The 144,179-nt window shown below is 38.7% G+C and overlaps 2 protein-coding genes across 3 annotated transcripts in view; both read left to right on the top strand.

Moving 5' to 3' along the window:
* Positions 1-44,064, top strand: part of tnfaip8 (TNF alpha induced protein 8) — a 56,910-nt gene extending 12,846 nt beyond the window's left edge. The window contains exons 1-2 of one of the 2 annotated variants that reach the window (XM_008114045.3): positions 17,860-18,358; positions 40,776-44,064. In XM_008114045.3, coding sequence (XP_008112252.1) covers positions 18,328-18,358; positions 40,776-41,341 — 597 coding nt within the window. In that variant the 5' untranslated portion in view covers positions 17,860-18,327 and the 3' untranslated portion in view covers positions 41,342-44,064. Of the gene's footprint in view, positions 1-17,859; positions 18,359-40,775 lie in introns of those variants that run through there. The other variant, XM_008114046.3, reaches the window with a different exon arrangement.
* A 13,514-nt stretch (positions 44,065-57,578) lies between these two features.
* Positions 57,579-131,145, top strand: hsd17b4 (hydroxysteroid 17-beta dehydrogenase 4). The gene is made up of 24 exons (XM_008114047.3): positions 57,579-57,731; positions 69,198-69,251; positions 76,449-76,556; positions 77,930-77,989; positions 79,361-79,382; positions 79,486-79,532; positions 79,643-79,727; positions 83,035-83,222; positions 86,948-87,039; positions 89,031-89,055; positions 90,101-90,229; positions 94,743-94,849; positions 97,988-98,221; positions 99,868-99,919; positions 101,778-101,849; positions 103,627-103,730; positions 105,255-105,320; positions 109,002-109,071; positions 113,739-113,845; positions 114,874-114,960; positions 117,864-117,956; positions 119,406-119,544; positions 129,632-129,759; positions 130,721-131,145. Exons 1-24 carry the CDS (start codon positions 57,674-57,676, stop codon positions 130,808-130,810), a joined length of 2,217 nt encoding a protein of 738 aa, XP_008112254.2. The 5' UTR covers positions 57,579-57,673; the 3' UTR covers positions 130,811-131,145.
* The last annotated feature ends 13,034 nt before the right edge of the window (positions 131,146-144,179 follow it).

The raw sequence follows: 144,179 nt of genomic DNA, 5'->3' as shown, positions 1-144,179 counted from the left end.
AGGATGAGGAGGAAAAGGGGGACTGGACATACATAAAAATCGGTTGTGAGTAGGAGCTTTATTATCAACGGCATTGTTAATTGAGATATACCTGTAGAGTTGTTTGAGTGTTCCTCTTTAAAATAACAATTTAAAAATGAAATATGTTTGATTCTAGAAAGGTTTCATAATGAAAAAGCATGTACTATGAATAATTTCCTCCATGTAGTAAATTTTTTTGAAATAATTGTATGAATGAATTGTATGTTCTCCCTTTGACTGAGGGTCATATAATACATGAGAAGGAGCCTCCGGTGGCGTAGAGAATTAAAGCCTTGTAACTTGAAGGTTGGGTTGCTGACCTGAAGGCTGCCAGGTTCGAATCCCACCCGGGGAGAGCACAGATGAGCTCCCTGTATCAGCTCCAGCTCCATGCGGGGACATGAGAGAAGCCTCCCACAAGGATGGTAAAAACATCAAAAAACATCTGGGCATCCTCTGGGCAACATCCTTGCAGACGGCCAATTCTCTCACACCAGAAGTGACTCAGGTTGCTCCTGACACCAAAAAAAGTACATGAGAGATATTACTTAACTTTTTTTGCAATTTTTACTATTTTTGTTGTTGATGTTTATTTGTTCAGTTGCTTCCAACTCTTCGTGACCTCATGGACCAGCACACACCAGACCTGTCAGCTGTCGCCACACCCAGCTCCTTCAAGAACAAGCCAGTCACTTCAATGATGCCATCTATCCATTTTGCCCTTGGTCGGCCCCTCTTACTTTTTTCTTCCCTTTCACCCATCATCATTATCTTCTTCAGGCTTTCCTGTCTTCTCATTAAGTGGCCAAAGTACTTCATCTTTGTCTCTAATATCCTTCCCTCCAGGGAGCAGTCGGGCTTTATTTCCTGGCATATGAACTGGTTTGATCTTCTTGTGGTCCAAGGCACTCTCAGAATTTTCCCACAACACCACAGGTCAAAAGCATCTTATCTTACTTCACTCAGCCATCTTTATGGTCCAGTTTTCACATCCATAGGCTACTATGGGGAATACCATTGCTGTACCCATGCGGACCTTCATTGCCAGTGTGATGTCTCTATTCTTCACTATTTTATCGAGATTGCTCATTGCTCTCCTCCCAAGAAGTGAAAGTCTTCTGATTTCCTGGCTTCAGTCTGCATCTGCAGTAATCTTTAGACTAGTCAATAAAACAAAAATAGATGTTTTATTACTTTAAGTGATAGAAAATGTATTTTTACTGTTTCTTTTATATTATATATTCTACAGTTTTTGTTAAAGCTAACTACTATTCTAACAAATGGTTTTGATACTTTTAACCTTAATCTTTCTGGCTCTTGTTCTCTTTTTAGGACCTGTTGTGTAGATGTATTTGCTTGCTTGCTTTTTCTGGTTGATAGTGTTTTTCCACCAGCTGACACAGCGCTGAACAGTAGCTTTTGCAGAGTGCTAAATTGGGAAATACAGACAATATAGAGCTTACCGCAGTGTGTATCTATGTGTTGGCAAAGGGATGAACATCATGCATTGACACCAACAGAAAGGCTATAGTTGCATACTTTCCAAATGAGATCAGAGAGGAGAGGCAACACTTATTTTCCCTCTTTTATTTTAGTATTCTGTGATTTCAGTTTATTGCAGTGCTCTGCCTTTCTTTGATACCATTTGCCACCTTCCAGTTTTTCTCACCAGAAAATCAGTCTTACTATATTATACTATACTATTATAAACTTTTTTTTAATTTTGGGGATAAAGTGTTCACCACATTATCCTTTAAATATAAAGAGATAATAAGTCATTAAAGAATATTAGAGGGCTATGATCCAGTGGTGTACTTCTTAACAAAGCAATACACTTCAATATCCAGCAGCAATGAAACTGGGATTCCTATCCCTTCACATTGCAGCCCTTTGTGACACGAAATGCCTACTCCAAAGTATTTCCCAGCCTCCAGGACAGATTAGGGTAACCTTCATATTGTCAAAATTCAGAATAATTATGTTGAGCCAGTAATGGTTAGCGGGGAAGGTATTTATAGGCAAATATTTAGAATGCTGTATTTGCCAGTGGAAAGATTATGACTACTTCTATGAGTTGTTCTCAATTAGGATAATTTTCTGTTTCCTCAATTAAACTAAAATAAATAGTATCTTGTAATGAGAAATCAGTGCGTAGAAAACCCTATTGATTCATATTTCTAATTAAGATACCCCTGGCTTTGATTAGAGAAAGGGAGAAGACATTTCATATAATTTGCTGTGTTGTCCTATTTGTCAAAACTCTAGGGAGAAGTTTTTAGGACAGAATTAATGGGGATAATTTCCTTTTTTTCCAAATTTAACTTAAGATAAATAGTAGTTTGCAGTGAGAAATTAATATGCTGAAACCTCTACTGATTCATGTCTGGGAAAGGTAGAAGGCATTTTGTATTACTTGTTCCATTGTCTATTTGTCAAAAATTTTTGGGAGCAGATCTTATCATCACTGTAGGGTACAAATATTTACCTTAAGATATTTATATGAAGACTATCAGATCGTGATTCTTGTGTTATGGTCAAATATCCCTATTTGCTGAGGCTGTGAAATATATTTGTACAGTCACTCTGAATGCCACGACAGTTAATTCTGGGGTGAGCATGGTTTTGACTTATGTTCTGTGTTGTATTTCCAGCTGATTTTTTTGTTTAGATCCTGTTTGCAATGAGCATTTGTTGCATACAATTAAATATTTGATTTTGATTCATCTCTTTTAACTACACTCTAAGGTTACATCAAGTATTTCTTTGCTTTGGGCGAGAAAGGGAAGGATCTTGTAAAGATGCTAAGGAAGGGTGGAAAGTTTGAAGAAATGTCTCATGAGAAGAGGGATTCATTGTTTCTTAAGTGTACAGATTGGCCCTGGGGTATTTTAACTGTTATTTTCGTCTTAATATTTCTCACATGTTCACAGAATTACAGTGCTCTTTCATGGGTATATGAAAAATGGAAAAAGGTTGATGATCACTAGAATTGATGCAGTTTGACACTATTTTATTTGCTATAGCTCGGTGCTGTGGAATCATTGGAGATGTTATTTGGTGGAGGCACCAGCACTTTTGGTCAGAGAAAGCTAAAGACCTTATAAAATTACAGCTCCTATGATTCAGTTGCATAGAATCATGACAGTTAAGGTGGTGTCAAGCTGCATTGCTTGCTGTTGTGTAGATACACCCTTGGTCGCTGTCAGGGCGAGCCCTAGGTAATTTTCATGTGTAGGCGAACAGAATTTTGGTGCCCCACCCAGCCGCCCCCGCCCCCTCCTCCTCCTATGGAGCCTGGTGCAGACAATGGCAAGGTAGGGACGCTGCTGGCACTGGGAGGGGATGGAACCGGCTGGGAGTGGGCAGCGCTAGGCCCTTAGGCCCTACAGTGGCCCTGCTGGGCCACCGTAGGGCCTAAGGGCCTGGCGCTGCCCACTCCCATTCGGCCCCGCCCCCTCCTCCTCCTCACGCCGTGCAGTCCCTACCTTGCCATTGTCTGCACTGGGCTGCATAGGAGGAGGAGAAGGAGGGGGCAGAGCCGGTAGGGAGTGGGCACGCCCTCCCGCATGCACGCATGCATGCATGCGCGCATGCACCCCCGCCTCCTCCTCCCAGACTTGCTGCCGGAGGCAGGCAGGCGAGGAGGGAGGCACGCCCCGGGGGACAACAATAGCAAGGTAGGGACTCCACGGCGCCTAGGGGCCTAGCACTGTCCACTCCCAGCCAGCCTCTCCTCCCCCTCCTCCTCCTCATGCCGCGCAGTCCCTACCTTGCCATTGTCCGCACCGGGGAAGCTCCCTCTTGTTGTCCCTCAGTACACGCCCATGAGGTCACAAAGTGTCAGACGTGACTGAATGAATAAACAATAACAATAGGCCAATTGAACTTTTTGTTGTTAATAGACTCATTTGTTTGTTTAATTATTTGACTTTTGTGTAATAAGATTCCTAAGCATTTTGAATAGAGGATATTCAGCTTGTATTACCCTTTATTCCAGTGGTTCTCAATCTGTGGGTCCCCAGAAGGTTTGGCTTTCGGCTGCCAGAAATTCTAATAGCTGGTAAACTGGCTGGTATTTTTGGGAGTTGCAGGCCAAAACACCTGGTTGAGAACCACTGCTTTATTCTGTGTGTCTTGAGAACTCACTTCTATAACAATAATACAATTAGTCCTGATAATATAGCTAATGTATGTTATCTATAATATAGTTATCTCTACGCAGTACAGGAAGGATCACTTTCTGCCTGGATAGTAATATAGGTTTGTGACCCAACTAGCTTCTTGTCCTGGTCTTTGAAGTAATCAAGCTGATAAATCAACTATAATCAGGCAAGACCCCAGGCTGAGATTTTACCACTGCAATTCCCTGATGTAATCAAGAGAAATCTTGTTTGTCAGGCTTCTATTTGTGCAGTCCTCTTTGCCTATATTGACCATGAAGCACATATTCTCTCTGACTAAGGCTTGGTTGTCATCATTGCCATTCCTATTTTCAAAAGAGAAAGGAGAAGAGGTCCAGCTAACTATCACCCAATCAGCCTACTAAACATAATTAGTAAATTATACAAGCTGTCTTTACTGCAACTTTCAGGAAAGGCTGAAGCAAGAAAGTATTTTAGTTGATAAACAGGCTGGCTTTCAGATAGGCTCATCCACTATGGATTAAGCCCTAATTTTACAACATCTAGTGGAAAAATACAACAGCCAACCTAAAAAATATTCATATGCGGCTTTTGTTGACCTGCTTTTGACTACATATATAGAGATAGACTCCAGTATGAACTCAAGGCTTCTACTGTGAACCCCCACTTATATACAAGTTGTATGAACACACCTTGAAAATCAGATGCAATCTAAGAAGCTGACGCTTTGAACCAGTTTCTACATCTAAAGGTGTTAAGCAAGGTTGTTTAACCTGTTGTTGTTTAACCTTTATGTAAACACGGTAGCCAAGCCTTCCAATATCGCTGTCTTAGTCTTGGGCAGTAAGCATTCATTGCTAGGAGAGAATGCAGGGCATTCTCTCTTCTCTTTCAGAGTTTCTTAATACTCCTGCATCAAGGAATAGTCATAGTTCAGTGGAAGAACATATGCTTTGCATGCGGAAGGTTGCACGGGTAATTCCTGACAGGTTTAGATAGGCCTTGCAGTGGGAAAGCAATCATGGCCCCAAACGATGCAAAGTCTTTGCCAGACAGTTAGATGGATTGTGAACAAGTTAACATATTTTTCCTCCTTCCAGTATTGTAAGTCCCTCTCTCAGTACATCTAATACACATGCCTTGTGATGGCATGCCTGGAAAAACTCAGGGATTATCTGTATACCTTGTTAAGATCAAGACCCTTAACATACAGAGGCACTTTAGGCAAGGTGAAAGTTAACCAAAACGAGTTTACTGAAAACAGGAAGAACAAAGGGCTAACTCCACCAGGGACTATTGTAAGGTAGCTTAAAACAATACATTACAAAAGGAGATTTTGCTGGTTGCAGTCATGTCTCTGGAATCCTTGAAAGTCTTTTGCCTCTGATGTAAAGCGATGGATTATAAGATGGTGTTTATAAGCTGTCTAGATCTTCTACTTTGTGAAACTTGGGCTGACCACAAGCTTCTGCTGTCTCTGGGACTGATGGTATATGAATATTGCTAAATGCAGGTGCTAAGGATGCCTGTTTGAATTGCTGGGCCTAAGATTACCAGACACTGACCAGGCATCTAATCACAGTAGCTCTGATGCAGAAAGAAAAAGGAGCCTAGCAAGAAAGCTCTGAACAGGCAAATAGAACAGACCAACTAACGCTGGCCTCTAGGGGGATTTTATGCTCCACCCCAAAACTAATACAAATGGAGGTATCTGCACTATTGGGAAAACCTAAACAGAAGGAACTGAAGCAATGGAGAGGAAAAGGCAGAACCAAGACTTCATATGTCTTCTTGTCCATGTTTCAACATGACTAGGAGGAAATACCGTTGCATTCCAATTTCATAGAACTTGTTCTGGCTTAGTTGTATGTTGCTGTTTATGGATTGTCTGTGACTAACATAACAAAAAACCACTTTGCCCAAAATGTAACAGCCAGACTATTGACAGACAGGCAGAATAGAGAATATTCAATACTGTTGTAATGAAGACTTCACTGACTGTTGGTCTGTTTCTGGGTGCAATTTAAGGTGGTTGGACTACAAACTTGATAGTAGTACAGTAGAGTCTCACTTATCCAACACTCGCTTATCCAACGTTCTGGATTATCCAACGCATTTTTGTAGTCAGTGTTTTCAATACATCGTGATATTTTGGTGCTAAATTCGTAAATACAGTAATGACAACATAGCATTACTGTGTATTGAACTACTTTTTCTGTCAAATTTGTTGTCTAACATGATGTTTTTGTGCTTAATTTGTAAAATCATAACCTAATTTAATGTTTAATAGGCTTTTCCTTAATCTCTCCTTATTATCCAACACATTCACTTATCCAACGTTCTGCTGGCCCGTTTACGTTGGATAAGCGAGACTCTACTGTAGTTGCATAGTAGTAGTAATAATAATAGTTACTTGCCTGTCCTCACAGCTCGAGGCATTGTACAATATAGTTAAAACAGCCAGATAAAACACAATACCATAAAACACATATATTAAAATACATAATACAAAATTTTAAACACAATTCTAATAGAATGCAATTTGAAATTCCCAATTTAAAATTTAAGAGATAGTTTTTGAATTGCATCTTACATTTTGACTGTTCATCTAGCCGTCTGAGCTCTTCCGGCATGACAGTCTCTAGAGCATGTGAAATGACAGTCTAGAGCAGAGTTTCTTAAACTGTCCTCCTTCAGATGTTTTGGGCTTCAGCTCCCACAATTCCTAACAGCTGGTAAGATGGCTGGGATTTCTGGGAGCTGAAGTCAAAAACACTTGAAAGAGCACAGTTTTAAAAATACTAGTCTAGAGGCAGCTGTTGAAAAGGTTATCTGAGTAATGTTTGCTAGTTGATAACGGCAGTCTAAACCATCTTGGGAAGGCGGTCCAGAATTCATCACATAGATTAGCCCTGGAATAAGTAGTCAGTGTAGAACCACCTGAAGCTATCTGAAATGCTGTATTTTCTTGTAAAGCCTGGCTTGGTTTTGAGGTCTTTGAGGGAGCCCTTCTTTGTCTTCCACAGTCATAGAATCATAGAATCAGAGTTGAAAGAGACCACAAGGATCATCCAGTCCAACCCTCTGCCATGCAGTAAAACACAATCAAAGCACGCCCAACAGATCACCATCCAGACTCTGCTTAAAAATCTACAGAGAAAGAGACTCCACCATGCTCCAAGGCAGCATGTTCCACTGTTGAACAGATCTTATCATCTGGAAGTTCTTCCTAATGTTGTAAGTGGAATCTTTTCCTGCAACTTGAATCCATTGCTCAGTTTCTTAGTGTCCAGAGTAGCAGAAAACAAGCTTGCCTCCTCAAGTGTAACATCCTTTCAAATATTTAAAATGACTATCACCCCCAACCTTCTTTTTCCAAGCTAAACATGCCCAGTTCCTTGATCCATGCCTCATGAGGCTTAGCTTTCAAATCTTTGATCATTCCGGTTGCCCCCATCTGAACACGTTCTAGCTTGTCAATATACTTCTTGAATTGTGGTGCCCAGAACTGGACACAGTGAAGAATAGAGTGGGATGACTTCCCTTGATCTCAACACTATATTCCTTTTGATGCATCCTAAAACCCAAATAGCTTTTTAGCTGCTGCAACACACTGTTGACTTATGATCAGCTCCCTTTCACATAGACTGTTTTCGAACCAAGTGTCACCAATCTGTGCTGTCTTTTGAGGCACATGCAGTTCAGACTTAATCCCCCCCCCCTCATTTAAGTGGCCACTCCCCTGCTATCATTTTTCCTTGCCAAGGAAAGTTAGACTGACTCTTGTCCAAGAATCATAAAAGCATGCAATGTCATCCAATCGAACCCCCTGGATTGCAGGAATATGCAATCAAAGCACTCCTGATATATGGCAGGTATGGGAAAACTTGGGCCCGTCAGGTGTTTTGGACTTCAACTCCCACAATTCCTAACAGCCTACTGGCTATTAGGAATTGTGGGAGTTGAAGCCCAAAACACCTGGAGGGCCCAAGTTTGACCATGCCTGATGTATGGCCATCCACCTTCTGCCTAAAAATATCAAGAGAAAGAGATTCCCATTCCTATCTGAGGCAGCATATTCCACTGTCAAACACCAGAAAGGTTTCCTAATGTTTAGATGGAATCTCTATTCCTGTTGTCACTCTGCCAGCAGGCAATTTGTTGTAGTAGTAATAGTAATAATAGTAATAAACTTTATTTCTATCCCGCCACCATCTTCCCAAAGGGACTCAGGGTAGCTAACAAAATACCACAAAGTGCCGCATATAGACAATACATAAATCTAAAACAAGAAAACCATAAAATTACAACCACACACATACATAATAACAATGTAAAACATGTAATTATGTGTGTGTTTAATTGTAATTCTATGTAGTTACTGTAGTTCTATGTAGTTATTGTAGTTACTGCTACTAATGACAGTCCCTTCTTAAATGCAACAACAACCAGATCTTGGGTTCCTAAAACATATACTGTGTTTCCCCGAAAATAAGACAGTGTCTTATATTAATTTTTGCTCCTAAAGATGCTCTAGGTCTTATTTTCAGGGGATGTCTTAGTTTTCCATGAAGAAGAATTCACATTTATTATTGAACAGAAAAATGAACATTTATTATATTCTGTACTGTAGTTGTCATCACAAACTAGCATAACCAGACAAACTGTGAATCCTATCAAGAATTTCTTGTTACTACCATGTTCCATGTACAACACTCTATGATACATACATTTACCGATCCTGCGTGCTCTGGTGTTCTGTTTGGCGGGCATGCTTCCAAACAAAAACTTTGCTAGGTCTTATTTTCAGGGGAGGCCTTATATTTAGCAATTCAGCAAAACCTCTACTAGGTCTTATTTTCTGAGGATGTCTTATTTTAGGGGAAACAGGGTAGATGCTTCTGTGAAAGCTGCTTACAGACAAAATCCATAGGAATGACACTTTCTGTGATTCCAATATCCTTGGAAGCGACAGCAAATTAGCTAGTGACCAGTTGGGAGCCTTCTTCACAATTCCCACTGCAGTGGAGAGGCCCCTCAGAAAGCTGAAACCAATTTATTTTGGATTAAATTACGAATCATAATCTAATTGGTACTGTTCCATTATCTGGGAGGAGTAGTGGGTTAAAGCCTGTGACTTGAAGGTTGGGTTGCTGACCTGAAGGCTGCCAGGTTCAAATTCAACCCGGGGAGAGCGCGGATGAGCTCCCTCTATCAGCTCCAGCTCCAGGCGGGGACATGAGAAAAGCCTCCCACAAGGATGGTAAAAACATCAAAACATCCAGGTGTCCCCTGGGCAACGTCCTTGCAGACGGCCAATTCTCTCACTCCAGAAGCTTCTTGCAGTTTTTCAAGTCGTTCCTGACAGAAAAAAAAATCTGGGTGGAGGCCAAAAGGGGGCGCTAGAAAGAAAAGGGTAGTCCCTTTTATGAGGGGGAGGGAGAGTTTAAAGGAGTATAATCATTTCCCTGTTTTCCTGTTATTCCCCCACCCAAGTCACTATCCAGGTAACAACCCTCATTTATGAAATGGGAAGTGGGGAGGGGGATTAAACAGCGAAAATGGGAGACACGGTTTTCCTCTATCAACTCCCCCCATAACATTTGACTATCTTTCTCAGTCTAGTGCCCCCTTTTGGCCTCCACACAGATAATGGAACAGTACCATCCAATCTAGAAGGGATGTGGAGTAGTAGCATTCTCCCAGCTATAGTGTTTAAATATGTCATTCTAAAAGTAATCGGCTGCCACCTAGTGTATTTTAGCCCTTACTGTCTTTTGTTCATGAAACACCTTAGATTTGAAATTTCCCATGTATCTGGATGTCCTGCAGATATTCAGGAAACATTGAAATACCATTCCAAAAGTTGGGCCAAGTTTAAAAATACAATTCCTGGTATGTCTGGAAGCTAAATATCTAGATAAACGAATGAGTACCTTTTGATTTTCATTGTATGTGTTGCATTTCCTGCTGAAGTTTCTGTTGTCCTTGTTTTCATTGTGAAAAAGCTTTGTTACATGGGGATTAGACTAATCTCATTTGATCGAGAGAAATGTTGAATACTGAGATCAGATGTAATGCCTACAAAATAGCTTTCTTAGTAAGCTGCTCATCCTTTTCACTTCAGCATTCAGTACATCTCATGTAACCCATCTGGTGGAGAGTTGCAATACTGAGCTAAGCATAATTTAAAAATTATCTTATTTTTGAAAGACCCACACTGTAAGACTGCCTTCGAACTATAGTAATGCAAAGAATTTCATTTCACCTTTAAATTATTAACTAATTAGTTTCATAAATATTTTTGACAGAATGATACAAATTGCTTTGTTTTTTAAAAATGTAATATTTTAGCCAATACTGTGAAAAAGTGGAAAGAATGTGTATTTTTATATAATTTGGGGGTGGGGGTGGAGAAAACAGCTTTTTTGTCACACCAGCTACAAGTGATTGAGTGACTTTTTACTGGTGGTGGGGGCAAAACAAAAAAATCTTGGAATTTTTGTAAAGTGGAGCCTAAAATTGAAATTATTCTAAAGTTTAATGAAAAAGCTAGGAACAACAAGCCTCATCTTGCATTCCGTACAAGTATTTGAACAAATGGATTGAAATGCACAAAAGCACATGCTAAAATAAACAAGTTAGTTGTAAAGATACCCCTAGATTCCTCTCTCTATTGCCTTTTGTTTTTTTTTAACTGAAGCAAAGAAGCACAGCTACCTCTTCAAAAATGATAATGGTACATATGGTAGTTTATTAGTATGCTAGTTCCACCTAGTGGCATTTTCTTATTATTGCATTTTTAAAAAGTGGAAACCAAAGACACAATGGAGGTCAAAAATATATAAGCAAAGGTGCCTTTATTGTGACTAATGCGAAAGCATTTATACAAGCTTTCAAAGATTCACTAGTTTCTTCATTAGGCAAAGATGTTAAAATTATACAGAATAAAAATTGTGATGAATGTTATAGTCACACACCTGTATTCTGTCTGAGATAAGGTCAGTGAAGATGGTATTGAGAAATTCAGTGCAGATAGTAGAATAAATGAAAGAATAAGAATAGGCAGATTTAAAAATCAAGTCCATTAGCAACAAAAAAAAGCCTTTTAAAAATGTTTTGCTCTTTCTCCTTAGTCCTCTCAGGGCCAATACAGGGAGTGACCACATTGAAATCCCTAACTGTGTTGTCGACCGCGCTTTAGGGGATCGGGCCCTTAAGGAGAGACCCGACCCGGTCCTGAGGGAACGGACCTTGGCGGAGCCAATAGGAAAATATGAGCCGCAATACAACCTGAAGCCGAAATGAAGAAGGTCCGCCAAAGTTGAAGGAAAATCCGCCAAGGAGTCTTTATTGAGCGATTCAGCTGAAAAGGACTCTAGTAGTGATCATTCAGTCTACTAGGGTACCACATAACCAAAATAAAGCCATATTTATACAAAGTTTCAGTCTGACAGCCCTTTGAATTTCCCGCCCCACTCCCCCGCCCATCTGATCGCTGGTAGGCTAGAAGGTTGAACGAGGCGGGCTTTCGTTTCCCGCCTTGCTCTGTTAGCCCAATAGGGAGCTGCTTTTTGTCCCCACTCGAGCCAATCAGGGAGGAGAAGGCGGGAGTTACTGAAACAATGAAGTGACTGAGCAGGAAAGATCGGATTAATTCCTGCCCGGCCGATTTCTAAAGGGATTAATGACAGCAATCAAGGGTTCCTGTCACGTATACAGATTTCAGATATGCCTTGGAGTGGTGATGGGCCATAATTGACAAACTCTGCAGGGCGCCTTCCTGAGGTGTCCTGGATTTTCTTTTGGAGGAGATATGACAATGTTTGCCTTGGGGGCGAATCACCTTTAGGTCAATACTCCGAATTCGGCGACTCAAACCCTATATTGTCCACGCAATCTGAATTTGATTGGGTTAAGCGGTGGCGGATTATCCTTTTGTTTTTGGGAAGGGAAGCCTGGGTCATAGGATCTGGGGTTCATGTTGAGTTCAAAATATTTCCTATTTGATTTCATGATTTGACAATTATATGAAATAAAATGAAAAATAAAATAAAGTTGGAATATAAACCCTGCTGGGAAAAATACATATTTTCCGGGGATCCCAAAGAGTACAAATACATATAGGCAGATAGATAGATTTCGAGGAAATAAGGGAGAATCCATAAAGGTGGGTTACATTGCATAAAGGGGAATCATGAATGATATAAACAATTGAAAACATTTGATAAGAACGAAGTTCACAACATCTGGGGAACCCAATATGGAAATTCATAAAAGTGGAGTTTTAGCAGCATGATTTCACAATACATGAAGTTAGCCCAACGATTAGAAATTCATACAACAGTGATTCATGAGGGTGTCCAGGTACATAGAATATGAAAATTCACGGATACATTGGGAAAAGAGTTCATCTGTGGTGGAAGGAATTCATAGAAATAGCATGGGGAAGAGGTACATGTGGGTTGCAGTCTTTGGAAATATAGGATTTCATAAGTTCAGGGGTAGGTCTGGGAAGAGTGTCCCTCTCATTCATAAAATTATGAAGGTATGAATGAAAGGTGGAGGGCGCCCGTCCAGGCACCCTCCTGGCAGCTGTAGAGAGGGTGAAGGTCCTTGGAGAACTATGTCTCCCCAGCGGGAGAGCGATCCCCCATCCACAGTTCACAGAAAGGGACCAGTGATCTCTTAAAAACCATCCCGCGGGTCGCGGGGATAGGAAAGTCCGGGATAAGGCTGGAAGAGAGCAGTCTGGCTTGAAAAGAGCAATCGGTTCCGTTTGACAATCAGCTGATGAGGTGCCGAGAACTGGACCGATTTTGGTTCCGCTGGTGGTCCTTGAGTCAGGAGCCTTAGGAAGGGTTAGGACTAAAAGAGGAGTGTGCTAGGGGTAATTTTGATAAAGATATGAGCCAATTTGTATCGCCCGCCGTATTAATCTATGGCAGAGGAGCCTCAGCCAGAGTTAAAAGGACGGACGGGTTAGAGAGAGAGAGAGAGAGATTGCGTGCAAAGGAAGGAGTCAGGGAAAGATACAAAATAACCAGGTAGAGAGTGTTACTGTTAAAAATGAATGCTACTTTTATTGGGGGGATTTGTTACATAGTTCAGGGAAGGGGAAAGTGAAGAAAAAAAAATCTTTTAATAATAGTCTGCTGCAGTGCCGCTCCGTTCCTTTGGTGATGGATCTGCAGAACTCTCCGCTGCGGGTTCAAATCAATTTGAAAGCTGGCGCCTCGGTCATCATACGTAAGCGATTCCTTCCCACTCAAATACATCTTCAAACTGTCTACAGTGTATCCCTGTATCTCCACTGATGTATGTCCTGTTACATTCTGTAAGCAACTCTAAAGCTGAAGCCCTGTAAATAGAAAATCACGCAGTATGAAGAAGAACTTTTATCTCATCTGCCTGAGATTTTCTTTTTTGCACGGCTTTCATATTGGAATCAATTTAAAAAGTGGTTCTGAACTGCACTCCATTTCAGATTTTCACTGTATCCTTTAACTGCATGTGTAGATGGGGCCTGAGAGAAGGTTACATTGAAATCCTTACATAGAATCCTTGACAGCAAATCATCCTCTTTTTTAACTGGTGTTTTTGCCTTCTGCTGGTTCTTTTCCTTTTTGGAGTCAGTGGAAATGAAAACACTGACCCCAAAAGTTGGTGTTTCCAATTTGGTAATGGATCCCGATGTTGCAGCAGACTATGTAGATCAAAAATAAAAAGGGTAATTAAATTGCACAGGCATTTCCCATCTTGCTCATAGATGGAAAATGTAGACATGAGCACTATGCAAGCATCTTCATAACAGAAAGATTAATCCTTCATTCTGTTCCAAACCGATTCAATGCCTTTGAACCACCAAGCTATAATGAGGCTACCCAGCATAACTTACTGAACATAATGTGACACTTCCATGCCACTAGATAGCTTTTTAACATTTGTGTATAATGCTGGCATGGCAAGAGCCTTTTTGCACAGTTGGGTGACTATTGCTAGAAAAAGATCCACTGCTGTTAAGGGAGGGCCTTTTTCTGTGACTTCGGATCATAAATCCATGGTATCATACTTCCATGAGATTATATACTCTTAATGTGTTTGAAAGCACTAGTCAAGTGTCTTTCTTGTAGAAGTTGACTATATGGCATGAATATTATGGGATTCTTTATATACATGACCATGGCATAAACATCTTGAAAAAGTAAGTTGAACCCTTTGATTACAGCCTTGAAATTCAAAAGGATCAAAGCACAGCAAGCAAACAAACAAACTAAAGCTAACAGAGTGCATTTACTGATTGTGATAATGCTCTGCAATGCTGCTTCTTATTTTGGAACCGTCTCTCCTGCCTCAGTCGTTCTCTCCCACCTCAATACTTCCTAATTTAATAGAGTGAAGAAATCTATAAAGCTATGTGTGTCCCTCTATCCCAGTAGTTCTCACCCTGTGGGTCCCCAGGTGTTTTGGCCTACAACTCCCAGAAATCCCAGCAAGTTTATCAGCTGTTAGGATTTCTGGGAATTGAAGGCTAAAACATCTGGGGACCCACAGGTTGAGAACTACTGCTCTAACCTTACATATGCATAATCAGGATGCTTTAAGTTCCTTATTTGGAGGAAAATCAGGTGATGGGTTAATGGGCAAAGGAACAAAAATGTTATTGCAAATCTTCTTCCAAACATAACATTTCTACCATGGTTTTACTTCACAATTATCTTAGATTAATTTGTTACACCATATCTTTTCCTTGAACTCTCTCAGCAGTACTACCAATGTCCTTCCAGCTGACTCCAACTTGATCTGTTTCTCAACAGACACCCCCCCCCCTCCCCACACACACACACAAACACACTTTTATTCCTCCTGGCCTCATTCCAATGACTGATTTGTTGAAGGCAAACTTCAGTCCTTTCTATCATCCCATCTTTCATGTTTGAAACAGTTTATAAATTAAAAATAAAATAAAACAAAAGTAAGGAAAACTATTGAGAAAGAATAATGGTTTTAAAAAGCCAAGTAGATAAAAACAAATCCTACTGGTATATAGTGTAGAGTCCAATCTTGTGACTGATCTCAGATCACAGCTCTGGGAACTGAATTTTCAATCTCTTGGTGAGAAATTTCTTGGTCAAAAATCAATTAGATCAATTACATATGTTTGAATTGAGCTCAGAAACATACTGGAAATTAATCTAGATGTTTCAGCATCTGTACACTCTTGTTCAAAATCTTGTCAATATATATTGTAGTATTTCGAACTAGCTGAGGTTTTTCAATATTTGAAAATCATACTTACATATTATAGTGATGTCGGATTTTACCAAAGCAAAACACTGCTAGGTTCAAAAACATGCCCATTAATGTGAAGTTGCTTTTTCAAGTGTGTGTGCATCACGTTTTAGAAGCAATGGCTCATTGCTTTTTGACATGCTAGTTCTCCATCAACAATTCATCTTGTTTGGATTATTTATAACCTTCCTCAGTTTATTTCAGATTCTAGACATTATTCGGGAGCATGTTCCACTAATCTGGAGCAATTCACTTATATGTCTACCATTTGATTTAGGGCACATCTGACCTCTTACCTTACACTGACCTCTTATCCTGGGGAGGGAGCAATTTAGTTACATGGTGGCTGCTGGATTTGGGTGAATGCGGCCTTGAACTGTGTTAACAAAAGCCACAGGTTGCTATGTATTTTCTGAGAATCTTCAGTGAATGATAACTTTGGGCTCATATAAGCAGTTTACACAGCCATCACAGGCTTGGGTGATCTAGGGCCATGGAATGGTACTCACCCTCCCTCCCATCTTCATTGTGGTCGTGACTACTAGGTGTCCTGGCTGGTTACCATTGCTTGTTATCTGGAGTGACATTGACCAGGTTAGAAGGGTGATTGGAGAAAACATGAGGGAAAGAATGGACAATAACTCATCTCCCCTCTGGTGCCCTGGCCAGTGTCACTCCATGTAATGAATGACAGGCATCAGCCATATTGTAGCCACCACTAAGATGAGAACAGGAGGAGGACAGTAAGGATAGCCATCAGTACCAAACTGGATTTGGCACTGCTGGACATTCAGGACTCCTTCTGCTCTCTACAGTGGCCTGAGGCAGTCAAAACTTCCCCAGGCCTGATGTGGAATTCAACATTTTAGATCAGCCTCAGAATAAAGTCTTCATGTAGAGTAATTCCTAGTTCAGATGGAAAAAATTACTTGGATGTCAGATCTGAGGCCTAATGCCAATGAGTTTAGAAATCCATCCCATCCAGTAACATTTGAAGGCAGGTCAGCCTATATTTTAGAACCTTACCAAAGAAAGGAATCTTGTAGAGCAGTAATTGTCCAGTATGGTGGAATTCCTAACTCTTTCTTCATTGACTCAAAGCCTCTTTCGGGTGTAAGAGAACCATGCCTTTCTCCAGCACTCCTCTTATCCAGTTTCCCTTTGCTGTTTTTATGAGCCAGGAAGGGCATGAGTTCAACCAGGTACATGGTAGCTCTCAACTCTCCAGAAATCCTCTCAGGCTCCACAAATGGAATTATACCTAGTAACACAAAAACAAAAAAAAAAAACAGAAACCAAGGTTACCTCATGTACCTGTACCAGTGAAAACACCCAAGGCAGAGCCAATTTGAGTGATTTTATCACCAAAGTATCCTGTAGCAGGCCATTAAGTGGTTCTTGGAAGACAGAGCATAGACGCCCCCTGACCACTCAAGGCAGAGAGAGAAATCGGGCTATAGAATTAAGGTTAGCATTTAGAGTAATTCAACAATAAAATTATGAAATACACACTATTGGAACAAAAGACTACAGGCTAACATTTAAAATAAAAGGGACAAACCCAGATTTGATCTACTTATATGCCATATTTTATGTGTAAGCTGTGCCCAAATGAGTTGCATTAAATTATGAAATTCTGAAAAAAGCATTTTATATAAATAAAACAATATTACAACAAAATTATCAAGATGTAACACAATGTGCATCTATAGTTAAGTTAGATTTTGTATTTGCTTGAAGAGCATATAGCAAAAAAGCCAAAGTTATTACATATAGCAAATCTTGTTGCACTCTGAGGGGCCACAACAGCCTAGCTGGGATACTGTTTTGTTTTGTTTGTTTTTGTTGGAGCAAGGTCTCCTTATCTGGCTAGAAGGTTCAAACTATGTCCTTCATCTCTCTTCTGAAATAGAAAAGCAGCAAAAGGGTTGTGTTAGGTGCCAGTTAATTTCCCTTGCCTTTGAGAAGTTGGTAAGGACTGCTGATTTCTCAGTGGTTCTCAACCTGTGGGTCCCCAGGGGTTTTGGCCCACAACTCCCAGAAATCCCAGCCAGTTTAACAGCAGTTAGGATTTCTGGGAGTTGAAAGCCAAAATATCTGGGGACCCGCAAGTTGAGAACCACTGCTAAAGACCAACTAAAGGTGCACCCACATTGTATAATTAATGCAGTTTGATACCATGTTGACTCACAATTGAAATCTATGGAATTATGGGAATTGTAGTTTTATCAAATAGTGCTGGTGCCTTACCAAATTACAACTCACAGTGAGCTATTGCAGTTAAAGTAGTGTCAAACTGCATCCATTTTTATAGTGTAGCTGCACCCTAAGGTATAGTGTTGGGGGAAAAAATCACTGGCTTTTTATTTTTGGCACATTGAGAAAACCCTGTTGTTTTCCTTGTAAAGCATTTCAACCTCAGGTATCCTAAAGTTAATTCTTGCTAGTTTAAGATACATCATACTTTGGAAGATAGAGGTCCATGTTGCATGTCAGTTTCTGCACATATTTTTAAACATTTGGTAGTTTCTCTGATTATTTGTTCAACTCCGACCATTTGTGCATACATAGTGCTCAACAAGCTGCAACAAGTAACAGAAACCGGAGATAGGAGAACAGAAAGTGTAAACAGCAATCTCTGGCGAAGAAAACGAGTGTCTGTAAAGGTGCTCTTTCTCAGACAGTGGCTCAGAGGCCATTCAGAAAGAGGCGGAATCTTTCAGTGCAGCTAACGATGATTCGTTGACTTCGCAAAACTTTTCCTCTTTTAATCCCAGCCCCCTCTTTTTTTCTTGCTTCTTTTGAGAAGTTGACTTTGCTGCTTCTCAGACAAGCACGTCATCTGCAATCTCCAGAGATTTAGTCTGATACCATGAGCTTCGAAGCAGATGAATCTAAGGAAGGTATGACTTAAAAAAAAAAACATTCATGAGGGTGTTGCTTTACAGAAAAGCAAAAAAAAGTAATGTTGTCTTTAGAGCTTTTTTCCTGGCACCAATGTGAGATGATGAATAGAGGTTTGTACTCACTCTGCTAAACAGCTCTTAGGGGAGGGGAGAAAGCAAAGGCATATGAAGACTGCTGCTCAGATTTAACTGAAAATGCAGCAATGATTTGTTCCTTGTGCAATAATAACTAAATGCTGTACGGAGTGTTAATAATGTGGAAGAGCTAGGCGCCTTTGTGTTCGCAAGCAACAATGGCTTGAAAGGGGAAGATGTGTTTCTAAAGTGTCACTGTGCTGTTCCTTTTCTAAAAGGAAGTTGTGCAATTCAGAGAACCAAAAGATCGTTATTTTTTGGAAGGAGCTTTCTTGGCATTTGCAACAATTTTCCCCCAGTGTGAGTGCATTTTCTTGATGTATGTGTATTTATACTGGCAGGGCTTGGACTGAAATGAAGGTATTGCATTTACGCTTTTCATTTATGTGAAGGATATGGAAGAACTAGAAACACTCTGTGGAAAATCCAATTCTTTATCTGTGGAAAATTGAAAGGAAATATATATAGTTGTGGAAGACGTGACTTTCCAAAATTTTAACACAAAAGTCCATTTGGACAGAAGGTACGGAGAAGGAATGAGAAGAATGCCTTCAAAATGTGGATATATTAAAGAAAACTGGTATTTCCTGACTTGTAAAGATATTAGATAAACATCTTTGGAGTAAAGATCTGGTAAAAGATAGACCAGTTGAAGTAAGTTTAGAAGCAAACCAACATTGCAAAAAGTTTCTCCATTCTTCTAGGGCTTATCTGACAATCCCAGCATGTGAATGTTTTCAGTGTAGATCTTATCTTTCTAATCTAATTTGAAGGAGTGTGTGTTTGTGACACATAAAAACATGGCCTGTCTAAAAGGAACATACTACACCCAGCATAACTACTATTCAATGAATACATTGGTTTAACAAATTGATTGTAATGGTTAGAGCTTCTATGTGCTACCCTTTCCACATGGAGGAAAGGTTTGGATGTGAATCCAGTCCCAAAGAACAATTGTAAGCTGCACTAAACTGCTGTTCTATGGGCAACTTCTGAACACAGCATTCCTCCAGCAGCATGTTCATTTCAACCCTTTTGTATACTAGATGAGTAAGCAGCATGCATGCCATAACATGACACAAGACTCAGAGAAAACCCTTTCAAAACTGGTCTTAATTTGTCACACCAGTTTAGTTGCTGAAGACAAACATCCAAATTGTCTCTCTAAAGTGTGATCATGCTTCTGAAATTTTGTGAAATAAGCGTGAGCTTATTTTCTTCAAAACTGAATTTTGCAAAAGTCATGGTGTAGTTTCTTTAAAGGGGCAATGAAGGGAAGCAGAAGCAGTCCCCATGTTACGAACAGGATAGGTTCTGTAGGTTTGTTCTTGAGTTGAACTTGCATGTAAGTTGGAACAGGTACTTTTTAAAATGTAACTCCAGCCAGTTTTTTAAAAAAGTTTTGGATAACATAGGGAAGTGTTAACATCCCTGTAATGTTTGTTTTGCTGTCTGTGTCCATGTTCAGAAGATTTCATCTCACTTTCCGTCCCTGTGACAATTGGATTTTGAAAAATGTGCCTTTTTGTGGAAACAAGGATTGGTGAGAAAGCTTCACTGGAGACACCCTTTTCCGCATGATAACACTTTCAATTTATTTCCCTTCCAAGGGATAGATTTCCCTCACTTCCTGTTGTCTCACCCCTGTTCTTAACTATGAGTTGTTAGTAAGTTGGAGTTTTGTAACTTGGGGGCTGCCTGTAATTATATATTTTGGCATCACTGCAATATCACCCTGAGTCCCCCCGGGTGAGAAGGGCGGGGTATAAATGCTGAAAATAAATAAAATAAATAAATGTTTAGATATGCATATTTTAAAAATAGGATTGCCATTAGTCTTCACATTAGCTATCAAACAGAAAGCACACCACTTTCTCCTGATGCTGTTTTTGATTATAATAATGTTATTGTTTTTTTAAAAAAATATCCAGAGCTCCAATTCATTTTTAAAATTCTTTAATTAACAGGCATGTTTACTAATTGAATTTTTTCATGTCTTTACTGCACAAAAGCATCATTTCCTTGGGGCTGGTAATCTTAACAGTTCTGCTAGCTTCCTTCTTTCAAGTTGCCAACCTTTCATTTATTGCCAGTGGATGTTGAGATCTCTTTTTTCCTTAATGCAATTCTTTCTAAGGGCCCTTTTAGATAGCCATATAACCCAGAATATCAAGGCAGATAATTCACAATATCTGCTTTGAACTGGGTTATCTGAATCCACACTGCTATATAATCCAGTTCAGTGTAGATTTTATACAGCTGTGTGGAAGGGTCTTTGCCACAAAACAACTCTGTCCATTTCTATTTAGCAAAAAGCCCTTCTGTGCTTAGTGGGATTTACATCTAGGCGAGTATGTAAAGGATTTCATCTTTGAAAAGGAAAACCATCTTCTTATATTGACACTGTTTAAAAAAATTAAGCTTTCTCTCCTCCTTTTTTGCTATATTTTCTTGACTACTTTATGCCTTTTGTTTAACCAATTCTTTGGTCAATAGTTGTTCTTCCTGATTCAGCTTCAGTTATTTTTTGTTAAGACTTAAAGTGGATAAGTGAATCCATTTTTTGGGAGTTGGGTTTTTTTTTTTGACGGAGATTTCTAGACATATACACAAGTATATAGGGTAGGTGTCTGTGTGAAAATTGACTGGCTTTTGTTGTTGTTGTTGTTGTTGTTGTTGTTGTTGTTGTTGTTGTGTGATAGAGTTGAAATGAACACATGCCCCTGGCAAAGAAGCTCCTTTCTACAATCATTTTCTGCCTGCCCAGTCCCTCCTCTTTTGCTCATTGTCTTCTTTCTAGCTATAATGTTTTTAAACAGTATTACCGTTGGAAAGATGGTGAAGGACTGGTGAAACGCAGAGATTCAGATGCCATGTTGCAGCAGACTATCTGCAATAAATAGAGCTGGGGAAGAATGGGATACCTCTCAGCCAAGCCTTTCTAGTTTTCTGTGTCTGCTTGCCACAGACAAGGTAACAGCAGCTGCCCCTGGAATCCACACTATCCCTCCTCCAGCATGTTAAAAAAGCATAGCTTTATGAGTTTAATCAGCTAAACAGTAATCAAGAACATTTGTTGTTTATTTGTTCAGTCACTTACGACTCTTCATGACCTCATGGACCAAACCGTGCCAGAGCTCCTTTTCGGCTGTCACCACCCCCAGCTCCTTCAAGGTCAAGCCAGTCACTTTAAGGATACCATCCATCCACCTTGCGCTTGGTCGGCCCCTCTTCCTTTTCCTTCCATTTTCTCCAGCATTATTATCTTCCCCAACCTTTCCTGTCTTCTCATTTTGTGGCCAAAGTACTTCATCTTTGCCTCTAATATCCTTCCCTCCAGTGCGCAGTCGGGCTTTATTTCCTGGAGGATGAACTGGTTGGATCTTCTTGTGGTCCAAGGCACTCTCATGATTTTCCTCCAACACTACAGTTCAAAATCATTTATCTTCCTTCGCTCAGCCTTCCTTATGGTCCAAGCTCTCACATCCATAGGTTACTATGGGGAATACCATTGCTTCAACTATGTGGATATTCGTTGTCAATGTGATGTCTCTCCTCTTTGCTATTTTATTGAGATTGGTCATTGCTCTCCTCCCAAGAAGTAAACGTCTTCTGATTTCCTGGCTGCAGTCTGCGGTAATCTTCGTGCCTAGAAATATAAAGTCTGTCACTGCCTCCATGTTTTCTCCCTTTATTTGCCAGTTCTAATCATTCTGGTTGTCATAATCTTGTTTTTTTATGTTTAACTGAGACCCAGCTTATGTACTTCCTTCTTTCACCTTAGTTATAAGGCTCCTCAGCTACTTTTTGCTTTCAGCCTTCAAAGTGGTATCATCTGCATATCTGAAGTTGTTCATGTTTCTTCCAGCAATTTTAACTCCAGACTTGGCCTCATCAAGCCCCGCACGTTACATGATGTATTCTGCGTATAAGTTGAATAGGTTGGGTGAGAGTATACAGCCCTGCCATACTCCTTTCCCAAGTTTGAACCAGTCTGTTGTTCTATGGATTGTTCTCATTGTTGTTACTTGGTCGTTAAATAAATTTCTCAGGAGACAGACAAGGTGACTTGGTATCCCCATACCACCAAGAACTTGCCACAGTTTATTATGATCCACACAGTCAAAGGATTTAGAATAGTCAATAAAACAAAAATAGATGTTTTCTGAAATTCCCTACCTTTCTTCATTATCCAGCAGATATTGGCAATTTGGATATTCGCAATCAAGAAAAGTAGAAGGTGGTAAAAGGAAAAAAGTAATCCCGGGTTGGATTTTGAAAGTTTTCAAGTGGCTTCTAAAAGCATCAGAATTTTTCCCTTATTCAAGTCTTACCTGACTTAGTGATTCCTTTTTTCACATTTTAAATAAAAACTTAAATCAAAACTTGAATTACCCTACCTTTTTTATTGTGTAGGAACCTATCCTCATTCTTTCCTTGTTATTTCTACATCTTTTCACATTTTCTGATAAAATACCTAATATCCAGGAACATCTATAGTCAGGATATGAAATTTAAAACATTCAAACATTTGTTTATTTTTAATTAATTGACACAATGTTATGTAAACTTAAAAAGCTGGGCTCTTAATTTGAGATTTAGCAACCTTCCAATTAATGTCAAAAATGTCAGTGTAATTCTTCAACAACACTGCAACTTCTGAATGTTGTTATTACTTTCTTTAATTTCCAAATGATTGCTTTCTCACATACTGGGCTTTTAATAACCAAGGCAAAATACAGTGAAGTGCTTCTGCTAAGAAGCAATTACAATGGAACCTAGGAATTGATTTCTAAACCACAAAGTATTGTCTTCTAGATCGATAGAAATGTGGTTTTTGTTATATTTTATATTATGTTTCATCCCACAGACTATTTATACCAATCTCTGTACTGAACAAAGAGCCAAATGAAAATGCAATATGCTCTCAAATATTTGTTATGATTTTGAGGATGCCATCCAAATTAGAAAACATTCCCCTCTCTCTTTGTTATGTTTGAGGGGATACTTTTTATATAACATAGTGGTGCTGAAACTAGGGCAGAATCTACTTTACTGGCTTTGAGAAAGATAGAGTAGAAGGGATGGATTTACTAAACTGAGATTGCAGTCTTGTGCATTCTTGTAATTCTTCTCAGAATTCATATTCAGAATTATAATTATAATGTAAATCACTTAACCAACTTTACAAGGGGCTTTATTACAATATACCTTTTTGTTAGTTTGAATTCATTAGGCTTGTAGCCTCATGTTTTTCTTTAGCTTTTTCGTAACTGACATGTTGGTAAGTGAGGAACACACAGAAAGTACAGAATCTCTCAAGTCTAAAGCTGGTTCCTTATTCCCAGTTCCTTATTTAAGCTTTATTTGGAAAATCTTCATAGCATGGAGAGAAGCATGTAACATACTAATCATTTTTGACCAAGTGTGCCAAGATGTAATGATGCGTGTTGATAGAAGAAAAGCGGCTGGCCACCCAAATAATAAATTCCTAAAACAAGAAGGCGTTTCTTTATCAAAAGGCTTCAACATCCCTTTGGCCCAAAGCTTTAAGGGCAGTGCCACCTTTGTCAGTTCAAAGTAATAATTCATATTGAGGGAGGAAACAATAGGGAATATTGGATTGGATTGACACATTTGGCAGCTTTCTGCATACATATACCCTGTTTCCCCTAAAATAAGACATCCCCAGAAAATAAGACCTAGTACAGGTTTTGCTGAATTGCTAAATATAAGGCCTCCCCCGAAAGTAAGACCTAGTAAAGTTTTTGTTTGAAAGCATGCCCGCCAAACAGAACACAAGAGCATGCAGGATCGGTACCATAAAGTGTTGTACATGGAAATATTGGTAGTAACAAGAAATTCTTGATAGGATTCACAGTTTGTCTGGTTATGCTGGTTTATGATGACAACTACTGTACAATATATAATAAATGTTCATTTTTTTGTTCAATAATAAATGTGAATTCTTCTTCATGGAAAAATAAGACATCCCCTGAAAATAAGACCTAGAGCATCTTTGGGATCAAAAATTAATATAACACACTGTCTTATTTTTGGGGAAACACGGTAGAAGTAATTTGATATAGGAGGCTTTCCTGGGTCTAGAGATTTATAATCCGAGATGACCCAATACTTATTGGAGGGGTCCAGAGATGCAGTCCCTTATTTTTTCTTCAATCTGTATGTATTTTTGGTTTGGAAAAACCTCATGTGTGCATAGAAATTTTAGCAGAAATGGCATCTGATTGGGAAGGGTGTTGTGGTTACAGGATGAATATTTTGGGGTTTTTTTTTCCGTGTCAGGAGCGACTTGAGAAACTGCAAGTTGCTTCTGGAGTGAGAGAATTGGCCGTCTGCAAGGACGTTGCCCAGGGGATGCCCAGATGTTTTGATGTTTTTACCATCATTGTGGGATGCTTCTCTCATGTCCCCGTATGGAGCTGGAGCTGATAGAGGGAGCTCATCTGCGCGCTTTCCGGGTGGGATTCGAACCTGGCAGCTTGCAGATCAGCAGCCCAACCTTCAAGTCACAAGGCTTTAACCCACTACTCCACCAGGGCTCCTGTTTTGGGGGTGAGCCTTTTGCATGGTCCATTCCAGCTGCTCTGGAAAGCTGGCAAAGTTTCTGGAGGATCCAAGGATTGCAGTGGAGAGGAGAGAAGAAGGAATACCTGTTGCTTTGGTGCTGCAATATCAGCATATTGTTGGATTTAGGTAAATTATAATCTAGATTAGGGCCCCCCGGTGGCACAGTGTGTTAAAGTACTCAGCTGCTGAACTTGCAGACCAAAAGGTTGCAGGTTCAAATCCGGGGAGTGGAGTGAGCACCCACTGTTAGCCCCAGCTTCTGCCAACCTAGCAGTTCGAAAACATGCAAATGTGAGTAGATCAATAGGTACCGCTCCGGTGGAAAGGTAACGGCACTCCGTGCAGTCATGCCAATCACATGACCTTGGAGGCGTCTACGGACAACGTCGGCTCTTCGGCTTATAAATGGAGATGAGCACCAACCCCCAGAGTCGGACACAACTGGACTTACCTATCATCTAGACTAAGGCTTCTTAAACTTTTCCACTTGGGACCCTCTTCCTCTTGAGAGATGTTTATAGGTATATAGGTATATAAAATAACTATAAAATTCAAACACTTACTAATAACAAATCAACATTTGCAAGGCTTGCTGAACAGTTTGATTTTCCTTTTTATGAAGTCCAGTGTCCAATGTAAACACTTCACAATAGATTTGTGTAAATGCCTAAAATAATCACTACGTAACATTCAGGAAATGTTACTATTGACAGTTTTTTCAGGACCCCAGCATTCAGTTAAGTCAGTGGTCCTCAACCAGGTGTTTTGGCCTACAACTCCCAGAAATCCCAGCCAGTTTACCAGCTGTTAGAATATCTGGGAGTTGAAGGCTAAAACATCTGGGGACCCACAGGTTGAGAACCACTGAGCTAAGTGGACCACATTTGAGATCGGGACCCACTGTTTAAGATGCTGTGTTATAGATCTTTAAAATGCAATTTTCTGCCCATTAATCTTGCAGTAAGATTCTTTAATTGGGACCTAATTCTCAGAAAAAAGAGAGTCATACTTAAAAAGAACTTACTAAGTAAACTTTTTACTTTAGTACTATTTCTTTAGCATATCCCAAAATTTTAGATGCACAATGAGAACAGAATCCAGGTTATATTTTTGCAGGAGTTAAAAGCATTGTGGTAAATATTATATTGCTCTAGACCAGTGGTTCTCAAACTTATTTGGCCTACCACCCCCTTTCCAGAAAAAAATATTACTCAGCGCCGCCTGGAAATAAATTTTAATAGCATTTAAACAGAAAGATATATTTATTAATGTTTCTACATTTTTCATAAAATATAGTAAAGAAAGGTGTAAATTAGAAACATTGAAGTTTGAAATTATGAAACTATTTTTTGAACTCAGAATAGAAAGGTAATACAGTGATTCATTGCCCCCAAATGCACCTGTGGCCATTATCGCCCCCCGGATCGCTGCAGCGCCCACCAGGGGGTGGTAGCGCCCACTTTGGGAATCACTGCTATAGACAGATTTTATCTGATCCAGATCCTAAGAGGGCTTTTCTAACATTTTATGAGTTTCAATGATACTTCAATAACTCTTTCAGGGGTGGGAATCTGACATCAGACCTACTAAACAACAATAACTGAAGTCCAAAAAAGATATGAAAGGTCATCCCCTTATCCAACCCTGGTTTACTTTCCTTAATCCAGGAGTTCTCAAACTTTTTCAGCTGCGGAGCCCTTTTTGAAGCAGGCGGGTTGCCCAAATAGTGAATTCCTAAAACCAAGAGGAGCTTCTTTATCAGATGGCATCCACATCACTTTTTGAAGCACATTTATTATCTATACAGTAGAGTCTCACTTATCCAACACTCGCTTATCCAACGTTCTGGATTATCCAACGCATTTTTGTAGTCAATGTTTTCAATACATCATGATATTTTGATGCTAAATTCGTAAATACAGTAATTACAACTTAACATTACTGCATATTGAACTACTTTTTCTGTCAAATTTGTTGTATAATATGATGTTTTGGTGCTTAATTTGTAAAATCATAACCTAATTTGATGTTTAATAGGTTTTTCCTTAATCCCTCCTTATTATCCAACATATTCGCTTATCCAACGTTCTGCCGGCCCGTTTATGTTGGATAAGTGAGACTCTACTGTAATGTGTATATATCGGGCATGGGCCGGGCCAGTGGCAAATGGATGGAGAGTGTTTTTATGAAGTAGTTCACACAGTGCAATTTTTTAAATATCAGAAAATTAATATCTTCATGCTTATAGATTTTATAAGACATTCAAGAAATAATGCTTTCAAGTGCAAATAATCTATTTAGTCACAGATGTCTTGCTAAAATTATACAGCACAAATTCATTATATGTACAGATATAGAGTGTCATTCAAGATTAAAAGGAAATAACTCAACTGTGATACATTGGTCCACAGAGTATGTTCAAACAGGATCTTTTATAAAGCTTAAGATATAACAAAATTTCCATGGGGGTTTTATGTTTTTTATCATTAAGGTACATAAGCTCATTTTGTGTTATCTACCCTCTTCTGTCACAGTTACGGGGTTTGCATTTTTGGCCGCCAACAGTTTTTAACTATGTTTTATTTCATACTCTGGTTCACTGAAAGAACTCAGTTTTAAGCCTTGATGTATGACGCTAGTTTCCTTCAGTAACTTAAGGTTAACAGTTCAGTCTTGGTAAGATGTTGAAATCAAGTAAATCTAAAAAGGAAGTAACTGCTTCTGATCTCGGAGCAGTGCCCCAGGAGGAGGAGAGATAGGGAAGCACGTGAGTCAAAGCTTGCCTAGGCTCATTTCTATACTCAGTTGAGGTTTTAGAGATATATGTGTGATTTATATCAAAGTTGGACAACTGTGGAAGAGTAGGGTTGGCTTCGACTCGGTCTGAATTACGGCTCTTGTATAACGTCTGGTGGATGAATGGCATAAGCACTTTGCATTGTTTTAAACTTTGTATATTGTATTTTATGACTATTTTATGACTATTTTATGATTGTTTTAACTGTTTTAATCATGTTAGTTTATTGTATATCAGTGTAACGGCATCAATTGCCACTTGTAAGCCGCCCTGAATCCCCTCGGGTGAGAAGGGCGGGGTATAAATAATTTAAATAAATAAATAAATAGAGGACTTCCCCCAGAGATCCTTGGGGTGGAGGTTCAGACCTCATCATACCTAGTACAACACAGCAAAACACCCTTTAGGTGACATGGAGGAACGTTTGCTTCTTTGCCTTCCACCAGCATTCTTAGTCCATAGAGGACATTTGGAGACATTCTGAGGCAAAAAAAGTTCCTTTGAAATGTTTTGCAAAATTTTCTTTTTAACCCTGTAGTATTCAGGAAGACTCAAAAAGGAGTGGGAATGCCACCCATACTCCCTAGAGATCATTTGGTGGAATTTTGGGGAAAATATTTGATCCCCTGGGAAAGGGCACAAAAATGACCTCACGACCCACATTTTGCCCACCCCTGATTTACACCATACCTGTATCCCTTAAGAGAGTCAAAATGAGCCCCAACAAGGTTAACTAAAAGATAAACAAATAAAAACACAAAAATACAGAGATTACGAACAAGATAGGTTCTGTAGGTTTGTTCTTAAGTTGAATTTGAATGTAAGTTGGAACAGGTACATTTTTAAGTGTGACTACAGCCAGTTTTTACAAAGTGTTAAATAACATAGGAAGTGTTAATACAGCTGTAATGTTTGTTTTGATGTCTGTGCCCCTATTCAAAAGATATCACCTCACTTTCTGTTCCTGCGACAATTGGATTTTGAAAATGTTGCATTGTCATGGAAAAAAGGATTGGTGATAAAGCCTCAATGGAATCACCTTTTCCCCACAATAACTCTTCCAGGAGTGAATTTCCCTTCCTAAGGATAGATTTCACTCACCCCCATTTGTAACTAGGAGACATATGTAAATTGGATGTTTGTAACTCAGGGACTGCCTATATTACAACACTAAGAAATTTCAGCATTAAAACACAATTAATTTAAAAACAATTGAAAGCCCAGCAGAACAGATAAGATACTACCTTGCCATTAAAAGTTCCTTTCTCAGTAATTAGTCAGTTTCCTGCCTGGATAGTAATAATGTTGTAATAATAATAATAATAATAATAATAATAATAATAATAATAATAATAATAGCAACAACTTTATTATATCCCGCCACCATCTCTTCGAAGGGACTTACAGTTGGCACAAGGTATCTAAAAATAACATAAAAGTGGACACAAAATAAAATACTATAAAATAAAACACATGCAACATATAAAACATCAATTTACACTCAATCAAGCTGGATAAAAATATTTTATCTGCCTTTTAGTGATAGACAACATAGCATCTTTTGGAATAGCAGTTCTGAATCCTAGGAACTCCCACTCAAACATCTTTATCTCTGTATCCATACAGGGGTTGCCTTTTAAGGTAATGGGACCAATAAGACTATCTCTCTTAAGGACCTCTAACTTTGAGAGATTATATGGGACAACATAGTCCTTCTGATAGTTTGGATCCAACTTATATATAGTTTTATATACTATTTGCTAACATAGTTAATTATACCCAGGAGATTTTAGTGAAGCTGTTTTAGTAAGGGAGTCTCATGCTCCTCCCAGTCTGGCTACAGCACTTTAGACCAGCTAAAACACTCATTCAGCGGTTTATGAGGATGGGTGCCACAGTTATGTATTCCTCCTTTGCCTTCCTCCTCTTGGGAAATGGGGTTTAAAACCAGTTCAAACAAGAAAAAAAATCAAATATATATGGTTGGACCTTTGCAAAAGGGTTCATGAAGGCTGGAAAAAGTATCCTGATGGGAATTATTGTCTTTGATCAACCCCCATAATTAATTTCATCTGATTTGTTTTTGCATTCCACTAGTGAAGACATTGCTAAGATATAATTAACATGGGTTTTGGTTAAATGTCTGTTTCTACAATTGTGCAGATAATGAAAGTGGAATGTGGAAATGAGACATGTGTTTGGAAACTGTCTTCTCTTTAACCCTATAGGAACTAATAAGGACGTTTTTATGTGTGAAGAGTATTTAAGAGAGTTCTCCTTAGAATAGGGGTGGGAACTATGTGGCCCTCCAAGTGTTGTTGAACTGCAGCACTCAGCATTGTTCATCACTGGATAAGACTGGTAGAACATATTTTCCACAACACTGGGAGGGCTGTATGATTCTCATCCTTATAATTTACAGTATGTTTTGGTCTGAAAACTACAGAGCCATAAAACCTCTGTTCTTATTTACACATTCAATACATAAGAAAATAAATATTGTTTGTATTGAACTTTGCAATTGGGAACAGTTCAGCTGTGCCTTCAGTGTCTATTGATTGGGTTTCTGTTCTTCCCATTTGAAGATCTTGCTTAATTTAGCAGAGTGTGTGACAGAATGTGAGTATAGAACAAACAGAACAGGAGGTTGGCTAGACTTCCATAGAATAGGTCCTGCTTGTTGGCCTCTGTATAATTTATTAGTGGAGGAAAGACACACATTTGCCTATATAACATTGATAGAGAGAAGAAGAGTTGCATTTTTCATTGGGCTGAATCAAAGTGCAGCCATAAAGACACTGAGAACGGACCTTAATTTTAAATAAACTGGAAATGATGATAGTGTAATAATAAAGACTGCATGCTGTCAATGAGAAGTTCAACACCAGTTGTTTCTGCTTTAAAATAGAACATGTAATCCTGGCTCAGTTTTTAAATATGCCTCTAAAAGCCTTTCTGTTGCAGCATCCACATGGGGACATAATATAAGAACTAGAAGTTCATTCTGGCTTTGATTGTATTTTCTCTTTTGCCAGAGGGAGAACACGAGGAAATAAAGAATCAGCCATGTCATATGTTACTTTCCCATACAAAATTGCACATGGGAAATTTTTGTGTGGATATGAACGGATAAATAGCACCCCAGTGGAAAGTTTGAATGAAACCATTGATTGTCCATGGGTACGTAGAAAAGATTGATCCTTTTATTAGAGAATCTCTACAAACAAACATAGAAACAATGTCAGATTCAAAGAAAGCAATTGGCAATAAAATAATAGTATACAAATAGTATATATAAAGTTAATTACATTCCTCAAATTAGAATCTTAAATTATATCTGAAAGCAAAACAGAGCATACTAATTGACACCAAAAGTATTTTTTTTACTTTTAGATCACAAATACCATAAGTGATCACTTATGTATCTAGACAGTTGCATATAATATATAATATACAAATAATTTTTTAATTTTTTTTCCAATGCATCATGATGTCCTCTCTAAAATATTAGAACTGTTTCTTCATACTAGTAATGACCCAGATTATGGAATATAATGGGACCATGTAATGGTATCTTATACTACTACCCTTGACAAAGGTTTGGTGTAGCATCTTATCACTCTACAGCAGTAATTCCCAACCTTTAGGCCTCCAGGTGTTTTGGATTTCAACTTCCAGAAATCCCAGCCAGCTTGCCAGCTGTTAGGACCCATGGGAGCTGAAGTCCAAAAACACCTGCAGGCCCAAAGATTGGGAACCACTGCATGGGCTCATTTACTGGATCCTAGCCACCAATGACTCCAACAAGTAATGCATGGATGGAGATTTCATACTCCTTCTGACTCAGTACATCTACCAGAGGAGTATTTCTCTGATTTTTATATTGTCTGACTGATTTCCTGTTCTCAAAGTGATCAGTATGTCCACAATTGTTACCTTCTTCTGGCCTTCATCTGTAATGACTACAACCAATCTCAGCTGGATACCAGTCTCAGGCACCATTTGATCCAAGGAAATGGTTCCCATTGAAACTGGGGTGACTTTGAACCATCAGTTCATCACTTCATAAAAAACACTACAATTGACTTAAGTCAAAATTGTGTTGAATTATGATTTTTGTGTACAATGGTTTCAACTTTTAGATTTGTCTGCCTAGAATTAAGAAAAAGGCCTTGTTTGCATTTCCTGTGTGTAGCGTGGCTGCATGCAAACTAGGACATTCTATATGCTGAAAAAGAGATTTAAGAAAACTGTTAGGCTGCAGTGAAGATGTAATTTGCTAAAATACTCACCTGCAAAGGGGGCTGTCTGCTGACATTTTTTGCTCCATTGATTCTCCTTGATAGACTACTCTAGTGACTGCTTTTGATACGTCTCCATCCCGAGTGACTGAACTTGTTCAGTTACTCCAGATATGAAAATGGCAACAGTATTGTCTATTCTTAGAGAATGACTACTGATTCTCTACAAGAGCTACTGTTCTTGACTCTTTGCCTATAATCTTAAATAATATCCAGCACATGGGTAGTAGTGAGATGAGTCTTCTTCTTGTTTAGAACTGATAGTACACGAGGAGGGCACTAGTTTGTGGTTAGAGCATTGTGCTATGACTGTAGAAACCCAGATCACATCTCTACCAATATTCTTTGGAATACCTTGTACCAATCAATATCTTTTTGCCTAACCTTACATAGAGTTCTTGTGAAAATAAAATTAATTTTTAAAACCCTTAAGAATGGAACACTCACTTAAATTTCTTGGAGAAAAGGCAGAATATAAAGTAATAAGTGGGGGAAATGATTTACCCCATTAAAGGTAAACCTTTTCAGGCGTACGTTCAATTGTAATTTGGAAAAATATTCCCCTGCTTTAAGAAGCTGGAAACTCCTAAGTATCCTGTTCAGTGGCAATGGGGCTGGTAGGGTCATTACTATTTACTGCTCTTTTAGCAAATTTTAATTTTTACTGTTTATTTCCAGAATTTCCCCTACTTGTTTTTACATTTGTTCTCGCAAGAGAAGGAAAGCATGTAGCATTTTGCAAGCTTAATATTGTTTTGTGTGCATGCTAGCACAGCCACAATAGCACTAACTGAAAAATGGACTTGCCGCAAAAGGCAAACAGGAAGGAAATCAGTTACACCACTGTTTAGAATAATGTGCTATGTTCCTTCATAAAGATGGAATGAACCATGAATCAACATACCATACTTTCTTGTGCTACATTGATTTCCTTAAAATATATCAAAGCCTAGGTCTAGGTGCTTAAGAATCCTTGCATGTTCTATTTTAGTTACAAGTCAAGAGAGCATATCATTTCAAGTCCGCGAATAAAAAGACTTACTCTCATATCTCACTATTACCTACTACAATTATGAATTGTAAAAAATCACTGATGTGTCTATTACACGGAGAATGTCTTAATACCACTGCTCCAAATACTCCCCCAATCATTAGATTGGCAATATAATCACAAATAACTAGTAGAGCTTTCTTATGTTGGAGTTGTTTGCACCAATAACGCTGCCATTGCAGAATCATTTGAGTGAACCTCAAGACGGTAAGGGGAAATTAGGTCATGTAACAATGAAATTTGGCTTTAAAGCATGTATGTGTTCACATTCAAGTCATCTGTTGGCTTGCAGCCAGCACATGAATTTTATAAGGTTTTCTTAAGCAAGAAAAACTCTGGGGTGGTTTTACCAGTTCCTTCTTTTGTGTGAGTGTTTGTGCCTTCGGGTCACCTGTTGAATTGGGTTGACCTCATGAATTTCATTAGTTTTTCTAAGCAAGAAAAACTCAGAGGTAGTTTGCCATTTCCTTCTTCAGAAATAATAGACCACAGCACCTGATATTCATTGGTGATCTCCTATCCAAGTACTTCTTAGCTAAGAAGATTCTTCTTAGCTTTCAAGATGAGATGGAATCTGTTGCCTTAGAGCAGTGGTTCTCAACCTGCGGGTCAACAGATGTTTTGGCCTTCAACTCCCAGAAATCCCAACAGCTGATAAACTGGCTAGATTTTCTGGGAGTTGTAGGCCAAAACAGCTGGGGACCCACAGGTTGAGAACCACTGCCTTAGAGTATATAGACAGACTTGTTGTGGGCCTTCAAGTTGTTCCCAACTTACAGCAACACTGTGTTGATCCTATTACAGGGTTTTCTGGTGCTGAAAGGGCTAATTCGCCCAAGGGTTTCCATTGCCAAGCAGGGAATTGAACCCTGATCCCTAGAGTCATCCTCCATTACATCACTACTTCCCTTAAAATTGTAATGAGGAAAAATAATAACAGCCCAGTAAGAACTGAACAGTTAGGAAAAAAAAAACCCAACAGTAGATCCTAAAAAACTGGGGAAGGAGGGTATAGTCTGGAAGAATCCACAGCTGCTTCTGCAGAATATGAATGCCTAAGAACAAATAACTCACACTCAGTTGTGTAATTCCCTTTAAATGAGTCAGTTGTGTAAAAGGACATTTCAAAAAACCTTCCCTTAAGTTTCTCAACCTCTATTTGCCTGAGGCAGGTGATAACCCCCAAGCAATGAGACGAGAGTTTGTGTACTATTCCACCTTTATTCTGGTACAGAACCCAAACCCACAATTTTTTTAAAGTTCAGCTTAAATCTTATTTTGCAAAAGTTTAAAAAACAATTCAGTTAAAAGACATAAAACTCAGCGTCTAGATCCAAGGAAGTCATGCTCCCCCTCTATTCTGCCTTGGTCAGACCACACCTGGAATACTGTGTCCAATTTTGGGCACCACAGTTGAAGGGAGATGTTGACGAGCTGGAAAGCGTCCAGAGGAGGGCAACTAAAATGATCAAAGGTCTGGAGAACAAGCCCTATGAGGAGAGGCTTAAAGAACTGGGCATGTTTAGCCTGCAGAAGAGAAGGCTGAGAGGAGACATGATAGCCATGTACAAATATGTGAGGGGAAGTCATAGGGAGGAGGGAGCAAGCTTGTTTTCTGCTGCCCTGCAGACTAGGACACGGAACAATGGCTTCAAACTACAGGAAAGGAGATTCCACCTGAACATCAGGAAGAACTTCCTCACAGTGAGGGCTGTTCGGCAGTGGAACTCTCTCCCCCGGACTGTGGTGGAGGCTCCTTCTTTGGAGGCTTTTAAACAGAGGCTGGATGGCCATCTGTCGGGGGTGCTATGAATGTGATTTCCTGCTTCTTGGCAGGGGGTTGGACTGGATGGCCCATGAGGTCTCTTCCAACTCTACTATTCTATGATTCTATGAGTTAAAAGACACAAAGTCTAAAAGATTAAAGCACAGCCCCCCACATTGAAAACATCCATCTGCAACACCATCTAAGAACCAAAAACCTGCTCAGTTAAAAAGGTCTTTGCCGTCACAGCTTCTACATTAAAGTGAACTGTTAAATAGGAATTAAGTTAATGCAGAGTCAAACCCTGGTTACAGTATCAAAGGTATCCACACCATATGCATGTTTTGTGCATCCTTCACAGTCATATACTTTGATCAACTTGGGTTATTATGGTTCTGAAAATACTTACAACTGAGTTGTGGGTTGGCTGCTGCTCTGCTTCAGTGCAATAAAAAGGAGCTGAAATATATAAGAGTGTAGTTTCTTGTTTAATTGGATTGTAAAAATGCCAAAGCAAACAGTAGAAGGAGAATGGTCACTCTGAGGATAATTCAGTTGGCATGCATATATTGTCAACACTGAGTGACTTAAATAAATGCCATCTTGCATAATGTGAATATAATAGTCGGGGTTCTTTTACATTTTGTTTCCACGTGATTATGTGTAAATTATTATGTTCAAGTTGTTCCATTGCACTCTTGAAATCAAGAAGTGTTATGAAAAACGCAAGCCTCTTTTTACAAAAGCATATTATCTCATATTTAAGGGTTCTTAGAAAATCCTGAGATGGCAAGTTATGTAGGCTGGTTTCTTTAATCTCAAATTCAGTGTAAAATAAACAGCCTGCATCTGTTTAGGATCATTCTACTTTTATGGCAAACAGCTGGGAGAGGAGATTCCAATATGTTTGGCCATGACTTTTTTCTTTCTTTCTTTCTGTTGTGGTAGTTAACTATTTCATTTTCACCTGTGTGTTTGCCCATTTCACTTCTGATTTTTGTCACCCCCCCCCCCCATCTTTGTCTCTATCTCATATAATTATTCTCCTCCTTTATATTTCCTTTGTCTGGGCATGCGTGACTAGACCCTCCCACCAACAAACCCAATGAAAAGACACACACTGGGTTGGGATAACAAATGGCCACAGCTTGTTTATTGCTTACAGAAGAAACACAGGGTTGGCAGCCCTGCATGGGCCCTGGATCCGGAGATCGGGCAGCCTGCTGCTGTCCGATACCTAATAACCACTCCAGGGAGTGCTGCTGTTGCCAATCAGCACAATTCCAGGATCCCATCTCTGTTGCACCCCTGGAGAACACTGGGCCATCCCACCTCTCCAATGGGGGGGGGGGATACACAAGCCAGATCCAGGGCCCATGCCACATGCCATAAAGTTGTGACAAAGGAACAAAACTCAACAGAAACCATAAACCTTAACAACATATTAAAGGGTGGGAGGGCTGGGATACAGAGAAGGCGTGCTGGCCAGCGCGGCCCTCTCACAGCCTTTTAAGGTTGCCAGGGCTTCCCGCGGGCAGCCGGCTCAGCCAGTTAGGGGGCAAGCAAGGCCCGCCTCCCATTGGCCCAGCCGCCCATCTGACAGGAACCTTTCCCACCGCCAAGGGGGTTTCAGGGAAGAAGAAGCCCCCTCTGCCACCATGTTGGCTGGGAGGACGCCCAACCCCACAACCTCTCCGCCCGGTAAGTCGGGCAGAGCTTATGTCTGTCTTCTTCCTCCCCTTTTTCATTTGTAGTGTGCTATTGTCTCACTTAACCTACTCCTGATCAAAGGTAGGTGGATTGCCACTCCTGGATTTTACCAGAACACAGAATTCACTTTTTTTTTGGACAGAGACGTAAAACAAACTTGGAGAGTGCATGAAACCTTAAGGTTGTGTATGGCCTGGATGTGCAATGGAGATGTGCAAAGAAAAGAAATGTTGTAATCAAAATGTCCTGTGTGGGAAAAATATGGGATATACATCAAATAAATAAATAATCAGACCCAAACATATTACTACCATTTACATGTAAGTAAAACATTTTGTTTGAAGTAATAATCGGGTTACATATAATTCTATCATTGATAGATAATTGCCCATCAGTCAAATTAATTTTTCCCCTTGTTCTCTATAAAAGCCAATTAGTTCAGACTGAAATAAAATAAAAACATAGATCAAATGTACTAACATTTGAAACAACAAATAATAAAAGACTGATTTGTCTCAGACTATTTTAAGGGCTAGTTCCTACCTACTTTGTGAAAGTTGGCTTATTTGTCTTATTTTCTTCTTGGAGCTATTTAACTTTTGCATTTGTTCTGCTATTACCATTCATTGCTTTCTTCAACATTGGAATTTCCTCTTAGTGTTTTCTTCAGGAAAGTGAAACTGGTATTTCAAAATGCAAAAAATAGAAAAGTTAACTGTAATACACTAGCAGTTTCACTAAACTCAGTCTTGAAATGTGCCTAATAAGAATACGAGAAAATTCCCCTAAGCAGTTATTTGCCTATGCCACAAAGTAATTCATAACCATCAAACTTTTATTCTAAAATTCTACAAAAGAGATGCACATTTATGTCATGTTGATTGTTTTATACAATGATAGACCAAAAAACTGTAGATAAGGTCATAAGATATTTTGAAGCACCTTCTGGTGCTAAAAACTATTTTGCGTCTCTGTAGCCGTTCCTTAAAAATGCATTTTCTGGGTTAAGTAACAAAGCAGAAGGTCACTTTACTGTAGGGCACATTTTAAGAACCTTGTGATAGTAATACTGAATTGTAGACACAGAAAAAGCCTTCTATGTAGGCCATGTGTGTAGTCAAACACACATGTCCATCATGTGATCCCAGCTGCTACACTTAAAATAGATCATAGTAGTTCTCTGCCATATGAGTTACTGCATTGGTTAAAATCTGGTTATTAAAAGACATGACAGTTAGAATAAACTGGAAACAATGACAGCGTCTTTTCTGCGTACTCTATTTGGCAGTTTTGGACATATTCCAAGTCCCAGTATTTTATGCACAGAAATTTTCCAGATAGTATTTCTGAACAAAGAATGTAGTCTTATGGTTCATTACCCGTTTCTTAACATACATTGTTTTGTATGAATATACAGATAAAGGTTTGTGTTGATTCATGTTGTTAGATAGGGTTTTTAATGACAAAGGAATATTCCACTTACCATATATATTCACATATAAGTCAATCTCATGTATAAGTCGAGGTTTGGAGGGCAGAATGAAGGATTTCGATTCGACTTACGGATAAGTCGTTCATTCTGCAGAGAGGGAATCAGGCACTCCTAATTGCTGCCATAACATTCCACTCACATTCAAAAAGGCTAGAAGTGGTGCTGTAGTGGAAAGAGTAGTGGGGTCTGGACTTCTTATGTGTTCTTCTGTGATGGACTACGGTCTCACCTTTTGCCACTCAATTTAGTGACAAGGATGTAGATTGACTTGTGCATAAGATGACTCAGGCTTTTTGTGGTGCCTTTTGATGGAATCTATACACTTATACTGTACATAAGTATGCGTGCAGTAACTATTGCAACATCCAAAGAATGTGTTGTGTGTGTGTGTGTGTATGTGTGTGAATATATATGTGTGTGTGTGTGTGTGTATCTTCAGTCTGATTCTGTAGGTAGGTGTGGTATTCCTCACTTTCAGGTGGGAGCAATGTCTATCAATAATAGAATGTAACATTCAGATAGATAGAACTTTGTACCATAAATTATATTTTGAGTAATTTTTGTACAGATTTCCCTGTGAAATTTCTTTGTGTAAACTGTGCTGTCTCAAAAGTATATATAAGAAGCGATCCTGAACTAAGTATCCCATGACATTGTCCCATATCTGTTTTAAAGCTGAATTGGAAAAGGTGCTGAAGAAAACAAATCACAGAGCAAGTGAAATGATGAAGTATTTGGAGAAACTTTGTATTTGAAAAGCAAAAAAAAAAATGACTTATTTTAGTAAAACAGCTAACGTGGGACAGATTGAAGGCTTATAAAGATTGGGGAAAATGGGGAAAAGAGCTATCTCTTCCTATTCTGTCTCACTTTAAAAACTTTAAGACACTCACATTGTTTGGTGGTACATTTGAAATAGATTAAATGTTTCTTCAGATCAGGTATACTTACATTTATGGAATTCATTGCTATAATATGTGATTATGGTCATCAGTTTACGTTTGTATATAAATTCAAGCAAAGTCAGAGGATAAATCAATCTACTGCTAAGATGGCAGCTTTTCAGGAGCACTACACCATCCAATACAAATTGCTTATGCAACAGCATGAAAGTTATCATAGGTACTACCTGGGATCTCCACCAGCTAGTACCCTCCAGATATGTTGAATTGCATTATAGCCTAATGACATAACCACTGCCATTTTAGCTATTAAGAAAGAGAAGGTCTAGGGTAGAGGGGAAAGCTGCATTAACTTTCTGCCGTATCTGGTGGAAGTCCACATCTACTTTTCTAGTCTCAGTCCATCATAGCAATTGATACTGGAGGATCAGGAACTGGTGTGTGAATACAAGAATAGAAATATAAAATATGACCCAGAAGAGTACAACACTGTATTTCTCAAAAGTTCCCCTTTTTGATATGTTTTCAGCTGTGATGTTTTTTAATTGTAAGCCTACTTAGGTCGCAGTTTTGGGAGAAAGCTGAGATACAAGTACCATATATATAATAACAGCAAACAACAACATCAGGGGAAGCTTACTGGTTCTGACTTATGCTTGTGAGACTCAATGTTTCACGGCCAGACTAGACACCAAGACACTTTAATTTTTAATTTAATTATACCAGTTGATTCCTTTTATATGCCGTCCTGGATGGATTATGAAGGGAAATCTGTGCTGCTTATCTGTGATTTCTATTACAGATGTCTGAAGACTACTGAAGAAAGGGCCAAGGCGTAGGACCCAGGAAATACTTTTTTTGCTTTTGTGGAGGGGAGGGCAAGGGCCTTTTATGGACTGGAGGAACCCCATCTCTGCTATGTTTACTCTAGAAAAATTCAATGTGTTCTTATTGGAGGCCTAACTATCAAATGCACCAGATATTTATTTTTCTTTTTGGTAATCAGATTATATGAACATTTACTTTTTGTCCACAAGAAAAAAAAGCTGATTTGTCCAATAATTATTACTCTTGCTTTTGGGGGGGGGGGGGAAAGTAATAGACTTGTGTGTATCTTTTTCTAAAACAGTAGTAATTCTAATACAGTAGACTCTCATTTATCCAAGCCTCGCTTATCCAAGCCTCTGGATTATCCAAGCCATTTTTGTAGTCAATGTTTTCAATATATCGTGATATTTTTGTGCTAAATTCGTAAATACAGTAATTACAACATAACATTACTGCGTACTGAACTACTTTTTCTGTCCAATTTGTTGTATAACATGATGTTTTGGTCTTCATTTGTAAAATCATAACCTATTTTGATGTTTAATAGGCTTTTTCTTAATCTCTCCTTATTATCCAAGATATTCGCTTATCCAAGTTTCTGCTGGACCATTTAGCTTGGATAAGTGAGACTCTACTGTATACAAATATACTCTCCAAAGTATTTCATTGTCACTAAACAGACATTAAAGACTACATGACACAACTAATCAGTGTTTTGATGCAGGAATTATCTAAGACAAAAATTAAAATGTTGTTCTTCGTAATACATGTTTTTCTTTTGTGGTATTTTCAATTAGCTTCATTTAAATTAATGTATATTCATTTTCTTTTTTCCCCTCTAGTGGCTACAGATGTCTTCAATTCCAAAGGTTTGGCCATTCAGGCCCAGAAGAAAATTCTTGGCAAAATGGCATCAAAATCAATAGCAACTGCATTGATAGATGACACCAGTAGTGATGTGTTGGACGAACTCTACAGAGTGACAAAAGAATACACTCAAAATAAGAAGGAGGCAGAGAAGATAATTAAAAATCTCATTAAGACTGTTATCAAGTTAGCAATCCTCTATAGGAATAATCAGTTTAATCAGGAAGAGATCATGCTTATGGAGAAGTTCAAGAAGAAGGTGCACCAGTTGGCTAAAACTGTGGTGAGCTTCCATCAAGTGGATTTTACATTTGACAGAAATTTTTTGTCAAAATTGTTGAATGAATGCAGAGACCTGCTTCATCAAATCATTCAGCGTCACCTAACAGCAAAATCTCATGGACGGGTGAACAACGTATTTGATCACTTCTCAGATTGTGAATTCTTGGCTGCTTTGTACAATCCATTTGGATCTTACAAGACTCACCTGCAGAGACTTTGTGATGGTGTCAACAAAATGTTAGATGACGGCAATATATAAGTAATTGTATTGGTGGTGACTGATTGCATATTAGGCTGAGGACTACAAATGGTCTGATTGATTGATTGATTGATTGAAGGAAGGAATGAAGGCATGAAGAAAGACTGGACAAATGTTTGTTTAGTAAGGGAGATGTTTAAAGCAAACCAAATTCTAAAATCCTCCTTTAGAAGATTCACTTATTATTTGGAGTTGCCTGTTTTTCCCAACTTATTCAGTATTTTTTACAAATGGAATAATAAAGCCATGAAATTGGACAGTTAAGGTGAAGTAGGGCTTTGTAAAATAAACAGAGAAATTGTGTAATCATATGCATATTTCTACATGTAGGCAAATATTTATAATCAACCAAAATGCTGTATTTTTATACATAAGAAATATGACTATGGCACATACATGATAACTGGATGTAAGATTTAACAAGAGTTAAGATTAAACAGAACCTGTTTTCATTCATGTAAAATCATATATGCTATACAAAATTGCCTAGGTCACATGCTCATTGTTATACTGCAAAAACTGATTTCCCCCCTCTTTGGGTTGGTTCTCATTTGAGAATGCAAAGGGCTGTATGATCACCAGTGAAATACTAAGGGCTACCAACAAGTTCATCTGAAAATACTCCCATTTGTGTCAACTGACATTTCCATGGCTATACTACAGTAGTAGTTCTTTAAGCTGTTATCCTATGTTTATTATCAGGATATATTTCTCATATACTGGACAGATTTCTTTATATAAAATGCTTCCATAAACGTTCAGTCTAGATCTCTTAATCTCATAGCTTTTACTTCCAAAGCTATCACACTGGAGCTGTTTTGTATGCACCAGCCCTTAGTCATCTCATCTAGGTGTTCAGGTTTGTTGTTGTTGTTAATCTGTAATACAGTTAATCTGCATGATTTATTGATGGCTAGTATGGATTTGAGTCTATAAGATTGCTACTTTTAAATAACTGTATTCATAAAAACTACATTAGTAGTGCATGGTCAATGGAAGCAGCTTTATACATGTATTTCCTCCATCTTTACCTTCTCCTGATAGAAATACATTAGGAAGCTGTTTCTATCAGAGCTTGGTATCTTACTGTATAAGAGGAGCTAGTTACATTATCCTAGTCACTCAGTAGACCATTCTTTCTTACAGCAGTTGAAAAAAAATCACTCACAGGGTTACTCACCACTAACATGTTACCATTGTGCCACTGAAAAAAATATAAGGAACTGTCCTCTATTTCCTCTCATTTCTGATCATCATAATTCTGAATAATCTACACTGCTCGAACCCACTTCCCATCCAAACTAGACCTACCAGCACAGCATAGCTGACCACCTATATGCCTTAGATCAGTGGTTCCCAACCTGTGGATCCCCAGATGTTTTGGCCTTCCACTCCCAGAAAGCCTAACAGCTGTAGGCCAAAACACCTGGGGACCCATTGGTTGAGAGCCACTGCCTTACAGTAAGTCATTCAATCCCTCTTACTTCTCCATCTCCTTCAAACATTTTCTCTAAGTCTCTGTCCTGAGCCCACTTCAACTGTGTAAAGAAATTATGCATCCTATAAAAACTCGCTCATAGCTCCCACCAACATTGCTATTTCAAGTGTGGGCTGTGTGCCACCGTTTAGAGCAGTCAGACTGGCAAAGTAGTGCCCTTTGCACTCATCCTAATTGTCTGAATCTCTGTCTCTCTTCATTTTTTCCTTTTTCTCTCTCTTTCCCTGTTCTTTGGGCAGAATGGAGGAACACAGAACAATTAAAAAATTCTGGTGCAGCATGTTTTCAATGTGTTTCCTCCTTTATCTCCTCATATCCTTCACTCCCTCCTCCTTGGATCATCTGATCATCACTTACAGCATCACCCCTTCCCAAAAGGACAACACAGGACAACCATCCATGTTAGTCTCCCTCTTCCACCAACTATTGCTCACACTGAGTCAAAACATAGTAAGACATTACAGAAACACTGAAAAGCCCTGGCTGTAAAGGTAACACCATTCCAGCATATTATTGTAAAAAGTATCTTATTACCAAAGTAACCAGTTTCCAAAGTAATGTGATACGTCTTCTGAGCTGTGGTCCCCATCTTACATACCCCAATCCTCCAGTGTGTGTGTGGTGTCAATTCTACTGTCTTCTGCAGAAGAATGTATTTTCAGGCTGGGACCCTTGATAGAGCGATGCAACAAGGGGATGCGTATGCCACTTGTTACTCCCATTGTTGCACAAGTTATGCACATGAATATCTTATATTTGTATCTATATGAACATTTTTAGACCTGAGCTGACAAAATTCAGAAGTTCTTCGAGAGAAGACATAGAATACAATGTGTTGAACAAAACACATTATTGATATTGTGCTCATGGTCCCTAAAACCAAAGCCTTGTGTGTATATAACTTTTGGGAAATGTATAACAAATATGAAGGGAAACATCTTATAACTACAGCAGCTTCAATTCGATTTGTAATGGTATTTGTGTGAAATTAAGGCTACCCAAACTAGTATGTTATGTTGAAAATGTAATGTTTTTTCCTTGCCAAACAAATGAGAATAATTACATACTGATCAATATGTTTGGTGTTTATTTAATTTGGCAGTTTTTAATGCTTTTATAAGTAAACAGAATATTTGCACTCCAAATTTGGTGTATGATTTTTGTGGCATAGCAAATCAAAAAATGGAATATGAGCAACCTAATTAAATCCAAAGTGTTTTTTATACCTCCTTACTAAGACTGTTGATTAGTATATCATATTCAATTATGCATGCTTTGGCCAGATTTTCATGCTTCCAGAAGATATCAGACGTCCTGAGGAGATCTTGTACATCTGGGTTACTTTACATCAGCAAATCTTGAATTGCAAATTACAATATTATTAATAATTGTTCAAATGTTATTGAAATAGCTATGTTGGACCAAGATGTACTTAGAATACAGTAATCTTCAAGTACATCTCTGTTAGATATTCAGGTGCTACCTAGCTCTGGAGAAGAATGTACAGGTTATGCAGGTGGCATAGAAACATATAGCTGGAAGAAAGCATACGGGCCATTCAGTCCAACTCCTGCCATGCAGAAATACACAAATCACTCCCAACACATGACCATCCAGTCTGTGTTTAAAAACGTTCAAAATAGATTACTTCACCGCATGCCCTGGCATATTTCACTGTTGAACAGCTCTTACCATCAGAAAGTTCTTCCTAATATTCAGGTAGAATTTATTTTCCTGCCATTTGAATCCATTGCTCCATGGCCTAGTCTATAAAGCAGCAGAAAACAAATATAATGGTATTATTTTTACTGTTTTGTTGTTGTTTCCTTTCCCAATGTCAATATAGATTTGGCTTTACTCAGAAGATTTAAATAGAAGCCAAGCATTGATTTCTGAGATGCTATTTATCATCTGCCATCAGACACTTTTGTTCCTTTGTTATTTTGTTCTCAAATTATTGTGGTAAATTGATTTTGTTGTAGTTTTATGCTTACCCACCATTAGTATCAAGCTCTCAGTCCCATTTGCAGTTGCATGCTTTGATCTTCTTGACTTCTAAATTCCATTTGCAAAAATTGAGATTGACAGCAGAACACCTGAGAATAAAGAGTTTAGGCTTTTTTTAGCCTTATTTGCAGATTGATCTCCCCTTTGTCTCATATATCCCCAAAACCACTTCTGTCAGTTGTGCATCAAATCATAAAAGTTTCCTGCTGGTCACATAACAGATCCAACTAAGTAGAAACTTGGTCTTGGAGATTGGTTGATCTTTTTACCTGTGGAGCTGCCAATGTTAGTCTGTATTTATACTGTTTAGCAGTGTTATGTTTCATCTGAGCATGCAGGCAACATTTCTGGACAGCACCTTCAATCAGGATTACAGTCAATTCATTTGATCTGCTTCCTTGTATCGCTAATTCTTTTAATGCAATCAGCTGTTATTGCATACTGTATATTCCCAAGGCCATTACGCTAGGGCTATCTTATAGGACTCTTCCCCATAGTAATTTTATTTAGATGTTTGACCTGTAATATAAAACTTGTAATTAGCAAGTAGAGATTAATAGTTGTGATCTGGGGCAATGGGTGCAGAGAAGCCAGTAAAATTACCAAGACCTGCGGCTTGACTGTTGCATACGTTTTTGTTCTTAGGACAGAATAGCCCTAAATATCGTATTTTGATCCAGCAAGACCAGAAAAGCTGGATGCCAGTCACACTCATAATAGGTCAGCCCCAAGCACTTGGAATGTAACAAAATGGTCACAAAGTACATATCAAATGATGCAAGCCTGGTTGTCACCTGTTCTGTCTCCTCTCTCAGCTCTATAGATCTTGGTCAACTTTTAATCTTAGGACCCCTTTTGGCTCAAGAAATGTTTATGTGATCCCAAATATATAGGTATATAAAATAGATAGAGCAAGCAAACATTTACTGATAACAAATCAGCATTTGCAAGGCTTGTGAACATGCAGACATTCCTTTTCATGAAGCACAGTTTCTGCAGAATCCACTGTAGATCCTGCAGACCAGATTCATGATGTTCAGAGGAAATTTGGGACCCCAACATTGAGCTAAAGGGACACCATTTGGAGTCGGAACCCACAGTTTAAGAAGCAGCAATCTGGGGAGAATAGAATGTGAAACAGCCCTTAAAAATCCTCTCTCAAATCCCACAAGATGAAATTAGAGGTCTCACAGAAGCCTAGGGCTCTCATGAGAGGCCTGCCTTATATGAAGTGACCAGTCTTCAGCTGTCTTGGAAAAACTACAGTTTAAAACAATCTAGCACATCTAGAGATCTGAGTGCTCTCTTGCTGGCCCTACATGTGCCTCCCCTCTGAAGAATGTAGCCCTTACATGGAGTTCACTCTACAAATCCTTTGTTTTCAGTCAATTACCTTATTTCCTCTCTCTTCTTCACCAGTTCTTAATTATGCTTTTATCTATTGTACTATACTATGGTGATTCTATAGGTTAGTTTGCTCAATAATCTAATGATACCTTTGTCAACTATGGCTATATCACATCATCTTTTCTAAAATGGACTGCCATCCTATACAAACGCATCTAGAAGCAAGCTCCATCAGTGGTTCACTTCTGAGTATCATCATCATCATCATCATCATCATTCTTATATTCTGCTTTATCTCCATGAAGGGGGCTGGATAGGTATATATTTTTTATAATTGAAACATATCTTGAACCGCAGTAGGTCACCTTCATGCCTTAGAAATTTTTGTTGTGTTGCTCAGGACCAACCTATGGAGGGAAAGCAATATAATAGGGTGATAGGGACGGATGCCTTAGATACAACTGGTTTAAAAGCTCCAATGTTGTATATTAGAAATGCAAGCATAGTTCTTACAAGTAAATAGAAGAAAGCATAGCTTTCCTGTGAAAGTAGAGAGCTAAGCAATTTTGTTTGACAATTTGTTCTTAACTGCCTAGCATGTATTACACAATAAATAGTCAAATTCTGCTTGTCACTAAACTCAGGAAGCAGCTTTTCAGCTAACGCTGACAGATTATCAACTCTGTGTCTCACAAATCTTTCAATTTCTCCTGCTCAAAGATGAGGAAGTCGGTGGGAATGGCTTCACACATTATGTTGATAAGCTAACAAAACAAACAAATCTAATTCAATTGCATTTATATGGAAATGGGGATGTTTTAACAAGATTATCAATTTTCAGATTCCTTCTTCTAGATTCTGTTTTGAGATGTGGAGAGAAGAAAATAGGTGACAAATTTTTGAAAACCCATTTTTATCCATCCCATCTCTTTCCACCTTCTCTTCCATTTCCTTTGTCACTAGCTTAAAATCACATCTCCTTTCCTCCCATTTTATTTACACTAATGATTGTCATGTTGGTCCCAGCACTACTTGTAAGGGTTAGGATTTTAGAAATTAATTGTATTGGAGCAATGAGGAGCCTCTGTGTATGTTCACTGAGGAACTAAGAAAGGCCATTTGGATGTCGAAAAGGCTATGGCCACTTTTTTTGAGAATTGTAATTCTCAAATTCTGAAGAATTGAAAACCTGGGTGAGGTTATGCTAAAGATGCAGAATATAAATTTTAATACTATCCATAGGTAAAAGGTAAAGGTTTCCCCTGACGTTAAGTCCAGTCGTGACCGACTCTGGGGGTTGGTGCTCATCTCCATTTCTAAGCCGAAGAGCCAGCGTTGTCCATAGACATCTCCAAGATCATGTGGCCGGCATGACTGCATGGAGCGCCATTACCTTCCCGCCAGAGCGGTACCTATTAATCTACTCACATTTACATGTTTTCGAACTGCTAGGTTGGCAGGAGCAGGGGCTAACAGCGGGCGCTCATTCCGCTCCCGGGATGTGAACCTGGGACCTTTTGGTCCGCAAGTTCAGCAGCTCAGCGCTTTAACGCACTGTGCCACCAGGGGCCCATAGGGTTCATTTAATGAAGTAATTCTTCCGTAAAAGATTACTTACATTTTGCTTATTCGTTGGTCTGGAGGTTAGCTCTTGAATATAAAACATAAAAGGCTTTAAGAGTTTGTTGGCAAAACAGTCTCTCTGTTTTTTCATGGTGCTTGACATTGGCAATTAATTGGGCCTGAAAAACAGATTGCATCTCTAGGTTGAAAAGCAATGGCAAATTTAAAAGACTCATGTCAGCACAGTAATTAAAGTCAATAGTCACTGCTGTGCAATTTCCACAACTATTTTTAATGTTACAGCCTGTGTGTGGGAACATTAAAGCACTGCAGCTGAACTTTTGTAATATGTTCTCTCGTGATGGAAGAAGGAGGGCTGTACCACTGTATTAGACACCATAGTTTTGCATATGTTAACCACTTCTCACTTGCTTTCTGCAAATGAGGGTTATGAGTTTAATTGAAACCCCAAGTTGTCCTAAATCAGATTCAGGTGCCTTGAAAGCTAAGGTTTTGCAACACTGACTACTTGACTATACCCTTTAGTTTGCTATTTCTGTAGTCCAAATTCCTGCCTACTTGCTTTGGCACAGTATTTATGTTTGCTACAAAGGGCAGGTATGAGCAGGAAGCAGTCCTCCGCTGCTCAAGCTTTGGAATGCTTATAAAGAGAGTGAAGCAAATATTTGTTTATTTAATCTATATCCCATCTTTCTCTCAATAACTCAGGGCAACATGTTTGAAAACAATAAACATTAAAACTATAGAAATAAATGTATCAATATAAAAATCTTTTAAAAGCAATTAAATAAATTGTAAAGTTAAAGCATAAAATATTTAAAATATAATTCATTGAAAGACCACAGCACTGGACAATGTTAAAACCCTACCCCAGTCGGTTTTAAAACCTGACACCATAAAAATGTTTTGCTTGCCTCTTTAAAGAGGGCATTCCAAGAGTAAAAGACCTTTTCACTTATTCCCACCAAACTAGCCTGAGAAGGTGGTGAGACAGAGAAAAGCTTCCCTAGATGATTGAAGAGCTCTAAGGGGCTCATAAAATGAGATAAGGTGCTTCAAATAACCTGGACTCAAGTCATATAGGTCATCACCAACAGTCTGAATTGTGCCCAATGTTAATTTTTTTTTTCCGTGTCAAGAGCGATTTGAGAAACTGCAAGTTGCTTCTGGTGAGAGAAAATTGGCCATCTGTAAGAACATTGCCCAGGGGACACCCGGATGTTTTTGATGTTTTTATTTTATTCATTCATTTATTCATTTATTTATTTATGTACAGTATTTATTTTCAGCCCTTCTCACCCTGAAGGGGACTCAAGGCGGATCACAATGTACATATACATGGTAAGCATTCAATGCCATATGAACACAGAGACAGAGACACAGAGGCAATTTAACATTCTCCAGCTTCCAGCTTCCTGAGGGTATGCTCGATTCCGGCCACAGGGGAAGCAGCATCCACTGTGACACCGAGTCCTTGATGGATACTTCCTCATTCCAAACACTGCTGGACAATTTTTATGGTGTTGTAAATTAGTTAAATTAGCCTCCCCGCATAAGCGGTACCTAAATTTCCTACTTGATAGATGCAACTATCTTTCGGGTTGCTTAGGTCAACAAAGATCAGGGCTATTTTTAATGGCTATTTTTAATGGCTGGGTGCTCACTCTGACACAGGCTGGCTTCGAACTCATGACCTCTTGGTCATAGTGATTTATTGCAGCTGGGTACTAACCAGTTGCGCCACAGCCTGGCGAGGGAGGCTTCTTTCCCCGCATGGAGCTGAAGCTGACAGAGGGTGCTCATCCACGCTCTCTCCAGGTTGGATTTGAACTGGCAACCTTCAGGTCAGCAACCCAACCTTCAAGTCATCAGTCCTGCAGGCACAAGGGTTTAACCTACTGCACCACTGAGGGCTCCTTGTCCAATGATGCTATGCCAACAAGGGAGTTGTTTAGTTACTTGTAGCTAGCTGCAGTAAACAATCTTTCAACCAACTGAAATTTCTGAGCATTTAGAACATTTTACAGAAATCCAAATGGGATGCAACTAAAGCATGTACCACTGTGACTGGGTCTGAGTTCTCTAGCAATGGGCACAAGTTTGAGATGTGCAAATGCGCTTCTGGTCACTGCTAAAACCTAGGCCCCCAGACTTAGAAATGAATCAACTAATTTTCAGGAGAAGAATATCCTCATCTAAAATATTCTACTGACTAGGAGCACCTCTGATTTGTCTGAATTAAGCTTCAGTTTGTTCACATTATCCATTCCATTATAACTACCAGGCACCAGTTTAGTACAGGAACTGGAATTAGGTGGAAAGGCATACTAAAGACAGGTATCAGCATACTGGGAACACCTAACCTCTGAACTCTGGGCAACCCTCTCTCAGCAATTTCATGCATATGTTAAATAGCATAGGGGACAAGACAAATCCCTGAGGGATTCCCCAGGGCAATGTTTAAGTATGAGTCAAGCATAAATCCCCAAGCATCATCTGCTTCGAATGCTATTCCCAGAAAGAATAGAATCATTGTACAGCAAGACATACATGCCCCATCCCAGAGAAGTGACCTAGAAGGATACCATTTTCAATGGTATTGAAAACCATTAAGAGTTCCAGCAGAACCAACTTCCCTTGGATAAGTCATCCACCAAGGTGACCAAAGCTATCTCTGCCCCATAATCAGATCTAAACCCTGACTGAAATGGATCTAGATAATATGCCTCATCCAAGAAGCCTTCTAGCACTCTGCTCCAAAATGGAATGTTGAAGATGGTGTATGAATATAGTAATTCCAGTTTAGCAGGTTCCTGGACAGATTTCTCCAAAAGAGGTCTTACTACAACCTCTTTCATGCACATTGAGACCCTGCATTGTTGTAAAGAGGCACCAATCACTTCCCAACCAATCATCATTTGACCCATTTAATAAGCAAGATCTAATGCACATACTTTGGCTGTTGCCTCTCCAAGGATCCTGTCCACATCCTCAAGTATACAAATTGAAAAGTATCCATCAGTACTGGACAAGCAGCGACCAAGGTTATATCTTACGGCCATGTCAGAACAAATCCAATCAACTTTATCTGTGAAATGGTGGATCAGTTCTTCACAGCAGGGTGTTGAGTAGCTTACAATATTGTGGGACAGATTATTACAGATTTCTGACCACTTGAAAATGCTCAGCTGAACACTCCTGTATGGATGTAATAATGTTATCCAGGAAAAATATCTTTATTGCCCTATCATAGGCAGTCAGATAAATGTTAGCCTCGCTCTGTGATTTCTGCCACTATTGCTCCAGACCCCATTTTGGTTTTTTAACTGCTGCCAGCTTCTTAGAAAACCAGGGGTCTCGTTTAGTTCCATTCTCTAAGAAGGGATACTTAGGAGTGATTGTGTCCACTGCCTGATCATTTCCCCATTCCAGAAGTCAACCAGAACTTTGACAGAATCACTTGTTGAAGCAGCAGGGAACTCTCCAAAATCCCTTAGGAATGCACCTGAGGTGGACAATCATAACAGGTTGCCCACTTCTTTAGTGACTCTGAATCCCAGCAAGTGTGAGCCTGACTCAGAAGTGGTCTGTCCATAATAACAGAACAATATAATGGTCATCCATTCGCAGATCATCAGCGAGGTCTAGAGTGAGTCCAGGAACAGGAGTACATTATGAAAAACTGCCTCAAGTTCATTAGTACTGAAGTAATATTTTAATTTTAAATCAAACTGTTCTCTTGCCCTGGAAAAGTATAGACATACCATGTGTATATACAGATGGGTGTCTGTTTCTGTCAGGGTAAACTGAGACCGATGTAAATGGAAGGAAGTCAGTTCCACTGGCAGTCCTTGGAGACCAGGGTGATGCATTCCAATGGACCCACATGTTTAGCAATTGACTCAAGAGGTTTAAAGTATATAACAACACAGGTTACCTTTTCCAGGCTACAGTGCTCTTCAAAGGCAGCTGCTGATTCCGTGGAGACTTGGGACCTCAACAAATTGATAATTTTCAGCATCCTCGGACGCTTCAAGAACGCTGGAAGAATGGAGCCTACCAGAGCCCATCAGACAACATTAGTGCTACTTCTGGTAGGGCTCCATGCTTCCAGCATCTTGCAAGTGTCCTCATTGAAAAGAACAGGGAGCAGGTGGGCAGCGACACTTCCCCCTGTGGGATGGTTAAGTGGCAATGCAGGCGATATGGGGCATGGGGCAATGGTTTCTCCCTGCTGCCCGCTGGATTCGCCGCACTGCATGGTGAATCCCCCTGCTATGGACTGCCATGTGGACCTTAACATTATAAGGTCTTTGGCTGGAGTGAATTCTTTCAACATCATAACTCCCATACTTAAGCACAATACCTTCAGCATTCTGTTTCTGCTTTCCCCTAGTCTTCCAATTAGCATTCCATCGCTTATCTTATTTCTTATTTTATCTTAACATTTAGAAAGCCTGTATCACCACTGTAGAATGAACTGTTCATATGCTTTTAAATGCTGAATAATCAAGCATTTTTAAAATTCTTATGAAAAATGTCAAACTTGCATTCACTATAGGAATAGACTACTTGTTGATAATTACTTGAATATTTGTAATATGTTAGGCTTAAAATCCAATAAAAAAATAACACTTCTAAAACTGGTACACACTTGATTTTTTTTAATGCTACAGGGGAAAGATTATTTTCTTTTTTGGCAATACACTACTCCCCCTTGTGGAGAAAATTGGCTGGCTTTAATATAAAAAATATAGACACTACAGTGGCGTTACTTTCTAGTGATGGTGGGATTGTGCTCCTATGAGGCAAGAATAGCTGCTGCTGATAGGGTCTCCCATGTCAGGCTTATAAGTGTGCCAAACTGGGGTGACTGATAGTGGAGAATGACTCTGGCAAAGGATATCTCAGAGACAATAGCAATGGTACTATGGCTAACCCTTATTCACACTGCAAGCAGAATAAGCCCCTTTGAATGTATTTTACCATGGAAACCCCATGATGAGACAATCCAAAACGAAACAAGAGATAGTTTCCAAAAATGATATTTCCAAGTCAGAAGGCTCTGAAGGAGCTCCTGAATTTCAGCAGTGGACGAGTACAATAATAGCATTGCGGCTAATGACAGAGCTGCAGGACAAGCTCAAACATGTGTTGGATAATGGAGCACACCAACAAATTTCAGCCTGTTATTTATAGATGATAACAAAGCCTTTAATTGTATAGGTCATGGAAAAACCTATGGATCACATTTAATAAAAGGGATTGCTATAAGATTTGTTTGTCCTGATGTACCTGTACTCAAAACAAGAGGACAGAATACAGACTAATTACATGTTATCTCCCTTTTCGTTTAGCTTGTACTCTGAACATATCACACAGCATATTAAGTAAGGTCAACTCTGAGAAAGAAAGTGTAAAGAAACACCAACACTTGGAAATATGTAGACACCATCCTACTAGCAGAAAATAGCAAAAAACTTGGAATGCTTACTTTTTTTTCGTGTCAGGAGCAACTTGAGTCGCTTCTGGAGTGAGAGATTGGCCATCTGCAAGGACGTTGCCCAGGGGACACCCGGATGTTTTTTGATGTTTTTACCATCCCTGCATGGAGCTGGAGCTGATAGAGGGAGCTCATCCGCGCTCTCCCTGGGTGGGATTCAAACCTGGCAGCCTTCAGGTCAGCAACCCAACCTTCAAGTCACGAGGCTTTAATCCACTACGCCACTGAGGGCTCCGGAATGATTATTGAAGAAAGTCAAGGCAGGAAGTGCAAAGACAGGTTTACAGTTGAATATTAAGAAAACAAAGATAATTAAAACACATGATTGCTTGACATTAAAGCAGGTGATGTAAACTTCAAGTAATTCAACATTTTCTATGACTTGGCTCAGTCATTAATCAGAACACATCATTAGTGCATTAATCCATCGTTGGTTGGGTTCACAGTGGTCTCTGCACGTAGGTGAACTTTAGCTTCCAAAATTCAAGATCAATTACTCCCAAACCCCACCAGTGGATCTGTGTTACAAAAGGCAACAGATGACCCTCTTCCAAAGCAAGTTTTATTTGGCATACATTTTCATAGGTTCTGTCCCCTTCATTAGAGTGAGCTCCACAAAAGCTTGGACCAAGCAGGCATGTAGCGGGGGGGGGGGGGGGGGGGGGGTTCAGCCCTCCCCCCCGAAATTATCAGGGTGGTCCGCGAGAAGGCCTTACATTTATTATTTAAACTGTTATGTTTATTCCTATCATGATCTGGGGGTATTGGGATAACGATACCAAAGGTTTGCTAGGGTAGATCCTCTCTCACCCAGACTCAGCCCCCCCCCCCCCCCAAAAAAAAAACAAAAACAAAATCCCAGTCCCTTTGAGATGCCACAGGATTTTGGTGGTTGTTTTTGTTGCAAAAAGTCTCACACGAGTCCTTTTGCCAGATCTTTGCTTCCATTAGAAATACACCGCTCTACAGATTCAATATCTCTACAAACTTGAAAAACTGCAATGAAGCAAAGGGTCAATAGTATGTTGCTGAATCAGTTCCTAGTTGTTGGAAAACAGGTTTTGTACAAGTGATGTTACAACTCATTGCCTGTCTTGAGGAAAGCTCATCACTCATGATGAGAACTTGTAATTAACTCCCATATTTCTAGAAAAGTGAAAAAGTATAACTGCATCACAGTATGATCATAACTTAGCTTTGTAGTTACTGCATATTTATGAGATTCCGTGGAGAAACCCCATCATCATTCAAGCTCAGTCACAGTCCTCTGTTTTCTGTGGACCAAAGTGCCAAAGCGAGATGAAAAAGAACAAGGAAAATATTTGGCTTTATACTTCTGTTGCTGCTGGAATGTATATTTTTAAAAGGTAAAGTGCAGTTTTTGGTTACTTTTGAAATGCACGTGTTACAGAAAAGATTTGAATTAAAAAAAATGAGAAAAGAAAAAAAATGAATTAATATTTCTTACATCTGTTTATTTGTGTATAATCAGTGGGGTGTGTGTGTGTGTGTGTGTCAATTTTTGATAACATTATCAACACATACATACAAGGCTTCCAAAAAGTTGCCATACAAGGGGAAAATGGGAAATCATAGCTAAATGTACCTTTGTTTATAAAATATTCATAAAATAATATTCTTTTAGGGTATCTGAAAGTCTAAAAATATATAAATACAGTATATAAAAATAGTAACACATTGACCCCTGTATCTGCAAGTATATGTTCACAAACACTAAGGGGGCAGGGATGAAACTGTGGACAGTGACTCTGTAGATAAGGAGAGTGCAAAGTGTGTGTGTGTGTGTCTGTCTGTATGTAGCCAACTAACTAAATAATTACTGTATCTCATAATACAGTATTTCTTCAATTCTAAGAGACCCCTTTCTCCCTATATGAACATCTCTAAAAATGGGGTTTGTCTTAGAATTCTAGGTATCTCTTTTGTATTGTTAGTGGTGTTCCTGAAATTAGGATCTGACTTGCCATCTATGGTGTCTTAACAACTGAATAAATATGGCATACAGTATATCATATATACAAATTTGTGAAGCTTGTTTCCAAAAGAAACCAAATCACTTGAAGAAATTCACAGGAATTGGGGAATAAAATGTGCTGAGGATGTGCTATAAAATACCATCTTGTAGCAGAGTGATTTGATGCATTTTGATAGTTTTGATCTATACATAATATTCTAGCCAACAATGTGCTGCCACCGATAACACATTTTCATTATTTTTTCATTGGGAAACAAACCCAGCATATACACAAACACGCGTTATATGACATTTGTGGTAAGTGATGTACGAGGAGATAAACATACATATACGTCTTATAAGCATCACTGAATATTACACATGAGTTTTAATTAATAGTTTTAATATTTGTATGTACCTTTTAAAATATGTTGTGAACCACCTTAGATAGGCCCACTCTGGAGAAAGGAGACACGGAAATCTCAAAAGTAAACGAATAAGGTAATTTTATTGTGTCAGAAGCGACTTGAGAACATACTTCAAGTTGCTTCTGGTGTGAGAGAATTGGCTATCTACAGAGACATTGCCCAGGGGTACGCCCGGATAATTTACCATCCTGCTGGGAGGCTTTTCATGTCCCCGCAAGCTAGAGCTGATAGACGGGAGCTCACCCTGTCGTGTGGATTCAAACCGGCAACCTTCAGGTCAGCAGCTCAGCGGGCATAAGGGTTTAACCCAGTGGTTCTCAATCTGGGGTCCCCAGATGTTTTGACCTTCAATTGCCAGAAATCCTAACCGCTGGTAATCTGGCTGGGATTTCTGGGAGTTGTAGGCCAAAACATTTGGGAACCCACAGGTTGCGAACCACTGATTTAACCCATTGTGCCACCGTGACTCCTAAATGAGTTATATGACATATACTATATACAGGTGAGCTTTCCAAACGGTGCTTTCGACATGTTAGTGTGCCACGCAAACATAACAAGGAACCTCAGAGTCTGTGAAATAAGCAATAAATATTAATATAAATGAAAGGTTTCTGTGAAATATGTAGTTATTGTTACAATTATGCATGTGTCCGTATCTCTTATAAGGTGTTGGTTTAACCCAGGCATGGGCAACGTTTGGCCCTCTGGGTGTTTTGGACTTCAACTCCCACAATTCCTAACAGCCTACCGGCTGTTAGGAATTGTGGGAGTTGAAGTCCAAAACACCCAGAGGGCCAAACGTTGCCCATGCCTGGGTTAACCTCTGGTTTGCTAGTAATACTGAATTACTGTGTTGCAAAGTGATGCACGTTTTTAGACCAGCATGATAGTTTGGACAGCTCTAATGTGATATATATGCATAGATAGATATGAATGTTATAGAGGGTTTGACGATCAGGACATCCGTAGAGATACCAAGGTGCTTGTTTATAAAGCCATTGTCCTCCCAACCTTGCTCTAAGCCTGCGAAACGTGGACCGTCTACAGACATCACACCCAACTCCTGAAGCGTTTCCATCAGCGTTGCCTCAGAAAAATCCTGCAAATCTCTTGGGAAGACAGGCGGACAAATGTCAGCGTGCTTGAGGAAGCAAAGACCACCAGCATTGAAGCGATGCTCTTACGTCATCAACTCCACTGGTCTGGCCACGTTGTTCGAATGCCCGATCACCGTCTCCCAAAGCAGCTGCTCTACTCCGAACTCAAGAACGGGAAACGTAATGTTGGTGGGCAGGAAAAGAGATTTAAAGATGGGCTTAAAACCAACCTTAAAAACTGTGGCATAGACACTGAGAACTGGGAAGTCCTGACCCTTGAGCGATCTAATTGGAGGTCTGCTGTGACCAGCAGTGCTGCAGAGTTCGAAGAGGCACAAATGGAGGGCTTAAGGGAGAAACGTGCCAAGAGGAAGGAGCATCAAGCCAACCCTGACCGTCCCGCCTTCCACCTGGAAACCGATGTCCTCACTGCGGTAGAACATGCAGGTCAAGAATAGGTCTCTTCAGCCATCTATGGACACACCCGCAAGACACTATAACTGGAGGAGCATCATCCTCGGCCTACGAGGGATCGCCTAAGTAAGTAAGAATGTTATAGAGGCACAACAACTGCTTTTTGTAGGCTGCATGACCTAGAATGAAAGCAGTTTGGCCCCACTGTTGGAAACTGACAGCATAGAGATGGGCCCCAAGACGCTGTTTTAATGACCACGGCTCGATACGATGGGATCATAGTTTTGTGCACTCACTAAACCACTGAGTCGATTCGCCTGATGCATAGAGAGAGCCTTGGCGAGTAAACTACCCTTCCCAGAATGCAGCGAGCGAGCGAGGGCAAGAGAGAGCCAATTTGCGCATGCGCAATCCCTCCTGCCCTTTGCCCAACTTCTTCCCAGTTCTCAGTCGGTCTTGCGAATTCAGGAGGCAGCAGGATGTCGGCTCCGTTGAGGTTTGACGGGAGAGTGGTCCTGGTCACCGGGGCGGGAGGAGGTAAGCAGGATGGGGCCCTGAAGGCTGCAGGATCCCCATATGTGAGCCGGGGAGAGGAGCCTTTTAGCCCTGTGGCTCCCTTCATTGAGAGTAACGTGTGAATGCACCGCCTTTGGAGTGAGGATGATCTCGTGTCCCATAGGGGACACGCCTTCCCATGAAATCCTAACAAATCTTGTATTCCTACTGGGATCTTGCCCTTTTCCAGTCTGTACACTTGTTATTGCTATCGCATAGTTAGAGTGTATTATTGTGTTGTCGAAGGCCGGAATCACTGGGTTGCTGTGAGTGAGTGTTCCAGGCTGTATGGCCATGTTTCAGAAGCATTCCCTCCTGACGTTTCGCCTGCAGGCATTCGCAGAGGTTTTGCGGTATAGTGGAAACTAGGCAAGGGAGGTTTATATATCTGTGGAAAGTCCAGGGTGGAAGAAAGAACTCTTGTCTGTTGGAGGCAGGTGCAAATGTTTCAATTGGCCACCTTGATTAGCATTGAATAGCCTTTCAGCTTCAAGGTCTGGCGGCTTACAGCCTTTGTTGGGTGGTGTTAGCTGGCCCTGATTGATTCATGTCTGGAATTCCTCTGTATTCAGATTGTTGTTCTTTATTTACTGTCCTGATTTTAGAGGTTTTTTAAAAAAAATACTGGTACCAGATTTTGTTCATTTTCATGGTTTCTTCCTTTCTGCTGAAATTACCTTGCATTTTTGTACATGCCTGCCTTCCCTGTAATTTCTTAATGGCCCCACCGTTTAGTACTGATGCTTGATGATGTATTTTATGAATGTTATTTTACTGTTATTGTTTTAATTATATATGCTGTTGCCGTATTGTTTTATCTGTTGATTGGTCTTGGTCCCCATGTGAACCGCTTCGAGTCCCCTCGGGGAGATGGAAGCGGGTTATAAATAAAGTTTTATTATTATTATTAATTATCCACATGCTTGTGGGTTTCAGTGGCTTCTCTGTGTAATCTGACGTGGTTATGAGAGTGGTCAAGCATTTCTGTGTTCTCAAATAATATGCTTTGTCAAGGTTGGTTCATCAAGCGCTTTGCTATGGCTGACTTCTCTGTGTATTATTGTTATTAGTTATTAGTTATTAACAACAGTAATAACTATTAGTAATTATTATTACTATTACTATTTGTATGCCTGGAAAACTTCAGCCCTGCAGGTGTTTTGGACTTCAACTTCGACAATTCCTAACAGCCAGTAGGCTTTTAGGAATTGTGGGAGTTGAAGTCCAAAACACCTGGAGGGCTGAAGTTTGCCTATGCCTGACACTGTTATATTATCATCATTATTATTAATAATTATTATTATTACTCTGATAATAATACTTAGTAATTGCATTTATATGCCACCTTTGTCCTAGAATGACACTATAACCTAGAATACATCTACACTAAACAATTAATGCAGTTTGACACCCCTTGTTAGTGTCATGACTCAATGCTATAGAACCAAGGGAGTTGTAGTTTTTCCAGTCTTCTCTTCTGGGCCCTCACCAAACTGCAACTCCCTCGATTCCCATCATATTGAGCCATGGCATTTAAAGGGACGTTAGGCTGCATTAATTTTGCAGTGTGGATTTCTTAGTATACACAAGTTCAAATCTTCACTCAGCCCCTAAATCTCAGAGGAGGGCCTTGGCCACTTACTAAGTTTGTTGGGAGGGGTTTAGAATTAAGTGTTTAATGTGAGACCTTTGGTGGAATGGTGATAAATTAAGTAAAGTAATCCAGCATTAAGTCATAATGCTGAATTTCACAAATTAGCTATACATTGGGTTCTTGGTATACCTGGGGTTTGGTTCCAGGGCCCTCATAGACACCAAAATCTATGGATTCTCAAGTCCTATTATATACAGTGGTATAGTAAATTGGTGTCCTTTATATAAAATGGCAAAATTAACATTTGTTTTCTGCATTAAAATATATTCAGACTGTGGATGCAGAATCTGTGGATATGGAGGGCTGTATATCTTATGAAGCCATTATTGTCAATGCGATTAAGCTAAAGATATTCTGGTCCTCCTGATCTTTCTGTTTTATACTATTTCACAGCATAAGGTTTCTATCTATGTGGTTGGACTGCAGTTCCCATCAAACAGAGCCAAAGAGCAAGGAGAATGGAGAGTTACAATCTGCAGAGCCCCGGGATTCCCCGCTTCACTGTTTTGTCAAAAGGAAACTATACCTTGGTAATAGGCATTGAAGACTAAGGGTGCATCTACTCTAGAATGAATGCAGTTTGGCACTTTAACTCCCATGTCTGAATGCTATGGAATCCCAGGAATTGTAGTTTGGTGAGGTTTTAGCACTCCTTGGCTGAGAAGGCTAAAACTAATCGTTCCAACTCATTAAGTCATGACAGTTAAAGTGGTGTCAAACTGCATTCATTCTAGTGTACTGTATGTATTCTGTAGTACAATACATGAACCTTGAATCCTCTAAGTATGTAGCATGTGTTTTTCACCTCAGCTGGACAAAGGTTTAGGTTATTGCCTTTGATTCCTATAGTGTAGATGAGAAGATTGTTTTCCTAGGGCTGCTCACTCCCAAGTGAAGTAACTACTAAAGAAGATAGTAAACATAGATAACAAACCCAGTCTGTATTTTGCAATATGCAACTAACTTGTTGATCTGGTTCAAATTAATGAGTTATGCTTTTTACAGAAAATTGAAGTGCTCTGAATGCTGATTATTTTGATTTTAGGTTAAGTCGCGTGGTGTGCATCTACACTGTAAAATTAATGTAGTTTGACACCACATTAACTCTTATGGCTCAATGCTGTCAGATTTTTAGATTTGTAGGGCTAGTGCCTCACCAAACTACAAATCCCAGAATCCCATTGCATTGAGAATAGATGCACCCTTTCTATCAGGCTTCCTCAGTTAAGTTTTAATACATGTCAGCAGAGAGACAGGTATCTGAACAAGATATATGGTATAAAGTGAACAGGGCGAAATGGAGAGATAATACTATCAATATTTCAGAATTAACAAGGTATCATCTATTAGGTTAAGTTCAGTTGCAGCTGTTACCCAGTTCAAGCTTCATCAAGGTGGGATTTGAATGGTATAGTCTGTTTCAGAACACATGAGGTGCTTTATTAAACAAATATCAGACATGATGTGGAAATATAGGAAAAGTAGAGTCTCACTTATCCAACCTTCGCTTATCCAGCGTTCTGGATTATCCAATACAGTTTGCCTCTGCCCGGATCCACAGCTGTTTCTCTAGGAAGCAAGGGCTGAACTTTTTACGGATTTAATTTTTGATAATGTTGTTACTGTAAGGTCATTTTATGCAATTCTATCTTTATTTGTAGTCTGTTAGTAGCCAATGTTTTTGTAGTCAATGTTTTTAATACATTGTGATGTTTTGGTGCTAAATTAGTAAATACAGTAATACAGTAATTATTACATAATGTTACCGTGTATTGAACTGCTTTTTCTGTCAATGTTTTGGTGCTTAATTTGTAAAATCATAACCTAATTTGACGTTTAACAGGCTTTTCCTTAATCCCTCCTTATTATTCAACATTTTTGCTTTATCCAATGTTCTGCTGGCCTGTTTATATTGGATAAGCGAGACTTTACTGTATATGCTGGGACTCCTTAACAAGCTGTTTGATAAATACAAAACAGGAGTTAGGAGAATGGGAACTTTTTCTGATTTAGGGGAAGAGATTTCTTAGGATACTTAGTTTTGCTCCTTATTTATAAAAGGCTAAACCTACGGTCTGGGCAGAAACAGAAACAAAATTAATAAAGGCATCACAATAAGTTTGCTCAAGAAAAATATATCATAAAAGTTACCACTACCTCACACATTCAGTTTTCCTATTTCCATTAAATAGAAATACTGTATGATAAAATACTTAGGGAGCTATGTAGAAATTATTTTGATACTTAATTAAAAGATGTCATTCCATGTTGTTATTTACAAGATGACTCTTGCTCTTCTGCTTTCTCTTCATGTTTGTTGCTTTCTCATTTTGGCAAGTGTTTCTGTTGAAGTCCTGTTCTCACCAGTTATATGGCAGCATTTTGAAAATTGGCCAGCTATCACAACACTTTTTGTTTAAATATGCTAATTCAGCCCTAGAAAATTTGCTCTGAGACTTAGGCTTTTATTTAACTTAAAGCTGTTATGTAAATACTTTCTAGTTGTTTCTTATAGTCTTGATGTGCTTTTTAGTATGTTTTGTCAGGAAGACCTCATTATTATTTATGTTATATAGATCTTTCACAAGGGGTGCATCTACAATGTTGAATTAATGCAGTTTGACAGCACTTTAACTGCCATGGCTCAATGCGATTGAGTCATTGGAGTTGTAATTTGGTGAATCACCTGCACTACTTAGCAGGTAAGGCCAAGGTTTTATAAAACTCCAACTCATGATTCCATAGCATTTAAAGTGATGTCAAACTGCATTAATTCTACACTGTAGATCAGTGGTTCTCAGTTTGTGGGTCCCCAGATGTTTTGGCCTTCAACTCCCAGAAATTTTAATAGGTGATAAACTGGCTGGGATTTCTGGGAGGTGTAGGCCAAAACACCTAGGGACCCACAGGTTGAGAACCACTGGTGTAGGTGAACCCAAAGTTCCACCCTTTGTTTTTACTTCATGTGTCTTTGAGTTTATGGAAACCGTGCAACTCTGCAGTTAGTGATCTTCAAACCCCATATTTCAAACCCAAAATTTGATATGTTGTGGAATTAAAACTGGGATTGTTTTTTTAAAGCCTATATTTATAATCACAGGGATTAGAATTATATACAGTGGATCCCTATTATCTGATGGGGTTTGCTTCCATTCCATTTCTGGATACCAAGATCCATGGATTCTCAAGTCCCATTATCAAGTCCCAATGTCATAGTAAAATGGAATCTCTTATATAATGGTGGCTAATTCTAAGAAGCACTAGAGGGAACCTGAGGTTCTCACAAATGTCAGGAGGTGCACCTATGTGTGCTCGTTTGGCACACACCAAAATCAAGGTTTACTTTTTGACTTTTTTTTCCTAAATAGTTTTGAGCCATGGCTGATTGAATTTGTGGATTTAAAACCTGTGGATACAGACTGCTGAGTATATACTTTTAGCACAACATATGTAATGCCAGCTCAGCTACACTGAACCTAGAGTTTGCAAACTACTGTATAATAAGCTGCACAGCTTTGAGCACAACAGTTTATAAGCTACCTATCCCATCAAGTCAAAGGTGAGAGCAAGGGTTGTGTGTCTGCTTGTGAAATAATTGGCTGTGCTAAGGTCCATATTACATAATCACTGTGATATATAATTATTGTGTAATTGCTTTCACTGTCATGGGTTCTGCAACAGAATTCTGGAAGAGAACTTTGTAATGTGGGGAAAAAGGACATATTACTTTCCTAACACTTTTCAAACAGGTTCTAAATATTATTTTATTTTGTGAGGAAGATATAGCTGTTTTATGTTGTCCAAATTAAGTGCAAATATGTCACTACAGAACATATATTGGGGTGAGTGATGTTTAACACTCCAGGTGTTTTAGATTCCCACTCCTACAATCACTACCCATTGAGTCTATAATTCCAGAACAACGGAGATCCTCATGTACGTACTTGTGTCTAATGTATGCACTTGTGTTTTCAAAGTGATACCACAAGTGAGATTCTGAACCTTTAACAAGAAATTTGAAATGTACATACTTGTGAAGTCATCTGTCTAACAGTTTGTTCCTGTCAAACAGTCCTCCACCCCAAAGAACTTACTATATATTTAAAATAAATAGCATTCAATTCATATTGGGGGGAGGTCTAAGGCAGAAATGCTATACATACCTACCTTATAATAAGTTATGCTGAAAACAGTGTGATTTTTTTTTGAGTAAATATAGATAGAGCTGCTATAAATCTGCAATCTGTTACTTTGGTCCTTTCATACTACAGGCAGTCTCCAGATTGCACACAAGATAGGTTCTGTAGGTTTGTTCTTAAGTTGAATTTTTATGTAGGTTGAATAGCACTTAACATTCCTCAGGAGTTTCTTTTGCTGTCTGTGCTCCTGTTCAGAAGATTTCACCTCGCTATCTGTCCCTGTGATAACTGTATTTTGAAAAATTTGATTTGTTATGGATTGGTGATAAAACTTCAGCTGAGACTCAGTGGATTTCCCTTCCGGAGGGTAGATTTCTCACTCCCTGTTGTCTCACTCCTGTTCTTAACTATGAATCGTTTGTAAGTCAGATGTTTGCTTTTTGGGGGCTGCCTGTAGATTGTTCTAGTACTGTGATTCCACTGTTAGTGTCATGGCTGCATCCTACTGAATTTGGGTTTGTAGTTTGGTGATGCACTGGCGCTCTGGTTGAGTATTATAAATACCACCCCCTAAACTGCAGGTGCCAGGGTTTCATAGCATGGTACCATGGCCATTAAAGTGGAATCATAGTGGTATAATTGTGTTGCGTGAAAGGGCCTCTTAAAATGAGTCAGTTGGACATAGAGCAATCATCACACATTCATTCTGGCCTCCAACTGACAAGAGTTCTTCCCTCACCCTGGACTTCCCACAGATATATATATAAACCTTCCTTGCTGAATTTCTCCATACCTCACAACCTCTGAGGATGCCTGCCATAGATGTGGGCGAAACGTCAGGAGAGAATACTTCTAGAACATGGCCATACAGCCTGGAAAACATACAACAACTCCATCACACTAGAGTTTGGATCCACTTTTTCAATGAGCTGGTGGAGTTGTTGTGTCAGCTCAGGTCTACCTTCTTTAAAGATTTCAGCAGGGATCCTATCAGGCTTTGTTTTGTTTTGTTTTGTTTTTTGTTGTCTGATGGTGTTGCTGACTTTTTCCAAACTTGGCAGTGATGCAAGCTCATCCCTGGTTTGTTGTTGCGGGATTTGCAAGAGAACCTCTTCAGCCACCTTGAAGCTGTGGTTAATGAGATTGTGGTAGTGCTCTTTCCAATGTAGTGTGATTGATTTTTTTTATCCTTCAGAAGTTTGGTTCCATCTGATGTGTGTAGAGGGTGAAATACCATGCTTTCTTGGTCCATAAATGACCTTTGTGGCATTAAGGAATCCCTGTGCATCATGGACACCTGCAAGGTGTTGGATTCCTTGAATCTTCTTTGTTCACCAGATGTTCTTGATTTCTCTGGTCCTTTTTGGATCTCAACTTTTGCACTGGCATAGATATTTTTCTTAGCAGTGCAGTTGGTGTCTATCTGCCATATTTGGAAAGCTTTCCTTTTTTATCAGTTAACAGTTTGATCTCATTATCATTTTCATCAAAGCAGTCTTGATGTTTCTTAGTTTGGTATCCAATGGTTACTTCACATGCTGTTATGATGGAGGTATTCAGTATATTCCAGTGTTCCTCAACATTTTCAAGGTGTTCTATGGGTAGATGATCCTTGAGTGTTGTTTGGAGAAGGGCTCGTTTGGAGGGCTCTTGAAGGTCTTGGGTGTTCATTTTATACCTTATCTTTCTTCCTTGGAGTCTGCGTTTGGGGGCAGTCTTGCTGGCCATCGTGGATTGGATTAACCTGTGGTCTATCCAGCAGTCATTAGCACCTGCCATGGCTCTTATAAAGAGCACATAGTGATGGTCTCTTGCACATATAATTATATAGTCTAAGAGGTGAGAATGTTTTGATCAGGGGTACTTCCAGAAGAGTGTGTTTGTGATGACAAGGTTGTGTTCCACACATTTGGTGAAAAGCAGGATGCCATTCGGGTTGCTGTTTCCAAACCCATTTTTTCATATGGTCCCTTGCCACAGGTTGAAGTCTTGTCTAACTCTCGCATTAAAATCACCCAGAAGGATGATTTTGTCCTCCTTAGGTATCTCCGACAAGATGCTGTCCAGCTGTCAGTAAAAATTTTTCTTGATGTCTTCATCAGCATGTAGTGTAGGTGCATGGGTACTTATGATGGTTGTCTGTTGGTTTTTGGTAAGGTTAGTTTGGAGGGTTGAGAGTCATTCGTTAATGCCAATGGATGCTTCAGACAGATGCTTCACTAGGTCATTTCTGATAGCAAAGCCGACTCAGTGTAATTTTCGTTCTTCTTCAGGCAGTCCCTTCCAGAAGAAGGTGTAGCCTCCTTTTTCTTCCTTCAGATGTCCCTCTCCTGCTCTCCGGCTCTCCTGAAGTGCTGCAATATCAATGTTAAAACTTCCCAGCTCCCTTGCAATAATATCAGTCTTGCGTTCAGGGCGTTTACTGTCTGCGTTATCCAACAGTGCCCATATGTTCCATGTTCTAAAGTTGATTTTTCTTTTTTGGCCACAAGGTGGTGACCCCTCCGGACACTGCAGCCCAGTCAGGGATAAGAGAGGCAGACTTTATTTCGTGTCAAAAGCATTGTACGACAAATACATTTCAAAATGATGGGGGGAAAAAAGGAAATCACAAGCAACTAAATAGTTTTGGACCAAAAGCGGGCAACAGCAACCGCATTGTCCGTAGCTTTAAACAACTCCTCCTCCGTACATGAGGCAGGGCATTGTGGGCAAGCATACGTATGCGGAGTTGTTTGTTCTGCTCCACAGTCACACAAGGTGGAGGATTCCTCCAGGTAGTGCCATCTTGCCAGATTGTCTTTTGATCTGTTTAGGGCATTTTTTAAAGCCCCTCTCCTTGTATGGGATGAGCAGAGTGGATCCTAAAAAAGGCTACACAGTTGTGGATGCAGCTGCTGGACTACTCAGCTGCCTCGGACCTTGAGGTAGAACGATTAAATTCATATTCACCACCCATGTGCCCGTCTGTGACTAAAGGCTTCCAAATTTCACGGTCCTACCCCCGTCGCCACTCACTGTTCACAATGAGACTTTCGTTAGTTTTGTGTTATTTTCTTGGAAGATTCGTGCGGTTTTTAATGTGTGGAAGTCAGTGCATAGCCGATCGACACACAGTCTTTACAGAATGAGGTTCCCATCCAGTGAAATAGTTAGCACAACGACAGTGGTTTCTCATCTGTTGCAGCCTTCTTCCACCTTCACAGCCATTGCAACATGTACCATATTGCCGTCCACCTGCTCCGCTGCTGAGGTCTTCAGATTGTTCTTGGTCTGGATCCTCCCTTGCGGCCCCTTCTGGAAGTACATGACTCTAGCAGTTACACCCACAGGTTCATTGGAACATACAAGCCCCCTCACCACAACAAGATGACAATCCATCTCCTTCATGGAGCCAATTGGTCTTTAATCAATTCTGTGAATAAGTAAAATCTCAAAAGTGAAATCTGAAGATTTGGAGGGGTGGCTTACTTACTTTTTCAACTCTTCTCAATGTATTTTATCCCTCAGAACAATGAAGTTGTATATTGTTGTATACTGCTTTGACATCATTAGATCAAATATGGTTAAATAAGCAAGTTAGTAAATTCATTGTTCCTATTAAGACTAAATTATGATTTATATAACATTTTGAAGGGAAGCTAACAAATAATTGGAATACAGATAAGTGTAAGTTGTAAAATATCCAAATATTCTTATATATATATATATATATATATATATATATATAAATGTAATGTTCGTTTTTCCCTTAACTTAAACAATAAAACTACATGACCAAATCACACCAAATTTGGCAAAAAAGACATAGTCATCCATTCTGTGTTTTTCAATTAAAAAAACAAAAAAATATAAAGTAGAAATAACAAAAAAAACCCCAAAAACAATACTGCTATCTGCGCACGTGAAGAGCATCCGCCCCCCATTGAAAAAAAGTTACTCAGAGGCTGACGCAGCAGCGTGTGAAGCCTAACGGAACTTTAAAAACCGTTCCGGTGGTGTGTGGGGCTTGCGGCTGGCAACCTTGACAGCTGTTCAAGTGGGGATTAGAAGTGGCCAAGGCATCCCAGGCACCTCACATGTCACTTCCTTTCCTTTCCGTGCCCTTTACCCTTCAGGAGAAAGCGTCCACGGCGAGAGAACAACGTAAACTGCAGGAGGGAGAGAGGTAGATAGATAGATAGATTGTTCCTTTCCCCCAGGGAGCAAGCAGCCAGGATTTGAAGCCGCAAGGCCATTACATGCTAATCAAGGTGACTAATTGCAGCATTCATACCTGCTGCACCGAGACTATTCATTGAATTCCAGCTCACCAAACAAGGATTCCCATAAGAAGAAAATGGCCAGGCTTTGAGGCTTCAAGGCTATTTACTGCTATTCCACCTGGCCAACAAATGATTCCCATAAGCCACAGCAATGCGTGGCCGGGCAAAGCTAGTATCAGAGTAAAAGTCATCAAAATCACATTGTAATTGCTAATTGAAAAATGGGGCATTGATTCTTTTCACAAAAAATGTCTAGTTGTTGTTCCTATGGGAGAAAAAACAGACCTTCAACAGTGATTTTGTAAATTAGCACAAAAGAATACTGTGCATTGTTGTGGAAACACTATTCTGAATTTATATGAAACCACTTTTGCTTAACCAAGTTCTCCATTCAGTTCGTTTGAAACCCCTTTTTTGTATGGGAAAAACATACACTACCAAGTTCTGTCCTTTTACAAGTTTTAAAAGCTTGTATCGAGTATTGTCAAATCTCTACCCACATAATTGCTTTTGTAGCTAAATTGTCCATGGGGTCAAGGTTTGAGATAGTGTATGATATCAAGACTGGATTGCTTTGTGCGGGTGTTAGAACATGTTAGACAGTCCTCAGCAAACAAAGGTTTTCCTTCGGTACAGAATGACATGTGGGTGTATAAATGCTTAAACAGTCAATGAAGCAATCTAAATTTGTTACTTCAATGGTTGAAGCTGACATACTTTCTAAAGTGTGGTGGCTTGAATTGAAACACACACTCTGTTACTTTCTGAGGAATTTGTATTCAGAACAAAAAGTATGTTCTCTCTCCACTGCTCTGTGTCATATTCTTCATGACAGAGGCATATTCTCAAATGCTCACTGATATTAAACTTAAACTTGCAGGTTATTATATTAACTTGAAATGTAATAGATTAATCAAAGTTTGTTTTCACTTTGCTCATCATGCAATCATAAATTATATATCTTCTCCATTGCATAGTTCACTTGTGCAGTTTTTTTAAGAGATCTGTGTGCAAATGGCAGGACTTAAGCAATTAGTGACTGCGGTGAAGGCTTTTCTTGTATCACCCCGTAAGCCTGGGATACCAGTTATCTTGGCTTTGGGCATCTGTTTCTGGTCTTCTACATCAGTTTCCATATTTTATGGATATTCATGACTTTTGATTAGCTTGGGAATAAATTTTTCACTTGCGTTCTATATATTCCAGAGTTTGGGACAGTTTCTTCTGTCAACTACAATTCTCTGATCAATGGTCTTGCTGGATGACTGTTTTGTAAACTGCAGTTCAGAGAAAAAAGCCCTTTCATGAGTACTGGTATTTTTCCATCCCTAAACCTGAATGCTTTTATAATGTTGATATTGTAACTGGTCTTATTTTTAATCCATTCTAGGTCTTGGACGAGCATATGCACTGGCTTTTGCAGAAAGAGGAGCATCTGTAGTTGGTGAGTTCTTAACTTTTTAATCTTCTGCTTTGCCTTCCCAACTTTTCCTTGATTACTGCAGCTTGTTAACTTTTGCACTTTTTAAGAATTACTATATATCTTATTTTTCAGAGTCCAGCCTTGAGCTTCCTTTGCACTGAAATGTCTCTGACCTCCTTTAATACCAAACTCAGAAGTAATGCTTAGGATTTTCTGTTTTAATAGGACATTGTCATGTCCACAAGTACACCTATTTATGAAAATAACAGTGCTAATTTTAATGGTGGGCAGCTGAATGTTTTCTGAAAACAAAAATAATTTGGTGACATGACACAGCCTAGAATAAGACACACAAACCTGTGTAAAAAGTCAGAAATCTTTATATCTTTATATCTGCATGTGTTTTCGGTGGTAGCTAGTCTCCATGGGTAGCAGCAGCTTCATCTGATGCTTTAAAATGAATATTTTGAAATGAAATGGTATATTAAAATAGTAATTTTAGGAGTTCTGCATAGAGTTTCAAGCTATTTCTTCAGTTATTTTCAGATAGCATTTTGAACTTTAATATTAACAAGAATGTATAAAGATGACAAAACATAATGTCGGAAATGTTTTAGTAGGATATTAATAGTTCCATTTAATAATTCATAATGCCAAGCAGCTGATTTGCAGCATCCTGTTATATCTTAGAAATGGATAAGAGGTGGTCTAAAGATTTGTTTTTATCATATCATTCAGCTGAAAGAACTACTTCCATGATTAATAGTTGGAGTGGAAATTGTTCCTCTTTCCCTGTACATCCTTAAAGTACACTCCCTCAGAGCTGAAAACTTTCCAAAGTAAATTTCCAGGCACGTTAGTGTGGAAAGGAGAAGGTTCTGTTGCACTAATGCAGAGGTTCTCAAGCTTTTTCAGTCACGGAGCACCTTTGAAATGTGAAAATCAAGGCGAAGCATTCAATTTCATCTTGCAGATGCATACTGTATTTGATAAACAAAATAACTATATTAATGAAGCAAGGTAGTTTCACAATTTATGCATGCAAGACATTAAGTTTGATCATGTCAAAATTTCTTCCAGATAATTCTTGAAAGATGTTGAATCTTCTAAATGTTTCTGGTTTGTGGATTATAATTTTAATGACATTTTCAGTCACCAAATTGTTGCATGTACATATGTGAGACCATGGAGAATGTGTGGTTTTAGATATTTAAATAGCTGAGAACGGAGTTGTAAATTTCGCTAAAAAATTAACCAAGATCGGCTATTTTTGTATTCATCATATTCTTGCCCATTATAGTTAGGGAATCAGTATTCTTCCAAATCTTGTTGGACAACAACTCCCATCTTCCATGACTTTGACCAGGAAGACTTCAAGCAATGGTTGATGCAAATTAGTCTCAGAACAGAACAGAATAATAAAATTATAGAATTGGAAGAGACCACAAGGTCCATGCAATCCACCCCCTGCTATGCAGAAAGTCTGGGGGGTCCACTGTTTTACTAGAGCCTTTCAGACAGAAGGCAGACAGTATGTAAGGAAAACACGAATACAAAAACTTCACACATATTTTTATATTTGGAAATATAGACTGCTCTCTGAAAGTGTCCTTTTCATCTTCTAAAGCTTCTGCTGCAGTCAGAATTTTCTTTGTAGTGTTCTCTGTATCAGCTTCAGTGGCCCCTAAGACACAGACTATTTAAACAGAGCACCTACATGAAAAACAATCCTGAAAAAATGAGTCCATGTGGGTTCTTTTCATTTTAGCTTTTTCAAATGTTTGATCTGCTGGTTTTTATTTTATAAAAAAGTTAAAGGAAGTTGAAACACATTTTTTTCTTTTTTCTAGTTTAGTCTTCAAAATGTGCTAAAATGCAGTAGCTGAGCTCAAATGTGTAACTGCAATATCATTGCTATGTTCCATTCTTCATCCAACCTCTGAAACCCACTTTAACATTCAACCAGCATCCTAGGCAATGGAGTTCTTTATTTCTAAAAATTTATCTGGTATTTTCTGTTGAGATCGGAAATGCATGTACCACCTACTCTTGTTAGAGGTCGTCAGTGTAGCTTGTCAATTGCATGTGATTCTGCTTGCTGTCTTTCCTATAAACCATCTTCTGAATGCTAGACTAGAAATTTTGATTTATCAAATGAAAATGAAGGTCTATGCCACTTAGTATTGGTGCTCATTTTCCACCTTCTAATCCCACTCACTTCTCTATCCATCTTAAACTTTATAAAGAAGGTTTTTTTTAAAAAAAAAAATTAGCATCACTCTCATCAGTTTGTGGTGTCTTATTCTAGAGACACTATCGGGAGAAAAACCAGAAGGTTAATGGAACAGCCTAATCAATTTAATTTATCCTCTGGTTTTCTCTAAAATACTCATAAAAAGCAAAAACAACAAAATCTCCCAAAAATGTCCAGCCATGAACACATTAAAAATACCTCTACAGAACTGTATGGCAATGTGTGATCCATTAATCTATGAGGGTTATCCAGAAAGTAGATTACGTTTTGGAATTTAAAATAAACAAAGTATAGGAAAAAATATTTATTATATGCAGTTGAAAGCCACACTTAAATACTACTTTTAAACATAGTCCCCATTCAAATTTAGGTACTTATCATAGCGATGAATGAGCTTGGCAATTCCTTCCTCATGAAATTCTCCTGCTTGCATCATCAACCAGTTGGTCACTTCTTCCTGCAGCTACGCATTGTCCCTTGTGGCACCGGGGTGTCAGGGAGGGCACCATGGGCTCACCCCGGAGGGCTTCTTTCCCTTGGGGAATCCTGGAGGGCTAGCTCTGTCGCTTTCCCTCTCCACGTTGCCGCCGTTACCTTCCTGCCGGAGCCTATTGATCTACTCTCATTTGCATGTTTTTGAACTTTAGGGTTGGCAGAAGCTGGGGCTAACAGTGGGGGCTCTCTCCGCTCCTCCAATTCAAACCTGCGACCTTTCAGTCCAGAAATTCAGCAGCTCAGCGCTTTAACACGCTGCGCCATCAGGGGATAGTATTTCCTTAAGGTTGTGGATATACAATATTTTTGATTTTTTTTTGTCTGTTGGAGGCAAGTACTGTGTTTTCCTGAAAACAAGACCGTGTCTTATATTAATTTTTGCTCCCAAAGATGCTCTAGGTCTTATTTTCAGGGGATGTCTTATTTTTCCATGAAGAAGAATTCACATTTATTTTTGAACAAAAAATGAACATTTATTATATACTGTACAGTAGTTGTCATCATAAACCAGCATTACCAGACAAGCTGTGAATCCTATCAAGAATTTCTTGTTACTACCAATATTTCCATGTACAACACTTTATGGTATGTACATTTACCGATCCTGCATGCTCTGGTGTTCTGTTCGGCGGGCATGCTTCCAAATAAAAACTTTGCTAGGTCTTACTTTTGGAGGAAGCCTTATATTTAGCAATTTAGCAAAACCTCTACTTGGTCTTATTTTCTGAGGATGTCTTATTTTAGGGGAAACAGGGTATGAATGCTGCAATTAGGGAAAATGATTAGCATGTAATGGCCTTGCAGCTTTAAAGCCTGGCTGTTTCCTCCCTGAGTGAATTTTTTGTTGGGAGGTGTTAGCTGGCCCTGATTGTTTCCTGTCTGGAATTCCCTTGTTTTCAGAGTGTTGTTGTTTGCGATATTTTATGTGCATCTACTGTCTGTGGCCCTCAGAAAACAGAGAATTTGCCAGACTTTGGTGATGGGAATACTTTGTTGGGAGGTGTTAGCTGGCCCTGATTGTTTCCTGTGTGGAATTCCCCTGTTTTCAGAGTGTTGTTCTTTATTTAGTGTTCAGATTTTAGAGATTGTATTGTTTTGTTTTATTATACCACAGTAATTTTTATATATTCTGATTTTAGTGTTTTTGAATACTTGGAGCCAGATTGTATTCATTTTCACGGTTCACAGCAACACAATAGTAGTAGTAGTAGTAGTAGTAATAATAATAATAATAATAATAATAATAATAATAATAATAATAATAATAATGACTTTGGTAATACACACTGCTTCTCTCCCTTCTGAGCTTCCTTTCTGGAAGAATCCTTTCTTGGGAGGTGTTAGCTGGCCCTGATTGTTTCCTTTGTGGAATTCCCAATTTCCCTGCTTTCAGAGTGTTGCTCTTTATTTACTGTCCTGGTTTTAGAGATTATATTGTTCTGTATTATTCGCCCCGGTGGCGAACTGCATTAAAAGCCGGCTCTTCGGCTTAGAAATGGAGATGAGCACCAACCCCCATAGTCAGACATGACTGGACTTAACGTCAGGGGAAAACCTTTACCTTTTATTATTCTACCACAGTAATTATTTCATGTTGCAGTAGAATCTCACTTATCCAACATTCGCTTATCCAGTGTTCTGGATTATCCAACACAGTCTGCCTTTTAGTAGTCAGTGTTTTTGTAGTCAGTGTTTTAAATTCATTGTGATATTTTGGTGGTAAATTTGTAAATATAGTAATTACTACATAGCATTACTGCACATGGAACTACTTTTTCTGTCAAATTTGTTGTATAACATGATGTTTTGATGCTTAATTTGTATAATGATTACCTAATTTGATGTTTAATCGGCTTTTCCTGAATCCCTTCTTATTATCCAACATATTCACTTAACCAACCTTCTGCCGGCCTGTTTATGTTGGATAAGTGAGACTCTACTGTATATTTATAATCTTCTATTATCTGCTTAGAACTGTATTATATGAGGCCCCTTCTACACAGCTGGATAAAATGCACACTGAAGTGGATTATATGGCAGTGTGGAGTCAAGATAATCCAGTTCAAAGCAGATAATATAAGATTATAAATGGGTTATATAGCTGTGTGGAAGGGCCTTGAGCAGGAGTCCCCATACTAAGGCCCGGAGGCCGGATGCGGCCCTCCAAGGTCATTTACCTGGCCCCCGCCCTCAGTTTTATAATATAATATTTTATATCATTTTAAATAATATAATATATTGTATATACATATAATATTTATAATAATATTATAATGTTATACAATATAATACTAATAATAATACCATATAATAATAATAATAATAATAATAATAATAATAATAATAATATGTTATATATTACATATAATATTACAGTATAGTGGTATAGTTCAATATAGTAATATATAATGCTAATATTGTGCTGTGCTAATAATATATTGTATGTACATACAGCTGCTCTGAGTCCCCTTCGGGGTGAGAAGGGCGGGATATAAATGTAGTAAATAAATGTAGCAAATGAATAAATAAATAATTTTAAACTTAGGCTCGCCCAAAGTCTGAAATGACTTGAAGGCAAACAACAACAACAATCCTAATTAACTTGACTATCTCATTGGCCAGAAGCAGGCCCACACTTCGCATTGAAATCCTGATAGGTTTATGTTGGTTACAATTGTTTTCATTTTTAAATATTGTATTGTTCTTGCACTACAAATAAGACATGTGCAGTGTGCATAAGAATTTGTTCGGGTTTTTTTTCAAATGATAATTCGGCCCGTCCACAGTCTGAAGGGTTGTGGACTCTGCTTTAAAAGTTTGAGGACCCCTGGCCTTGAGTCTACACTGCCATATAATCCACTTCAAATCTGATAATCTGTATTTTAGAGGCAGTGGGGAACAGGCCTAAGTGCCTGTCCCCTGGGCTGAGTGGGTTGCTAAGAGACTTTATTTTTCTTTTCTTTTTGTTGTATCAACCTAGAGGCGTAGATGAGGGGTTGTGCTGTCAATTTTCGAGGTTGTGAGGTGTTTAGTTTTGTTGTTTTGTCCGCTGCCATGATTCCATCACTCTTTTAAATAATTATATATTATATAGGAGATAGATAGATAGATAGATAGATAGATAGATAGATAGATAGATAGATAGATAGAAGAAGATATACAGTAGAGTCTCACTTATCCAACACTCGCTTATCCAACGTTCTGGATTATCCAACGCATTTTTGAAGTCAGTGTTTTCAATATATCGTGATATTTTGGTGCTAAATTCGTAAATACAGTAATTACTACATAGCATTACTGTGTATTGAACTACTTCTTCTGTCAAATTTGTTGTATAACGTGATGTTTTGGTGCTTAATTTGTAAAATCATAACCTAATTTGATGTTTAATAGGCTTTTCCTTAATGCCTCCTTATTATCCAACATATTCGCTTATCCAACATTCTGCCAGCCCGTTTATGTTGGATAAGTGAGACTCTACTGTATATATATATATATATATCTCATATCACAAGTTTTATTCTGGTTATTCCAACACATACACTCCATAACATATCACTTAAGCCACATTATTTGACATAGAAAAATTGCTTTAAATTAATCCTCAAGCCCTCTGAATATGAAAATTGATTTTATGATGTTCCTCACTTTAGGTGTATTTTAGAATAATTTTATGGACACTTAAAAATAACATATTTCATTGTTCTAGATGAATGAGTGAATTGCAGAGCTAAAGATTTAAACTCACTCTCCAGTTTCTCCACATGAGGGCAGTGCTGCTTTACCGAGGAAGAACTATAGCTGCAATTTGTTTTTCCTTTTTGACCTGTTCTTGCCAATGAGTTGCTTTGCATCATCTTCTTCTGGATTATCTGCATGCTTTGAGATGGCAGATAGCTTTTGATGTATGGCTGCAAATGTGCAAATGAACCTTGTTTCTTACCTTTTAAAAGCACTGGATTGTAACGATGAAAATAACATTATCACTTCTGCCTGAACATAAAGTGACACTGGGGAGAAGGCTGCACAAAAAAAGTATTTACATCCAGAATATTAGGGCTCTTACCAACTATATTTATTTCTTACAAGAACTGCCAAGTTGTAATCCGCATATCGCAAAATACTTTCATTTGTCTTGAAGCTTTTGTCATTACTCCAATGATTCCAAATTTAGGTTTATATTTTTTTTCTGAAGTATTTATGGTCCTTAGTTTTTAAAGCCACCTGGCAGCAAAAAGGCATATAGGCTGGAAATGTTAATTTTGAAATACAGTGGTTTCTACAGACATTTAAATATTCTTAAATCAAATGAAGTAAATGATCTGGGAGGAGAAATACCCTAGTCCTGTGCCTCCTGCTATTTCCATTGTCTTCTGCACAGGAAAAATGACTTTCAGAAGCTGAGAGCTTCTTGTATCCATTCACTTTCAAATACAGGTCCTAATATACCTTTCCCATTTGTTACACAGTGAATGATCTCGGGGCTGACATTAAAGGTATTGGAAAGAACTCTTCAGCTGCCGACAAAGTTGTGGATGAAATAAGGGCCAAAGGTGGAAAAGCAGTGGCTAATTACGGTATGTTTCTCACTTCCTCTCCTCACAGCTAAAGGGTGATACAACTTGTACACATTTGGATATCTGACCATGAGTAATTAAACTGATGTAGCTCTTTGCAAAAACCATGTAAAATCATTATGAAAAGTGGAATCAAGACTAATCTTGACTGAGTATTCTGTAGCTAAAAGTTTCTTTTAGTAGAATTTGATTGGAAATCATTCTGCTCTCTGAACTGAAGCATTAATCCAATTTGCCCTTATACAGTATTATTCCCTATGGTTTAAGTATATTTTACTTCCTTATTTAGTTTGGAAGAATGCAGTAAATAGTTGATGTGTATAATGGTTTAATTACTTTGATTCTTCATTTGCAAGTATAGCTCCTTCTGGAATTAATTGATTTCTAAACCAAACTTTGTGTTGACTAACAGCAAGTATCGTCAGATTTTAATTCCATCTTGTTCACCCTCATCCAGCAATTTGTTAAACCAGCAATGTTCAAGCGTATGAAGTGTGTTATGTGGGAAAGAGCAACAGGTTGGAGATGCCAACAATAGTTTGGCCCTACCAAGCTATTGTTGACCCTTCACTCCAAACCTCCCAATGACTTTTGCCAGTGGTCTTAATGGAATACAGACTAATATGGAGGAACTCTCTGAGACAACAAATACAAAAGGCTCTGTTCTTGATGGAATAGTGCATCACTGACACAGAAATTATATAGAGCATTATTACCCTATCTCCCCACTCAACAATCCTGGCATGCTTTCGTGAGGAAGCATTGGTGATACCCTTCCCCCTCCCCCATTTTTTTCTCAACTGGAATGCAGCCACATTTTAGAAAATAATGCAGTTTGATGCCACTTTAACTGCTTTGTTATGAAATCATGGGAATGATAATTTTGGAGGGCCTTTAGTGTGTCAAAAAGTGCTGTTGCCTCACCAGACTACAAACCCTTGGATTCCATAGCATTGAGTCATGGCAATTCAGTTGGTGTCAATCTGCATTAATTCTAAAGTGTAGATCCACCCTGATTCTCATGATACATGCCAGACATTGTTTTCCCAAATTCTGACTTGCAGTTGAAAAATGAAAGCTCTTAAGTTGGAAGGACTGCCTTTGTGGTTTGTCTCACTTCCTTTGGTGTATAACAACCTGAAGAAAGAATGGACAGCCATTACTTTCTTTCTTTTCCCATCAAGAGCCAAGATGAAATGTCCCACCTTATCACTGTTAAATAAAGATATCAAGTTTAATCCACCTGATATTTACCTTGAGAGGTAATATTTCTCAATGTTAATAAAGTCATGTTGGTGTTTTCCTGTTTTGCAGCACACTTAAACTTAAATTTGTGACATTCATATAACCACGTTTTCAATTTTTTTCTATAGATTCAGTGGAAGCTGGTGAGAAGCTTGTTCAGACAGCACTGGATGCGTTTGGGAGGATAGGTACGCTTTCAAAAAATTGTGGTTTAATGTAGACCAATAGTGACTAATATAATATGGAGGAGGCCTAGGTGTTGGGGGAGCACTTGTCCTGGTCATGCTTTCACTAGCATTCTATTATTCCATTAAAATACACGTTAATGTCTAGAAGTGGTTTTGCCACCAAAAAGGATTAGCTTTATTTACATCATTTAATTAACAAAATCCCTTTTTGGAGAAAATTGCTCTCAGTAGGTTAGCAGTGAACAAATGGTTTTGCCAAATCACACTTATTCACAAAGTGTTGGTTATTAAAATATTTTACAGTCCATATTCATCAACATCATTTTGTAAAGAAATAAATTTATTGAGTATAGACACAGATAAGAAAGATACATAACAGGATTCAAAATGGATTGTGGAGTAAGTTTGTTCTGATTGATTTTCTGTATCTTCTTTATTTCAGTAGCAAATGTATCTTATTAGAAATTGTAAAATGTCAGATAGTATTAACACCTAATACGTTCACAAGTCACTTCTGATATGATAAAAGAGCTCTTTAAAATGTTGGATTAACCAACATTAGTCAAAAGCATTTGTGAATTAGCAGTTATGGGAAACTTTAATGTTTATGATTTATGGTGTGAATGGAAACATCATATCCCATAGTAATAACAGAATTGTAATTTAATTATATGGGATCTTTACTAATATAGCCTACATGTGTCAACATTTTGTGGTATTATGTTGTATGTGGCATCATTTTGTTTAACCCTAGCAGCCAGTAAAATAGAGTAGAGATTGTGGAAGTGGTTCTTCACATATTCTTGGACTGTAGCCTCCACCAACCCATGATGAAGATTGCAGTCCAAGAGCAAATAATGTCTCAACATCATGGTGTCATATTTGCTGTCATGTGTCCTGAGAACAAACTCCCCACCAGCATATAAATTGGATTCCGCTATTGTTTGTGTATGAAGTTTGTCCAGAGGGATAGCAGCAAACTTCTTAGAGTCATTATCTACAGCTCCTCTGTCAAAGTTATGGACACACAGGCAATGGCCATCAGTTATAATAAAATATATACCATATGGTAGCAAATGGTTAGCATGGCATTCATTAGCATGTATTTGTGCTTATAAATAAATAAATAAATAAATAAAAACCAAGACACCAAGAATGTTTTTGCTGGGCTGTGTTATTGTTGCCTTGAGCATGTCATTATGCTTATTCTTCTGAAAACCAACCTTCTAAGCAGTGACCTGGCTTGTCCAACAGCTTTGTTAATTTTAAATTAATCACAAATAAAATAATAATAAACATAACCATACATGCCAGAACAAGTGTGCTTGTATTTATGTACACATAAAACAATTTTTAACCTTTATTTTGCAGATATTCTGATCAATAATGCTGGGTAAGTAGATGTGAACATAAAGTTTTTTCTTTCCATCCACAATTCTATGATGTTATGACCCTTTATTCTTCATAATTATTTTGATTCCTTTTCTTCTATTTAGGATACTGAGGGACCGTTCATTTGTTAGGATCAGTGACGAAGACTGGGGTGAGTTGATAAAATTAAAATCAGCATTTTATGCCTAAATTGCATTTGCAAATGTCATATATGTAATTCTTCAAGAAACATATGTATCCAACTCCTCAAATTATTTCTAGATATTATTCACAAAGTGCATCTGAGGGGCTCCTTCCTTGTAACCCGAGCTGCATGGAACCACATGAAAAACCAGAAATTTGGAAGGTAAATGCATTTAGTTGGCCACTGGATATGTTGTATATTTATGTATGATTATTTCAAGATCGGTAAGAGAAAAAGTATTTTTTAGTTACGCTGTATCAATATCTGCTTTTGCAAAGCTTCCAATACTTTCATTTAATGTTATTTTAAGATTTGTGTACCTTTATTTCTTTTTATAAAACTACAAAACCTAAGATGGTTCACATCACTCATAATTCTGAAATGGTTGTTCTTAAGCAACAATAATAGAATCATAGAATCATAGAATAGTAGAGTTGGAAGAGACCTCATGGGCCATCCAGTCCAACCCCCTGCTAAGAAGCAGGAAATTGCATTCAAAGCACCCCCGACAGATGGCCATCCAGCCTCTGCTTAAAAGCCTCCAAAGAAGGAGCCTCCACCATGGCCCGGGGGAGAGAGTTCCACTGTTGAACAGCTCTCACAGTGAGGAAGTTCTTCCTGATGTTCAAGTGGAATCTCCTTTCCTGTAGTTTGAAGCCATTGTTCCGTGTCCTAGTCTGCAGGGCAGCAGAAAACAAGCTTGCTCCCTCTTCCCTATGACTTCCCTGCACGTATTTGTACATGGCTATCATGTCTCCTCTCAGCCTTCTCCTCTGCAGGCTAAACATGCCCAGCTCTTTAAGCTGCACCTCATAGGGCTTGTTCTCCAGACCCTTAATCATTTTAGTCGCCCTCCTCTGGACCCTTTCCAGCTTGTCAACATCTCCCTTCAACTGCGGTGCCCAAAATTGGACACAGTATTCCAGGTGTGGTCTGACCAAGGCAGAATAGAGGGGGAGCATGACTTCCCTGGATCTAGACGCTATACCCCTATTGATGCAGGCCAGAATCCCGTTGGCTTTTTTAGCTGCCGCATCACATTGTTGGCTCATGTTTAACTTGTTGTCCACGACGACTCCAAGGTCTTTTTCGCACACACTGCTGTCAAGCCAGGCGTCCCCCATTCTGTATCTTTGATTTCCATTTTTTCTGCCAAAGTGAAGTATCTTGCATTTGTCCCTGTTGAACTTCATTTTGTTAGTTTCGGCCCATCTGTCTAGTCTGTCAAGATCGTTTTGAATTCTGCTCCTGTCTTCTGGAGTGTTAGCTATCCCTCCCAGTAATAATTTATAACTAATAAAATATAAATAATATTACTAATCAAAACAACAGGAACAACATCTTGCTACACATGCTTTATCTAGTTGTAATCCTTACATGAATTTTATTTTCACTCTGAGCAACCAATTATGATAGGCTACATAGAGCTCAGAAATAGGAGTATCAAAAACATTACACTGGGACATAATTAGATATCTACTTGCCATAGTTTGCACTATTACAATGTTTGAAGACAGTAAATTTAATAAGATATAATAAAAACAGTGATAATATTTTTAAAAGTAATAAATTATTTCATAAAATATTGTAGATGATAGGAAGGAATTAAGTCTGCAAGTGAGTGACATGCTCAAGGCTAACTATTGAGTTTATGGTATAAGCTGGGATTTGATCTACAACTTACTCCAACTTTGTATATCATTCTGAATAGTTTCCGACAAACCTTAGAATGTGCTATGAAAACACCTTTTGTTAAAAATATCTGTAAACATTTTAAAATATCCTTAGATTTGGCTGCAATATATTTATGTTTTCCAATGTCTCTGGCATGTTCTGATTATAGACTGAGAGTGTTTTATGGTTTTAAAGCCAAGCATCCATATTCCCTTAAGTTTTATCCTACCTTCAATATGTTTTCAAAAAAAAAAGAAAGAAAAAGAAGCATCTTTTCATTTTGCCACATTCCTGTCATTATTTACACCCAGTCATTTGCCTGATGTGGAATGTATTTTTAAAAAGCATAATTTACATCATGTAAGAGTTAAAATATTTGCTGAATGTTCATGCTGCTGATGCCCATTTTTAGATGACTCCATGTTATTTTGATGACCATTGATTTCAACTTACAGTATATTACTTTTGCTTTAGCAATTTGCAAGTTCCGAATTGTTCAGCACAAGACATTTTCTCCCTGGATTTTTTGCTACTGTCATTCTGAAACCTTTGTATTTTGGGGGAAAATCCTTTGTTATCAGTGATTTCCCATAATTTTACAGATGAATTGATTGTACAAAGTTAAACATTAGCCATCCACAGAAATAAGATTATCATGTAGTTGCTGTTGGTGGTAATTGTAACCTCTTAAGTACTGTATATGCCTGAATCATTGCCACTGATGCAGCCCAGCCATGGATCTGACACCTCTGCATCCAACATATCACTTAGCCAACAAGGCAGCAGTCAATTGAGAAAGTTTATTGTAAATAGAAGTGTAATATAGAAAAAGTTCAAAAATACATTCTAAAGTAACAAGTCTCTTCAAAGTATACATAAAAGGCAGAAGCATGAATACATTCCAAATACTGGTCTCAAGGAACATTCCAAAATGCAGGTTACAATCATAATATTCTTGATGCAGCAAACCACACAGATCTCTATAGAAAGTAATCCAGAAACCCACAGAACTATATCCAAAACATGAATCTCGAATTCCAAACCAGGAAACATGACATGAAAGCAAGGTCCAAAATCTTTTATTCCGGAGCTCATCAAAAACAGGATAATCTTCTCTTAAAAATGCAAAGTTGCTCTCACAAAGAACAACTCAGAATGCTGATGTAAGAAACCAACTAGTTTCCATGGGGACATTAACAATCTACCAGCTTGTATTTTGTTTATCTTTTAGAGGCTATGAGAACCTTAATTGCCTTTGCCTAGCGTTATCTTTCCTTAACTGAAGGCGCTGAGATATAGGCAACAACCCAGACTCTCTCTCCTCCCTTGCATCATTCCCAGGGTCAGGCCAAGCCTCTGGCTGCGTTTGATGTGAAACACCACATCACCACAATCAGATCTGTCTGTGAAGCAATTCCCATCATCCCGAGAAGAATTACTTTGTCCCCGAGGCACAGACTCTATTTCAAGAGTATTAGGCCCCATTACCAAAAGGTCCCCCTCCTCTTCAGAACAGGCCTCAACAGCCACTTTAGTGTGAATCCAATCTAAAGTCAAAGAAAAAAGATACAGAGAACAGTATGCTCCCTAATCATTTGTCACTTATTAGGACTTCTTGTTATCCTCATTTTAATTATGTCTGCGAAACACTTTGTCACTTAGGAAAAGGTTAATGACTTTAGCTGAGTGTTTATTTTTCTTGCTTTTGATACATTCTTTTTATATTGCCTTCCAAAGCTTTTATTTCTTTTCTATTTTAACACATGGATTCATTGGGTTTTTTTTTCTTTCCAAGAATAATTATGACTTCCTCAGCTGCTGGAATATATGGAAACTTTGGACAGGCCAATTACAGTGCTGCCAAACTTGGTCTTTTAGGCCTCGCAAACACCCTTGCAATTGAAGGCAGGAAGTACAACATCCATTGTAACACCATTGCTCCCACTGCAGGATCCAGGCTTACCCAGACTGTTATGCCTCAAGGTAAGCAATTTTAAGCACTGTTAGTAAGATGGCAGATTTAGTATAGTGAAATTGCTCTGCTGCTTCTCTGCATCTGGATTATCTTCTTTTTTGAGAGAGAGACATGTGTTTGTTCATTAAATCACTGAAAAGAGAGAGCAGAACGTTCTAGGACCTAGGAGTAAAATGTTGTCCTTTCTCCCCCATCCCTCAAGCTCGTAGTACCATCTATCACAGCACCAGCTGCTATTGGCAAATGCAAGTTAAAAAGTGATTTCTTTTGTCTAGTCTTCAGCTAATATAAAGAAAGAATGAAATAGAATAGTGTGTAGAGAATAGGTCTTTCCATGGCTAATAGATATAATAATTAATAAATGTACTCATCAGTGTATTCTTGAAAACAAAGTGTAGTTTGGCTGTTCCCATCATGTGTTGATGATTTTCCCCAGTGGAAGTAGTATGCCGTCTAGATGAATCTCAAGGCTATGTGAAATTTTGAGTGAGAGTTTAGCAACCCTTGAGTCTTCCTAGATTTTAAGGTGTAACTTGTAACCTTCTAGATGTTATCACACTTCTGCTCCCTCTACATCACCTGTACTAACTAGAGGTGACAGGATTTGAGTCCCAACAAGTTGTCACATCTGCCTTAACTTCAAAGAGAATGAAATTTTATAACTGAAACTTATTTCATATTACCGAGTTATTCAAGTTTAAAGAGAAAATGTTGCTATAATACAAGAAGAACAACCAAATACTATTTTTGAAGATCATACATTATGGTTTTGTTGACTCAGTGGAAGAAGTGTGAGAAATTTTCTATTTTTAATGTTTGGATTGTCGTGTATGAATTTTATATTGCCTACTTCTATACAGGAGCCCCGGTGGCAAAGTGTGTTAAAGCACTGAGCTGCTGAACTTGCTGACTGAAAGATTGGTTGTTTGAATCTGGGAAGCTCCCACTGTTAACCCCAGCTTCTGCCAACCTAGCAGTTCGAAAACATGCCAATGTGAGTAGATCAATAGGTACCGCTCCGGCGGGAAGGTAACGGCGCTCCATGCAGTCATGCTGGCCACATGACCTTGGAGGTGTCTACAGACAATGCTGGCTCTTCAGTTTAGAAATGGAGATGAGCACCAACCCCCAGAGTCAGACATGACTGGACTTAACGTCAGGGGAAACCTTTACTTTTTACCTACTTCCATACAAAGCCATTAATACTCTGTGACCAATATTTCATGTGTAAAGCATCTCCCATTCTACTACTTCCCATTGGATGTAGTTTTGCTTTGTTGTTTGATATCAGTGACATTGGAACGGGCTCACTTGTGTGTTAAAACTCCTCTGTCCTCTAAACATCTTCACAACCATTTTCAGATGGCTTCAGAGATGCATACAAACCAGTTGAATTATGCTATTGGTTTTATATGTAATGTTGTTTGAACACTGGACTGTTTTGGATGACATAGAAAATGTAGCCTGGTGTAAGGTACACATAATTTTGTACTTCTTAAATGTGCAATTCACCCAAATTGTAACCATAAAAATCCAGATATGCTTCTGTTGAGTTCATGATATGAACTCTGCAGGTGTGTTTTGCAGATTTTCATTCTTTCCTTGAAGGTATGTGCTGAAATGCAGCAACCTAGGCTTTTTATGAATCAGCTGTGTCAGTTTAATAGCTACATGGTGCTTCAGAAGACAAGAGTAAAAGCTTTTCAGATGTGAAACAAGCAGAGTTAACTGCTTTGGAAATAGTAGAAAAGACTCTTGCAGCATGTATTGTGTGGGAGTTCCCTCCTGAGTTGTTTGGGATTACAGTTATGGTGCATTTAATTGGATATCGATTTTCTACTGTTCATGACCTTTGTTCTGAATCTTAGGGAGAAATGCAAGCCTTTGTGGGATATAGCAACTTTGAAACTTGCAGTTTCTTTCCCATACCTACATACGCACATGATAGTCATCTTTTCCCATAAACATTATTTTGGTGTTTTTTTTACATAATTTTCATAACAAGATTAAGTGAGTGGATAGAAATGAATGTCACATTAGAAGATGTCAATTCGTACAAGACTTTCTCCTTCTCTCTTCCCTCAAAGAGTCCCTCTTTACATACAGATATATACCCACACCCTTGCCAATCTACCTGTCATGGAGATCCCACAGTCCTCTGGAACAGATTTGTAGGCACAAAAAAACAAAAGAGAGCAACATAACTTGTAGCTTCTTGCTGTCTACCTTCAAGTAGTTTTTGACATATGGTTAATCTAAAGCAAACCTATCATGAGGTTTTTTGTCAGGATTTGTTCAGAGGATATTTGCCACTGACCTCCTCTTAGGTGAGGTAGTCTGACTTGCCCAAGGCCACCTAGGGAGTTTACATGGCTGAATAGGGGCATTTGAATTCTGGTTTCCTAGCAGTCCTGGGCTTCTGGACCCCTCATTAAAACTTAACAACGAATAAACACAAATAGGAAGTAATAAATTAAACTAATGTTTGAAGCAAAAGTAATAAAGATAACCATATGTTAAATGTACATACAGTCAGTTAACCCTTGTGGGTGGATGGATGGATGGACAGACACACAATTTTTGACACAAGAAACATGCTTTCTTTTTCAGGTGAAGATCTAGGCATTAATTTCAGTTGTAATTTGATTGAAGGCTGGTAATAAACATGACAAATAGACGAACACTTCAAAACAATCAGATGTGTGTTGTTGTTGTGATTATATTTATATAAGTATATTCTGCCTTTTTCCCAGTGTGGGCTTGCAATACTTAAAATAAACATAGTTAAAATTTATACCAAACAAAATTTTAAAAGCAATTAAGCTATTAAAACAGTTTTAAACATTAAAAACATCAACACAAAGCAGTCTGGTTCAGCAGTTTCCATCTTCTTCAAGGATCAGTACAGATAATGAAAGAAGAATTTATTATTGTATGAGCAACCACAGACCAATGAATTGATTTTGATTTTGATAAAAATAGTAAGCGTTTTCTGTATAGCCTTGTTTTTTTTTTGAGAGAGAGTTTTGTTTGTGCATATGCTGTTTTTTAACAATAAGATTCTCGGCATTCGAGAAAAGCTTCAAGCGACGCATGAAGGCTCTTGATCTCTGCAGACATGTTAAATAATTAAGAGTCTGATCTAAGTCTCCTGTCCTTTCTTATCCATATAAATAATGTTCATTATAGTGGGATCAGTTGAATTGATTCACAGGATTCTTTTAAACTGAGGTTTTAGCAAAAGGGATAAGTTATCAGCTGGGTGGTAGGTGCCACAGTTAACAATACTGTTGAGCAAGTAATTCTCAAGTTAGTCTACCTGCATAATCTGAGATCCTACCATTGAGGGTGCAGATATTATCTTCCCATCCATAGCTTTTATTGTTCTCATTTACATCTTCTCCTATCTCAACTTAGATAATTCCAGAGACTTCTAGAAATGACTAAAATGAATATTGAATGCCCTGCCAGTTTTTCTCCTTAGACCTCCAATTGTTACAGGAATATTCTTATCCTACGTTGTTCTTACAAAAGTCATTCTGCACGACATATGTTTTATCCCAAACCCTTACCTCAGTTTACCATGTTTATTTTCCCCGTGTGTACCAGCATCTTTTTTTTGTTTTTTGTTTACCTTGGTGACTAATTTTGAAGAAGAAAGCCCTCATTAATTGCTGTTGTAGACAAAATGTGCATTCATAGTTTCTTATATGTTAAATTCCATCTCACCTAGATATGCTGGATGCGTTTAAGCCAGACTATGTGGCTCCTCTGGTCCTTTGGCTTTGTCATGAAAGTTGTCAAGAGAATAGCGGACTGTTTGAGGTAATGATCCTTTTTTAGCTTTGACCCACATTTTATCTCATCACACTTTTCCCCATTTACAAATTTGTACTCAAGAACTTTGAGATCTCTCATAAATACAACCCTTGCATAACTGGTGAACTCAAGGTAACATTTTGCTGGTTCTACATATTTTGAAATGCAATTTTTAATTCCATTGCTTCTGACAAAAAAATTGGACTTGTTGATTTGAAACAAGTGGACAGAAACAGCTGTTTTCTCCACTGATTTCTGTATAATGATAATAAAAGCAAGGAGCTCGATCCATAAGCAGCCCTACACAGATGCAGGTTTGACTTTTGTGGATTTGATTATCCATATATTTGATCAAAGTGTTAATTCTAGGAATCTCTATGGCTTCCAGTGCAACTGTCATCAATTTCCTCCAGCAGGAAGTCATAAGACCTAGAGTTTCCTAGAGACAATATTTATTTTATTTTATTCATTTCTTATACTTATACCCCTCCCTTCTCACCCTGAAGGGGACTCAGGGCGGACTCACAACAGGCAACAATTGGATGCCAACACATAATTCCAAAAATAACAAATTACAATTAAAATCAATTATTAAAACATACATTATTTTAAAAGCAATTAAAATCAGTAGGACTCTCTAAGTTCCACAGTACAATTCTGTGGTCAGCTTCTAGGGGAAATTGATAATAGAGTTATAATAATATAATAATAACTTTGTTTGTACCCTGCCTCCATCTTTCTGAAGGGACTCGGAGAGGCTTACATGGGGACGAGCCCAATCAACATAGATAAAATATAATATATAACATACTAAGTACATACATAGTGCATAGTACGTACATAGACAGTAACATAAAACAGAATAAAACAGGAACATTATAACAAAATATAAAACAATCATCAAACCAGCCAATAAATCTGAAATAACAGGGCATGGGTGGACGGACTGGTGTAATTCAGTTTTGAGGATAAGGCTGATGGATAAAATTGTGTTAGAGTAGTTAGAGTTGTGTTAGAATTTCCTAGAAAGATGTTCTCTCAAGTAAAAAAAGTATGGGGTTTTTTCCCACTTTCACTGAGGTTCTGTACCCTTAACCCAAGTAAATTGGGAAGTCTGCCTATATAACGTTGTATGGAAATAGTTAAATTCTGGATCAGGTGAAGTCAATATTTGAAGTTCAGTCTTTTTCTGACAAAATTTCCCAACTCTGCTTCAATAAGCACACCATAGTTCATTTGTGATAGCAGAAGTCCAGAGTGATGCAAATAAATCACTATCTATTTTCCAACTCAGTTCATCCTTAGGAATTGATTGTTTTTAATAGACTTACAGACTACTGCTCTGGATATGCAAATTACCTTTAGTCTCTTCTTGGTGCCATTTCATTGTCCTTTGTTCTAATTTTGATACATTTTGGTGAATGGCATCATTTATGCAGCCATAATGCCAAGAACTATTCACAGGTAGAAAATCAGCAGATTCTTGGTAACCCTGAAGTCTGTGAAAGTATATTCTGGAAGGAAAATGAGACTTAGAAAATAAACTTGAGGCAAGAATTCCCAAATCACCAGTAAGATTTGAGTATACAAATTACTCATAGGATTATGATTGCCTTGAAGAGAAGAAAAGCTGGAAAATGAGTGGAAAAGGAACTGGAAAAGAATGCTACTGGCTTTGGAGCGAACTGGTTATGTGTCAGACTCTGGTAGAACATCCAGATTTGTTCCGTAACAGTAATAATAATTTTTCACTTGTGCATAAAGGATGAAGTTCGGTTAAGTAGATGTTTCATGATTTGATCATTCTCACAATGAAGAAAGGAGCAACCAAGGGCCATGTATCCAAGCAAAAGATTGAGATGTAATAAGCCAAATTACGAGTGTTGGACATGTTGATGAGAGGCAACATCCCTGTTGATGGTTTCTCCTGTGCTGAATTATAATAGAATTTACTGTATCATCACTTACTTTATTTACTTTTAAATTTTATATTATAGGTTGGAGCTGGCTGGATTGGAAAATGTGAGTCCTTTATATATCTTGTCTCAAAATGTGCCATTTCAATATGTGTAAATGGATTGTTGGATATTTTGGCCACTTCCTTTCAAAAATATCTTGACAGTTCTGCTGATCTATACAAAATAAATGAGTTAATTTCTTTTTGACAATCCTCTCGGCAGTGCCATGGTGTTGTTAGCAAAAGAAATTGACTGCCACTATTGGCCTTCAGTGGCACATTGTACGGGTATTTTCAATTATTGTTAAGCACATAAAACATTTATTCGGAGTCTCCATTTGAGCAGCCTTCTCAAGTGTTTGATGAGTGTTCTGTTGTCGAAGGCATTGCATTTTTCAGTCAGTAAGACAATGCAGTAGGGCTGGGTAATTTAAGGATGTTTTGGGGGAGGGGGTCAGTTTTTGCCTCTGAAACCTACCACAGGCTGCAGCCCCACTGAAAATGTGTTTATAATGGTTGGAGGATTTCCACAGAATCAGTTTTTCCTTATGGATTTGTTTTTTTAAAGTTCTGGTAGGGATTATTGGCAAGAGTCTGAACGTACAAAAACAGGTGGACAGGCCTCTATGGTGCCTATGAGCCACATGTTGCTTATCTCTGCAACAGAGGGTTGTGAACTTTAATTGGATTTTATTTGAAATTGAGACAGACCTACACTGCTTTTTTGTGCTATTGTAAGCTCATCATTTTCAAAACAATACCGGATAAATGTTAGAAAACTTGAAGTGTTTCTGCTTACTGAAGCAGACTTCTGGTCAACTTGAGGCTCTTGGATTATCAATATGTTTTTAGCCTTTTAAAATATTATTGACACAATTTTTATATTTGTTAGATTGGTTTTATTGTAGATTTGTAAGAAGGTGGGAGATTTTTTTAAATGAAAATATGAGTTATATTCTAGAGATCAATAAATAGAAATAACCTGGAAGCTAACTTTTTGAGATAATCGGATATTTAATAGCAACAGTAAACAGAAAGAATCATGTAGTTTCTTAGTGACCACTTTTAAAAATTGTCAATTAATCTTTCTTTTTTATGCTGCCTGTTTAGTACGCTGGGAACGATCCCTGGGCAGTGTTGTCAGACAGAAGAACCATCCAATGACACCAGAGGATGTACAAAATAAATGGGAAAAGATCTGTGACTTTGATAATGTGAACCACCCCCGTACTATCCAAGGTACAGGCGAGTTTAAATTCATGACACTTTCTGTAATCTTCTCCTAATCTTCTCTCCAAAGAAGGAAAAATGTCCTTGTTGTTATTTTGTTCTTTAAAAAGTAATCAACCAGATTGTTAAGGAACATGAATCACATTGCGGTCTTGGGAGTGTCAGGCCTTAGAGTGCTGCATACAAGGAAAGAATCTGTAACTCCTTTCCCCTGGAGTACCCTAGATTGTTTAAACAGTGTAGTAGCTCAACTTTTTTGTTTTCTGAAGGACAGGAGCAGTTTGGCACTGAGACTCTTAGGAGCTCAGTTGAATTTATACTGAACTAATTAAAGACATACCAATGGAAAGGTTCAAATTTTTAAAAAAATATGTTGGTTAAATGCTCTGTTGTTTTCCAAAATGTATAATTTTGACTTAGCAGTAGGTACATCGGATGTTTCAAAGGTATTTTTTCCCTTTTTGTTCCAATTTGAGCATAACGTGATGGGCCACTGTCTCTACCAAATTCCATAATATTGTGTTCATCAAAGGCTATACAAAAGATGCATATTTCCAGAGCAAGTCATTTTTTGCCTATGTGGTTAAAAATGACTTTTAGCAATCTTCTAATGGAGTATATTCAGGATAGCAGAATTTAAGGACTAATCTTGACGCGTTATTATATATCTAACCCCCGACTGTGTTTGGAATCAGGAACAATCCAGTGCAGTGAATAGATATTTTTAAATGATATTCATGCCACACAACTTGCCCCAAAATAAGAAGGCCTTGTTTCCTTTTTACAGTATTGACAAATGAGGCTTACACATACATGCTAATTGCTAGAGGGGTGGAAAAGAGGTTTTACCAAGATGAGAAAATTTTGCTGAATTACTGCTCTTTTTGGCTTTCCCAACCCCTCCGTTGGTTGCTTCACAAAGCATTTGTTCCCTTACTGATTCCTTTAAAAAACAATAGGCCAACTGAGATCCTGTTTTTTCACCACCCCAAAATGGTGCCTCAAATGTTAGACCTATTTCTGGGTATATTTCATCTGCTGATTCCAAAAATGGTACCAGTTTGCTGAATCAGTGCCCCAGATAACCCCAGAAACAGACACTAATAATGTGTTTTGTTGTGCTACTACTGTTAGCTAGTACTGATATGTGTTACCACTTCAGCTGTGAGCATTACTCACAATAGTTTCTAGAGTTATCCCTCTACATTTCCTGTTTTGATGTTTGCAGATTTGGTTATTTATAGATTTTCTCTAAGAATCTCTAGGTGTGGAGTACTAGAAAACCTAAACATTCCTAAAGAGGTGTTCTTTCAGGTGAAAAAAATAACAATTTCTTTATTTGTGGTTTTTCACTTCCACAAGGAACTTATGGTCCTAAAACAAGAGAAGTAGAGAGCTGACCATAAATATGATGTATGCTAAGTACACCTTTAGCATTCTGATAGAATAAATTTCACCCACAAGTTCTGATACACAAAATGTCTAATGCTCTCTCTCTCTATATATGTATATGTGTATGTATATTGTGTGAATGTATGCAGACATTTTGCATACATACAATTGTATATATTGCTTGTTAAGACTATATTTTAACATATTAATAAACATGTAAGGCACAGTGGACCCAAGAAATTACATTTTCTACTTGGTCAAAAATTTAGCAGTATGCTTCCTGTGATTTGGACAGGAAAGCCTTTGATAAATCTCTCATCTGAAAGAATTAGCAAAAGAGGAAGGGAAAATGGCTCGCATATCTGACACACTAATTCATTTAATTTTCAGTGTAATAACATTAGAAAGTTTCCCTTGGTAAGAGAGCCCCTCTCCTTAATGCCCGAAGGCACTGAACTGTTAAGTAAGGAAAACTAATTATAGTATTCGTATTAAAAATGAAAGCTGTGTTACTTTCTATCTGCGAGTTCAAGCTGTCCCAAAAGATTTCATTACAAACTATTACCAGCATTAATGTAAGTAATTTAATGCTGTGAAAAGCTATTATATACTAAACCATCATATATAATTACACAAAAATACCAATTAGTGTTAGCATTTACCTATCATTTGCAAGGATGACCTAGAATTAGAACTGTAAAGTATGTCTTATAATGCTGCATGGATATTTAGGCCCAGAATGTGTGGTCTGATTTTCATTGACTCTAGATTAACTATTACAGAACTTGAATTATATCATTTTCAAAAGCGATTTCTTTCTCTGGCCTTAATTGGACTTTAATTGGGCTTAAGGATTACTAATGAAAATAACAACATTGTGTTTTCTTTCTATAGAATTACTGTATCTTTTCCCAATACACTATTAAAGAGAGTAGTTATCAATGCTAGTATATTTAATACCTAATTTAGCCTGAAGTTCACTTGTTAAAGAAAGAAAGCGAGAAAGAGTCCTCTAGTGCATTGATTGCTCTTATTCACAGGCAAGGCCCCTCTCACTTCAATGGGGCTTACTCCCAGGTAAGTGTGTCAAGTACTGTAGTCATAGTGTGTGTCAGGATTTGAACCTGAGTTTTCCAGGACAGGCTCAGTCCTTCATATGTTAATTCTCCTTCTGGTTAGAGTAGATTCTATTTGAATAACTTTACTTAACATAGTGACACTTGCTTTAGATATGCAGAATGCACTGTTTCTCTTATAGTGTGGGTGAATTGGTATTCTTGCTTGTCAAGCTGTTAATGCCCAAGCTGATAACTGTCACAAGGCACTTAAATTTCAGACAATTCATGTAATCGAATTTCCTTAGTGTCTTGGCTGGAGATATTGAAAGTGTGACCTTGCATAGCATGAATGACTCGGCCAACTGAATTGCTAAAATATTGTAAATATAATGCTGCCAGTGGGAATGAAGTTTTCTATGCCACACAGTTGTCAGCATACAATACTGTAGAACTCATTTTATGATTACTTGTTAAAAATATGTATGTGTGTGATCACATGAATTCCACAGAGTTTTCTTAGGCAAGGACTACTTCGAGATATTTTGGCACGGCACCCAGTGTGCCGATCACCACCGGGACCACCTCCACTGGTTTCTGCCACAGTCTTTGAAGTTCAATCTTGAGGTCCTGATAGCGGCTGAATTTTTCCTATTATCATTATTATTATTATTATTATTATTTGAAACACAACAAGATGAGTCCACAGCAGACACTCTGCTGGCTGTTGTATTGGATCACACGTCGGACACTTCCCAAGTGTCTAGGACTGTGTGATGTATCAGCGAATAATGCGTGCAGATCCCAGTAAGGTGGCCTTCTGCAGCTGGCAGATGGTAATTTTGTCAGCGCAGATTGTGTTTAAGTGCAGGCCAAGGTCTTTAGGCACTGCACCCAGTGTGCTGATCACCACTGGGACCACCTTGACTGGCTTGTGCCAGAGTCTTTGCAATTTGATCTTTAAATCCCCATATCATGTCAGCTTTTCCAGTTGTTTCTCTTCACTCCTGCTGTCACCTAGGATTGCAACATCAACAACCCATACTTTGTTTTTTAACACGATCGTGAGGTCAGGAGTATTGTGCTCCAAAACCCTGTCTGTCTGAATTCGGAAGTCCCAGAGTAGCTTGACATGTTCATTCTCTGTAACTTTTTCTGGCTTGTGATCCCACCAGTTCTTTGTCACAGGCAGATGGTATTTCCAATGAATCATCTGAGCAACAGTGTTATGTCTCTCCTTGTAGTCTGTGCAATCTTCTTGCAGCAGCTGAGGATGTGATCTATTGTTTCATCTTCTTCCTTGGAGATGATGATGATGATGATGATGATGATGATGATGTTCATTATCATTATCACTATCATTATTATTTGTTACATCTAGAAATTAGGTTATGATGATATCAGCTTATTTAAAAAAATGAGAATGCTTGTTAAAAATTTACTACTGTCTTCCTACTTTGACTTCCAGCACTTTTATCACTAGAGCTCAGCCATCATTCTTTCTGGCTTCTCTCTTTCTTCCAAAATACTGGTCTTGCTTCTGAGACTGTAGAATGGCCTATGTTTAAGTATTTACTATGGGGCCTTTTTACATGTTTGAATGTTCCAAGATATTGCAGCATATCATCTTAGGGAGATAGATTACACAAAATATAGGTTGTTGTTTTTCTTATTAGAAATGTACAGAGCTGAATTTTAATTAAAATTACAGAATTTTCAGTATTATTACTATTAATACCATGTCTTTCATACTCTTCTACAAAAAGCTGCCTCTGAAAATAAATGTAGAATATAATAGGTGTACTTGATTTATATTGACAGTGACCTTCACCTACACTTACAAAAATAGCTAAGAGGTCTACATTAGCAAGTACTTCATAAAACACATGCACATAGTAAAGTGTGATAAAATCTTTTGCACAAAAATAGAACTTCTTCAAAAACAATGTTGAAGTGCCTTGTTGGCATTTTGTCACTGTGATGGCTATGTTTTTGTTCCGAAGGTATTCTTGGAAAGGTTCTTTACATTTCATTCTTTTAAGTTGTTTCAAAGCCTTTCCTTTTTCTGTTTCCAGAGTCTGTCAGCATGCTGAATGATGTGTTAAGTCAAATAGAATCTCAAGATGTCTCCCCAAATCCCACAAGCCACACTACATCAGCATTCTCCACAGGCATTGACCCTGTAAGTAAAAATGCGTTTTCAAGGTACTCAGCTTGAAGACATCAAGTTGCCTGAAGCCAGGAAAAATTGCTGTGACATATGACTCAGAAGAAACATTTGTCCCAAAAGGTCATTTTCAGAATGAGAACCAGAGAAGAGGGGAATAGAAGCACCCTTTTCCCACAGTTAACTTTTTTGTTATGTCAAATATTGTTGATGAGAATTATATGAGGTATTAGACTCAAGAATCCAACACTCTGCAGAATGGAGACATCTTAGTTTTCATTAGATAGATGTAATTTCTTTGTATGATTTTTCATTGTGGATGAATACTGCAACCAAGTATTCTCAAAATACTCAAATCTGATTAATTTGAAAGGCAGAAATATATTCTACCCTGAGGTTGTTTGAATGTAAAGATATCTCTATTCTCCATATCTAAGATGTCTTAGTTCTCCAGAACATTAGAATCTCAAGTCTTGTTATTTTAATTTGAAAAGGCAGAAATATTTTTACCATGAGGTTGTTTGCATGTAAAAGGCTGTTACATGCAAAATATGATCATGAAGGGAAGAGAGCTTAGTAATATCAGTAGGCTACCTTATAGAGGGGGGATACTAAACAGTATTAGTTTAGGCATACATCAGATTTCTTGGAAAGCAGTTGAAAAGCAGCACTGTAATATTTAAATTGCACATCCCAAGAGACGCGCTCTTGCAGCCAAGAGAGGTTTGTTTGTTCTTCATTACCACCCGGATCCACTATCTCTGCATATGATTTATTACATAATGCAAGACAGTAGAAATATGACTTTACATATTCCAAGCTCCCTTTTCCGTGTTCGCTCCAGAAGATCATTCAGCCTTCAGAGGAATCTCTCTTTGTAATTAAGCTATTGGATGTCATTCCTTCAGCAAGAAGAATTAATTGAATATTACCTAACTGTTTTCAGGTATAGTGGGTACTTATGTGCTGGGGTTTGGTCTCAGGATCTCATCCCCACAGATACCAAAATCCGTGGATGCTCAAGTCTGATTATATTCAATGGAATAGTAAAAGGGTATCCCTTATATGAAATGACAAATTTGTTTGGAATTTGTTTAGAATATTTTCAAGCCATGAGTAGCTGATTCTGTGAACAGAGAATCTGTGGAAAAAGAGGATTGACTGTATCATCAACTTTGGATGTCAGTCAATGGGTTGACCTTCCTGGCTTTTTAGAGGCTAGAATGAAGTTAGTGTTTAGCTGAGAGTTCAGTCTGTGTTTACTTCCCATTTTTAAAATGTAATAATATTTCCACCTTTACAATTCGTCAAGCTTACTAGATCATTAAAACATAGAACCATATCAGTTTTCACACAGCTACATTCATTGTTTGTGTCCCAAGACGAATGAGACCGTGATGTCTCTTCCCCCTCATTAATTCAGTCTATTCTAGGGGTTCTCAAACTTTTTCATCTGTGTAGCCTATTTTCATGGCGCCCCAATAAATGTTTATATATTATACATTATATTATATGTAATGTATATATATCAGACATGGGCAAACATTTTGACCAACATAATTATTATTTCAGTATTTCAATGGAAAACCCCAGGGACTATCCATTTCACACACACACACACCCCTTGCCATGCAGGGAAGCACAATCAAAGCACCCCCAACAGATGGCCATCCAGCCTTTGTAATAATAATAATAATAACAACAATAACAACAACAACAACAACAACAGATCCCAAATGTAGACTCTGCAAGGAAGCAGATGAAACAATAGATCACATCCTCAGCTGCTGCAAGAAGATCGCACAGACAGACTACAAGCAGAGGCATAACACTGTTGCTCAGATGATTCATTGGAACTTGTGCCACAAATACCATCTGTCTGCGACAAAGAACTTGTGGAATCACAAGCCAGAAAAAGTTACAGAGAATGAACATGTCAAGCTACTCTGGGACTTCTGAATTCAGACAGACATGGTTTTGGAGCACAATACTCCTGACCTCACGATCGTGTTAAAAAACAAAGTATGGATTGTCGATGTTGCAATCCCAGGTGACAGCAGGAGTGAAGAGAAACAACTGGAAAAGCTGACACGATATGAGGATTTAAAGATCGAATTACAAAGACTCTGGCACATGCCAGTCAAAGTGGTCCCAGTGGTGATTGACCTGCACTTAAACACAATTGGCGCTGACAAAATTACCATCTGCCAGCTGCAGAAGGCCACCTTACTGGGATCTGCATGCATTATTCGCTGATACATTACACAGTCCTAGACACTTCGGAAGTGTCCAACGTGTGATCCAATACAACAGCCAGCAGAATGTCTGCTGTGGACTCATCTTGTTGTGTTTCAAATAATAATAATAATAATAATAATAATTATTATTATTATTGAAGATTGAACTTCAAAGACTCTGGCAGAAACCAGTGCAGGTGGTCCCGGTGGTGATGGGCACACTGGGTGCCATGCCAAAAGATCTCAGCCGGCATTTGGAAACAATAGACATTGACAAAATTACGATCTGCCAACTGCAAAAGGCCACCTTACTGGGATCTGCACGCATCATCCGAAAATACATCACACAGTCCTAGACACTTGGGAAGTGTTCGACTTGTGATTTTGTGAAACGAAATCCAGCATACCTATCTTGTTTGCTGTGTCATACAACGTCGTTGTGTCAATAATAATAATAATAATAATAATATCCAGCATAATAATAATAATAATAATAATAATAATAATAATAACAACAACAACAACACAAAATCCAGCATATCTATCTTGTTTGCTGTGTCATACAATAATAATAATAATAATTATTATTATTATTATTATTATAATAAATCACACAGTCCTAAACACTTGAGAAGTGTTCGACTTGTGATTTTGTGATGGCTATCCAGCCTTCGTAGCAATAATAATAACAACAACAACAGAAACCTGACGGGCCATTGTGGAGTCCCTCAGTATGCTTTGCGGAGCCCCAAGGGCTCCCTGGAACACATTTTGAAAATCGCTGGTCTATTCTAAATCTCTAAAGGTGTTTTGATGAGTAGTCATGTATTGTTGTTTGTGATCTTATGACCTTCAAAATGTTTGGGATGTAAATAGTTACAGTACTAATGTGTGCTCTTGTCTTCCTTTTCTATAGACAAAGGCTATTGGCCAGAAGATGCCTCCAATCACCTATGAATACACTCATTTACAGCCCATCTTGTATGCACTTGGTGTGGGCATGTCGACAAAAGATCCAGACCACTTGAAGTTCCTCTTTGAAGGAAGTGAGGGATTTTGCTGTCTTCCTACCTTTGCAGTCATAGCAGCTCAGGCCTCCATGAGTGCTGGTATGGCTGATATTCCAGGCCTTGCGATCGATTTTACCAAGGCAAGTACCTGCCATAACAACTGGATGCTGTTCATGGAGTTCAGTTGTTAGTAGATAATTTCACATAGACACGGCAGTCATAAATTTGGTAATTGGAAAAGAGTTTCAGATGTTAAAATCTGAAATGGATTTCTTAATTCTAAATGGGGAATCCATCTATAGCTTGGCTTTGAAATAAAGCAACACATGTTTTTCTTCTCAGCTGCTCTTTTCTCAGGTGCTTTTCACACATTACTTAACTATAATGCTGTTGTTCCACTTTAACAGATAGGTTTCCATCCAGTAGAATCCTGAGATTTATAATTTAGTGTGTCAGAATAGTTGTTTATCTCACTTTTAAAGAACTCCTCACTAAACTGCAAATCCCAGGATTCCATAGGATGCTGCCATGACAGTAAAAGTGGAATCAAGGCATTGTAATCATGCAGTGAAGTGCTTTCCAAACGAGGTGTCGCAACACTTTATTGTGTTGGTTGCAGTTTGTAGGTGTGCCATGCGAACGTAACGAGAAACCTCTCAGTCTATGTAAAAAAATAATGTATTTTTTAAATGTAATGAAAAGTTTCTATGAGATATGTTGTGTCCCCATACATTTCATTATTTCAATTTATGTGTATGCCCATATCTCTTATAAGAGGTTTGCCAGTAAAACTGTATTACTGTATCGCAAAATGATGCACGTCTAAAAGGTTTGTCACCGACATGAAATGTCTGGAAAGCTCTGGTGTAGTGTGAATGGGCTCAGGTAATACTTTCAATTTAACAATTTAGAGAAAGATGAATCTATTTAATCTTTAGTATTGATATTCATCCAGTAGAACCAATGTGCCAATTTCGAAGCAACATTTGAATTTATTAGTTCTTTGATATCACATAATTTTATGTCAGTACAAATATATTTCATTCAGGTGTTAAATAAAGAAATGGAGTGTGTTGTGCTGTACATATTGTGTACATGTTTTCCCTCTAGACCTGTGGAAGGCCCCCACAGATTCAAAGCATATTTTTTCACCTGTTCCTTTCAAAAGCCAGGCAAAAAGCAAATAACAGTGATGAGTTGTAATTATTCTAAAATAATATAATATAAAAATTCTTGGTGATAATGGAATTAAACCAAGAAGAGCACTATAAATAGAAGTCTGGGAAAACCTGGGGGGTCTGAACCTAATACTGTATATGCGCACAGGACTTTGAAGATTCATAAGGTTGTAAAATGTACGTAACAGTAATAATGCCTTTTATTTCAATTCTTTTTCAGCATTAAAAATGATACTTTCAAAAGAAAAAAAAGTCAATTTTATCTGTACTTTCTTCAATACACATTTACATTGAAAACAATATTTTTTATCTAGCACATAATTTATTCATATGGTAATTCCTACCAAGGAAGCACATAATTTATTCATATGGTAATTCCTACCAAGGAAGTATATGTCAAACTTTTGATAATACAGTTGTGTTTTTTAAAAAATCTGTAATATAACTATTTAAATATAAATATTTCATAGAATTAACAATAAATAAGTAAAAAGTAAAAAATCAATTAAGTAAAAAGTAATCTTTACAATTTTAAAATGTTCTGAAGATTAAGTGGTAGCCGCATTTTAATGATAAATCCTGTTAATGTTATTTCTGTCTTACTGTAGGTATTACACGGTGAGCAGTATCTGGAAATATATAAGCCAATACCTACTTCAGGTAAGACACACCTAGTTCATCATTCTTTAAAAAATATTTTGCATTATGCTAAAACATTCACTGTTTTATATTGTGGGGTATTTTGGATTCCTGTTCTCAAGGATGCCTTCATCCATGTTTCTGATATTTGGCCTGTTTGGATTTTGGGGCTTTGGTTGTAGCATTTCAGAGGAATTGGTCTCAAAACTTCTTGCACTGAATTGTTTCAAAACAGGAACTTTAATTCAAAACAGAAGAATGAAAATATGCAGAGTTATATATAATATTATGTTAGAGCTTCATAAATGCAACCAGCAAGTAGATAAAGCACATAGTTAGCCAATTATTTGCCCTACAATGGATAAATACATCTCAAATAAGCATACTCAAAAGCTGGGAGGGTCTGGATTCTGGAGAGATTAAGAAAGAGACTAAAATTAGAGAAGGGAAGTGATCATAGATATTTTTACAGAACAACAGGTGTAAAAGGAAAAGAGCTATCTTTCGGCCCAGTTGGACTTTCCTGATGAATAGGCTAATAAGATCCATATGATGAAGGATAATTGCATCTATAAAGTATAGTATGCTAAATGGTATTAACGAGTTGAATAATGTATAGCACAGTTTCCATTCAATAAAATTATATTGATAATTGATAATTTCACATGCCTAGCCATTGTTACTAGGCTTAAAGCAAAATGTAGCCTAAAAGTCTAGAACAACAGTGTTTAAAAAGCTTGAAAACTTCAAGGTGACCTAATAAAAAAAATCTGTGTGGCAGCAGCACCTTGGAAAGAGTGGAGGAAGTTTTTTTGTGTTCGTCACAGTATTTGGCAAACAGATGCCTAGGCGGGACCATCCTATGATTATCTGACCTTTCTGTAATTCCATGTATTAGCTTCCCTTTCACACTGTGGATGCACCTAGACTTAGACAATGCAGTTTCACACCATTTGAGCGGCTATGGCTCAATGCTATGAAATCATGGAATAATGGAAGCTGTACTTGGGTGAGGCACCAGCACTCTTGGGCAGAAGATCTTGTAAAATTACATCTCCTATGATTCTATAGCATTGAACCATGGCAGTTAAAGTGGTGTCAAATGGCATCAGATATTATGCTGCCATGATTCCACTTTAGCCTCCATGGCTACCTCTTACGGAATCTGGAGGTTTGTATTTTGGTGAGTCACTGAAGCAGTGTGGTAGAAATTGCGCAATATGCCTTTCTAAACTGAAACTTCAAGATTTTATAAGCCAGAACAAGGGCAATTGAAGTGGAACCATAGTAGCATATTTGGGTATTGTGCCAGCATCCTTGGATTCTTTGTCTGTCAGAACAATTTCTCCACAGTGTAGAGCTCTGTCCATGAAACTTCCTTGAGTACCCTCTGCTCTGAAAGAGAGTGCTTTGCTGATTATTATTGTTATTATTTATTTATTTCTATCCTGCTTTTCTCCCGAGTTGGGACTCAAAGTGGCGAACAGTATATAAAAGCAAAAAGACATGACATACAATAAAATGAACAATACCATAATAAAGAAACATATCTAATTAAAACCTAACATGACGTTTACAACTAGCACAATATAATTAAATAACAATAAATTAAAAACCCCATCTGATATCAATTAATTTACGCCGTAGTCGGGTCCATTTGATGTGCACATGCATAAGCTCTTTAATACTCGGGTCTCAGTGTTTAATATTTTGTGCTGTATGATAATTGTTTCTAATAATGCCATGCTATTTCTGATTTTTTTGGAAGTACTTGATTTCTCAATGGTAGCTATTGATTTTTCTGTGGAAGTGTGTTAAAAAAAGAAAGCCATTCTGGTTGATTCATGATGTGCCATTTAATTTTATTTATTTATTTTAGGAACACTAATTTCAGAAGCCACTGTTGCTGACATTCTCGATAAAGGCTCAGGAGCAGTTTTACTCTTAGATGGTAACTATTTTGCTTAATGTTAAGGGCATAAATGATCAGAAAAATACAATCTGTAAAACTGCATGCTCCTTTCAAATGGTGCCTTGGAGCTCCCTCTGGGGAAGTTTGTATAATATTTATTCTCTTGTCTTAAGGGCAACTTGAGTATCACCTTGCTATACACATAAAAATGTAATACATGAAATGGCCTTGATATTTTGCCCAAAAAGGGTAATAAGCTTGAAGATCATTTCTGTTTTTCTGCATGTACATCTTCTCTTAGCTTGAATACCTGTGGGTTTAGTATTAAGGTTTTTGTGTCTCAGAGTTAAGATATGGAGCCTTTTGTATTTTCCATTTCCAGGGGAAACAGTATCATATTGAAGTCACAAATCAGATTTATATATTTTCAATATTTGTATGTTACCTTTCGATCGACACTATCTAGGACAGGGAACATCAGAATAATAAATATCTATTAAATACAGGTTTCTGAAATCTGAAATGCTCTAAAATCCAAAATGGTCTACATAGATGGCTGAGATATTGACACCTCCGTACATGAGGCAGGACGTTGTGGGCAAGCATACATATGCAGAGTTGTTTGTTCTGCTCCACAGTCACAGAAGGTGGAGGATTCCTCCAGGTAGTGCCACCTTGCCAAGTTGTCTTTTGATCTGCTCACTCTGCTTCTGAGTCTGTTTAGGGACTTCCAAGTTGCCCATTCTTGGTTTGCCCCTGGAGGCAGATCCTCATAGGGGGCCATCCAGTTGGAATTTCTTGGTTTAGCTGCCCAGAGAGATACTCTTGCTGTTGCTGGAGGAACATTAAGAGGAGTGGTAGTTCTTATGAAGCTTTTCCTTGATTTGAGTCTAGTGGGAGGAGGCTGATAGTAATGTAGTGGATGGCTTTCACAATATGAATTAGCAGGAAGTATTAAATGAAGCGGAGCCTCCGGTGGCTCAGTGTGTTAAAGCGCTGAGCTGCTGAACTTGCAGACTGAAAGGTCCCAGGTTCAAATCCCAGGAGCGGAATGAGCGCCCGCTGTTAGCTCCAGCTCCTGCGAACCTAGCAGTCCAAAAACATGCAAGTGTGAGTAGATCAATAGGTACCGTGGGAAGGTAACGGCGTTCCATGCAGTCATGCCAGCCACATGACTTTGGATGTGTCTACGGACAACACCGACTCTTTGACTTAGAAATAGAGATGAGCACCAACCCCCAGAGTCGGACACGACTGGACTTAACGTCAGGGGAAACCTTTACCTTTTATTAAATGAAACCTATAGTATATATACCTTATTATAGAGCTTCTTAATTTTTCCACTCATGACTTCTTGTGCCATCACTTCCTAAGGGATTAAGATCTGTGCTCACCTTGCTAGACTTTTGATCCCTATGAAGTTTCATTCCTGAGGCTTGATTCCTTACTGATATAATTAGAAGGGAAATTAAGTGTGGCAGCCCTAGTGTGACATAACCAATTTTCTGATTCAGGGGCCTTTCTCTGGAATACCAGAAAAAACAAAGGCAGATCTACATCCAAGAAGCTCTCTATGAATATACAAAGGATTGCCAAGGAGGTCATGTTCTTCCTGTCCTAGAAGCATCTCTCCATTGGCAGAGAGAGACTCTCACCTCTTCCCCTCCTCCTAAATAGCAATTCAAGGGAATTGATATCACACTCTTAGTTTATTATTGTATTTTAAAATAATTTGTGTGTGTATGTTTGAGTGACATATGGTATTCGGTGTAAATAAACTCAGAATATTCTTCCTTCCATTTGTGTTTCTTTTTAGTCCATACATATTCTGGAAAGGATCTGGTATGCTACAATCAATTTGCTGTGTTTGTTGTTGGAGCTGGTGGTTTTGGTGGAAAGCGTTCATCTGAGAAAGGCAAAGTAAGCTCATTGGAGGAAAAATGTTTTATTTTGAATGACAGATTAACCATGTACAAATATAGACAGTCCCCAAGTTACGAACAAGATAGGTTATGTAGGTTTGTTCTTAAGCTGAATTTGTATGTAAGTCAGAACAGGTATATTTTAAGTGCAGCCAAATCTACCTATATATCTTTGGATAGCATAGGGAAGGGTTAACACCCCTGTGGTGTTTGTTTTGCTGTCTGTGCCCCTGTCCAGAGGATTTCACCTTACTTTCTGTTCCTGTGATAATTGGGATTTTGCAAAATTTGATTTGTTGTGGAAATAAGCATTGGTGATAATGCTTCAGCGGAGACATCTTTTCCCCATGCTAACTCTTCCAGGAGTAAATTTCCCTTCTGAGGGATAGATTTCTCTCACTTCCTGTTGTCTCACCCCGTTCTTAAGTGGGATGTTTGTGACTCAAAGACTGCCTGTATCTGTATAAATATATGATTAAAATTAAACAATTTGTAAATTAAAAATGTAATGTTAAATATATGAAAATGTACCAAAAACTCATTAAAGCCTTCAGAATACAATAAGTGAACACTTCTTTTAACTTTTGTTTATTTTTATTTCTATTCCATGTTTGTTTATTCTTTTATATTTTGACTTCTTCTCGACACAATACTCAAGCCAACCTCCAAAAAAACCCCCAAACATTCATAAATACATTTTAAGAACATGAAAGTCATTGCTAAAATACAGTTTCCTTTAAAATCCTTTAAAGGATAGCTATGAAAAGTTGAATGATGTAAAAAAAAAAAAAGCATTCTGTTAAAAGCCCTTGCAGTGAATTCCTAAAAGCCTGTCACAACAGAGATGTTTCACTTGCTGCTCAAAGGACAGTGAGAAGAAGGAAGGACATTTTGTGTTCTCTGCCTTTGGGTTTTTGGATGGAATTCTGCACAAACACACATGCCTTTGAATATGAGGGCATTTTAATGTCCTACAATATATTAGATTGTTGTTGAAATATACTCCACAAACTAAATTGTAGTTTTGTTTATTCTAGTATGTGAGGATTAAAGTATCAAGGAGAATGGAAAAGAATTAAACTTTTAAATAGATCTTGGAACTCAAATCTCTAGGACTTCCATAGAGCCATGTATTCCTTTCATCTGCATTCAAAATCAGTATAGGTGGCATGCCTACTTGCATTTTAGCCAGGTTTTTCCTCCTAGCTGTAGCCTCATTTGGTGAACTGACGGCTCCCAGAATATCCCTTGAGCCTTAATGCCATGCTGTTTATGACCACAAAGCAAGGTACTCTGCATTCTCCAAATGCCCATTGGCTTCTTGTACTGTGCATTTCCTAAGCTAAATTGTACAGCTCCTTTGTCTAGTAGTCATTGCCAGTAGTCATTGAATTTCTCTCTTCACACAATGCTTATTTACAGCAGAATAAAAATCAGAATATCCAGTTGTAAAAAGGGTTGTTGACATTTTACTAAGTTAAAGAAAATCATGTGTGTTATTATTTTCTTCCCTTTCCTCCAGGTCACAGTAAATCTGCCTAACAGACCACCCGATGCTATAGCCACTGATGTCACTACAGTAGATCAGGTAAACGTTCTCCCTAAGAAAAAGAGAAATTATTATGTATTCTTTTCTACATTGGATGTCTCAGACATGTCCCCCCCTCCTTTCTTCTTCTTCTTTTACTACCTCAAATGCCCTTTCATGAGGTTTTGGAGTTATACAAGAGGGCTGGCCTTAATTCACACCACTGTTGTCTGTTAATCCATCTGATAATCTTGTGAGGAATTAATCTCAAAGAAGGCAGGACTAAATCTGTCTTTGGCACACTCTATAGCATCCCTTGTGGCACTCAGTTTTTTCCGATACAGGAAGAGTTAGTCGTCTAGTTACTAAAATTGTTTGCAGGTTCATGTTCAATCCAGAGTTACTTACTTGGAAGCTATTTGGAATGTAAACATTCCTATCGAAATATCAGTTTCTTGTGATACTACTGGCTACAGCTCGCTTACAAGCTCATAAACATTATAGTAATTTATCATAACTACCAACAGTCAGTTCTATCAGTTAAATGTGTACACTTTAGGCAATGCAAGAAATATTAGTAGTTAGAATACCATCCAAATTGTTAATTTTTTTTAAAAAATGTTAAATTTAAAAATGGGCCTGCTCTCTGATGAAACTACAGAATTTTTTGAATGTGACGGAACATAACTGCATGTCTCCTATAGGCTTTCAGACATCTGCAGCTGCCTTTGCTTGCCCGTTGTGTAGTTTCCATGTAAAAATTGGTTGTTGTAAAGATAGCAAATTATATGATTCTTTGGAAAAGAGCAGGCATTTTTACTTGTAAGTGTCAACTGTACACTATACATATCTTTGTCCTCCTCCACTACAGAGACACTTCACTTGAGAAAATGTCACAGAGAAGGGATTAACCTTCTGTCCCCAGATCCACAGTCATGATCCTTTTCCAACAGCTGTTATTTGTCAAAATATCAAGCGACAAGTAGTTAAATAATGAATTTCCCTCATCACTTTCAGTTTAATCATAAGTAGCTAAGTATCCATGATTTGTCACCAGTGAGATTATTTGAGGAAAGTTATTTTAGGCATGGGGATGTATTTTATTAAAAGACATATTAATTACTGAGAAAAATATATTTGCCCTTGTGCCTAAAAGAATGTATGATTGTTTGGCTTACTTCAATTTATGTTGTTTTTGCCAGTGACCTTTATTGTTGGCAGCAGACAATACAGAAAAATTAGTGCAGACAGGCTAGATATTGCTTTTCTTTTTTTTGCTCAGGCAGTAACTCCTAAATTGTTAGGAAATAAAACCTGATAGTCTGTATTATTAATTGGAGAACAAGCCAACTGTACTATAAGTGACTTTAGCCTAATGCTGCTGATCAATTGACTTTTGTCATGGTCTCGATATGGGTTAGTCTTTCTGTACTGTTGGAAATGTGAAGTAATGTCATTGATGCAGGCATGCAGTTACAGCATTTAATGATTCTGCCATTATGGATTCAGTTCAGCTTTAGAATCCCTTTAAAAATATATAAGATATTATTAAAAAACTGAATTACTCTTGAGCATTAGGTTACAGCTAATACTGGTGACAAGCCTTAACTAACCAGTTGGGATATACCTTGTTAACATTTAGCATATTTTCTGAATATCTGAATGCATGGAAGGCTTTGTGTGTAAATATAATCCTTTCGTGCATTGCTTACTAGGCACTTGCATAATTACACAGAAAATTTTATTCAGTGCCAGAGACATTTTCCACCCCATCTTCTCCTCTTTTGGTGTCTTTTATTCCAAGCCCATAAATACAATTTGACTCCATGTCAACTCTGAAACAAATTCTATTGGAACTGTTAGTTATTGTTTAGCGTATTTATTGTTGCTCACACAGGGCTGGGCACATAGGTTGTTACAGTATCTACTCATGTATAGAAATTTTAGTCAAAAAAATAAACCTCCAAAAACTGGATCAAGTTATCCATAGGTCTATGGGAGTACTGTACCTTAATTCATATTCCCCTTCTCTGAGTTAAATTGTTAAAGGAAATAGATTAGTTTACTCTGGGAGAACCTTAAAGAAGCACCAATCCCCTCTATTCTCTTTGCCATGGTTTCACTTCTGGTCCTTTTCAGTTCCTGGGTGGGGAAATAGAGTCATTGACCAGGGGTAGCTAGCCTTCTGAGGTGGCAAAGGTGCTTTCCCCACTCCCTAGAATGACCCTTGAATTATTCATAGGTCATATCAAGATCCATAATTTTGACTCCAAATTTACTTATACATGAAGTCGAGTTATATATGAATGGAAAGTGTTTTTAAAATCCCATGTTTCCTTCTGTTGCTTTTGTCTCTGTATCCCAATTCTACCTCTTCCAGTCTGCAAATTGCAACAACCCTCCTCCTCCAGTGATTCATATCCATTGTGGGTTTTGTTAAATTTTGGAGATTGGAACCAAAAAGTCCAGGTTATGCTTCTTGAACAAGGAATATGGAGTGACTCAGTTGTGTGCTGAAAGCACATAAAACGTTTCTAATTAAGAATTCTCCAGCCTTGATTCACTGACTGAATTGGTAGCTTGCCATTTATTGCTTGACATGCAGTAGATCAGTGTCCTCTAGCGGAAATGAACATGTTTCATTTAGCATCGCACTTTATTGACCTTTAAACAAGCTGTTGGAAGGGCAAATAAATGAACAATGTACAAATGCTGATGAAGGTGGGATGGGACAGAAAAAATAGGTGATAAATAACACCATTGACAAAATGGTAAGATGAGATGCCTTACTTTAGATGCCTTTATGGATTTGACAGTTTGTAGACGTGTTGAAGTCCTATTATGTGCAAGCAACACCATCTCTGGAAAAAAAATCCAGATTAAAGGAAGTCATCTTTTGAAGGTGATAATAACAAAATTTATTTCTATATCAATGATGACAAGTTTCATACCCTTCTCTGTAAATTCTATGATATACCATAGAAGCCAACTTTTCAAGCACAGGGGTTAATTAACAATAACTTAACTAATTAAACCATTTCAACTTTTAATTGTTATTGTTAATGATTAATTTCATAATTTCCAATTATCAATATAATTAAATTAATTTTTGCATTAAGTATACTAAGCTCTGGATAATACATGCTGATAGTTTGTTTTACATTTTTGTTTTATTTTTGCCATTCACAATAAACTTGGAAGGTTGTTTGCAAAGTTGCCTTGAATGACTCATTGATCCACATTCCAATGGCTTCACTAGCTTGATGCCTTCAAATTGGAATAAAATGAGTTCTTCTCTTTCATGATGTTAATCAAATATTATGCAGTCTTTGTAGTGTAAGATGTTTATGGATATCACAGTAAGGGAGAAATGACAGCAAAGCAGTGTAGAAAAAAGGACAAAAAGTCTGGAATTAGATGAAAAAGCTCTAATTACTCCTTTCATGAAGCTCATGTGTTTCACTGTATCCATTCCTTCTTCATCAGCTGAATTACCCCCCTCCCCCCACCAAAGATAGTGGATTTTTCTATCTTCACATGACTCCTATCTCTGTGATTGTAGGTATGACCACTTAATTTTCTGGTATGTTCAGAAGTTAGCAACCTTCAGTATTTCTAATAAGTACAGCAAAGTGATATATTGACAGATTTTCTTTCTGATACATATATTAGTGAATAATTTAACTTTTGGCAACATGAATCACATTGCAACTGATAGTTTGGCTTTGATTCATTCTGCAGGCTGCTTTGTATCGACTGAGTGGGGATTCAAATCCTTTACACATCGATCCTGGTTTTGCTGCCCTTGGAGGTAGGTTAAAACGAAATCAAAAGTTCAAATGACTTAAATTCATTGTTAGGAATGGTGAATACTGCTTGCTCTTTAACAGTATTTTCTAAATTTCTGGTTGTTTTGACAGTTACTCATATGGCTGTTGATTATTTATATGCTGAAAAATTTAGGAATCAAATCTCTAGAACATTTCAGATTTCACATGGTAATTTATTTATAGGAATGATAGGCAATATTTGTGTATTTACCAAGCTAATAAATCAAATTTCAGAGCGGTATGCAAAAAATTAGAAATGCAGAACAATAAACTAAGTTGAAATTCAAACATAAAGAGAAACAATTGATTGTCCCAAAACTGTCTGTGGAACTAGTTAAGTCCTGTGGGATTCCATCCCAAAACTTTATCATAGAGAAGGTACTCCTCTTTGAAGATAACTCCTCTTCTTGCAGAAGTGAATGAGGAAAAATTATTTTCTGATTATTTTAATGCACAATCAAGCATTTAATTTAGAACCTTGCTTCTAGACAAGTAGGCTGAATGCACAAGTCAGGATGCAAGCTTACTTTTAGACATTGGATTTTTCCACTGAGATTTCAACAAAATGGAGGAGCAGCTCACAGAATATCAGAAACTGTTGCAACAGTGGTTTTAATAATGGTTATTATATGTTATATTTGAAAGTCCCCGTGGACTTACTGAAAGTTGTGTACATCTTTGGATTCTATTGTATCACTCAATACCTCATAAAGATTTACAGTAAAACCCCGCTAAATCGAGCCCCGCTCGTCCGAGCATCCGGGCAATTCGAACCAAATTCCTCCCCCCCCCTCACTCACCCTGCCAGATCCCAGTGCTGCTGGACCCAGCTGGGTGAGTGAGTGAGCGAGGGATGGAGGGTGGGCTCTCTCTCTCACTCCTCCGCCATGCTGGGCACCGGTGCTGCCGGCCCCCCCAGCATGGCAAAGGAGCCGAGGAATGGGCGGGCGGGAGAAGGAGGGCCCCAAAAGTTCTCCTTGCTCACCCGCTTGCTCTCTCGCTCCTCCTCCATGCTGGGCGCCAGTGCTGCCAGCTCCAGCATGGCGAGGGAGCCGAGGCACGGGCGGGTGGGTGAGCGAGGAGGACTTTTGGGGCCCTCCTCGCTCACCCACCCGCTCGTGTCTCGGCTCCCTCGCTTGCTGGAGCCGGCAGCACCAGTGTCCAGCGTGGAGGAGGAGCGAGCGGGTGAGCGAGGAGGGCTCCAAAAGACCTCCTGGCTCACCCACTCGCTGCCTGCCTCCTCCTCCATGCCGGGCGCCGGTGCTGCCGGCTCCAACATGCGAGGGAGCCGAGGCACGGGCGGGTGGGTGAGCGAGGAGGACTTTTGGGGCCCTCCTCGCTCACCCACCCGCTCGTGCCTCAGCTCCCTCGCTTGCTGGAGCCGGCAGCACCAGCGTCCAGCATGAAGGAGGAGCGAGCGGGTGAGCGAGGGGGGCTTCAAAACAACCCTTCAGTCAATGTTTTTAAAGTTAATGTTTTCAATAAATTGCGATGTTTTGATTAATTAATTAATTAATAAATACAGTAATTACTACTTAACTTTACTGTGTATTGAACTGCTTTTTCTGTGTATTTATTGCAAAACATGATGTTTTGGTGCTTAATTTGTAAAATCATAACAAAATGTGACATTTAATAGGCTTTTCCTTAATCCCTCCTTATAATCCAAGTTATTCGCTAATCCAAGCTTCTGCTGGCCCATTTAGCTTGGATGAGTGAGACTCTACTGTATTTCTTTCCTTCCTGTCCAGTACAGAAAAGGTTGTCATTATAGTTCAGGTGATTTTGAAGAACAGAAATGCAAACTAATTGAGCTATTGCAGTCTGTGTGCTTTTGCTTTCCTGGAGCAGAAAGTATAATATTAATCTTTATATTGAAGTATATTTCCAATCTGTTTGAAAATATAATGCTTGTCATACAGAAGAATAAAAGAATATTGCAAAATCATAGGTACCAATGCTAGATAAATACATAGGCAGACATTTTTTTTTACCTTTTCTCTAAGTATTAACACATATAAGGCTCGGGCTGTGGCGCAGGCTGGAGAGCAGCTGCAATCAATCACTGCAATGAATCACTCTGACCAGGAGGTCATGAGTTCGAGGCCTGCTCAAAGCCTATGTTTGTTTGTCTTTGTTCTATGTTAAAAGGCATTGAATGTTTGCCTATATGTGTAATGTGATCCGCCCTGAGTCCCCTTCGGGGTGAGAAGGGCGGAATATAAATGCTGTAAATAAATAAATAAATAAATAAATATAACAAAAAGTTATTCCATTCCCACCAGTTTTTAACTATTATTATGGCTGAATGCAATATTGGTTCCCTGAAATTCTGTTTTATCCTCACTTGTTTTGCTTTTCCTATTCTACTTACCTAAATGCTGTGACCCATCTAATAATTATATTTATTTAGTATTTTAAACAATATTTATATTTACTGCCACGGATGAAGGTGACATTGAATCCTGCCTAGTAAAAATAAATCAAGAATTTGCAAAATTGCAACAACAATTAAATATAGTCTTTTAATTAAGATGAGCTATTGTTGCTAGGTGAATTGGAAGGCCATATCACTTCCTTTTTTTAAAAAAAGTGCTTCTTTAGACCAAAATGACCTAGATCTTACCCAAATTGTTATGAAACAAGGCAACCCTTTCCGGATAAATCTAATCATCCTGTGAACTTGGGAGCACGCAACAACAAAGCCCAGAAAAAAAGATGATGGGCTTAGTGCTATGAAAGTGCTATGAGGAAGGACATTCTATTAAAATCAAGTCACAATACTTCCATTTCTTTCTCATTTTGTGTAGTTTACATATACCTAATCTCTAAAGATGAAGATATCCAGAAAAGAAAATCTGATTTTAAGGAGCATGCAGGTTCATTTGGGGGGGGATTAAATTCAATAAATTAGTGCACTATTTCAGATTATTTAAACCTAGTGGAATACAAGGGTTGAATGAAAAGCAATGCCTCCACCTTCGTAACTCCTCAACAGATGGCAGTACTGGTATGTGGCAGGTACTGGCTTGTTCAATAGACTCTCCTCTACAGTTCCATTTGGCGGGAAGCCTTAGCATTGAACGGTTGTGTTGTTAAAGTGCAGAGTATAGAACCCTGTGCAGATGGTCAGTCAATGTGATTTAAGCAACTTGCAGTCATTGAATTCTTGACAGCAGAAGATGTCACCCCAAAGGAGATTCATCAGAGAATGCAAGTTGTTTATGGTGTTTGTGTTGATGTGAGTACTGTGCGCTGTTGGGCGAGTAAGCTGCACGATGGGTACTGTGAGACGCTGTTTGCAGAAACAGAATGTTGACTTCTTCTGTGACAGCTTCAGAAAACTTGTTCATTGTTGGCAGAAATGTATCCAATTGCCTGGTGATTATGTGGAAAAGTGAATTGTGGTAGTTAAAGAGCACATTCTAAGGATTATTTCTGCGTTTGATATATTAAAATATTCCCATCCAAACCCAAGTAACGAAGGTGGAGGCATTACTTTTCATTCAACCCTCATATGTTCTGACCTGGATTATAACCTAGTTCTAAACCAGATGGTATTTCTCAGTAGCCTGCAAAGACAAGTCATGGGATAATAATAGTACCACAGTCCAATCTTGAAGTGAGCGCAGCATGCAGGACTATGGCTTTTTTATCAGACCCTCTTGGCTTTCATTGACTCACTGATTTCACTCCCTGGGCAGGGAGGGGGTGGGGTTGGGGATGAGGGAGAGGGGACGGGAGCCAGCCCCTTCTCCTCTTCCTCTTCTTCATCCTCTTCCTCCTCCTGGGCTCCTTTTGTTCCAACACATGGCGCGGCGCTGGTACTTCATCTGAGACCTGCCTGTGGAGGACCCTGACTGGGTGCAACTGTGTCAGGCCTGCAGGGAGCAGTGCCCGGCTTTCCTAGTGCATGGATGGAGGAAGATCTGCCAACACTGCAAGTGTCCACATGAGGAGCATGCCGTGCGCATGGTGCCTGTTGACTTGGAGAGGATGATATGCTACCTGATCTCTGACTTCCAGTGCCACTCTGTCTCAGACGATGACTCCGGCTGTGCCTTGGAGGAGTATGCCTGGGTGCCCTCAGGACTCAAGCCCAAGCAGGTGTATCAGTTCTTCAGCTGCCTCCCAGAGGACAAAGTCCCCTACATCAGTAGTCCTTTAGAACGGTACCACTTCCACCAGTTGCTGCACCAGATTTCTCCACATGACAGTGAGGCTTAGTATTGTAGTTTTCTGGAAGATGAAGAGGCAAAAGAGCTGAAGTTATTCTCAGCAGCGGAAGAGAGAAAACCTTGGCCGAGGGACCATCAAACTCTTCCCCGTCACCATAACAGGAGCCATTCATTGTGAGCAGTGTGGGAAGCAGATCTGTGTGGGGATATTACTGTCTTTGCCAGCCGTGCAGGACATGGAGCCTATTGGCACCCACAGTGCTTTGTTTGCACCATCTGCCGAGAGCTTCTATTTCTACAAGGATGGCAAGATCTATTGCAGGAGGCACCACGCTGAGCACCTCAAACCACACTGTGAAGCCTGCGATAAGACCCAATTATTTCTAGATAAATACTTTGTGTGTGAATACATGAACATGCATGATTCCAGCACTGTATGTAACAAGTTTATTTTGTGTGTTTGTTGATAGGATTTCAGAAGCCCATCTTGCATGGTCTTTGTTCCTTTGGATTTGCTGCCAGACATGTTTTGAAACACTTTGCAAATAATGATGTCACCAAGTTCAAGGCAATTAAGGTTTGTATCTTTTCATGGGAATGTGTTTGTGTTCATTTGCTGTTTAAAAACTTTTCAGTCACACTTCCTGAAGTATGACAGACAGGTGAAAATCTAAAACATAAGTCACAATGCCACTTGATTCTGATGTTATCTGATCCCCTTTATATATGCCAAATATGTTCTATTGCAGTTAACATATTGTTAAAAATAGCAGAATCTATGGCCAAATTAGGAGAAGAGAATGAATTGTCTTGGGCCACACATAAAATACATTAACATGAATGATAGCTGATGAGCAAAAAAACAGGTCCATGCATAATTTTCATGATATCTATCATCACAGATAAGCATAATAATCCTAATTATGCACCATCACGTTTGAAGAGTCTTTTAAAATCGTTAAGCAGGTTTCCTGACTCAACCAGTTGCAGTTATAATGCAAATTATGGATAATACTCTGATATTTGTGGATGTATCATACTCTGATCATTCCATTCCATAGTCATGTACAAAGTTTGTGCTCTAAAACTGCACAGTTGAGTTAAAATCACAAAATAAATCTCAATGTTTTTTGTACATTTATGATTTTGTGCTGGGCCACATTCATAGGCATCCTGTGGATTGGACAAGCCTGTTTTATATGTTTAATGTCTTAAACATGTAAAATAATACAGTTGGTCCTCTCTATCCACGAATTCTGTAGCTACGGATTCCACTGTTCATGACTTGAAAATATTTTTTATAAAAGCAAATCTTGATTTTACCAATTTATAAAAGGGACACCATTTTATTATGCCACGTGCACTCCTCCCCTTGATAAAATCAAGGAGCTAGGCAGAAAGCAATATGTGGTTTAGAAGGTTAGGGCTTCCATGTGCTGCTGACAATAGCAACTGAAATTCTTGTAGCATGCTGAGTTTAATAGTATTCTCCTTGTACCAATGTCAGTGGAAGTAGTACCCATAGACTGTATAGCAAATAGTTTTTCATGTGTATTGTTTTAATTGGAGTAGATAAAGAAATCTCTTTGTTTATCTTTGGAATAGGTGCGCTTTGCAAAACCAGTTATTCCAGGACAAACTCTCCAAACCGAGATGTGGAAGGAAGGGAACAGGATTCATATTCAGACCAAGGTGAGTGAATAGTGAAATTAATGTTTCTATCTGTCTGAAAATAACATTGTTCTAATGCTGTTAAAGGTCTCAGCATGCAGATATGTTTTAGTCCCCACTGAGTCATGAAACTCTCAGGGAAATTCTCTGGCCAGACCTACATCAGAATTTGGAGGATAAAGAGGTTGGAGAAAAGGCTTTGATGAAACCTTGAGCTTATTTGAAGAAAACTGGGGTGTGAATCAAGTAAAAAAATATTGCTAAATGAATAGCTGTGCATGCCTAAGTTCTGTCCCAGTAACAGATGTACAGCAATTTATTTCTGTAAACACTTGCAAAACTCTCATGTCAAGTATCCAGACTTGACATTGAGCTTATGACTTCTTTAAGGAGCAGTTTATTGAAAGAATACCTTGAGAAAAGGAAAAGGAATGTGCTTATAGTTACTGTCAAGAGTGCTTACATGTGGGTTCTAGCCACATTATGTGTTCATAATTTACATCCTATCGTTTAGCAATCAACTACTGAAGGCAGTTTGTAGTTGCTGTTGTTATTGTTGTGTGCTTTCAACTCATTTGCTATTTAAGGTGACCTTGAAGCAAACGTATTGGGGATGTTTCTTGGTAGAATATGTTCAGAGTGGGATTGACTGTCTTCTTCTGAGACTGAGTCTGTGACTTGCTCAAGGTAATCCAGAGGGTTTCCAACCCCAATGCAGGGAGTCAAAGCCTGGTCTCCTAGTGTCCCAGTTCAGCACTCAAACCATTGCACTATGCAGGTGCTTCAAAGTAGTTTACCATTTCTTAAATGTTCTATTTCAGCTTCATAGCCTCGGTATACCTCTTGCATGCTCTGTACTTCAGCTTTCAATATGTGTCAGGGTCTTATAGATCGGGGTTTCCAACATCTCATTACCTCTCTGTTGTCCATCATTTCGTAATATATTTGATTAAAAATCTTTCAAATTTTTCAGCTGTAAAACACAGTTTCTAAATATAATTACACACCTCAAAAACTGTGTCATCTTAAAAAAATCATCCTTTAACCTGAGGTTGGCAAAGCACCATCCTAGTGCCCCTTGTGGCCCCAAGCTGTTTTTGAAGCCCTTGTTGTTTCCAAGCACCTTGAGATGCCCCTGTGAACCTAAAAGAGATGAGTTGCCACTCCTTGAAGTCTCCAGTCATGCCAGCTCATATTTAGAATAGGAAGGCTTTGCACTGTTTCACATCAAAACAATGTCTGTTATGTAAAACTTGGATTTCTGAGCTTTAGAGGATACAGTTTTGGCAGACCATGTAACCGCGATGGTCCCAAGGATAGAGAACTCTCCCCACAAACCTGTTGAAGTTGCACATTCCTGTTGTAGCATCTCTTTAAAGATGGCTCTCCACAGGGACTACAATCCGAAGTAGGAAGGCACTATAGGCTCTTCTGCTTAATGCATACATATCTTTGAATTATGGACTCAGAAGGCATTGTAAGTAGACTGGCGTCAATAGTTTGAAAAAGTATTTTTTTCTATAATCATCTACGAGAGTATGGGAGGATTCTTGGTCAAAGTAAAAAAAAAGTATCAAAATTTTACAAAATAGCACTGTGGAAAAACATCTGGGGATCCACATGGTACTTTCTAAAATTGTTCTATCATAGTCCTCTGTAATTGGCATGGCAATATTCTGTGGAGTCCTGGGATTGGTAGTTTGGGAAAGTTATTAAAATGATCATCCAAAGAGCTCTAGTACCTCACCAAACTGCAACCACTAGGATTTCATGCGATGTTGGCAGAGCAGTGAAAATAGAGTCATGCAATGTGTGAAAGGGCCAGAGGGTAGGCACATTTATCAATCTAGCTGAGTTTGCCTGCTCCTCTGCTTGGTAGCAGTTCTTCAGAGTCACAGGAGAAGGTCCTTTCCCTCTGTGGCTTCCTGCTTAAACTGGAGATGGCAGGGACTGAATCTGGCACATGCAGCATACAAATTTGTATGTTCTGTTCCTGAGGAGAAATCAGTATCTTCTGTCCCTGTCCACTTCTGTCTTCAAAGTGTTTCAAACAATTTTTCCATTTCCTTTGCACCAGAAAGTTTATCCTGTCTCATAAATTCTTGTTAAACATAATGCTTGGGAATCTGGAAAGAAGAATTAGAATAGCTGTTCAAAGCCAGAGTTGCATTTGTGTGAGGCTTTTTATTCTCTCCTTCTCCTCCTCCTCCTTTAGATGAGCTCTGACTTTGCTGGTATCTTTGAAAATGCATGCAAATAGAATTTTTGGGTACTGCCCCTGGCTTTGAGTCCCTTGCCATCTCCCCTCTGTGATTCTGTCATTGCTGTTTTTCTGAAATAGTTTTATTTCCCTTATTTCCATGAAAGAGCCAACAAAAATAAAGGCAAGTTGAGAATGGCAATTGCCCAAGAGTTTTAGAAATAAACAAAGATTAAAATCAACCATTTTCTTCATTTATATAAAAAAGAAAACACACAATTAAATGGCTGTAGCTTGTTAAATACCTCCAGCCTTCCCGTGATATTTTTTCAATTGAATTTGGTTGAAACATACAGTCCTCTTATTGATGAATCTTTATTTCATCTCAGAATGATTGCAAATTATCCTTTATTTTCTGCTCTTGTGGTTTTTCACCCAATGAAACATTGACACTAATTACTCATAGATTTTCTTGTATTAAATCATGAGTGAATGTTCTCCGTTAAAAGATACAAACACAACTGCTCTGCATTTCAGGCATTTTGCTGAATGATTCCTGTTTATTTCAGTCCTTTTTTCTCTTGTTTTGTTCTTTTCTTAACTGATGCTGGAACTGGAGAGAGGATTTCTCAGGGTTCTAGCTGTGGTGCTGGTTGTAATTCTGGTGTTCCTGTGGTGGGAAATCTGCTAACAGCGTGATGATTCAGTTATTTATTATTAACAGGTCAAAGAGACTGGGAACATTTCAATTGCAGGAGCATATGTGGATTTGACATCAACCTCTGACCAGCCTACAGCTAAGCACCCTACAGTTAAGGTAAAGGAAGTGTGAATAGCTCCTGTGTATTTTGGATTGCAAAACTTAGGTGTATTCTGCCCATAAAATAAATAATGCATTTTCACTTAGGGAATTAAACTTTGCCCTACAAATATTAGCTTCTATGACAGTTGTTCTCAGCCTGTGGGTCCCCAGATGTTTTGGCCTTCAACTTCCAGAAATCTTAACATCTGATAAACTGGCTTGGATTTCTGGGAGTTGTGGGCCAAAACACCTGGGGATGCACAGGTTGAGAACCACCATAGAACTAAATTCTATGACTTAGATAAATCTGCCAGTTTGTATTTACTTTGAAACAAATTGTTTTTGCAAGTCATCAGATAGTATCTTGACAAAATGAAACAGGTGGCTCAGGTGGTAGATACTGGGGCATGTGTGGTGGCAGTGAGATGTTGGGGAGTGTAGTTGTGGTGCAGTAGAGCCTGCCTTGCACCCTTTTACTCATATTGGTTCTAAGATGGATGCAAGACACCTTTCTTTTTGTGAAATTGATATCTAATAACCATAGGATCCCTTTGTAGGTGGAATGGGAGAGGGAAATCTTTCCCTTGACTTTAGGCAGGCAAACAGTCTTGTGCTGTAAGGAATGATGGGAATAGTTGAGACTGCTATCTGCCTGGCCGCTAGAAATTTTGCTGAGCAACATCACAGCCACCTGCTAGTAAGAAACTTAGGTCACAGAATTGCAGTTGAAAGAGATAACAATATCCATCTAGTCCAACCCCCTGCCATGCCGGAACAACCAAAACACATTCAAAAGATGGCCATCCAGCCTCTACTTAAAATAGTGGTTCTGAAGCTGTGGGTCCCCAGAAGTTGGCCTTCAATTCCCAGAAATCCTGACAGCTGATAAACTGGCTGGGATTTCTGGGAGTTGTGGGCCAAAACACCTAGGGACTCACAGGTTGAGAACAACTAGCTTAAAAGAATTCAATATATACCAGTCCTCCTTACTTCAATATCTACTTTATTGCTATGTGAATTGGAAACATGACTTCAGCAAGTCTGAAAGTTTTATGATGTTTTTTAGCACCTGATATCACTAGCTGCTACTAATAAATACAATTAATTTGAAAAAGACAATTCTTAGTAAAGTTGAATATACCAGGTAGAGTTGAAGGTGGCATTGCAGGTGGGTAGACCCAATCAAGGAAAGCCATGGGTTTGCAAGACCTGAGCAGGGCATTTACTGTAGGGTCACAATAAGTCAAAGACAATAATGAACAATACAGCTTTAACGGCATTGTATCTTTATAAAGATATGCTAATATTTAACCTATTTATTGGAGATCTTACAGATCACCCCCACTTTTTAAAAAAAGCCTGAAGTCAACATGCTATCAAATCTCAGGTTTTAATCACAAAACATCTGGAATCCTACAGCCATGTGAAATCCCTCTCAAGTATCATTCATTTATATACTACTAGGGAGCAGGGTTGCTGAGTGACCTTGTGTTTGAAGAAATTGGTCGTCGCATCAAAGAGGAAGGAAATCAGCTGGTGAAGAAAGTAAATGCTGTATTTCAATGGAACATCACTAAGGACAAAAAGACTGCAGTGCAGTGGAGTAAGTCATAGATTTAATTAATTTATGGAGTGCCTTATTGTATTCTCTAATGAACTGGAAAGATGTTAGACTTGTTGGAAACCTGGCTAGTTAAAAGGGATATGGCACCAATGCTGTGTTTGCTTTTTAAAAATACCATGAAAGTATATTTTATTACAGCAAGATTTGAACATTAAAAGCAACGCTTAATCAGAATAGCATATGTAGTAATCTTGTTTTCCTGGGTAAGAAAAAAGTAAGTTCTAGTTTTAATGTCATTTAATCAATAGTCATTTTCAGTCAAGCCATGATGCCTTCATTTGTATGGCACTTTAAAGGCAATACACACAGGCTTGTTGGAAAAGTTACAGTAATAATAATATCTGCATGAAATGCTCAAAAGAAATATTATGTTCATTCTCTTCAAACAGTATAGTTGTGGATTCTCAAGGATTGTATTTGATTTTCAAGAAGTGTCAGGTACTTTAATATTTTATTATCATTTTAAAATGAATGCATGAAAGATGTTGTTGTGTTCTTCTAGATTTAGAATAGTTATTTCATATAATTGGTGGTTCAGTCTTTCTTTATGTAGTGAGCAATCAGTTATATTGGAATACACCCCAATCCTCACATTATAGCTGTTATATGGGAGGGTTGTGCAAATACTCCTGATTGATAAGTAGCTCCACACAGGATCAGTGGCAACAGAGACTCTTGAAATGTGGATTGCCTTGATCATCTAATGAGCATACATTGTGTTGCCAGCTGCTGCCAAGCTTCTCATGTCTGTGAGCTACAACGGAAGAATAATTATTTACTTTACATACCGTTAAGGCTCTTATCCCAAAATGTCACTAGATTGCAGGGTCTACAATATTTCTTTCTGAGGACTATGTATGTAGAGATACCCATATCTTACTTTCATTATTACCAGAACATTTAGTATGTTGTCTATAGTGAAAATCTAATATTCTGCTCTTCCTCCACATTGTTATATTTATGGCATTTGTATGTTACCACAAACCAAAAAGAGTCTCGGAGCATAAACACTAGAATGCATAGAATACAATACATAATAGTATAATCATTATGATTTCCAGTTGATCTGCTAAAACACATAAACTATCTGCCAACAAACATAGGTGAATAGTAAATATATCTACCCAAACTGAGTCATTAAAATTATATCTAAAGGGGGGGGGGCACCAGGTGAGTTTCCCAGTACAAAATATTCCATTGGGTTGCGGGGATACTTCACGGGATATGAAGAGAAGATCCCTAGGAAACCCAGAGACCTAACAGGTTTATATGAAGTAAAGCAGTTATTTGGAAGCTCTGATACATGCTAGACTTTGTAGTCAAATTCAACACTTTGAATTTGCTTCAGAAACAAATTGGCAGTCTGTTGAAAAGAAAAACGAGATTCTATGTTTAGAATGAGTGGTTGCCTAGTCTGGATGTGACCACATTTTGCTCCAGTTTCAGTTGCTAAACCATTTCATACCTTCAGGGATAGCCCATCATAATCTAACTTGTGTTTTTACATATTATGTTAAATTTGGTGTTGAAAATTTCTGTTCTTCTTTAATGCCTCTGGGTAAGATAGAAACCCATTGAGTTTAAATAACAGAAGATTATCTTTGTTTAATGGTATTTGTTTGATATATTCATTCCCTAGGCTGATATAGTGTATTACTTTTGTATGTTAGGCTTTATTGATTGATAATCAGCACATATACTTAATGGTGGGTAATCAAAAGAAATCAGAATACTTCAACCCTGAAATTCCAGTTGCTATCAGTGCATGAAAATTTGAAATACAGCAATGCTGAGCAAGACATTACTTTATTTTTGGTTGACCTAGAAGCTAGGAAAATCATATCCATCTAGCACTCTTGCATTTCCATGGAGGAAGTTATCCCTAAAGGGCCAGTATAGATGGGAATCTATTAAGGTTTTTCTAAAATGTCAAAAGTAGTTTTTAGGAAGAAGAACAATACATACTCTTGAAATTGTTCTTCTGTGTCAGCAAACTATAAAAAATATAGAGCATTGGGAATTAATTCCCTTTCCATAATGTTAAGAACTAAGCAGAAATGTTCCCAGAAAGACCCCCACTTCTGATCTGTTTCTGTCCTTTTTAAAACCGAATGCTTCATATACTGAAGCCATCTAGGTCAGCAATTCTCGTGGGACAGCAGCCAAAGAAAATTGCTACTCAGAGTGTGGTTACTCAATGCTTTGTCATAGTAGGCACACAGTTTTGGTCACATTGGGATTTGATATAAACTGTTCCATTGTTACATGCATAAACTGAGCCTTTTTCACACCGAGTATCGCAGCATAATGGTTGTCAGTTTAACTTTCCTTTCTTTGAAGCCTTAAATATCTTCTTCGAAAGGTTAATGTATACTGGAGATTTGAGAGAGAAAGGGCAGCTAACTCCACTTTATTTTTGCTTTATTCTCTGAAAGGTTTCTGTGATCTGGTTGGGTATCGGTGTGCCTGGGCATTTTGCACTAGGGAGGCCAATAAACGTTTTTGTGTCATAAGCCTTTGTTAATACTGATGACGGTAGGCATCTGACTCTTGTGATCTCCTTTGGCCCACTTTTTTCTCTAGTCTTGCATTTCCAAAGTTTGTGGCTAAGTTTCAGTCTGCCAGGCCATGGTTTGACAGCATAGCTTGTTTTCCTGGCCTATCTTTCTCCTAGGCCCCTTTCCATCATTACATTTGCATAGACCTGCAGCTGGACCTCCTTCGGCCCTTTTTCTTTTGACTTGTCGCTTGTTGCTTGGCCTTCTGCCATTGTGCAGCCTGCTTCTGTTGACAACACAATCCACATTTTGGGGCCCTGCAGCCCTTCATGTTGCTGTGGGTGATGACTGAAACTCTGGCATCTTCATTTTAACGTCCTTGGGCTGAATGTCAGAATGGGAAGAAATGATGAGAAGCAACCCTTAAGGAAATGATTTGCAGTTCTCGTTGACACAGCCAGTAATTTTATTCTCCCCCAATTCACAAGTGCCAAAAAAGCTTTTATTGCTTTGTGCAATTGACTATAACCTCCTCTCTCGTATCATTCCGTATCATGCCAACCTCTTCAGTTCAGTACCATCCCTCAGCAGCTTGAATATTATGAACTAGAATTAATATTTGCAGTGGGATGTGGGAATTCTTCAGCATACGTTTAGCATATTTCTTTAATAACAATAAGATTTCCTTCACAGACTGCATGGAATGTGGAAAATCATGTGAGGACAATTAATCGATCCTCTCCCTTTGCCCAACTCCCAGCCTTCAAATTACACATACTGTATATACTCGAGTATAAGCCGACCTGAATATAAGCTGAGGCACCTAATTTTATCATAAAACTGGGAAAACCTATTGACTTGAGTATAAGACGAGGGTGGGAAATGCAGCAGCTACTGGCAAATTTCAAAAATAAAAGTAAATATGGATACTAATAAAATTACATTATTTGAGGCATCAATAGGTTAAATGTTTTTGAATGTTTACATAAAATTGTAATTTATGATAATAATAATAAGACTTTAATAAGATAAGACTGTCTAAGTCTGATTACCTATATACTTGAGTATAAGCTGACCCGAACATAAGCCAGCCAGGATCCTCACTCGAGTATAAGCCAAAGGGAGCTTTTTCAGCCCCAAAAAAGGGCTGAAAAACTAGGCTTATACTAGAGTATATACAGTATATTTTTCTCCTGGGTTTGTGAAAAGGCTTCCTTTTCAAATAAAAGCAAGGCTATGTACCATTTATATTTAGGGAGCATCTTTCAGATGTTCAGAATATGTTCAGGCTCTGAATTACCAATCCTTTTTATGTCTATTCAAATGTCAATTCTGGATAAATATATCTCGGTAAGTATATATAAGGACTGCAGCTTTGATCATGCAATAGCCCTCAGACAGTGGTGGCCAGTGCTACTCTATACTAGAAAAGGAAGATAGAAGGCAACCTGATTTACCCAAGGCTAAATAAGATGATTACAGAGGAAGCAAAATTCACACTGAGAAAAGAGGTAGTTCCTTTGTTTATGTAGTAGTACAGTATCTTTTGTTGTAGCAGACTCACAAGACTTGAGATTAAAAGGGCATCAAATATTTATTTAAAGTTGCCCATCAAGAGTCTTGGAGAGAAGGGACAGTAAGTAAAGAGACTAAGTAAAGACACACATTCCTATTTTTATTGGAACCATTCCATAAAATTTTAATAATAATATCTGGGAAGACTGTCATAGCCAAGAGACAGGAGACAAGTCAAGATAGCTCTTGTGTAAGCAGTTAATGAAACATTCACTTTCTACATTAGCTGGGTACTTTCTTTCCTACTACCAATCCAGAACACATATCTGTCATCTGTCCCTGGAGGTGGGGAAAGAGATCTGATGCCTGGCAAAGCTGGAGAACAGACAGATCTCCCTCCCTCCCTCCCATGGTTCTCCTTCTTCTTGGCTAACTAGAAAACTGGAGATAGCAACAGCAATGGAAACATAGGCGTGTGAGGATCCAGCAGCTTTACCTCCTAGCAGGCGGTAAACCACCTCCACCCCCCATGGACAGGATGTGCAGCCATGAGAAAAGAAAAGGAAAGGAGAAGGCAATGGAAAAATATGTAAAGTTCACCACCTTCCCTGTCCTTGCCCATCTCCTTGGCACACTGCTGCCTGCCTTACTCACCCCTCCCTCCTGCTGCCTTTTGCTTTCTTCTGGGAAAAGAGAGTTTAGTGTATTGCTGGTGGAGGTGAATGCTTCCCTTTCCCAGCCTGGCCGGCAGCTCTGCCAGACTTAGAATGGGCTGCCAGTAGCAGCATTCACCCCCTACCAGCAGTCACACAAGATACCTGGCAGAGGCACGCAGTTCACCCTGCCTCCTTCCCATTGCAGAACTGCCATGTGACACACAATATGCAGGCCCAGCCAGCTTTTGCCCTGGCTCTCGTCCTGTGGCTGCAGCACTGAGCAGCCTTCAAACCTTTGCACACCCCCTGTGAGGACATCACAACCTGGGATCTGCTGTCCATAGGTTAAGAGATGCTGCTCAAGGCTGCTACACCAAGCACATTGTACCTCAAAATAAGGAATGGTGTGTGTGTGTGCCTTCAAATCATTTGGCAATCCAATAACCTTTATAGGATTTTTTAGGGCAAGGAATTCCCAAATGTTTTGTTCCAGTTCCTTCCACTGAAATATTGACTATAGCTGGTGCTCTCCCATCCAATCATTAATCATAGCTGACTCTATCTAGCTTCCAAGACCAAATTTTTATTAGTACGAATAACAATGTGCCTTACATGGGAATTCCACACCATTTCTACCATGATATCAAAGAAAAACCAAACTGAGTTATGGCTATGTAGTGGATGGAGGCCTAACTGCCTGCTTTGTTCTGTGCACCAGCCTTCTAGTGATAGGCTCTGGCTGCTCAACATCAGGACCTAAAGGTAGTATTGGAGTGGAAGAGCTGCAGTCCACTGAGACGTGACAAGGACACTCACAGCCCAGTTGATACTGGTTGTGGAAACCACAGGTCCTCTAGTGTCTTTGGCTGTCTTTGTGTTCAGCCCAGTAAGATTTCTCCCTTAGCCTAGTCCTGCCATCTGTCCTTCTGGAAGGCCTAAAGTCCATTCCTCTTGACCCCCCCCCCCAACCAACTACAATACCTACAATTCCTTGCACTTTATAGACCATTATAGTCATGCTGCTCCTGCACCCATTGCACTTTACATTTGCATTTGCACTTGGAAGGAGGTGGGGGAGGCTGGAGGGATCTAGGGATTGGAGGGCGGGGGGAGTGAGTGAGTGGGGAATAAAGCCAGCCATGAAGAAAAAACCATCAAACCAAGCAACACTGTTTGGGCCATGGGTGGAGGATGGGGGAGGGAGGCATGCTAGGGGAGGGTGGGGTGTTCTGTTGGGTGGGGGCCCTCCATAGAGGTGGCATCAGGGAGGGGGAAACATGGGAAAGGGAGACCTAAATATCTAATTCAGCCTAGGGCTCATGAAAGAATACTTATAGTCCCACAACGGTCTCCTGACATAGTTAATCTGAGTACCCAGTATGGCAGCCCCTCTAGATTAAGTGTGGTGCTGTTTAACGGCAGGTCTGTGAATAGAAAAACATCCTTCATTCAGGATCTAATCCTTGAGGAACACACAGACCTGGTGTGCATAACAGAGACCTGGTTGGACGAGGCTGGGGGGTTAATCTTACTCAGCTCTGTGTGCCAGGCTACTCCATGCAGCCAAGATCTGGAGGATGGGGAGGTGGGGTTGCAGTGGTCAATAAGGATTCTATCCCCCTGACCAGGTGTCCCATCCCGCAGTCAACCACGTTTGAATGTGTCCACCTGAGGGTAGGTGATCGGGACAGAATAGGGATTCTGCTAATGTACCAACCACTCCACTGCATTACAGTCTCCCTGTCTGAGCTAGATGGGTGGTCTCAGGCCTGGCATTGGAACCAATATTATATTTTGTATTTACAAATCTTTCAGAAGAAATTCCTTAAAAACCAAAACTTTCTTTTCAGAGCCTTTGTTCATAGGACAGCTAGGAAAGAAAAAAAAAAGAGAGAGGTGGGGGAGAGAAAGGAAGAGGGAGAAGAGGTTTCTAGATTGTTGTCTTATCGATGCTGAAATTGCTACAATATCATAATTAAAAATGTCAGATCCTTGCAGCAACATTAACTTGGCAATAGCAACGTTTTTACACTTTCTAGCAGAAGCAAGGGAGAATGCATGCCTCTGAAAATTTTCAAAAATTTGAAAATGAATTGGCAACGCAGAATCTTGTCATAACATTCTCCATTGCAGGCACTGTGATGCCTGACAGCTTATATGCCTTGTAGTAGATCATTTTGGCAGTGCATTTTGTGTGGGAAATAGAACTTTGGGAGAAGGGACACTTTGAGGAATTGTTAGTGTTCTGTAAGGAAGGGAGAGAGAGATACTTGGCTGAGATTTAAGATACTCTTGAAATGGAACATCAAAACACTACACTGCAAAACAAAAAACGCTTTGTCGTATTCTAACATGTGTACAAAGAAAAGGCAATGTGCAGAAGAAGAAAAAACTAGGATATCTATTTCAAACAATAATATTTGACCTTGAAATGAGTCTTTAAAAAATTAAACGGATGTTGCATTTGGTGTTTGCAATAACTTCATAAATTTGTGAATGGTTCCTGTTCCTGTTGATAACATTTGAACATGGTGGAAAGGGTCCATAATATTTCTATGGGACTCGGAGATACAGAAATATTTGATGTTATCTTCAAAGCATTGACTTGCTTTTTTCAAACACAAGAATTCACAATTAAGCAGTTTATGTCTTCTGTCTCAACAGATGTCATATTAACAGGAATTTAGTATCTGTCCTCCTTCTGTTTTTATCCCTCCCCCTTCATTTAGACTATTTGAAAATACTAACTGCAGATTATCATTTTTCTACCAAGTTTTAGCACCATAGTCTAAATCAGGGGTCCTCAAACTTTTTAAGCAGAGGGCCAGTCCACAATCCTTCAGACTGTTGAGGGGCCGAATTATCATTTGAAAAAAAAAACACGAACAAATTCCTATGCACACTGCACATGTCTTATTTGTACAGCAAAACAGCAACAACAATGAAAAAACAATATAATATTTAAAAATGAAAACAATTGTAACCAACATAAACCTATCAGGATTTCAATGGGAAGTGTGGGCCTCCTTCTCGCCAATGAGATAGTCAAGTTAATTAGGATTGTTGTTGTTGTTGTTGTTGTGTGCCTTCAAGTCATTTCAGACTTTGGGTGAGCCTAAGTCTAAAATTATTTATTTATTCATTTACTACATTTATTTACTACATTTATATCCTGCCCTTCTCATCCCGAAGGGGATTCAGAGCAGCTGTATGTACATACAATGTATTATTAGCATAGCACAATATTAGCATTATATATTACTATATTGAATATATAATATAATACCACTATACTGTAATATTATATGTAATATATAACATATAATTAATATTATTATATGGTATTATTATTAGTATTATATTGTATAACATTATAATATTATTATCAATATTATATGTAAACACAATATATTATATTATTTAAAATGATATAAAAATATTATATTATAAAACTGAGGGAGGGGGCCAGGTAAATGACCTTGGAGGGCCGCATCCGGCCCCCGGGCCTTAGTTTGGGGACCCCTGGTCTAAATGATTGGACTGTAATCTAATCATTTCATTATGTATTCTCCCCTTTCATAAATTAAGTACCATACAGATCTTCAAAGGATGTGTGAGACATGTGCATGGCTTTACTGTTGATCTTGTCAGCTGTGTTCCCGGACTGTCACGGGTTAACGAAGATGTGAATGATGAACTTAAATGCATATAGATAAACATAATAATAAATATGAGAGGATTCTTTGCTACTCAAAACTTGATTACGCAAAGGATACTGCATGCATTCATACTTTCCACCTGGTTAATAGCATTCTGGAGGTGAATGACAATGATATTGAAAGTAGGAGGTTGAGAACGCATGGTCCCCAATTGTCTATTGTACTCCCATCTCCTGCTAACCCTAACTAGTTTAACTAGTTCTGAGGAAGGATAGGAGTTCTAGTCTGGAGGACCACACTTTTCCTTTCATCAGGGTAGGGCAAGCATGAGGCCTAACTTTTGAAGAGGATGTTGTGTCATTAACTCTTGTATGTCCTGAATCGGCTTCCAGTCCATTTCATTGCATGTTCACAGTGATGGTGGTTGAAGGTTGAAGCTGTTCAGTAGCAGCACACATCATTGCATATGTAATGCCCCATTACATATGCAAGTCCTTTACCTACTCCCTCTTCAGTTCCAGTCAGCGGATCTTGTGTTTAGCGTGATATTTAGAAACAAAGGCATTAATGTCTAAGGATGCACTTAGGTACATGTCATGAAATGTACAAGATTTCTGGTTCTCCAGAACTTTTCTTTCCAAAAGCTTTTCCCCATCGGTCATCTAGATTGGAGAACTCAGAAACTTGCACACTTTTGTGACATTTTGGGAGCTAGAACAAAAGTATAACCCAACTTTTTTTTTCAGTGACCACATAACTACTTTTTCTTACATGCATGAACTGTCAAACCTGTCTTTTAAAATTACTTTTGATTTAATTATGGTTTCTGTCCTTGGCTGTCTTCAAACCTGGGAAGGTGAGATAAACTGCTTCAAATGAATAAGTCTGCACAGGGGAATTTTACTTTTTCCTGAACAGCATCATCCTGAATCTCTCACAACCCACACTACTTAAGAAGTGCATGCAGAGAGATCATGACACACTTCTCTATGGATCACACCAGTGCTTTTCAACAGAAACAATTTCCTCAAGTAATTAATTGCTAAGGCATATGCACAGGCTCTTCAGCCAGATGCTTAATTGAGAGTAGGTTGCAGGATTCTATGGAAATCTAAACAGGCTGTCATCCTGCAAATGAGATCAAAGGACCCAGGTGTCTGGGGAAAACAAGAGCTGAAAGCTCAGGCAGGTAGTTGTATTTGTCTCATAAATCCAACCACTCTCTGACAGAGCTGCACCACAGCAGGTAACTAGAATGATTGAACAGGATGAACGTAATTAGATAGATATTACTTAGGTATTAATAAATTAAAATAAATTAAAGACTTGTATGGCTAGGAATCTGGGCTAAGTAGTAAGAGAAAGAGTTTTTCATTATTTATTGTACTTGGAAGTTGCTGGGATCCAATATGATTTGAAAGCAGGTATGTTTGGCGGTTGTGGTGGAGTTAGAAGTGTTCAGACTAATTAACTTCAGAAAGTAAGCCCATTACTGATAAATAGCCATTATTTTTTCTATTTTATTTTTTAATATTTTGTGGAGGACACATATTGATAAAAAGCGGCAACTATGAAAATTATTTTTCTGAGAAGCAGCCAACTTTTAATCTTGACCTTTATTTTCTTCATTGCGTTTTCTTCTTTTCTCTAGGCAGCCAGCAAAATATATACAAGAGACAAGTAACAAATATTATTTCTTTGTTGTCTTACTTACTCGAACTATATTTCTTTTCACCAGCAATAGACCTAAAGAATGGCTCTGGGGAGGTGTATCAAGGACCGGCCCGTGGAAAAGCGGACACCATTTTCACCGTTTCGGATGAAGACTTTTTGGATGTGGTGCTAGGCAAGACCAATCCACAAAAGGTATGGATGCAGAATTAACGTTATCATAGTGTGCTCTCACCAGTGGATCATTAATGTTAAAGTAACAAATCCACAAAAACATAGAGCTGTTAAACTACAAACCTTAAGTTGCTTAGATGAGTTATTGCTTAACAAAATCAGAACTATGGCTATGTGCTCCAAGATGAGAAATATTGTTGCATCTGTCATCAATATGGAAAAACAAGTGTCTCTAAGCATCTTCAGGTTTGTGGTTTAACAGCTCCATGTTTATGTGGATTTGTTATTTTAACATTAATGATCCACTGGTGAGAGTACACTATGATAACATTCCTCTTCAGTGATATGCCTAGGAGCCTCCTGCATGTTTTGGATAGCACATTCTTTCTTCATTTATACAATTAAAGCTGGATTTGAGGAACAAAACCTGGAGCCTTATTGGCTTCTAAATATCCTCCAACTGCCAGGATATTGTGTTGCTGAATTTCCGCCCTTCCTGGTGATGTCCTGTGAATTTCATAGAAATCGTTCTTTTCCTTCTGCTACTAGCCATCTGATTCAGGATTACAAAGGCAGGGGAAGTGGACAGGTGTCTCTTTATCCCTCTCCCAGTTCAAGAAAAAGGGATTGTAGGGATAGGTTCTTCCAGTGGTACATGAATCTAGATTCTTGTTTGTTGTTATAACTGTTACTCCATAATAGAAGCAAGGCAGAAAAAGGAAAGAAACCTCCTCCCCTCTCTTTTTCTCTCTGTTTTTCTTCCATCTTGTCTTTATCAGGTTTTTCAGCATGTTATGTGTTGAACATGATAGAGTGGAAGTAATCCATTTTGCCAGATAGCTTTGACCCCAGTTGTTTTGTTCAGAGTAGATGTTTTCATTCCACTTAGGCTTTGTCATTTTCTTGTAGCTGTTTTTAAAAGCACAGTTATGGGGGAGGAGATAGACTATTTAATTTTTCCCCTCTCTTCTGCTTGCTGTAGGCATTTATGTCTGGTAAGCTAAAAGTTAAAGGAAACATCATGCTGAGCCAGAAGCTGGGGACAATACTCCAACAATATGCGAAGCTGTGAATTCCCTCTTGGATTGAGCTGGCCTATGAAGAAGAAAGGAGCCATTTCTTTTTCAGAATAACCTGAAATCTTATGCAAATCTCCCATTATGTAACATCTGACTTTAGACTTTATTGCTAACATTCAAGTTGCCTTGATTCTTGCCGATTCAGGTAGTTGGTGTAGATGCAGCAGGTTAACATGATAATTGACCTCCTTTTCTCTTCTTTCTTCTGTGTTGAAAGTTTTTAAGCCTTTTACTTGTTCTTGAGACCTTCTTCCAGTTAAAATGCATATAGGTAATATATTTCTGTATGAAATGAATACTTAATTAAATAAAACATACTTTGATAACATCTTCTTGGACTCAGTGCCTAAATAGTGTTTTTGTTTGGTAATTTTGAAAAAAGTATGTGAATTTGCAATTCTCTAGGTGTTGGTGGATGACATGGCATTCTGCCTTAAATCACAACATTGAGGGGACTTGCAGTCCTGTGCTTCTGTTTATTATTGTCTAGATGTTATATAAAGGCAATAATCACAAAACCGGCTCTATGCAGGTCCATATCTTAAAATAAAGATGGAGGACATTTAGCATTTCAACTGTTTTGTTCTTCAACTGCCAAAATAGTTTACTATTGGTCAACCCTGACCTAAAATATTGCAGTGTATGAAAAATGTTTTTCTCTTGACTTCACTACACACCATATTTAACTGTATAACAGGAGAAAAACAGATATACATTTTTGAAGGTAGAGACCAGGAACATGGATGAGACTATATGAGAGTTACTGAAGCAAAAAAAAAGAAAAAAAAGAAATAAGAATTCAAATATTTCCTGTTATTTCCTTAAGGATGTTGAAGATAACTTAGTTATCAAGGGGCTGCTGTGATCAAACAGCTTGTCTTTGAGACTGGAGTATTCTTGGTCAGATGTTTACAACTTGTGAATTTGCTATACACCTGGTTAATAACACCATGCTTGAGGAGACAATAATTGATCCACGATATGCCAGTTTGGGATTTTCTTCAAGGCCTGTAACCTAAAAAAACTGGAATATCTTTGAAATCATCAAACTGAGTGCAATAGTAGAAGTGTCTTTGGCATATCACATTTGTAAGGGAGAAATGGTCTGAACTCTAACCAAAAAGGATTCTTTTGAAACCTTTATTACTGTGGCGGGGTCATTTCCTAAAATGAAAAAGGCATAGGATGACGAAGGAAAGATTTATGCCTTAAGTGTTCCTTCAAACTTGCCGTCCCATAGTTGCCCAATTCTAACCTGTAGGAAACTAAACCAGAGTTGTGAGATGTTATGTTTTTAAAACAATTCTCACTACTCTTAAAGGACATTTTTATGCAATTCAGTAATTTTTAGAGGAAGAAGTCAATGAGCCACATTTCCTGACTAACCTTTTGTGGAAGTTCATAAATTGCTTTCATTGTAGAGGTATAGGCCAGGCTTGGTTTTAAAGTTTAGAAAGAGTTGGATTGCTTTTGAGTTAAATGGTAATGAAAGCGAGCATTAACTTTGAGAAGAAAGAAAACAGGTGGTATGTATGTAGAGGTCTTATCTCTGAACAAACCGAGCACTAATTCATCAGGGCTGGACCAAGACTTTTTGCTCCCAGGGTCAGGAGAGCAGCACATCGGCTTCTAAATTGGGGTTGTATGTAGCCAAATACACCAAAATTGGCTGCCCTGCACAGCCTTCTCATTCTACCTGTTGGCAGAGCTAGGCCTAGACGCAGAGCTGATCCAACAATGAGTCGAATTAAGCGGTCGCTTCGGGCGCAAAACATACGGGGGCGCAGTTGAGACTGCTTTTTCTGTTGATTTTTTTGTAAACATGATGTTTTGGTGCTTAATTTGTAAAATCTTAATGTAATTTGATGTTTAATAGGCTTTTCCTTAATCCCTCCTTATTATCCAACATTTTCGCTTATCCAACGCTTTTATTTTTTAGTGATTGGTTTGGGGGAGGGGCGCCAAAATTCTGTTCGTCTACACTTGAAAAATACCTAGGGCCGTCTCTGCCTAGAGGGCAAACATTTTTTCTAATGTGTATTTCAAGCCAGAGAAAATCATGTTAGCACGCAGCAACCATTATAGGTTAGAAGTTGAAGCAGTTTTTCTCCTCATTTCCATGGTCAGTCATACCAGCCAGAGAAAGGTACCTGAGAAAGCAGGTGTTGGGTGACAAGAAGCCTCAGGCTGGCCCTATCTATTTCAGAGGACCATATGAAACATATGCCAATTTACTTCAACAGTAATTCTTTCTGGGTATTGCCTGAGATTTCACACCTCTAGGTTGAAAAATATATTAGAAAAAAATAACATTGCAAAGATCCATAGCTAAAGCATTCCTGACAGAAAACCATTCGACAGCTGTATGGAAATCTCCATCAAGAAAAAAAGTTATTTAATGAGGCAGTTTGTTTCAGTGTGAAACAGCTCTCAGAGGTTTTTAAAGTTTAGTTAAAATATCCTTTCTTGTAATATGAATCTGTTGGTTTAATAAAAGAAATTATTGTTGTTGCTATTGTTGTTGTTGTTGTCCTAGCCTCTGCTCTTTGCTTTTTCTTGCATGCAACAGCCTTTCAAATATTTAAGGATGGCTCTTGTATTACTTCTCAATCTTCCTTTATCCAGGCTAAACATATAGAATTCTCCCAACCATCTCTCAGAGGACTTGCTTTCAACTGTAAGGGGTATTTAATGTTGAATCCAAATAGCAGGAAAGATACATAGTGGGAATTATATGCTAAACAACATTAAATGTCCCAGTAGGGACATTTAACTTTACGTTGAAATTACGGTAAGTAATTAAAATTGTCATTTTAAACAAATCCACATAGGATGTGTGTTCGTGCTTGTTCAATACATTCTGGAGTTTTTTTTATTGTCAGGGAATAGTGCTTGTGTTTGTTCGTTTTCTTCTCCATTGTCAAACCTTTTGTTTGGTCATTAACATTGCATTTATTTTCTTTATATCTCATCTATCCATTTGTATCCTTTGTAATGAGATGTGTCTAGGATTCCATTTTGGCCCCTCAAATCTGACAGTGCCAGGGAAATGATCAGTCCATATCCCCCAGCATTGTGCTTTTAGGCTCTTCATTGTCAGTTTCTCACTGTTGTTTGCTATTGCTGAAAGCTTGTTGCCCTGGAACACAGCTCTAGGTCTGCAATGCTGCATTCTCGTTCTCCTCAGACATGTAGCACTGGCACTTTCCTGACACACTTGTCAAGACAAACTGGTGGCAAGCCCTGGCAGGAGATCATACGCAAAGGTTGTTGAGAAGGATCAACTCCCTTATGCAAGTGTGAGGCCTCCTCCCTTGCTAACATTTCACATAGAAAAGAAGTTACACTGTTTTGAAAGCTCAGAGATGCAGAGTGGGCAGAAGCAACAATGAATTAAACACAGAGAAATTTGTTCAGGGATGAAAGCAAAGGCCCGATTAAGGGCAGAATGTAGAAAGCTATCTTTGAATAACCCGAGTTATTGTCCAGTTTGAGAAACTTGAGATTCACCCGCTGTCTCCTGCAAGGGCTTAGAGCCTTTCTGCTGTTGCCTGTATTATGGCCTCCTGAAGGCTTTTGCAGTTCATTTCCGTTTTCTGCAAATCAGTTGAAGTATTACAGCTCAACATCCTCTTAAGCGACCCATTTAATGGCCTTTAAATAACATGCAAGACTAGAAATGAAATAGGGGCAAAGCCTATAATGCGTTTGCTTTCAGCCTGGCTCTGTCAATGCCGCTGGCTGTTATGCCTCCAAGCCACTTGAATTGCACCTAATTTAGTTATTCCGGAGGATTTCACTGCACCTAAGCACTGTCCTCCAGAATTACTGATATTTCTGCTTCGATGCTGGCAGGTGCATTCCTTATTTAAGAATCACTTGAAAATGAATGTGATAATAAAAGGATGCCAGCTTCATAGTTTCTGCTCATTTGAGAAGTAGTAACTGGCTTCAAGTAGTAGATGGGCCACTTATAAGCTTTCACATGTCATAGAAATGTAGACCCGGTCATTAGGAGTGTCACGTTCTACACCCAGGTGCTACTCTGACGAAGATGTCCCCAGGATGCTTTATCACACAGCAAGCCCATGGAGTAGGGAAACTGCACTGGCAACTGTAAGATAGTGATATGAACTTATGTTCACACTTTGATACTTTGAGTCTGAGGTCAAGATGGTGTGAGGGAGCCTTTGGACAATTTAGACCTAGAAGCTCCCTGTACTCTTGATACAGGGGAATGGGGGAGGGGGCAGAAACAATGCTGAAAATGCACACTAGCAGCCCTGCAAGCATTTGGCTGCATTTTTTTCAATTTTCTTTTTGCAAGGGAGTGCAGTGATGATATGATCTTCCATGGTCTCCTAGGAAATTAATGCTGCACCTTCGCCTCCTAGTTGCCCAGCCCTTACCAAAGCTAACTGTATTGTAAGTTGAATCTTACTCCCATATGTATGAAGTAGAATAGGGTCCTTCATTGCCTCTGAGGCAGCAGACTAATAGCCAAGTGGTGAGTAGGAAGATAAGACCAGCATATACCATGCAAGCCATCAACAGAGGAAAGAAGCTAGGCAAGCTCAGCAGGACAGCAGAGTCTACATTGGCACTCTCCCCAGCAACAACATCCACTTTCTGCTATAGTTGCCTCACTCTCCCTCACTTTCCTTGTGTTTAGAATAGGGCAATCATACTTTGAAAAGCAAAAAAAAAAAAAAGAAGAAGAAGACACATTTATAGACTGACTACTTCATATTGCTTTAAATCACCGATTGCTATGACAATTTTCACTTTAAATGCCCAGGTTTCTGACATGTTAGCCTCTGGCCCTTCTCTCAACAGAGCTCTTGGTGAAGCCAGCAAGACTGTGATCAGAATGTAGTGTTGGTGAGCAGGAGGTAAAACGTCAGTGGACATTTTAAAAAGCAAACTAGACAGAAAATTTAGTTCTGAAAAAGAATACCTGTCTGGGAAGAGGAAGATATATGGTAAATCTAGTTTAGAAGCATTCATGAATGAACATCTGAAAAGTCCAAATCACATATGAATTTCACCTACATTTGGAAATAGAGCTAAATGTTTTAATTCTGGATACTGGACCAAGTTCAGGGACAGAACACTTTGTCAAGCTCCTGAATCCACAATTATTGGACTAAACCCAATGCTTAGTTCCAATTAATGAATGTGATTTATATAGGCAGTGATTAAGAAGTCCCCAACAAGCACTAGATTAAGTCCTATATAAGCGCACTTATGAAAACAAGAATGCAGGAGATGACCATTTACCAGTGTAATGAGAAGAGATGTGAGCTCAAGGATTCAACACTCTGATCATGCAGGCATCCTTTGTTGAAAACAAAATTAAACAATATGATCATTATTTTGTCCAGTATATAAACATTAGCAACAGCAAAAGGTCAACACAATTTTATTTCCCTTCTGCTTGATTGTCATCTATGAAGAGCAAGAAATTATATGTAGAAGCTAGTTTATATTGGGGCAATCTCATTTGTAGCCGCTTTGAGTATCCTTGTGGAGAGAAAAAGTGGGATATAAATAAACATAATAATAATAGTAGTAATAATAATAATAATAACAACAACATCAACAACAACATCACACAGTCCTAAACGCTTGGGAAGTGTTCAACTTGTGATATTGTGATATGAAATCCAACATATACATCTCGTTTGCTGTGTCATACTCTGTCTTTGTGTCAATAATAATAATAATAATAATAATAATAATAATAATAATAATAAAAATTGGTGTGGAAATATCTTTGCTATCTTCCAATAAATAAGGTGGAATATTGGTTTACATGTTGCATTAGGACTTTGGGAAACTAGGATCCTTACTCAGCCATGGAAAAATACTGTGTGACCTTGGAGAAGTCACGCTTTCATAGAGGAAGGGAATGACAATCTTCTGAATAATAAATCTTACCAGGAAAAAAATCAATTAGGGTCACCATAAGAAAGTTGACTTGAAGGCACATAACAGTAACAAGTCTTGTTATATTAGAAAACTTAAAATTTGTATATTTCTCTTCCACCTCCCTGCCTCCTCTCTGCCTTTTATTATAATAGGCATTAGACTATACACAGAAAATGAACAGACAAGCAAGTACCCATTACATCGCTTCTAGGAAATACAGGTTAGAATGCCACACATCTAATTCAGACTGCTGGCTTCTGTGTTTATGTCTTATCCCCGAATCCAGATATGGAGACAAACTGTTCCTCTCTGTCAAACCTTCCTTGAATTTAACAAGACCTTACGCTTGCCCAGATAACACACATCCATGGCACCTGTTCGTATTTAGAATTTTTGGGCAAGGAATCCGTCTCATTTTTTGCCTTTAGTTAGGATGCTTTTCTCTTCTCCTTTCTGTCAGGTTCTTCCAGCCTTAGAAAAGGACACCAGTGTTTTAATTTTACACTTGGTTTCCCCAATCTTGTTAGCATTTTCTGAATGCTTTTAAAGAGAACTTGCCCATAGTGCTACACACCAAACCAATTTCAGACTGGCATAGGGAATTTGATTGCAGTGCATGTCAGTTGCTATTCCTGAGATAATTAAATTTTGAAAGAGCAGAGTATTGCTTCCCTTTTTAATGTTGTTCATCTGGGAGTTGTGCTCTGACCTTGCTTTGCTCTTGCTTTGGTGGTCTTTTCTACAAGATCAAAACACTTCAGTTCTACATTTGACATCACCTCTTTTCACTGACTTTCACTCCATCTGGAGATTTTTTTTCGAGGTTAGAATGTCCTGTACATTGAAGATTTAAATTTTCCACTACTTTCTGCAAATACTTTTTCTTCCTGGGAAATAAAGTATGTGGTTTGTTTTTTTTTTTTACATTTTTAGCATTTCTTCTTAGTGCAGAGACTTTTATTGATCTCTGACTTTTAATATAAGAATAAAACAACAAAAAAGAAAGGGGGAAATGTTAATAAAAACATAAATCAACTATTGCATATCACATTGACTCTGGTCACCTCCCCGCGCATCTTTCCCTTTAGTGGTTCTCAACCTGTGTGTCCCCAGGTGTTTTGGCCTACAACTCCCAGAAATCCCAGCCAGTTTACCAGCTGTTATGATTTCTGCGAGTTGAAGGCCAAAACATCTGGGGACCCACAGTTTGAGAACCACTGCCTTAGTTTGTAATAGTTTTCTTTGTTTCCCACAATGATCAATTTCAGCGATAACGAATAGATTCAACATGATCTAGTCCACTTACCCGTGCAATTCTCAAAATTTTTTTGACTCATTAAAGCCGAGGTGAGTAATCGTGACTTTCAACTATTATTGGACTACAGTCCCTATAACGGCTCGTCAGCATCATTGATCGTGAAGAGTCACAGAAGCCACATTCTCCAACTTCTCACAAAATAGTCTTGCCTCTGGTGCCTACCCTACCTATAACTTTTGCCTTGATATTCTCTCTCATCCTACTGTTTGTAATCTCATGCAAGAGTTAACAAGAAAGTAAACATCACTTGTAGTTTTGGAAAAGCTGAAAATATTCCTTTGTACAACTCTAAGATTCTATCTATCTATCTATCTATCTATTATCTATTTTGTGTTTATACCGCTTAGCCAGCATTTATACCGCTTAGCCAGCATTGCACCACCTGCTATCTGCTGGGAAGTAGCAGCCAACAATGAGAGGACCAAGGCATTGACATCTCTGGCCCGTCCCCTGTTCGGATATCAGCCAGCATGCCAAAGCCTTACATCAAGAAATAGCTTTATATGATCTACAGAGATACTTGCAGGAACACCTCAGCCAGCGAGAGTCCAAAAGTGACAGGCTAAAACCCAGAACCTTAATCAGTGGCTGACGCCGGATGAGAGACTCCCTCCTGGGCACACAAAAGACTGGCAACTTGGAAGGCGCTGAATAGACTACGCTCTGGCACCATGAGATGCAGAGCCAACCTTAAGAAATGGGGCTACAAAGTGGAGTCCGCAACATGCGACTTTGGAGAAGAGAAAACCACAGACCACCTACTGCAATGCATTTTGAACCCTGCTACATGCACAATGGAGGACCTTCTCACAGCAACACGAGAGGCACTCCAAGTGGCGAGCTACTGAGCAAAAGACATTTACTATTAATGTCAAGGTTTTTTTTTCTTTAAAAAAAATCTGTGTTTGCAAATCCATTACAACTGGTACCCTTGGTTCGCTTCTGGCACGAGAAATAAATAAATTGTCTGATTTCAAGGTCATACATAAATGAAACAGTAACTATTCTAGAGAAAAACAATAGTGTTTAAATAGGAGTAAGCATCCCAAGACATACATTGACTTGGTGGCAGACAAAGAAACTAACGTTAACACCAAATGGACCTCCAAGGGGAGAGCATTTCACAGTTAGGGAGCAATGGTGAAGAAGGCCCTCCTCCATATCTTTTCATGCTGTAGTGCCCTCACAGATAGGACACAGAGAAGACTATTTCAGACTCTTAACTATAAAAGCAATGTCCTAAGCTCTACCATTAATAATAGCAACGCATGTGTGGACCGAATCTGAGAAGACATCCACTGAGGAGGCATCTTGTTCAAGGCTCCCCTCTACAACCTTGAGCTGGCAGCATGGCTATACAAAATTTAGAGTGGTATGATAGCAAAGATGTAATCAGTCTGAAAACTGAATAAAGGTCTGAATTAAAACTGGCATTTTTTGTCATTATGTTTTGCATATGTAATAGCAGCTGCTTTCATTCATACTTCTGATGGCACCGGCCACCCTCATTGTCTGTGGTAGTGGCAGATTACACTGAAAAAATGTGAGAAGATGATAAGAGATTATTCTTCAGGGTAATTAGTTTTCAGTACTGTTCTTCTAAGTTGGCAATGTAACATGAATGTTATCAGCAATTAATATATTTTGTGCCATAAATAATGGCTACTATGTTCATCAGAAATATTGTATCTTTTTAACTGAGTCAGAGAGATGCTGCACCTATTATTTTGTTTTATATACAGTATCTATATATATATGCGCATGCAAATAGGTATGAGGTCTGAAATTCTAATGAGCTGAACAAGCATTGTTATATGAAATAAGAGGAATTAATTAAAAACTGAATTAACTTTGGGTATACTTTTGAACTGTAGATGCACTCGGAGACTTGAAATGGAGTATGTAGGGATAGGTATCCACAGAAAAGTGACTGGTTAACTTGAAATTCAATTTCTCCAGCCCTTTCAGAAAAGATGAGAACTGCTTATCTGTAAAGAAAGCTGGTGCTCATTAATCTCCTGTTTGTTGCAGGCACTTTTAAAGATATATGGTAGTAATTGGGTCTCTTTAAGTCTCTGTTTGGGGTAAAAGATTCTCCAACAGGGATGGCTGCAATCCTCCATGGAATACACTTAATTTTCCCTGTTGCAATGCAGGAGTGTTGTGCCTTACTGGAATCTATGGCCGGATGGGAAGGATCCCCTACCCATAAAATGTATAGAGATATTTATGTATGTGCCTGGGGAAAATACTGTGTTACTTTTAAAAGTGACAGATCAGGATGAAAGAGATGCAAATGAAAGAGAAGAAAATACTTCGTATAAGTGCATATACACATGTGGATAAATGTCTTTCTGTTGGCATGCCTTGTAGAAAAATACATATTATTTACATTTTTTCATCTACCCCAATCTACTAGAAAAACAGTGAGGGAAAAATAGAAAGAGCATCCTGTAGATGACACAGTGGATGAGAGTTCTGGATCTGCCAAAAGCCATATGAGATGGGTTGTATTTGATTTGTACATCACTACTCTGCCATGATATTTAGTTTCCTCCCACAACCTGAGCATTGCCAAAGAACAGAAGAAGCCCCCATAGATTGTGCAAGCCTTCTTTGCTAATTATGTATGGGAGGGTGGTACATGGAATAAGCAGGAGATATGATTTTAGATTAAAAGAAAACTATCTTTGTTACAGGAGCTTTATGTAGGAACAGAAAAATAAGATTGGGCTGTTACTCTAACCCAGTGCATCTGAAACTGTGAGTCCGGACCACAAATGGGTTTTCCTTAGATCAATGTTGGCGCCATGAAAAATTTGGCAAGAGTAAAACATTTCTGAATGCCACTTAGTGGCTGTTTTAGACACTTACATGAATTGGTTAGCAATAAAGTGCAGTGGTTACAGTGGACTCTGCAGAAAATGTTTCAGTGGTATTTCTTCAAAAGGAAAATCACCCTATTCAGTAAACCTTGTAAATGCTGATTTATTATCAGTAAATGTTTGATTTTATAATTTACTAGCTGTGCCCAGCCACGCGTTGCTGTGGCGAAGTATGGTGGTATGGGAAATAAAGTATTGAGGAATTGGTGGTAGTTAAGGTAAAGGGTAAAGGTTTTCCCCTGACATTAAGTCCAGTCGTGTCTGACTCTGGGGTTTGGTGCTCATCTCCATTTCTAAGCCAAAGAGCCGGCATTGTCTGTAGACTCCTCCAAGGTCATGTGGGATGACTGCATGGAGCAGTGTTACCTTCCCACCAGAGCAGTACCTATTGATGCACTCACATTTGCATGTTTTTGAACTTCTGGGTTGGCAGAAGCTGGGGCTAGCAGTGGGGGCTGTCTCCTCTCCCCCAATTCAAACCTGTGGCATTTCAGTCCAGAAGTTCAGCAGCTCAGCGCTTTAATACGCTGCGCTGTCAGGGGATATTATTTCCTAAAGGTTGTGAATATACAATATTTCTGATTGTTTTTTTTTTGTCTGTTGGAGGCAAGTATGAATGCTGCAATTAGGAAAAATGATTAGGATGTAATGGCCTTGCAGCTTTAAAGCCTGGCTGTTTCCTCCCTGAGTGAATTTTTTGTTGAGAGGTGTTAGCTGGCCCTGATTGTTTCCTGTCTGGAATTCCCTTGTTTTCAGAGTGGTGTTCTTTGCGATATTTTATGTGCTTCTACTGTCTGTGGCCCTGAGAAAACAGAGGATTTGCCAGACTTTGATGATGGGAATACTTTGTTGGGAGGTGTTAGCTGGCCCTGATTGTTTCCTGTGTGGAATTCCCCTGTTTTCAGAGTGTTGTTCTTTATTTAGTGTTCTGATTTTAGAGATTGTATTGTTCTGTTTTATTATACCACATTAATTTTTATATATTCTGATTTTAGTGTTTTTGAATACTTGGAGCCAGATTGTATTCATTTTCACGGTTGACCGCAACACAATAATAATAATAATAACAACAATAATAGTAATGATAGTAATAATAATGACTTTGGTAATACACAGTGCTTCACTCCCTTCTTAGCTTCCTTTCTGGAAGAATCCTTTCTTGGGAGGTGTTAGCTGGCCCTGATTGTTTCCTTTGTGGAATTTCCAATTTCCCTGCTTTCAGACTGTTGGTCTTTATTTACTGTCCTGGTTTTAGAGATTATATTGTTCTGCATTATTCTATTCCAGTAATTATTTCATATTAAAGTAGAATCTCACTTATCCAACATTCGCTTATACAATGTTCTAGATTATCCAACGCAGTCTGCCTTTTCATAATCAGTTTTTGTAGTCAGTATTTTAAATTTATTGTGATATTTTAGTGGTAAATTTGTAAATACAGGACAGTAGAGTCTTATTCAGTCGTGGGAAAGTGGGCTCGGCCCCAGGGGCGGCTTCCTTCTGCTGCCTCCTTCCCTCCCTCCGTCCCTCCCTCCTGCTTGGCCTCGCCCTCCAAATGCACGCCAAGAACGATAGGTCTGCCCAGGGCTGACCCGGAAGGAAGGCCTCGTAGGAAAGTGGGCTTGGCCTCAGGGGCAGGTAGAGGAGAGGCTTCCTTCTGCTGCCTTCCCTCCCTTCCTTCCTCCCTCCCTCCCTCCCTCTTGATTGGCCTCACCCTCCAAATGCGTGCCGGGGATGATAGGTCTGCCCAGGGCCGACCCAGAAGGAAGGCCTTGCCAGGAAGGCGTTCACTGGTTTGCAGAGCAGAGAAGTGGCGCTCTGCTCTGCAAATCAGCGAACGCCTTGGCTCCTTCCTTGCGGAGGCAGGCACGGCGGCAGAGCCAGCAGTTGCTTTGATGGCTGAAGTCAAATTCCAATATCTAGGCAAAGGGCCGGGCTTAGCACAGCAGGCTAACCGCTGTGCTGCAGAAAAATCCTGCTGATCAAAAGGTTGGCAGTTGGAGCCCAGGTTGGGCTTGAGAACCCGCCATTAGCCCAAGCTAACCTGCTCACCTAGCAAATCCAAAGCTGAAATGCTAGTAGATAAATAGGCACCGTTTTTAGCAGGGAGGTAATAAAGGCTTTCTTAAGGACATCAATCAGAGGAAAGTTCCTCGGCTTGGAAGATGGAGCGACAGCACACACACACACCCTTCCTGTGGCCAGAGTCGAGCACAGCTTCCAAGATGCTGGGAATCCTTGAGGAAATCTATGTGTATAATAAAAGTGAATGTTTGTATGTGTGTATGTGGCAGCTTTATGATTGGCCGCCACTTTCACAGGCCACTGTGACCGCCAGGAATGACGGACCTGGCCCAAACTTGACACACTTCACCCCCATAACACACTTTTCATCCTGGTGCTGTTTGGGGGATGATGGGCCACGGATGATGGGATCTACAGTACTTTAAATCGCTTCGGCTCCCACAGACCACTGCGACGCCCACCAGTCACGGAATGGGATCAAACCTGGCACACAGAACCCCCATGACCCCCTTTACATCCTGGTGCTGTTTGGGGGAACTTGGACCACGGATAATGGGATTTGCAGTACTTTCACTCACTTCCTGGAACCACTGAAACTGCCAGGAATGACACAACTGAACCAAACTTGGCACACATATCCCAAATGTCACAATTTACATGCTGCAACACTTTAGGAGAAAATGGACCAAGGATTATGGGATTTTCAGTAATTTCAAAAACTTCATCTCCCACAGACCACTGTTACTCTAACCAATGACAGATCAGGACCTAACTTGGCACACATATCCCCCATGACCCACTTCACATTTTGGTGCAGTTGGGGGAAGGACAGATCAAGGATGATGGGACTTGCAATACCTTCACTCACTTACTGAGAACACTGCAACTACCACAAATGACTGATCAAGACCAAACTTGGCACATAGAGCCCCCATGAGCCACTCTACACTGTGCTGTGGTTTGGAGGAGGATGGGCCATGGATGATGGGAATTGCAATACCTTCACTTACTTCATCAGAGCACAGCTACTTCCACAAATAATAAATAAGTACCAAACATGGCACAAAGAGCCCCCATCACCAATTCTACATTCTGGTGGGGTTTGGAGGAGTTTGGACCATGGATGATGGGACTTGCAGTATCTTCACTCACTTCTCGAGGTGATTATGTTCCCCACGAATGCTTAATCAAGACCAAAATTGG

The sequence above is a fragment of the Anolis carolinensis genome, chromosome 2, assembly GCF_035594765.1.
Source record: "Anolis carolinensis isolate JA03-04 chromosome 2, rAnoCar3.1.pri, whole genome shotgun sequence".
NCBI lineage: Eukaryota > Metazoa > Chordata > Lepidosauria > Squamata > Dactyloidae > Anolis > Anolis carolinensis.
The sequence above is the reverse complement of the archived record's forward strand: the minus strand, read 5'-3'. Positions and strand labels throughout refer to the sequence as shown.

Bases quoted from the DNA above. Each gene is read 5' to 3' on its own strand.
- hsd17b4 (XM_008114047.3), top strand. From the start codon at position 57,674: ATGTCGGCTCCGTTGAGGTTTGACGGGAGAGTGGTCCTGGTCACCGGG. The intron at 89,056-90,100 runs GTGAGTCCTTTA...CTGCCTGTTTAG, and splicing joins AGCTGGCTGGATTGGAAAAT to TACGCTGGGAACGATCCCTG. The intron at 129,760-130,720 runs GTATGGATGCAG...TGCTTGCTGTAG, and splicing joins GCAAGACCAATCCACAAAAG to GCATTTATGTCTGGTAAGCT.